Consider the following 144,179-nt stretch of genomic DNA (forward strand, 5'->3'; position numbering starts at 1 on the left):
CCAATCCTAAACGAAACATAAACCTAATCTAACATCCTTTCCAAACGTAATCTAATTTATTTATTTAACTGTGATCTAATTTATCTCCTAGTAAGAATTTTTCTTAAATCCAAATTTGATATCCTTTTTAACCCATAAATTTTGGGTCTAATTTTCATTTAGTCCCTAAATCTAAAAATATTATACATTTAGGCCCTGTTTGAGAACTACTTCGTTTTTTGTTTTTGGTTTTTGAAAACCGAGTATTTTCTCTCCATTTCTTATAATAATTTACATTTTTCTTAAATACAATAATCAAATTTCACTAACAAAAACAAGTTCTTAAAAACTATTTTTTTTTTTTTTTAGTTTTCAAAATTTTGCTTGGTATTTTAAACTATTGACAAAGTTTAGATAACAAAAGGAAGAAATTTGGAGGTGAACAAAAAATTAAAGCCCCATTTAGTAACCATTTAATTTTTTGTTTTTAATTTTAAAAATTAAGCTTGTTTCATCCACAGTTCTTACAATGATTTACATCTTTCAAAATTATCAATGATTGAATTTTTAGCCAATTTTTTTTTTTTTTAAAAAAAAAGGTTTGAAAGCTACTTTTTTAATTCTCAAAATTTGGTTTATTTTTTAAACCACTAATGAAAAGTAGATAACAAAGGAAGAAATTTTGAGGTGAAAGTAATGTCCATAGGCTTAGTTTTCAAAAACCAAAACAAAAAAGCAAGTTGGTTACCAAACGGAGCATAAATAGTTACAAAGCAGAGTCTTAGGTATTTGGAATACATTTTCAAGTATTTAATTTAAAAAATATGTCATTTCGAAAGAATTTGAAGTGTTTGATAATCACTCAAAATTGCTTTTCAAATACACTTTAATCGATTTTTATCAAAAGTGTTTAAGTAAAAATAAGTTTTTTGAAAAACACTTTTTCCTCGAATCAATCTAAATAGACTCACAGTCATTTAATTTTGTGTTAGATTATAATTTAGTCTCCAAATTTTATACTGTTAAAGTTTTACCCTTGAAATTTAAATTTGTTTCAATTTTGTCTAAGATTTCCACTTTTTACCTCGATTTTTTACCAAGTCACGTTCGATCTTTGGTATTAATATCTATTAATTAATTTAAATGAATTAATTCTTTTTAGTTAGTTAAGGTTTTGGTAATCATTTTTTTTTAAAAAAAAACAATTAAGCTTATTTTCTCTCAATTTTTACAACGATTTCCATTTTTTTTAAGTGCAAGAGTTAAATTTTTAACCAAATCCAAATTCCAAAACAAGTTTTTGAAAACTAAATTTTTTTTCTAGTTTTCAAAATCTACTAAGATTTTGAAAATATTGTTAAGAAGTAGATAACAAATAAAAAAAAGGTTAAAGGTGGCAAAAGTGTTTATAGGTTTAGTTAAAGAAAATAATAAACTAAAAATAAAACAATTACCAAACGAAACCTAAGTTTCACTATTTTTCATCACTATTAAGATTAATTTTAAAACTTCACTTCTTAATTATTTTAAATTAATTAATAAACATTAATGTCTAAGACTAAAAATGAGTATCTAATGAAAAATCCACGTTTAAAGTGTAAATCTCAAAACTTATCACCAAACTCAAAACTCATTATCTCAATGGTAAAATTATCACATTATGAAATCTAAAATCTAAATTGAAATTAAATTCAAAATTTAAGGACTCAATACGTAACCTATTGAAACTTAGGGACCAAATGAAAACTAGACCCAAAACCTAGGTTAAAACGGTTTTCATTAGCAACTAGACAGATCCTAATCTTCAAACAGCAACGAAGACAATCAGCCCTGAGATATACCTGGAATGAAAGGATATGGAGAAGGTGAAATAAATTACATCAGAGAAACTTGTGTTAGTTCCAAACAACATATACTTGAGTTGATGCTAGAGAAAAGTACATGAGAACTACCAAACACCTAAAACTAATTGAACACATCATTATAAGGCCTCATACACAACCATCTTGGTGAGAGGATATGTATACAGGACCAAACAAGGAATTATTGGATAATAATAATCTACGGTATCATATAAGAAACATAACACAAATCGTCTCCGCAAACTTGTATACTTCCATGACACTACATTAATGGACAAACCTAAGTTTACATGGATGTCATAGGAAAATAGAGCAGCCTAATTCCTTGGCGGCAGCTTGAAGAAACTGAGTTGCTTGTCCAGTTGCAAGTTGACTACGAACTTCCCATCCCAAGCACTTCTCAATATCTGCTTTCCAGTCAATGATACCTGAACTGAAATACTGATAAGAGGGATAGATGCCATTTATGTTGATCGATTTTGAACTAGACTTAATTGAACTGGTGTGCGGAATATCACGAAGAACTGATGTGCTTAGAGCTCGGACATGCGCACTTGGATGAGAAAGGCATCGAACAGTAGCGGGTAGACGACACTACAAACACAAACAACAGACAACAGACATTGGCAAAAGGTACTTCACAGAGATTTGGGAAGAAAAAGATTATGTTTGCTTCTTTTTAGAGTATTACAATTTGTTTCCATATGCAGACTAGCTACACTTTAACTAATCTCAAGAGACAACTTTGCTTGACATTACTAAATTTTGTTGTAAAGAAATTCGTAGGATATTAAATCTGTTAGAGAATTTGGGTCTGACGTGCAATCCTAGTTATGTGGTAGCAACGCCTTGAATTTGTTCTCTCGTGCTCTTCATTGTTCTCATTGACTGTTATTACTGGTAGGTCAACCCATGAAATTACAATTCAAAGGAGACGAAGATTTGAATCTTTGAATTATAAGAGGGCCAGTAGTGCCCTGACAAGTTGGAGTTGTTCTTAGGTCTGACACTTATTTTTGCTTTTGTTACAAAATAGTCGTACATTGAAAAATTGCAATACTTGATTACTTTGGGTGCAGAAACGATGTATATTACCTTTAAGAGATTGGAAAGGCCATCAGCAATGGACAGTCCAGATTCTCCCCACTCCAGTACAGGCTTAACTGCTCTAGCAGTCACTTCCAATAGCTGTGCTTCCATGACAAGAAGAGAACATTGGCATATAATTAATAAGCTTGAAGACAAACAACATTTATATAAATTTTACTATTTGTTTCCCGTGTGACTGAGGAATAGAAACATAATTTCCTTGATCCAAATTTGAACTGCATTGTTACCTCTAGTTGTGGCAAAGTACAGGCTTCCCCATCTACAAGCATCCCATCTGTGGCACGCAACAGAAGATCTGACGCACTCGCCAATACGACCAGTGATTCTGGAGTATCATGATTTCTCATTAGCTCAACTATCAATTTGATGATCCGCTGGTTCATTCTCCACATCTTCTGACCTTGATCATCATCTTTTGCAATCCAAGGTTGCAACTCCCTCTCGGCCTGACAAGCACAGAAGGCCATGAAAATGACTAAACACATGAAGTCTTATGTTCATTAACAATAACACCATGAAATAGAAAATGAGGTATTGATTCAAAAACTGGTTATCAGATGTAGAAAACTAATCCCTAATAGTATCACCTAACGACTCTTTCTTTGGTAAAGGTAACAGCACTAGGAAGCAAACACTAAAGAAGTAAAGAAATGTAGACCTGAAGAACAATTGCTGTAGCCGCTTTAGCTGGGGAAGCTGATACCACGTTGCATAATGCATCAACTACCTATTTAAGAGAAAAAGTGCAATTCAATAAATATATTCTTTAGATAAAATAAATGAAATATGGGAAAACCCCAACCCGTATAGGTGATTACAGCAAACATTTCCAATTGGAAACTAAGATAAACCAAAATGAGGAAAATGATGCTTAGTTTTGCACCAATAAAAAGCAGTAGACAGCCAAATTCATAAACCCATCAAAGGAGGAACAAGAATCTGTTAGATACTTAAGCACCTTGGAGAACCACACCCCAAAAGCTAGCTACTAAGATGAGAGAGCCAAACCACTTAAGTACCACATTGGTTATCTCATTCTAACTGATATGGGACAAAGGTAGCTCATAATATCTTAGTTCCTAATAGAATCTTTGAAAAGACGATCATTGCACTCGCCCCAAAGAATCCAAAAGAATACGTGCCTAATTGCTAACCTAACCATCTTTTTAGTACCACCAAAAGGATGACCCACTAAAAATGAAGTGAGAAAATAAAAAAATGTTATTAGGACACGTAAAAGACCAACCAAAAACTTCCATAGAAATATGCCAAAAACAAAAAACAATTTTTTTTTATTTTCTTAGGAAATGTTCCTTTCAAATAACATAATAAAGATCCTTCACAAGAGGCTCAATTGTACGCACGAAATATGCCATAAGAGATTTTTTAGAAAAAGACAAAGATGAATCAAGGGACCAAGACCAGGTATCGGAAGAAGGACATAATCTGATAGAAGACCTAAGATGGGATAAAGAAGTCCATTCATGAATCTTCAAATCATTGAGACTACGACGAAGGCACAATACCAAGCCTCTAGACCCGCAATCCACACATTGGCCACCTTAGCATCTGGATGGAGAGCAAGATGAAAAAGTAGTTATCTTGTCTCTCCTAATGTTACGTTTTCCCAAAATATACCTTGTGGTCCATCATCCTCGAGCCATTGTCGAGGGGAAGATGATGATCTTTTTATCTATAAGATTACCTCTCCCCCATCATTTCCTACTCCGTCTCCTTTTGTATCTCTTCCTTCTCGTCCATCCATTACTCAAGTCTACTCCAGGAAATTTCCACAACAACCTTTCGACACATGTCCTACACCAATGGCTTCTTCGACATCTGATTTAGAATCGAGTGATGATCTTCCCATTGCCCTTCGAAAAGGTAAATGTACTTATACTAACCCTACTTTGTTTATTTCGTATAATCAATTATCACTGGAAATGATGTATTAGGTATATCTTCTCTCAAGACTTTCCTTCAGGGTCAATTCCATACTAAAGACTTGGGACAATTGAAGTATTTTTTGGGTATTGAAGTAATGAGGAGCAAGAAAGGTATTCATTTGTCACAATGGAAATATGTACTTGATTTGTTGTCTGAGATTGGAAACTAGGAGTCAAACTATGTAGTACGCCTATGATAACAAATTTGCAACTTGCTAAAGAAGGAGAATTATTTAAAGATCCTGACATATAGAAGATTAGTTGAAAAGTTAAATTATTAACAGTGACACGACCAGACAACACTTATTCTGTGAGTATTGTGAGTCAATTTATGTCTTCTCCTATAGTGGATCGTTATTTTTATTTAAATGTTGCACCAGGACGTGAGATCTTATATAAAGATCACGGTCATACAAGAATTGAATGTTTTTCAGTTGCTGATTGGGCTGGATCTCGAGAAGATAGGAGATCGACCTTTGGATATTTTGTCTTTGTAAGAGGAAACTTAATGTCATAGAAAACTAAGAAACATAATGTAGTTTCATGTTTGAGTGTTGAGTTTGAATATAGAGCCATGACAATCCGTGTGTGAAATAGTATAGATACACCAACTTTTATCTGAGATGGGTTTAGTGTTACCATGCCAGCTAAATTATATCAAGCTGCACTTCACATTGCATCTAACTTAGTGTTTTATGAACAAACTAAACATATTGAAGTGGATTGTCATTTTATTTGCAAGAAAATACAAAAAGTGTTAATGTCTCCAAAAGATATCTACAAAATATGTGAAGACTGGATAATAATTGGGAGATATACTTACCAATGTTGTAAACGGAGCAAGAATAAACTATCTATGCAACAAGTTGGGCATGATTAACATATTTGCTCTAGCTTAAAGGGGAGTGTTATAATATGTATTTATATTATTATGTATAGTTATCCTTTACAATAATCATACATTTCCTAAATTAGGGTTTCTTGCTTCCCTATATATATATGCCTTTATTTTGAATAAATAATATGAGAATATTCTCCAAAGTATGGAGTACAACAATAAATATAAATATATTAATATCTTAACAGTATTAGTATTATTTAACCGATTTTGACAAAATTAACTTCAAACTAACAAAAAGAACGAATAAATTTTAATCTTTATTAAAAAGCACACGACCTAAATTTAGACATTTGAAAGTACATGAACTAAAATGGTACAAAACTCAAAGTACAAGGACCGAAATAGTATTTAAACTTTTAGTAAATTTTATTAGTAAAAAGTGATAGACCAGTACTTCTATTTATAGTTTTTGAAAAAATTCGAAACAGGAGCTAGAAACATAATTTAATTTTTCTGTTTTTAAAATTTATACATAATTCTGAAAATATTTCTTGAAAATAAGAAACAAGAAACAAAAAATAAATTACTGAAGATTGCAAACAAAAGACAAAAAACCACAAACAAAGAATGTTACCAAACAGCTCCCAAGTGTCTCCAACACAAGTGCCACATTGTCTTAACGATGAACAACTATGAAGAAATCCATTAAATACGCAAGTTAACTGTAAACGTTCATGGGACGTGTGATATCATTATAAATACGATGTTGATTCCATCAACTTCAATTTTTTCAGTTCAACTTGTATAAAAAGCATTGACAAAAGTTATTCTTAGCAAAATAAATATTGAAACTGGGTTCTGAAAAACTAAAAATATAGTGGTCAATGTCCTAGGTAATTTTTTTAAGTCAGATCTTTGTGCACTGTATTTAATAAGAATATGCTTACAGTTTCCAAAATCCATTGACAGAATTTACTATAGTTTTATCAGACATTTGTAACCATATCAATAAATTTTTTGACAGTCATTCTCAAAAAGAAGATAAAAGTTAATACAAGGTAAAAACAATAAATACAACCATCTGCAATGCATATGTTATAACTTATAACCTACAAACTCCATGTTTTATGCATGAGAAAGACATTTCATGCAGTGTAATAGGAATAAAAAAGGGAGAAGAATATAGAAGATAAAACCAAAAGAGAAGAAAGTTATACAAGCTTACCTGCCTCCATCCTTGCTGGGCCGAAGTGCTCTCCACACTAGGTTGAGTTTCAGGAGCGGAAATCAACTTGTGCCACAGTAGAGAAATAACAGAAAAACATAATGCTTGTTTCTCAGCGAGCACTGATCTTAATGGAACTTGTGCACAACAGTTGAATCCTATACGCCTGTCCATTGTGAGTAAGTTGGCTAAATCAGAAGCATCCATTGAGAAGCTTGCTAAACCTTTCACTGAAGTGTTGCTGTTGCCCAACTCTTCATTCGAATTTGATGCTCGCTTGGACACAAGTTTAGATTCGGAATGGGATGAATTATCACACTTTTGGACAGATGATTGTCCAGGATGAAAGCAGGTACCGTCTTCATATTGAATTTGTTTTTTTCCGTTTAACCCAACAAGAGATTCCTTCCATTTCGGTACTTGTATTAAATGTGCTTCTAAAGGTTCAGCCTCATTAACAATGTAAGCAACGGCTTTGCTGTGAATATCTATTAGGTTGTACAATGATGATGCCCTGTTGTAAATTTCATCGTCCCACTTGCATCGCATCAGGATAGAGAGAGCATGCATGCACGCCTTTGACCGTCTGAAGAGTTCTGAAACATGAGCTGCAACCATTGCTGCAGCAACTATCTCGTTTGAACTATAACTCCATGAAGTTCCCACAGAAGATGGCTTTAAAGAAAAAAGTGCTTCTAAGATGGCCAAAATTCGGTGAGTGTGGCATACCGCTGAGCCAACACTATTTTGAAGCTCGGTTGAAGTACCATTTACTTTGACCAGTTTTATTACATCCTGTAAATCTGTAGTATTTAAATGATCACTTCCCCTAGCAGCAAAGGGAAATAATTGGACCTCACAGGCAAGAGCACAAACAGCAGCCAGGACATAAGAATCAAATGCAGAAACAGGACCTTGCTTTTTAGTCTTTCTCCTTATTCCTGTATGGTTCTCGGATACTGCTTGCAAGTCCTCAATCCTTTCATCCAGAACATCACTTTGTTCACGTCTCAATTTCTTGCTTCCGTTGGATTGAGCTTCATGACTAACACAAACAGTCAATACAACAAAAAGTAGGCGTGATGCAAGCTCCACAGAAGCACACGATTCTAAGAAAAGCGAGTGGACCATGGTCCGAAGCTCTGTGACAGCAAGATTTTTAGAAGCAGAACCAAGGCTGGAAAAGTATCTTGTTTTCCTAGATTGTTCTCTGAAAGACTCAGAAGGATATGTCCTTTGAAGAATTGATTCCACAGTAGCAACAAATATCTTCATCAGACATGCTTCAGATGGACTACCACGTGGAAGATATTCGAGAACCTTAAGGAGAGGAATGTATAAATTCCATGATAATATGGAAGGCTGCAATGGTGTTGCAACTATGATGTCAGGGAGGTCAACTACATCGGAACTTAATGGAATTAAGCCATAAGCAGCTTCCCAGATTGTACAAATTCTCCATTCAACTTCAGGACCATGTGCACAAAGCATGGATGCAATTCCTTGTGCAGTAGCGTCAATTGTAGCTTCTGCTGCAGGCACTTCAATCTGTTATAAGTATACAGATGATATTTGGAGTTGTTAGAGTTGAAAACACGACAACATTCAAAAAACCGAATTCATCAGTTCTTTCAAGAAGCTAGAAGCATAATGTATAAAAGATTATGAGCTATAAAGTCCATACCTGTTCCCTGTATGATGAATCATAGTCACCCAAAGATTCACACTGAACATCAGTTTCCTCAACTTGTCGTAGTGGTGGAAACAGCAATGCAGGTTGGGACAGTATGCGAAAAAGCAAGGCTGCTGCAGCATCAGCAGCAATACCAGCTCTCATGGACATTGCAGTGCCAATGGCACGCAAGAAATGTAAATGCATCCAGTTCCTAGGAAGCTGCATGAATGAACACATAGTAATTGCTTCTTTCTAAGAAACTGTGCCATGGTTCAATTTGACCGACTTTTCCAGTTCAGAGAGAACAATATTATAGGTGGTAAATGATGATCCCAAGTAAAGGATTTGAAAATCTCATATTTACCTGGGGATCTTATTATTATTATTATTATTATTATTGTATATTTGAATAGAAATTCTTGAATGGTGATCTTGAGAAAGAAGCTTACATGCATATTCCTTGAACGAAAAACAAGTCTAATAGAAACCTGGAAATCCAAGTTGAGAAAGTCGTTATTAATTAAAACAATCTCCTCCTCGTGCTTGGTTTGACAAATTCACCAAAGTTATGGTTAAAAGTGATTATTATCGATATTAAGCTGATCATACTTTGTGAAATCCTCGAATGGTAAAATTGCAATTCTTATTTTATATGTAGATGATATTATCATTACAAGGGACAAGAGGAGATAATCTAAAAAAAGATGCTTACAACTGAATTTGAAATCAAAGACCTGGGAAGTTTGAGATACTTTCTAGGAATAGAAGTGGTGAGATCTAAGAGTGGTATTTCTAGGAAACAAGAATCTTGGGTGCATGCCTAATGAAACACCTATAAATCCAAACTTAGTCCAACACCAAAGTGAAGAGAGAATTTTAGTTGACAAGGGTATATATCAAATAACTGTCACATACCAAACCAAACATTGCATACTCAGTCAGTATTGTTTAGTCAATATATGACTAGTACAAACGAACAACATCTAGAGGTTGTAAATTGGATTTTGAGATACTTGAAAGGCACTCTAGGTCATGGATTATTGTTTAAAAGATCATCAAGCAGAATGGTTGAACTTGTACTCAGAAGTTTAGAGAGAATGATAATTCTTATTCACTTAATCAGACTGAAGATACATATATATAGGTAATTAAGAAATCCTAATCTAGGAGATATGAAATTACATTAAAGGACACCTAATTAAATATACAATATAAATACATATCATAACACTCCCCCCTCAAGCTGGAGCAAATTTGTCAATCATGCTCAGCTTGTTGCACAGATAACTTATTCTGGTTCCGTTTACTGCTTTAGTAAGTAGATCTCCTAACTGATCACCAATCTTCACATATCATTTAGATATCAACCCTTCTTGTATTTTCTCGTGAATAAAATGACAATCCACTTCAATATGTTTAGTTCGTTCATGAAACACAGGATTGGATGCAATATGAAGAGCTACTTGATTATCACACCATAATTTAGCTGGCACAGTAACATTGAAGTCCATCTCAGACAAAAGGTGATGTATCCACATTATTTCACACGCAGACTGTGCCATCGCTCTATATTCTGACTCAGCACTCGAACGGGAAACTACATTTTGTTTCTTACTTGTCCACGACACCAAGTTCCCTCCTACATAAACATAATATCCAGAAGTTGATTTCCTATCTTCTCGAGATCCAACCCAATCAACATCTGAAAAACATTCAACTCTTGTATGACCATGATCTCTATATAAGATCCCACGTCCAGGTGCAGTTTCAGATAACATAGAATTTGTTCAACTGCAGCCCAATGATCCACAGTAGGGGAAACCATAAACTGGCTAACAATACTCACAGAATAAGCAATGTCAGGTCGTGTCACTGTTAAATAGTTCAACTTTCCAACTAACCTCCTATATCTCTCAGGATCTTTAAACATTTCTCTTTCCTTTGTAAGTTGCAAATTTGGTATCATCGGAGTACTCCATGGTTTGACTCCTAGTTTACCTGTCTCAGATAATAAATCAAGTACGTATTTTCGTTGAGATAGGTATATACCTTTCTTGCTTCTCATCACTTCAATACCCAAGAAATACTTTAATGATCCCAAATCTTTGGTATGAAATTGACCTTGGAGAAAAGTCTTGAGGGAGGATATACCTGATACATCATTTCCAGTAATAACGATATCATCAACATATACAACAAGAAAAGTAATACCATTGTCAGATCGTCGATAGAATACAGAATGATCAGATGTGCTCTTCTTCATACCAAAACATTCGAGTGCTTGACTAAACTTACCAAACCATGCACGAGGACTTTGTTTTAGTCCATACGAGGAGTTTCGAAGCCGACATACCTTATTAGTTTCCCCCTGAGCAACAAACCCAGGTGGTTGCTCCATATAGACTTCCTCTTGAAGATCACCATATAGAAAAACATTCTTAATGTCAAGTTGATGCAAAGGCCAATTGTAAGTAGTAGCCATCGAGATAAACAGTCGAATGGAAGTTAATTTAGCAACAGGAGAAAATGTGTAAGAATAATCAGTCCCATAAATCTGAGCATAACCTTTGGCAATCAAACGAGCTTTCAAACGAGCCACTGTCCCATCAGGATTAACCTTGATAGCAAACATCCATTTACCCCCAATAGCCTTCTTTCCATCTGGACATGAAACTAGATCCCAAGCACCATTATCATCCAAAGTAGTCATCTCCTCAATCATTGCACTACGCCACCCAGGATGAGATAAAGCTTCATTGACAGATTTAGGGATAGAGGTGGAATCAAGCGATGTAAGAAAAGAATAAGTGGAAGAAGACAACCGGTTATACGAAACAAACAAAGAATAGGACAAGTACAAGTGCGTTTACCTTTTCGAAGGGCAATGGGAAGATCATCACTCGGTCCCGGATCAGATGTCGAAGAAGCCAGTGGTGGAGGACATGGATCTGAAGGTGGCTGTGGAGGACGCTTGAAGTAGACTCGAATAATTGGGGGATCAGAAGGAAGAGATACAGCGGAAGGTGAAGGAGGGGATGATGGAGAAGAAGAAGTAACCTCGTAGATAAAAAGATCGTCTTCCTCCCTTGGACACGGACTCGACGGTGATGGACTAAAGGGTATATCTTCGAAGAATGTAACATCCGGATATACAAGATACATGTTCAGAGTATGACAATAACAACAATAACCCTTTTGAACACATGAATAGCCTAAGAAAATGCATTTCAAAGATTTTGGATCTAATTTAGTACGATTTGAACAAATATCCCGAACAAAACAAACACAACCAAAGATCTTATGAGCAACAGGAAACAAAGATTTTGTAGGAAAAAGAGTACGATAAGGAATCTCTCCATTTAGGACAGAGGAAGACATTCTATTAATCAAAAAGCAAGCAGTAGACACAACATCAGCCCAAAAATTCTTTGGAACATGCATTTGGAAGGATAAGGCACAGGCTGTTTCAAGGAGGTGTTTGTTCTTTCTTTCAGCAACCCCATTTTTGAGATGGAGTGTCTGCACAAGAAGATTGATGAATAATGCCATGACTACACAGGTAAGATCCAAGTACATGAGAGAAATATTCACCAACATTGTCAGTTCGCAAGGTTTTAATAGAGACATTAAATTGATTTCGAATCTCAAAATAAAAAGCACAAAAATGAGACAATAACTCAGAACGATTTTTCATTAAATATAACCAAGTTACACGAGAATAATCATCAACAAAGGTAACAAAGTAACGAAAACCTGTTTCAGACATGACATGACAAGGACCCCAAATATCGGAATGAACTAACTCAAAAAGAGCACTAGCTCGTTTATGAACCCTAGGACTAGAACTAAGACGATGAAATTTTGAAAACTGACACGAATCCTAATTCAAAGACGATAAGGAACGAAATTCTGGATGAAGTTTCTTCAGCACAGACAATGACGGATGACCCAAACGACAATGAACATCAAACGGGGATATTACTCCAGGACAAGCCACAACTCTCGGTATCTGATTGTCGAAGATGTAAAGACCCCCCCGACTCATGTCCTCTACCGATAATCTTCTTCGTCATACGATCATGAAACAAGCAATAACCAGGAAAAAACGAGACAAAGCAATTAAGGTCGCGAGTAAGTTGGCTAATAAAAATTAAATTAAAGGACAAATGAAGCAAATGTAAGATAGAGGACAAAGAGAGTGATGGAGTGAGAGAAATGGTGTCGGATCCAAGGATGGGGGAGGTTGATCCATCTGCCAAGGTGACAGACGGAGATGAGACGGGAGACAGAGGCATAGAAAATAGGTTAGAATTACCTGTCATATGGGCGGTGGCCCTAGAGTCTACAACCCATTTGGTAGTAAGAAGACATTTCGTATTACGTGTCTCTACAATGGTGGCAATAGGATTAGATGAAGAAGATGCCTGCAATAATTCCTGGAAAACTTGAAATTTAGCAAAGTCGTCAGCAAAGAGGGTAACATATTTTTCAGCCATATCACTGGTGGAAGATCTGAGCATGCTGAGATCGTTGATTCTAATACAACAATTTCCGACAATCACGTTTCATATGTCCTGGCTTACGACAACAGTGACATACGATTTCCGATTAATTATATTAGAGACGACCATATGCTTTACTTCATCCATTATGAGCTAATAAGTAGTTTGTAGACCTCACACATAGAAAAAACAAACCATAATCAAAATCAAAGGCAAACAAAAGAGCAAAACTACTTCAAGTTGAACAAAACAGCAACAAACCCTAAGCACAAACGGGTATTTTATTCAAATAACTCACAACCAAGCAGATTTTGATGAAACCAAATGCACAGAGTGATCAGAAACAACGAGCGGAGAAGAACCCAACTGGCCGAAAGTGGAGACGAAGCTCCACGCGCTGGTGCGTGGTGAAGGAGGACTATTGTTCCGACATCGCGTGAGCTCCACGCGCGGTTGTTTTCGGTGACGGACGGCTGCAGACTTGATTGGACGGTGGTGGCGCTTCTCTGGGATGGATGGTGAGGCAAACGGCCACTCAAAACTTGATGACTCAACTCAAACCCTAACCTTGTGAGAAGCATAAACCCTAGTGTAGCCGTCGAACAAATATTCTAAACCTTAGAGAGTGATAATTCTTATTCACTTAATCAGACTGAAGATACATATATATAGGTAATTAAGAAACCCTAATCTAGGAGATATGAAATTACAATAACGGACACCTAATTAAAATTACAATATAAATACATACCATAACAGAAAGATCTTTCAAAAGACTCCTATACGGGTGTATTATGACAACAAGGCAGCAATCTCTATAGCACATAATCCAATTCTACATGATAGGACAAAGCATATCAAAGTCGACAAAAATTTCATTAAGGAGAAAATTGAAACTGGCGTGATATGCATTCCTTGCTCCCTAATACAGAGCAAACTACTTATGTGTTAACTAAAAGGCTAACAAAAGTACAATTTGATAAAATGATTGACAAATTGGAAATGGAAGATATATTTAAACTAGTTTGAAGGGGAGTGTTGGTTGTAAATACGTTGATGTGTTGTAAAATCATTAGAGATTTTATTTTATTCTTATTATGATACTTTCCTTTTATGTATATAGCCTTTCTCTTATATAAGAAAACTTTGTATCTCATGATTATTCATTGGAATATAAAGTATTTGATTCCATTCATTTAGGATGTGGAGACGAAAAAGCTTAACTCAGCCAATAACACAAAATCTGATCTTGGTGAAGAATTACTCATAATGGACACATTTGAATTACAAAACCCATTTCCCTTTTTACTCAACATATAAGAAAGCTTGTAATTGGATAATTGTGGAGGTGTTTTCTTGTTGAAGTAAAATTGGAGGTGAGTAAAAATTAGATTTTTTATTGGTTATTAATAGAGGCGGATTTATCAAACCAAAAAAGTGCCGGTGAAAACTCTTTAAAAAGCCAATTTGTTAGAAAGAAAAATGAAGTGTGCCGTGAACCTAATTTTGCCAAAAGAGGAGTAGAAATGCCGAGAGCCTCTGAAGTAATTTTTTCTTTCTTATTCTTCAGCCATTTTTGGTGTGTGACAGAGTGTAAAATTTGAGAGAATAGAGTGTATTCTCTTTCCTTGGATTGAGGGTTTCTCTTATTGTTTATTTCAAGTTATTGAGTTGTGGTTACTAGATTCAAATAATTCGTGTTGGGCTATTTGGGGAAAGATTTATAGCGTGAGTTTGAGGGTTCTTTACAATCTCCATCATAGTAGAACTTGCAGTTGCAGAAAACTGGATGTAGTCCCGAGTTTGAGACGAACCAGTATATTTTTTGGTGTCACTCTCCCCTTCCCTTCTTTTTATTATTTGTTATTTTATGATCGATTACTTATTTTGCTCTAACCTGTGAAGTGAGAGTTTGAGATATAATTTTGTTATTCTGCATTTATTTATATCACGCAATAATTACTAACAAGTGATATTAGAGCTTTTGGTTTAGAAGTCATGGATCAACAGTGCCAAGAGGTTTCGAAGGTACCATAAAATTTTATGGGACAAATTTTGGATACTGGAAGATGCAGATTAAGGATTTCTTGACTTACAAGAAAATGCATAAAGTATTGAAGGAGAGACCGAGAGGGATGTCAGATGAAGATCGGGAGAACCTAAATGAAGAAGCAATAGCAGTCATTAGAATGTCTATCGATGAATGTTGCCAGTCTTGTAGCCACTGAAACTAGTGCAGTCAAGTTGATAGAAGTGCTTACAAATAGGTACGAGAAACCATCTGCTAATAGTAAGACTTATGTCCTTAAGAAATATTTTAACGTGCAAATGGCTGAGGATGTTTTTGTTAATTCCTATATCTTCTTTTTTTAAAAAAAAAAAGAAACGAACCTCTTCATTGATGTAATGAAATGGGACTATTACTCAAATTACAAGATGATTATACAATGAGCAAAAAAGGCCTAAAGATTAGGAGACGCACTCGGACATCTCAACTAGGTTGACACCCCTTTAGCGTCCTCATCATTTCCATACAAACTATCTCAATATAATAGAATGAGAACAAAACAATACAGCCAAGAAAATCACAGTAGGCTAGAGAAAATAACACCTATGCCCTTACAACATATGAGTAGTAAGAAAATAAACAAAATTAATAATCTTGCTTGAGAAAAGAGCTTCAGTTTAGGATTATGTCTTGTACTGAGTAATCTTTGAAGTATTTGGAGAGGGAACACCACGAGGAGGCATTAAGCTTTGCAGCTTCGAAATGATCCTGCCAATGAGTTGCTTTACTATGGAATACTCTTTGATTTCTGTTGAACCACATATCCGATAATAGTGCTTTGATTGCACTAATCTATAGCAACCTTGAGCCCGCTTTCAGCTTAGCTCCAATTAGAATCTGTAATGTATTCTCACGGAAGGACCTGCCGAATACCCAGCTTATGCCAAAAATATTAAATAAATTCTGCCAGTAGTTAACATCGTAAGAGCATCCGAAGAACAAATGCTGTTGGGTTTCATTGGCTGCCATACAAAGGGGGCAGATTGAAGGAGACAAGTAGTGGGAGGGGGGTTTTCTTTGAAGTATCTCCGAACAATTTAATGATCCAAAAATCATAATCCAAATAGTAATGTTGACCCAGTGCGGACTCTTGGTCTTCCAAATTGCCTTTCCCGAGTCTTTTCCCAACGAGGATCAAGTTGGAGATGATTAAACAATGATTTGACTGAAAAGGAGCCCCCTGATTCTAGCAACCAAAATCGAGTATCAAGGCTGTCCAACACCTTTTTTCTTGAGACCAGCCCAATGAGATTCTAAAATTCATCTAGTTCATCATCTTTCAAAAGTCTTCTAAGGACCACTGACCATGATGAGTGAATGAAGTCCCAATGTTCTGCTACAGATGCTTGTGTTTTAAGAGCAATCTCAAACATTTTTGGAAAGAGTACATTTGGAGACATCTTGTCCGCCCAAGAATCCAAGCAAAATCTGATTCTGTTGCCGTTTCCAAGCTTGTAAAGTGCTAAGGCTTCAACTTTGACCATGCTCTTGAAATGCTAATCCAAGGACTTCGAAGGCTTAAATTAACTTTTCCATGTGTGCCAATTAAATAAGTCCTTTCCATGGATGCTTCTAATAACTTGTGCCAAAGGGAGTCTTCCTCATTAAAGTATCTCCAACCCCATTTCGCTCTGTTAATTCCTATATCAATGAGGTTACCACTTTAATTAATCAATTAAAATCTATCAAGATAGAATTTACTGATGAAGTATATGCTATTTAATTATTAATGTCTTTACCTAATAGTTGGGAAACTATGAAAATAATAGTGTCTAATTCTATTGGGGATAACACATTGAAATTTTCAGCAGTTTGTGATTTAGCTATAGCTGAAGAAATTCGTAGAAAGGACAGTAGTAAAGAATCTACTATAGGTTCAGCTTTAATTGTAGATAGGGGTAAAGACAAGATAAATTCTGAAAATGATGAGTCGAGTAGCAGTAAGAAAAAGTGGAAGAATAGGAAAAAAGAGATAGAGTGCTTTTACTGTCACAAAAAAGGTCACTTCAAAAGTCAGTGTAGGAAATTAGAAGAGGATCCAACAAGAAAGCAACAGGTAAATATAGTTAAAATTGATGATGAAATAGATGATGCCTGTGTCTGTGTTGAAAGTAACACAGCAAGTAGAAACCAATCATCTGAATGGATGATTGATAGTCTATTCACATCTTTCACATTCGAACACCATGGTCTAGTGAGGATGAGAAATGGTAGAGTTTCCAAGGTAGTTGAAATTGAAGATGTCAATTTGAAGACGGAGTATGGAAAAAAGTTAGTACTACGAGATGTCAGGTTTGTGCCTAGGATGAAAATAAATCTCATCTCTATTGGTAAGTTGGATGATGAGGGGTTACAGGTGTGAGTTTGGCAATCGCCAGTGTACACTCATGTTTGGATCCTAGATAGTGGCAGTTGGCCACAAATATTCTACATTGTATAGATGTTGGTTTGATGATGCCAAAGGATCAGAAAGACTATGGATACCAGTTAAAGCTGCAAATGGCAGGTGCAGAGGTATAGTTGAGCCAGTAGTAATGATAGCCAATTTCAATTAGTCAGATCAAGATCTATCAATTCAGAAACAATTAGGAAGTCTGAGAGAGAAAGTTGATGCCTATCACAAACCCCAGTTGTCAAACATTCGAATGAATTGATGAAGTCGCCAAGGCGAGTAAGGGCATCAAATTGGAAGACCAAAGCAATTGCTAAGGTCTTTGACAAAGTCTCCAGCTTGGTAGCAGGCTTGAAGGAAGGAATCAAGCCACTTGCAGAGTATGTCTTCTTCAAGAACAGGTGTTCTAGATTGAAGGTGTCGTTTGGTACCACTTAGCTGACGTGGGAGTATGTGACTGTGAATGCCTGGGAGACAATTCCACATAGCTTACTTGTATATTTCCTATTTTGTTACAAATTTTATTGTTGAACCTTGGAGTTTGCCAGGAATATTAGAGATAACAATTGTAGTGGGATTTGAGTTTTGGAGTTTGCCAAGATCATAAAGTTTTGTTGTAGTGGGAGCCAAGATTCTCGTTTTGTCTCCAAGTGGGAGATTGTTAAGATGGGGAGACAAAATAAAGCTTACCTCAAGCCAATAAAACAAAATCTGATTTTGGTGAAGAATTACTCATAATGGACCCATTTGAATTACAAAGCCTATTTCGTTGTTTACTTAACATATAAGAAAGTTTGTAATTGGTTAATTGTGGAGGTGTTTGCTTGTTAAAGTAAAATTGGAGGTGAGTAAAAATTGGATTTTTGATTGGTTATTAATGGAGGTGGATTTATCAAACCAAAAAAGGAAGTGTTAGTGAAACTCTTTAAAAAGCCAATTTGTCATAACAAAAAAAATGAAGTGTCATGAGCCTAATTTTGCCAAAATATGAATAGAAAAGCCGGGAGCCTTTGGAGTAATCTTTTCTTTCTTATTCTTCAGCCATTTTTGGTGTGTGACGGTGAGTAAAATTTGAGAGAATAGAGTGTATTCTCTTTCTCTAGGTTGAAGATTTCTTTTATTATTTATTTCAAGTTATCGAGTTGTGGTTACTGGATTCAAATAGTTCTTGTTGGGCTATTTGGGGAGAGATTTATAGCGTGAGTTTGAGAGTTCTTTACAATCTCCATCATGGTAGAACCTGTAGTTGCAAAAGACTGGATGTAGTCCCAAGTTTGGGGCGAACTAATATATTTTTCAATATCGTTTTCCTTTTTTCTTTCTTTTTATTATTTGTTATTTTATGATCGATTACTTATTAGGGGTTAGAAGTGGGAGTTTGAAATATAATTTTGTTATTCAGCATTTATTTATATCTCGCAATAATTCCCAACATATTCATGCTAAGAATAGTTAATCTTGGTTAGTTGGTTAGCCTATATAAATAGCCCGATTGTGCCTTGTTTTTGGTGAATTGAATTATAAAATAAAATCTTGGAGATTCTAGAATTTTGAAAATAAATAAAATTATTGTACTTCCAATTTCTTCGAAATGTTTAAAATCAAATATAGGAGTTCTTACATAGGAGAATGATCCTACACAAATAAAGAAAAAATACTACAAATATAGATAGTGTACTCAGTATTTTGGAATAAATTATCTCATTATAATTCAAAGTAGAGTTACATATATATAGGAAACATATAAGCCCTAGACTAGGTATGTACAATTACAATAAAGGACATCTATATATAACCCCTCAAGCTGGAGCAAATATGTCAATCGTGTCCAGCTTGTTGCATAGATAGCTTATTCTTGTTCCATTTACAGCTTTGGTAAGAATATCTCTCAATTGTTCTCCAGTCTTCATATATCATGTGGACACCAACCCTTCTTGTATTTTCTCGCGAATAAAGTGACAATCCACCTTAATATGTTTAGTCCGTTCATGAAATACTAGGTTAGATGCAATGTGAAGAGCAGCTTGATTATCACATCATAATTTAGCTGGCACGGTAAAAACTAAAGCCCATCTCAAATAACAGTTGGTGTATCCACATTATTTCGCACACAGATTGTGACATGGCCCTATATTCTGATCCAACACTCGAATGAGAAACTACATTATGTTCCTTACTCTTCCACGATACTAAGTTTCCTCCTACAAAGACACAATATCCCGAAGTCGATCTCCTATCTTCTCGAGATTCAGCACAATCAACATCTAAAAAACATTCAACTCTTGTATGGCCATGATCTTTATATAAGATCCCACGTCCAAGAACAACTTTCAAATAACATAGAATTTGTTCTACTGTAGCTCAATGATCCACTGTAGGAGATGACATAAACTGACTTACAATACTTACAAAATAAGCGATGTCTAGTCGTGTCACTGTTAAATAGTTCAACTTCCCAACCAATCTTCTATATCTCTCAAGATCTTTAAATAATTCTCCTTTTTTAGCAAGTTGCTGATTTGGTATCATCGGAGTACTTCTTTAGCAAGTTGTTGTATTGGTAGCATCTCCAGGGTTTCGAATATTCATTTGACGGCTACGCTCTCATAAGGTTAGGGTTCAAGTTTAGGTCATCGAGTTTGAGTGGCCGTTTGTCGACACCGCCCACCTTAGGAGGAGCGCCGCCGCCATTCGCTTCCGTCTGCATTCGCCGTTCACCAGAAAACACCGCACGTAAGGTTCACGTGCCGCCGAACGCCTTGGACATGTGGGAGAACGTGGGAGCTCCGTTTCGTGTTCAGTCTTTTGGGTTCGTCTCGGGTCCTATTTTCCGGTTAGTCTGTGCAGTTGGTTCCATCGAAATCCATTCGGGTTTGAAGATATTTGAAGAATACACCTTTGTTTCTAGGGTTTGTGGCTGTTTTTAATCAGTTTGTGGCTGTTTTGTCCAAATTTGTGGCTGTTTTGATCAGTTGGTGTGATTTTACCCTAGTTTGTAATTCTGTTTCTTGGTTCTTATTCCATTTGTGAGATCTACGATCAGTGTGTGAATTCAATATAGATGTGATGAAGAATTTGGTGGTATCTAATGTGATTCCCTTAGCCTCAAAGATTAAAGAACACAAGTTAAATGGATCTAATTACTATGATTTGCGTCGGACAATTCTGTTTTATTTACGAAGTACTGATATGGATGACCATATGATTGACGATCTACCAGACGATGCAAAGAAGAAGAATGATTGGTTTCGTGATGACGCCCGACTTTATCTTCATATAAAAAAATCCATTGAGAGTGAGGTAATCGGTTTGATCGATCACTATACTTCTATGAAGGAACTCTTAGAATTTTAAGAATTTCTATACTCGAGTAAAGAGCAAGTCCACAGAGTGTTCAAAGTTTGTATGCAATTCTTTCGTGCCGAATAAAAAGCAAAATCTGTTACCAGCTACTTTATGAGACTTAAGAGGATAACTGCCGAACTTGCTTTGTTATTACCATTCAGCCCAGATGTTGAAGTTCAACAAGCTCTTATACCATGTAATCAGTATTTTGGAATAAATTATCTACATATATAGGAAACATAGAAACCCTAGACTAGGTATGTACAATTACAATAAAGGACGTCTATATATAAATATATAAATTATCTACATATATAGGAAACATAGAAACCCTAGACTCGGTATGTACAATTACAATAAAGGACGTCTATATATAAATATATAAACTTGTATTATAACAGATAGAAGATATGACATAAATGCTAAACATAAACACCTAATCACAGTTCACACAAAAACATAAAAAGAAATTCAACAACTTTCAAAACAAATAATGAAATAAATAGAACCCCAAAAACATCTAGACACATTACTGCTATATCTGATCATGCTACTGATATGAATTAATATTAGAAATATATAGTCAAACTATGGTGAAAAGATTAAACAGTACCATAAATTTAAATAAAAATTCATGAATGGCTTAACCCACATGCCCTACTGCACAGTACAGTATCCAACTTACCCTAATGCCAGTTGCATACTCTTCAGCAGCTCGAAGGAGTTCTACAAGCTGTACAGCTGCATCAAGAGCATCTGGAGCCCAAGATGGAGGTGCTTCTAAGAGTCCAAGAAGAAGCCTTTGGGTGGCACTGGGAGTAGCAATGGCATAATATCTGTGCTGGGGAGGAAAACTTGAATGACAAGAACCAAAATAAAGGATTTGACATTTCTTTTTCTTTGAAGGTTTAGATAAGCTAACCTATGAAATAAGCGTGCATACGGCTCAAGAGCTGGTAGCCCAGCAACTAAATGTTCATCCAAAGCTGTTGTGGGGGGAGGAAGAAGAAGTGCAGGAACAGCAGCTGCTGTTAGAGTTGCAGTCTCATATCGCGCAACCTCTTCATCACAAACACTCAGTATGACTCCAGCACCATTTGCAACGGCCCACCTTGGAGTTGATGGCATAAGCTGAGGGTGCTTTCCAGATCCACGAGAAGAAGCTATAGACAAGAAAACCTGCTCGGTAATATCCTTGTTCTAAGGATAAAATTGATATACATCTTCTAGTAAGCAACATTAAAATACTACTAAAAAATATGATATGATGTATTTTTACTTCAAGACATAATGCTTATTCATTTAACCAAGAAAGAAATCAGAGAAGTAACTGTTTCTTTACGAGAGAGAACATTTTTCATTATTTTTACAATTAAAGATACACAGGGATACAAAACGAAAAGGTTAAACAAGAAAAACAAATCTAAAAGAGTATGAAAATATGCAGTTTTTTTCTTTTAACTTTTAGAAACAAATGCTTTTGATGTATACTATAAATCTTGAAGAGGAAAAAATCTTATTCCTTAATTGTGCATACATGGGGGCAAGACTCCAATTTATAGACTTTTAATACAAGTGAGAGGTAAAAGGAGAATAAACCTAAACCTATTACCTAATTACCCAATTTAACCCTGTTATAATTCTATAGTTAGGGTTTTCCATTCTTGTAAATATTGTGTGATATTTTCCTTTTCTATGCTTTGTACACTTGTATATATTCATATCTTTGGTGAATGAATAGAGTATTCTGATTTTTTCTCAAACCTAAGATCTTTTAGGTGGTATCAGAGCAACCTAGACAAACTTAGGGTTTTGTGAACCTTAGGGTTTGAGAATTTAGAACCCGTTTGTGATACGTTTAGGGTTTTGTGGAGAGGTGAGTTTACACTTTTGCTCATAGTCACCGTCTTTGGTTCGTTCGCCGTCGTTAACTGCCGCCATCGCAAGAAAAAAAAAAGGCTATTTTTTCGACACCACCCAGTCCATCGAGGAGCCCAGTTGCCAATCTACAAAACCCCAAAGTCCAGATCCCATCTAACCAGCGTGTGGGGCTCACACGTCGCTTGTTCCAACTTGTCGTTCGTCCACGCACCGGCGCATGTAGGTGCGTGCACCATCGATTTTGGTTCGTCTTCTATGGGTTTCCTCAGTGTTGTTGACTCTTCTTGGTGGTGTGTTTGTTTGGGATATATAGATATACTCATTGCTTGTAAAGACATCTTTTCGGTAAATTAGGGTTTGATTCTCTGTTGTCCAGTGTCTATTTTTTGAAGTAATGGCTAATAAAAAACCAGTAATGTCTGAGATTGTTCCTATGGTGTCAAAAGTAACTGAACACAAGTTGAATGGATCCAACTATTATTCATGGAGATTAAATTCCAGGAGGTGTTTGCTATTATTGTCATAAACCTGGCCATACGAAACGTGAATGCAGAAGATTGCTGAATAAGGGTCAGAGAATGCCATCACCCTCTGCACATGTCGTCTCTACTCCTGATAATCTTGACAAGTCAATTACGATTTCTGCAGAGGAGTTTGCTAAATTTTAGCAGTATCAAGAGTCATTGAGGGCATCATCTTCTACTCCCATTACGACCATCGCAGAGACAGGTAACATTTCTAAATTGCCTTCTTTCCTCCACGTCAAAATGGAACCTCCACTCCTGTTTTAGGATCAGGAACCGTCCATCTCACTGAATATTTCTTTGTCATCAGTTTTAAATTTACCACATTTCTCGTTTAATTTGATTTCGGTCAGTAAACTTACTTGTGATCTTCATTGTTGTCTCCTTTTTTCCTAGTTATTGTTTATTTCAAGATCTTACGACGAAACAGACTATTGGTAAAGGGCGGGAATTTGGAGGTCTTTACATCTTTGAACCACAAACACCTACAACCACCACATGCTCTAGCGTGTCGTCTCCCTTTGAAGAGCATTGTCGTTTGGGTCATCCGTCTATCTCTGTGTTGAAGAGTCTTCGTCCACAACTTCAACATTTTTCTTCTTTAGATTGTGAGTCATGTCAGTTTGCTAAATTTCACCGTTTGAGTTCGTATCCTCGAGTCAATAAACGAGCTAGTGCTCCTTTTGAATTAGTCCATTCTAATGTTTGGGGTCCATGTCCTGTTGAGTCCAAAGGAGGGTTTAGGTATTTTGTTACATTTGTCGATGACTATTCTCGTGTTACGTGGTTATATTTAATGAAAATTCGATCTGAGTTACTTTCTCATTTTCGTAACTTCCATGCTGAAATTCAAACTCAGTTTAATGGTGCTCTTAAAATCCTACGAAGTGATAATGCTAAGGAATATTTCTCTCATACACTCAAGTCTTATTTAGATGCCCATGGCATTCTTCATCAATCTTCCTGTGTCGATACTCCATCTCAAAATGGAGTTGCAGAACGAAAGAATCGTCATCTCCTTGAGACAACCAGAGCTTTGATGTTTCAGATGCATGTTCCAAAATCCTTTTGGGCTGATGCTGTTTCCACAGCTTGTTTCTTAATAAATCGAATGCCCTCTTCCATTCTTAAGGGTGACATACCTTTTCGTACTTTATGCCCCAAGCAACATTTGTTTCCTATTCCACCAAAAATATTTGGTTGTACCTGCCTTGTTCGGGATGTTAGCTGGATCCAAAGTCCTTAAAATGTATTTTCCTTGGTTATTCCTGTGTCCAAAAGGGGTATCAGTGTTATTGTCCTAGTCTAAATAAATATTTCGTCTCTCCTGATATCACGTTTTTTTAACATACCCCATTTTTTTCATCACCGTCTTTCTCTTCGAATAAGTGTCAGGGGAAGCATAAGGAATTAGAGGATGATTTCCTTGTCTACGCAGTTATTTCTCCTTCCGATCCTCTTCTTGATTCATCTCTACTTGTGGCTACCTCTACTCTTCCACCCACCGTTAAGGTCTATACTCGACGACAACCTACTTCAGTTCCATGCCCTGTACCAGAGTCTTCTTCGTCATTGGATTCAGAAACGAGTGATGATCTACCTTGCTCTTCGTAAAGGTAAACGTACATGTGCTCATCCTATTTCTTCTTTTGTTTCATATAACCATTTGTCGTCTTCCACATGTTCATTCATTGCATCCTTAGAGTCTGTATCCATCTCGAAAACTATTCATGAGGCTTTGTCTCATCCTGGTTGGTGTGCCGCAATGGTGGAGGAGATGACTGCCTTAGATGATGATTGTACTTGGGATTTAGTTTCTCTCCCTGCAGGAAAGAAGGCTATCGGTTGCAAATGGGTGCTTGCAGTTAAAATCAATCTTGATGGTTCTATTGCTCGGTTAAAAGCGCGCCTTGTAGCGAAAGGTTACGCACAAACTTATGGCGTTTACTATGCTGATACTTTTTCTCCTGTAGCAAAAATGGCATCTGTGAGGTTGTTTATTTCATTAGCTTCAATCAAACATTGGCCTTTACATCAACTTGATATTAAAAATGCATTTCTTCATGGTGATCTTCAAGAAGAGGTGTATATGGAGCAACCACCAGGGTTTTTTGCTCAGGGGGAGAATGGAACAGTGTGTCGCCTTCGTAAATCCTTGTATGGATTAAAGCAGAGCCCACGAGCTTGGTTTGGTAAATTTAGTCAAGTGATTAAAAGCTTTAGAATGCGGAAGAGCATGTCAGATCATTCAGTCTTTTTTAAGAGATCTGAGGGTGGTGTCATCTTGTTAGTCGTATATGTGGATGATATTGTGATTACTGGTGATGATGCTTTAGGTATCCAATCTCTAAATACCTTTCTTCATAGTCAATTCCATACAAAAGATTTTGGCATGTTGAAATACTTCTTAGGAATTGAGGTAATAAGAAGCAAGAAAGGAATTCTATTATCACAGAGAAAATATGTACTTGACTTGTCGACTGAAACAAGAAAGTTAGGGGCTAAACCATGTAGTACCCAATGATGCCCAACTTACAGCTCACAAAAGATGGAGAATTGCTAAAAGATCCTGAAAGATATAGGAGGTTAGTGGGAAAACTTAATTACCTTACAGTGACTCAACCCAACATAACCTATTCAGTAATTATTGTGAGTCAGTACATGTCATGCCCTACAGTCGATCATTGGGCTGCATTGGAACAAATTCTTTGTTATTTGAAGGTTGCTCTCGGACGTGGTTTATTATATAAGAATTATGGTCATACTAATATTGAATGTTTCTCAGACGCTGATTAGGCAGGATCTAAAGAAGACAGAAGATCAACCTCAGGGTATTGTGTTTTTATTAGTGGTAATTTGATTTCTTGGAAGAGTAAGAAGCAAAATGTGGTGTCACGTTCAACTGCAGAATCAAAATATAGAGCAATGGCACAACATGTGTGAATTGATTTGGATATATGAACTTCTTGTTGAGTTGGGATTTGAAATCACCACACCGACAAAGTGGTGGTATGATAATCAAGCAACACTTCATATTGCGTCTAATCCAGTATTTCATGAAAGGACTAAACATATTGAAGTTGATTGCCATTTTGTACGTGAGAAAATTCAACAAGGGTTGGTATCTACAGGATATGTGAAGACTAGAGAACAATTAGGAGATATCTTCACGAAAGCATTGGATGGAAGACGTATAGATTATCTATGTAACAAGTTGGGCATGATTAACATATATGCTCCAACTTGATGGGGAGTGTTATAATTCTATAGTTAGGGTTTTCCATTCTTGTAAATATTTTGTGATATTTTCCTTTTCTATGCTTTGTACACTTGTATATATTCATATCTTTGGTGTATGAATAGAGTATTCTGATTCTTTCTCAAACCTAAGAGTTTTACAAACCCCTAACTTACATCATTTAACCCCTCCAAAAAGAAAACTTGTCCTCAAGTTTTGAAAAGAAAGGAAAAAAATGAAACAATTAAGAAATAAAACAAACTTGTACAACGGAGTATGGCCAAACCAACCTCCTATATCGTGAACAAAAATATTATGAAAATAGTCCAAGACATAAAATTTTTATCAAGTCCATCAAGACTCCAAGCATTGTAGGTGTTCAAGTACCCGTTGACTAGGCCAATATATTTTAAGCAAAGAAACATTCCTTCCTTAGTGAATCAATAGCAGAAAGCAAACAGAAGTTATATCCTCCAAAATTCCTCTCAACTTCTTTCCATCCCCCATAGGCTCGGATAATAGCAAGATGCACTATGATCTTGTGAAAATTGGGATTTTGCAACTTCTGTAGAATCCTTCTTCTCAAGTGGTTAGAAAAGGGTCTCTCACATTGAGACGGGCAACAATGGTCAAAATTGGTTCCATTGGGAGCATAGTCAAATAACGTCCTCAAGCATTAAGATTCTTATCCCTATCTTGATGTTCTTGCAGCATGGCCACTCGATTTTGACCTCGATGTGGGTTGTCTTGAAGTTCTTGAAGGAAAACATGTTCTTGAACATTTGGTTGAATGCCCGTTTGATCTTGAAACAATTCTTGAACCCATTCTTTGACATTCTTGAATCGGTGTAAAGCTCATGATTTTCATATGGAAACCAAGAAAAACCTTGCCAACCAACTTTCTTCCTTTGATGTTTCAGAATCAAACCCAACCACATTTTGTGATATTTATTTGCTGCTCGGGAAGGAAATGTAGGTTTTGCCTTGTTCATGAAATTGTAAGGGTCATTTTCCTTGAATCTTTTGGTAATATTGAAAGTGGTGATTGTTTACTTCCTCATCATAAGAGTCAGTATCAAAACCAACCAATTTTTGAAGAAAAGGTCTATGGCGTTTTTCAAAAACTAGATTAAATTGTTCATACTCGGTTGATTTCTTTGACTGAAGGGTCTTGGCCGGAATTTGCTAATTGTGCTGAAAGCTCAAGTTTACCGCTGAATAATAGTGTGTTTTTGATAAATAAGGACACTGACACTACCCACCCATCTGATTTTTGTACAAAACAATCAAAGACCCCCGTCCCATCCACCTATCTGTCTATCCAAAAAGACACTCTCTTCTGCCACAGTCATTGCTTTCCAACACATCCAATCAGTTGTCCCTTCACCTAAGAAAGCCACCAATCAATATTCTTCTTTAGCTAATTATCCACCCTCTCTCTGATGATGTTTCATCCCATCACTCTTCCTCGGTTTTACCCAACAGTTCATCTCACCTTCTCTCTCAATCGGCTCCAAATGTCCCATTGGTCCCTTCCACCCTTTCTCACAAGAAACATCCCACATCCGCTTCTTCACACACAACCACTCCCTTATAGCTATACATGCAACCACCACCTTCTTCCTACATAGACCAGCACTCACTTCCCCATCCTCTTGTTCACCTGTTAAACCTCAAAACACATTGCTATCCCTCCATCCAACAATCATCTTAAGACTAATTTTCGCCCTGGTGTTAAACATTCTACCGCCATTGTGGCTTTACAATCTGAGGCCGATACCAAAAACTACCTCTCAAGCTTCATCCCAACTCCACCTGATTCTCCTTATCGTTCTTCCTTTTATAAACCTGTTGAAGCACAATGGTATAATTTTTATTCTCCTCCGACAGATGAGTTTTTCAATCTAGGACCTCAACTAAATGCATTAGCGCTACAGTTCAAAGACAACGGACTCTGTATTATGGCTATTCCCGCTAAGAGATGGTTGAACAAAAGAAATGCATTAGAGAAATAAAAAACTTGGAATGCTCGAGCTCCTATGAGAAAAAAGCTACTTCTTTTCTCAGAGAGGTTCACTTTCGGCTCGATCTATCGCGAGATCTACGCCCACCCTTCATCATTCTGGTTGTTTTTTTTCGGTCTCTTTTGATCTTTTTGGTCTGTTGGTCTGTTGCTATCGATGGTGGATGCTTATGGTTGCCTTTTCTTTTGTTTATGGGATGCCCCGGTTTGATGTTTCCTTGGATTGTTGCTTGGTTTGGTTTTACCCTTGTATTTAGGGCATCATATATTGTCAATCCATCTTACATCTCTCTGTTTATCGCACCCTTTTGCCATCCCTTTTCCACTTGGTTATGGTTCCTTTTCTTTTGCTTGGGGTTTCCCTTTGATTCTTCATATATCTCCTCTTTGAGGTATTCTGTCTTTGGATATTTCATTTATCAATGAAATTGTTTCTTATCAAAAAAAAATTTAAAAAAAACCTTCCCCCACAATACAAAAAAAAAAAAAAAGGAAAAGGAAGGAAGCCAAAAATAAATATATTTTTAACGATTTCAAAGCGTGCCTTTTAACGCCCTTCGCCACCCCATTCAAAGGAATGGGACTGTGTTTACTTACAATAATCCTGTGCAACAAGAATTTAAGCTCAATGGAAAAACGCCAAATAGCAAATAGAGCTCTGTTTTGTAACCTTAAATTTTCAAGCTCTAATCCCTTGATTCACAACTTTACCCACAACTTCCCAACTAACCAGATGAGATCCTTTCCCTTCCTCCACCCCTTCCTAAAGGAAGTCTCTCATGACTCATGAGCTTCTCAATGCTACACAAGTGGACGAAAAAGAGAAAGGTAATAGATTAGGAATTCCACTCAACACCAATTTGATCAGCGTAAGTCTACCAAACTTTGAAGAAAAACTTTTCTCCCACGAGACTAACCTCTTCCTTATCTTCAAAATGGGGTCATCCTAAAAAGAGATAGCTCTCGAATTGCCTCCAAGAGAGAGATAGCTCTCAAATTGCCTCCATGAGGGAGACCAAGGTAGGAAGAAGGAAAAGAGCCCCACCATTGCCTTAAAGAACTCGAGCATGTGATTTAGGATAGGAAAGACTCCTCTTTGCCAAAACAAAAGAATATCGTATCATTAGTAAACTGCAGATGAGACAAAGCCACTCCCTTGGATCCAAACTTAAAAGGCTCAAGAATGCTTCGATCCACCCCCTGTAGATAATACAACTTAAAACACCCATGGCCAAAAGAAACAAGAAAGAGATAAAGGATCCCCCTATCTCAAACCTCTAAAAGCCTTTGTGGACCCCTTTGGAGAACCATCGATACGAATCAAATAATTCACATTCCTGACACAATCATACATCCACATTCTCCACTTATATCTGAAACCTTGCAAAATTCCAATTAGCAAAATAAGCAAAAAGCAACTAGATACTCTCCCAAAAAGCAAAAAGCAAACTTGGCAAAATTCCAGTCAGCAAAATTAGAGATACAGTGAAAGCTTCACAAACCAAAGGAAAAAAAGAAGACTAGAAGCCAATTAATTCCAAATGACCACAATAAATGCTGACTTGAAACCATCCTTATTGGAAAAGGCAACCTGATGTAATATATGGTTTAGTTGTTATTCATAGGCTCTGTTTTGAACATTTATTAATGTTCTATCGATCTGGTTTTCTTATGTTTTAGTATTTATCATGTACCATGTGTTATTACTTGAGTTGTTTCTATTTTTAAGTTTGGTTTGGTTAAATATCAACAACTGGATTGTAGACTCTTGAATCAAATGGAACAAATATTTGTACTCCAATTTCTAATGTAAGATATATAACCTTCTCATATAGAAGAAAGACTTGATTCATAAAAGGAAAGAATCATAAAATAAAATCAATAATTATTTTACAGCTAATTAACATATATACAACTAACATAACCTTTCAATAGGAGTCGTAGGCTGTAATGAGGTATTATTCAGCAATAAAGTAAAAAATTCTCCAAGAATTGAGTTCAAGATCTTGGTTTATACGTCAAATTGCATATAAGACTTTTGACTTGGTCTCTACTTGGTGCTTTTGGCCACAAATTAGAAGGATGTCCACAACTTTGTTAAGCACTGTTTTATATGTCAAACAGCAAAGGGACACTGGTTTATATAGCCCTTTGCCCATTCCTTGTTCATTCCGTACCATTTGATAAGTTGCAAATCTGTTATATCAAGTGAAATACCACTTCATAGTTTGACATTTAAGTAAAATGTTCACAAACCTGATGTAGGTGGCCTGAGTTCTCCAGCAGCGTATTTACCCATTACACCACTGCACCTGTTTATGTGTAAAAATGTTTCACAACAAGAAACAATTTCATAGATGACATAAAAGTAGAAAAGAAAGTCAAGCACCATGCTGAAAGGGGATTTTGGAAAGCTCTTCCAACTTCGTAAGAGAATCAATACCATAATTGTTAAAAAAAGAGACAACTTACACTAAGCAAAGCCAAAAAACATGGGAGTCTAGAAAACCATCAAGAGACTTCTATTTGTTGTTGAAGATTCCATTGTTGTTCCTTTCTAGTCAAGGAGACTGAGGGTAAGAGCCAGAGCATTTTTCTTTCTCCAATGAGTGACCCAACACGATTGAATACAGATTTTTGAAATACGTACGAGGGGCCAAGATTTGTCATTGAAGGCAGAATAAAATTCCAGAAATTTCTAATATACGTATAATTAAGGAAGATATAACTTTGTATTTTCATCTTTCTTGCAAAAAGGACAACCACCTAGGAAAATTTTTCAGTGTGGTCGTCATACTGTGGCTGGTTGCCATCTACTAAATCCTTGGATGTATGGTTAAACCATACTTTTTAGCTTCTCTCCTACATCCACCGACATAAAACCACTAACTGACTAACCAACAATGTTGCAAAGGAAATTGTTGTGCTGCTAATCATGTTGAATCACCATCCAACAATATTGGCAAGGAAATTGTTGTCTTGCTAATCATGTAAGCTTTTGGGTTGATTGGTGATGTAACATAGTAGCAAAGCAAGAAGTCCATTGATTTTCACTTGTCAGAAAAGTCCACAAGTGAAGGGAGTATGAAAGTATTGACATAATTCAAATTAGCATAACCTATCACCTTCGGCTTCAAGGTTTATTGGTGATTTAACAAATTACATAGAGAAATTCCAATATTTAAGCCCTCGCATCAATCTTGCTGAAAATGAGAACAAAAGATTAAAGTAGAAGGAAACACTAACTATCTAGAAGCTTGTTGAAGTAACTACATAAATAACTTTAATGTAAATATAAGACATCTTTAGATTTATCTTGAAGATTGTAAATAAGTATCTCAAAAGAAATGCTCTAGAAAAATCCTAGCATTTCTTTAGACTCCAAGAAATCCTAGGGAATTCCTTTAGATAAGGATAATTTCATAGAAATATTTAGAATATTTTAGAATTCAAAGGGAAAATCTTTTTACTTGGGCCCAAGGATCTCATATCTAAAATAGGAGTTGTGTTCCCATTTGCAAGACAGGCTAAAAGAAGCTAGAGGAAGTTAGAGGAAGAAAGAAAAGCAAGAGAAAGTGATTAAGTGAGTGAGTAAGCAAAAGAAAGTGAGAGAGTCCTCTCAAAAATCTCCATCTTTTGTACTTCCTTAATAAAAGCTCCGTTCTTCCAAATGTTTATCTCTTACTTTTGTGCCAATCTCTTCAACATAGAATTCCAAATTTGTTGATGCCTATCGGACCGATAAGCAAGAAGATCCATATGTTCTCTCTCTGATGCCATAACTTTGCAAGAAAATAGGCTTCTGTATCCTTTTGATGTCTTCTACCAGATCACTTTTCTATTCATTTTTCAAATTTAACTCATTCAACTTGAGAGACTTTTATTGAGTAATGAGTTTATTCTTTTTCACATAATGCCTGAAGTTGTTTACTTTATTGTTTGATTTATCTTTTCAGTTTTTTGTTTTAAGTTTTTAATTTTAAGTTATGTAAGTTCGATAAATTTATTTAGGTTCATTCTTTTCCTATAGGGTGAGCTACTATGTATGTATTTTATGTATCACATTTCTTATACAACATTTTGTGTATCACTAATTTTGTACGTCATCAATTTTTTCCTACTTCAATAAGAAGTTCGAATTTCACTTTCATTTTCATTTTTCTTCTCTTTGTTTAACAAAGATTGAGATATTGATTTGCTTTCGTAACATTTATTTTTTTTCATCGATTTTATTTTCCAACAATGGCATCGAAGCTGCTTTGATTTTTTCAACAATGGTATCAGAGCCTTAGATTTAAAGGCTTGTGGTTTTGTTTGAGAGTGAATTTTTTTTTTTTCCATTTTTTGTATTTTGAAAAATGTCTTCCAATTTTAGTGTTTCCTCTCCTCCATATTTTAATGGTGAAAACTACCAAATTTGGGTTGTTAAAATCACTTGGCCTTTGGGAATCTGTTTCAACTAATGTTGATCCTCAACCATTAGGAGAAAATCCAACATTGAATCAAATCAGATTACATGAATAGGAGAAATTAAAGAAGCCCAAGGCTTTATCTGTGAATCATGCCACTTTATTTGATCCTATTGAAATAGAAAAGGGAAGAAAGGGAAAATGCACAGTTTACGTGGAAAATCCTAGGCCAGGAAGAAAAAACCACGATATACGAGTTCTTATTAATTTTTCATATCTATACAGAGTACAACAGAGCCAAATAAATGACTAAGGCACACACTAAAAATAGCAGAGAATAATAACCGACTAAAACGTCCTTAGGGCAAAACCACTACTTTCAATACTCCCCTCAAGTTGGGGCATAAATATCAATGAGACCCAACTTGCTAACACAGGTGTCGAAGCTCTGCCTTAGTAACCCTTTGGTGAGAATGTCAGCAACTTGTTGACTTGAAGGAACGTAGGGAATACAAATACTGCCATTATCCAGCTTTTCCTTAATGAAGTGTCTGTCTATCTCCACATGCTTAGTCCCGTCGTGTTGCACCGGGTTGTTAGCTATACTTAAGCTACCTTGTTCTCACAGTAGAGTTTCATTGGAGCATCACACTTTTAGTGAAGGTTAGACAAGACTTTCTTCAACTATATCTCCTCGCGTATGCCCAGACTCATAGCCCTATATTCCGCTTCAGCGCTACTTCTAGCAACAATGACTTATTTCTTACTCCACCAAGTAACAAGATTACCCCACACAAAGGTACAATACCTTGACGTTGACTTTCTGTCTATAACGGATCTTGTCCAATCTGAGCCAGTGTATGCCTCAATTAGGGTTGGCAACGGGGTGGGGCCGGGGATGTACTCCCCATCCCCGCCCCATTCCCCGTTTTGAGGAGTCGGGGAATCCCCGTTTAGGGATCGGGTCCCCGCGGGGAAAAATTCCCCGCCCATTAGTTTTTCTTTTTAATTTTTTTATTTAAAATCAATAATTTTTTTTGTTATAATTCTATAATTAGGATTTTCCATTCTTATAAATATTTTGTGATATTTTCCTTTCTATATACACTTGTATATATTCATATCTTTGGTGAATGAATAAAGCATTCTGATTCTTTCTCAAACCTAAGAGTTTAACATGGTATCAGAGCTCTCTAAATAAACTTAGGGTTTTTGTGAACCTTAGGGTTTGAGAATTTAGAACCCATTTGTGATACGTTTAGGGTTTTGTGGAGAGGTGAGTTTACTCACAGTTGCCGTCTTCGGTTCGTTCGCCGTCGTTAATCGCCGTCCACCGCCACTGGAAAAAAAAAAGGGTTTTTTTTTCGACATCGTCCATTCCAAAGAAAAGCCTAGTCGCCGATCTACAAAACCCCCAAAGTCCAGTTGCCATCTGACCGGCGCGTGAAGCTCACGCGCCGCCTGTTTCAGCCTGCTATTCGTCCGCGTGTGCACCACCATTTTTTCGTCCGTCTTCAGTAAGGTTTCCTCAGTATTGTTGGCTCTTCTTGGTGGTGTGTTTGTTTGGGATATATAGATATACTCATTGCTTGTGTAGACATCTCTTCGGTAAATTAGGGTTTGATTCTTTGCTAACCGGTGTCTACTTTTTGAGGTAATGGCTGATAAGAAACCAGTAATGTCTGAGATTGTTCCTATGGTGTCAAAAATATCTGAACACAAGTTGAATGGATCCAACTACTATTCATGGAGATCAAATCCAAGAGGTGTTGTATGCTATTATTGTCATAAACCTGGCCATACGAAACGTGAATGCAGAATATTGCTGAATAAGGGTCAGAGGATGACATCACCCTCTGCACATGTCGCCTCTACTCCTGATAATCTTGACAAGTCAATTACGATTTCTGCAGGGGAGTTTGCTAAATTTCAGCAGTATCAAAACTCATTGAGGGCATCATCTTCTACTCCCATTACGACCATCGCAGAGACAGGTAACATTTCTAAACGCCTTCTTTCCTCCACGTCAAAATGGGTCATTAGACTCTGACGCTACAGACCATATGTCAGCTAACCCCAGTTTATTCTCTACCCTTTGTACATCTACCTCTTCACCTAATGTCACTATAGGTGATGGAACCTCCACTCCTGTTTTAGGATTAGAAACCATCCATCTCACTGAATCAATTTCTTTCTCATCAGTTTTAAATTTACCAAATTTCTCATTTAATTTGATTTCGGTCAGTAAACTCACTCGTGATCTTCATTGTTGTGTCTCCTTTGTTCCTGGTTATTGCTTATTTCAGGATCTTACGACGAAACAGACTATTGGTAAAGGGCGGGAAGTTAGAGGTCTTTACATCTTTGAACCACAAACACCTACGGCCATAACATGCTCTAGCGTGTCGTCTCCCTTTGAAGAGCATTGTCGTTTGGGTCATCCGTCTATCTCTGTGTTGAAGAGTCTTCGTCCACAACTTCAACATTTTTCTTCTTTAGATTGTGAGTCATGTCAGTTTGCTAAATTTCATCGTTTGAGTTTGTATCCTCGAGTCAATAAACGAGCTAGTGCTCCTTTTGAATTAGTCCATTCTAATGTTTGGGGTCCATGTCCTATTGAGTCCAAAGGAGAGTTTAGGTATTTTGTTACATTTGTCGATGACTATTCTCGTGTTACGTGGTTATATTTAATGAAAATTTGTTCTGAGTTACTTTCTCATTTTCGTAACTTCCATGCTGAAATTCAAACTCAGTTTAATGGTGCTCTTAAAATCCTACGGAGTGATAATGCTAAGGAATATTTCTCTCATACACTCAAGTCTTATTTAGATGCCCATGGCATTCTTCATCAATCTTCCTGTGTCGATACTCCATCTCAAAATGGAGTTGCAGAACGAAAGAATCGTTATCTCCTTGAGACAGCCAGAGCTTTGATGTTTCAGATGCATGTTCCAAAATCCTTTTGGGCTGATGCTGTTTCCATAGCTTGTTTCTTAATAAATCGCATGCCCTCTTCCATTCTTAAGGGTGAGATACCTTTTCGTACTTTATGCCCCAAGCAACATTTGTTTCCCATTCCACCAAAAATATTTGGTTGTACCTGCCTTGTTCAGGATGTTCGGCCTGAGCATACCAAGGTGGATCCAAATTCCTTAAGATGTATTTTCCTTGGTTATTCCCGTGTCCAAAAGGGGTATCGGTGTTATTGTCCTAGTCTAAATAAATATTTCGTCTCTCCTGATATCACGTTTTTTTAACATACCCCATTTTTTTCATCACCGTCTTTCTCTTCGAATAAGAGTCAGGGGGAACATAAGGAATTAGAGGATGATTTCCTTGTCTACACAGTTATTTCTCCTTCCAATCCTCTTTCTGGTTCATCTTTTCCTATGGCTACCTCTACTCTTCCTGATTCATCTCTTCCTCCGATCGTTAAGGTCTATACTCGACGACAACCTCCTCCAGTTCCATGCCCTGTACCAGAGTCTTCTTCGTCATTGGATCCAGAAACGGGTGATGATCTACCTATTGCTCTTCGTAAAGGTAAACGTACTTGTGCTCATCCTATTTCCTCTTTTGTTTCATATAACCATTTGTCACCTTCCACATGTTCATTCATTGCATCCTTAGAGTCTGCATCCATCCCGAAAACTGTTCGTGAGGCTTTGTCTCATCCTGGTTGGTGTGCTACAATGGTGGAGGAGATGACTGCCTTAGATGATAATTGTACTTGGGATTTAGTTCTCTCCCTGCAGGAAAGAAGGCTATCGGTTGCAAATGGCCGTTTGCAGTTAAAGTCAATCCTGATGGTTTTGTTGCTCGGTTAAAAGCGCGCCTCGTAGCAAAAGGCTACCCACAAACTTATGGCGTTGACTATGCTGATACTTTTTCTCCTGTAGCAAAAATGGCATCTGTGAGGTTGTTTATTTCATTAGCTTCAATCAATCATTGGCCTTTACATCAACTTGATATCAAAAATGGATTTCTTCATGGTGATGTTCAAGAAGAGGTGTATATGGAGCAACCACCAGGGTTTGTTGCTCAGGGAGAGAATGGAACGGTGTGTCGCCTTCGTAAATCCTTGTATGGATTAAAGCAGAGCCCATGAGCTTGGTTTGGTAAATTTAGTCAGGTGATTAAAAGCTTTGGAATGCTGAAGAGCAAGTCAAATCATTCAGTCTTTTTTAAGAGATCTGAGGGTGGTGTCATCTTGTTAGTCTTATATGTGGATGATATTGTGATTACTGGTGATGATGTTTTAGGTATCCGGTCTCTAAAGACCTTTCTTCATAGTCAATTCCATACAAAAGATTTGGGCATGTTGAAATACTTCTTAGGAATTGAGGTAATAAGAAGCAAGAAAGGAATTCTATTATCACAGAGAAAATATGTACTTGACTCGTTGACTGAAACAGGAAAGCTAGGGGCTAAGCCATGTAGTACCCCAATGATGCCCAACTTACAGCTCACAAAAGATGGAGAATTGCTAAAAGATCCTGAAAGATATAGGAGGTTAGTGGGAAAACTTAATTACCTTACATTGACTCCATGCGACATAGCCTATTCAGTGAGTATTGTGAGTCAGTACATGTCATGCCCTACAGTTGATCATTAGACTGCATTGGAATAGATTCTTTGTTATTTGAAGGCTGCTCCCAGCCGTGGTTTATCATATAAGGATTATGATCATACTAATATTGAATGTTTCTCAGACGCCGATTGGGCAGGATCTAAAGAAGAGAGAAGATCAACCTCAAGGTATTGTGTTTTTGTTGGTGGTAATTTGACTTCTTGGAAGAGTAAGAAGCAAAATGTGGTATCACGTTCAAGTGCAGAATCAGAATATAGAGCAATGACACAATCTGTGTGTGAATTGATTTGGATATATGAACTTCTTGTTGAGTTGGGATTTGAAATCACCACACCAACAAAGTTGTGGTGTGATAATCAAGCAGCACTTCATATTGCGTCTAATCCAATATTTCATGAAAGGACTAAACATATTGAAGTTGATTGCCATTTTGTACGTGAGAAAATTCAACAAGGGTTGGTATCTACAGGATATGTGAAGATTGGAGAACAATTAGGAGATATCTTTACGAAAGCATTGGATGGAAGACGTACAGATTATCTATTTAACAGTTGGGCATGATTAACATATATGCTCCAACTTGAGGGGGGGTGTTATAATTCTATAATTAGGATTTTCCATTCTTGTATATATTTTGTGATATTTTCCTTTTGTGATATTTTTCTTTCTATGCTTTGTACACTTGTATATATTCATATCTTTGGTGAATGAATAAAGCAGTTTGATTCTTTATCAAACCTACGAGTTTAACATTTTTGTATTTCTATTGAAATGATACACTTTTTAGGTAATAAGTTAGTATTATTATTGTTTTATTTATTTAATTTAATAGTAAAAAAATATTTTAACATTTCTTTATTTTAAAATTTAATAAAAAGTTAAGTTAATTATCTTACGAAAAAAATTTAAAAGAATTAAAAAAAATAAAAACAGTAACTTTATTTTTATATATATACACAAAACAATATTACAAAATGAAATTAAAAAAATTAAAAGAATTAAAACAGTAGTTTATATATACTGTTTTTAATTTTTTTTTATATTCTTTTTAATTTTATTTCATAATACTGTTATATATATATATATATAATCGGGGCAGGGATATGCTCTCCGTCACCACCCCGTCCCCAGTCAAATCGGGGATTCCCCATCCCGATCAGGGCAAGTATCGTGGGGATTTTTGCTAGTCCTAGCCTCAATGCACCTCCCATCATGTTTTCTGTAGGCCCTTTTCCTGGGATGGACTTTAAATACCTCAGTATTCGAGTGACCGCCTCCATATGTTCCTCACAAGGAGCCTGCATAAACTGACTAACCACACTAACGGCATAGAAAATATCAGGTCTAGTATGAGACAAGAATTTTCCCACTAGACGCTGATATCTCTCTTTATTAACAGGAACTTTGTCGACAGAATCTCCCAACTTAGCATTGACCTCAACAGGTGTATCAATAGGCTTACATCCAGTCATCCCGATTCCCTTCAACAGATCCAGAGTATATTTTCGCTATGACACAGATATTCCCTCTTTCAATCTCGCCACTTCCATTCCAAGGAAATATCTCAGGCATCCTAGGTCTTTAATCTCAAACTCATCTATCATTTTCTGTTTTAATCTGACAATCTCAACCTTATCGCCCCCGATAGAATGATGTCATCAACATACACAATTAAAGCTGCCACCTTCCCAGATGCTGACCTTTTTTGTAAATAAGATATGATCAGAATGCCCCTGAATGAATCCTTGGGACTTAACGAAGGTGGTGAACCTATCAAACCACGCCCTTGGAGATTGCTTTAATCCATATAAGGATTTTTTAAGTTTACAGACCCGATGATCAATTGAGCTTCGAATCCAAGAGGAGGGCCTATATAAACCTCTTCTTCTAACTCACCATTAAGAATGCGTTCTTTACATCAAGTTGATGGAGAGACTAGTCTTTGTTAACTGCCACTGAGAGGAGCACACAAATTGTATTCAGTTTTGCCACTGGAGAAAAGGTTTCTGAGTAATCAACCCCATAAATCTGAGTACCGCCTGTACAGCAGAGACGTGGATGTCCTCGACAGCGGCTCCATTCGTTCCAGCGACTGACTCGCTGACTCCGTCTGTCGATATAGGCTGAGAGCCTTGCAGTGGGTTTTCACCAATGACGGCTAGGGTTTCTTCAACTTGCTCTAATACCATATTGAAATAGAAAAGGGAAAAAGGGAAAATGCACAGTTTACATGAAAAACCCTAGGCCAGGGAGAAAAAACCACGATATAGGAGTTCTTATTAATTTTTCACATCTATACAGGGTACAACAGAGCCAAATAAATAACTAAGGCACACACTAAAAATAGCAGAGAATAACAACCGATTAAAATGCCCTTAAGGCAAAACCACTACTTTCAAAAGATCCTACATTTGCAAAGATTATTGATTGTAAAATGGCAAAAGAAGCTTGGGATAAATTGCAGGAGAAATTTGAAGGAAGTGCAAAAGTGAAAGCAATCAAATTGCTGACTCTCGAGAGAGAGTTTGAGATGTTAAAAATGAAGGATTCAAATACTGTAAACCAGATAAGACTAGCTAGTGAAAATTTCCAGATCAAAGAGTCGAAGAAAAAATAATGGTTAGTGTTCCTAATAAATTTGAGTCAAAAATCTCAGCCATAGAAGAGTCTTCTGACCTAACAACTCTCTCTATAGCTAAATTAATTAGCAAATTATGAGCCCATGAACAAAGGCATATATAATGAGAAGCAAGTTAAGGTGCATTTCATGCAAAGTTTGAAGACAAGAAACTTGTTGCAGATAAAGGTGCACAGAAGCTAGCCTGGACACTCACGGATATCCCAAAAAATTATAGACAAACAACTAAAAATCAAGGGAGCATGAAAAAAGGAGGAGCGTCAAGATAAATTTCCTCCATGTTATTTTTTAAGAAAAAATTAACCATTCTGAAAAGAATTGTTGGTTAAAAAACAAACAAGGCACCATTGTGATTATTGCAACAAGGATGGTCATAGAGAGAAGTTTTGTTTTAGTAAACAAAACCAATTTCAAAATTCTCAATAACATGCAAATTGCATAGATGATATTGAAGAAACATTTTTTTTTTTATGGCATCTCATATTGATGACAAAGTGTCAAACTCATGGCTTATTGACCGTGGATGCACTTCACATATGGCTAAAGATATATTACTTTTAGCCAGATTGACAGATCTATATAGTCTAAGGTGGTTCTTGGACATGGCGCAACAGTACTAGCTGAAGGTAAAGGTATTGTTGTCATGCATACTAAGCAAGGTGAACATAAAATATCCAATGCTTTATATGTTCCAAAGTTGTCTCAAAACTTGCTTAGTATTGCTCAATTGTTGGATAATAATTTTTCTGTGATTTTTAAAGATCAAGTTTGTGTCATTTATGACCCTCAAGGAGTTGAGATCGCAAAAGCAAAAGGTGGCATCAATGCTTTGAACATGACAACAACAAAGCTTTGAAATTTTTGCATTCCTCTAACATGGTTTTCAAGAATGGAAGGTGCACAATCTACCTTTTCCACAAGAAAGCTTGAATTGATACTTATTGATTGGACAGGTTGCATTGATAAATTTAAAAGTATTTTCAATTATGTCTTTTCTCCTCGAACTTCTAGAGAACAAGAAGTTATGGCTGAACCTACTTTTGAGGCTGGATATATTTACGTTGCATCAATTGCAAATCAAGCAATATGGTTTCATAAATTGCTTGGTAGTTTTGGATTTGAACAAGAAAAACCTGCACGCAGGTTTTGCAATAATAAGGCTGCTAATGCTTTCAATCTAGTACAACGTTGTAGGACAAGGCATATCAAAGTCAAGATTTTATTTATTAAAGAAAGTAGAGAAAGAAAGAGAGAGAAGGCAAAAAAATTGAACTCCTCGTAGACGTTCTCAAGTAAGTCGAGTTTGGTCGTCAATAAAGGTGGCAAACCAGCGTTTACCTATAGAGGTGGTGATTGGTGAAGGATACCAGACATCACTGTGGACAAGGATGAAGGGTTTGATGTTTTTTAAGGCTGGGAATGAAAAGAGACTCAACTCTGTTTGGCTTGAATACATACATCACAATCAAAGAAGATATATTAATATTACGAAACAAATGAGGAAACAGATATTTCATGTATTGAAAATTGGGATGTCCAAGACGAAAATACCATAACATAAAATCATTCTCAGAAGTAGAAAAATTTAAAGAAATAAAATTGGTTCTATAACATTCCCAAAAGGAAATATCATCAGTCAGGAAATAAAGCCCCCTATTGTGTCGGACAGTGCCAATCGTCGTCCCCGAGTTCAGATCCTGAAACAAAACAAAGTCGGGTGAGAAAACAGCCTGACATCTCAGATCTCTTGTAATTTTACTGACAGATAACAAATTATACGATATCTTAGGAACATGCAGCACATCACGTAATACCAAACCCTCAAACAGAGAGAGATTGCCTTTTTCCTGCAACAGGGGCAAAAGACCCATTTGCAATTCTAATCCGTTAATCTCCAGCGCTCGAACAATATGAAATAAATTGATCAGATGAACCAGTAATATGATCTGTAGCTCCTAAATCAACAATCCAAGGTTTTTTACCATTAATGCTAATAAGGCCAAAAGAGTGAACCATACCTGACTGCACGATAGCACTGACTCCAACAGCACTCAAATTATTTTTACCATCTCCTGCAGTTTGATTCTGGGTATTTTCACCCATCGAGTCACTCAATAAGGGCACATCCAGGATTTGACTTGTCATGCGACTGACGTCGTCTGCTATTTGGAGGTCTCCCATGCAACTTCCAGTACTAGTCTTTTGTATGCCATGACTTTTTGCAGTGCTCACAGATCGAAGGGGGTTTCTTATCGCCATCAGACCCAGACGACTTTGTAGCAAAGGTAGCAGCATCAGTCGATGTGATTACTAAATTGTTCATGGCACTTGACCTGTCCTCTTCCAGACGTATCTCTAAACATACCTCCATGAGAAAGGGTATAGGACGTTGGCCCAATATCCGACTCCGAACAACATCGAATTTCGAATTTAACCAAGCCAGAAGTCATAGACACGATCAGCTTCCTCAATCTTCGAATACTGAACTCCGTCATGTGCACAATTCCAAACTATTTCCCGACACAAGTCCATCTCTTGCCATAGTAGGGACAATTTACTGAAGTAGGATGTCACGTCCATAGTCCCCAGCTTGCACTCATGGGCCTGCTTCCGTAAGGTATATAGCCGAGATGCATTCTGCCATTTTGAATATAACTTCTGCACAGCATCCCAAATGTCTTTGGCAGTTGTAGCATAGAGTAACGGCCTGTCAATCGTGGATTCCATACTATTAATCAAAACATACCATAACAGCGAATCTTCCCATTTCCAGATACGTTCTTGAGGATCTCTCGGTTTAGGTTTCGGTATCTCTCCCATCAAGTACCTAAATTTATGGTGTCCTTCCAAAACCATTCTGATTGATTGGGACAAGGAAAAATAGTTATGGCTATTCAGCTTCTCTCCAGTAATGAATCTTGCAGGATTTTCCATTGATCCAGTCAAAATATTTGTAGTAGGTAAAACAACGAAAGGGTTTACTGGATTCTCAAAATATTTTGGTAGGTTGACGAAGAACTCTAGTTGGACTGTTTGAGGGTTTGTGCCAAGAACTGCTCCAAAATCCGCAATCTATTATTGGAGATGGGCGAACCATCGTTGAAGATCGTTCGGGCCATGAGCCGCGCCGCTGTTGTTTGACGCGTCTGGGATATTCTGTCCGACAGAGGGCCCTCGGCCTAGATTCAAAGACCCGACGCCGATCGTTGGATTGAAGGCCAATTGCTGCTGAGCAAAATCGGCTAGCTACGAGCGGGAAGAACCAACGGCGAATGGTAGGGAAGTCGCCTGCGTACGAGGACTCACCGCGAGTGAAGCCAGCACCGTTTGCGCGCGGGAGGACTCGGCAAAGGCTGGAAAAACCGTTGGCTACTGGGCTAAGCCGATTGGTTGGATCTAGTCGCGATCGGCTGGTTGGAGTCGAACATCGGCTGGATCGGACCTGCAGGCTGGAAATCGACGATTGGAACAGGCGCCGGCTGGAGGAGGTTGGGCACCGCGTCTTGAAGATAACGTTCGACAGCTGCTTGTATGGTGGTTGTGATATCGGCATTTATGGCTCCACCAATTCCAATGGAGGCTGCTGAAGGGGACTTTGATTGATTCTCGTCGATGATGGCTGTGGTTTCGTCACCATTCTCTAATACCATGATGAAAAAGAGAGGAAAAGAGAACTCAAGATTTACATGGAAAACCCTAGAATCAGGGAGAAAAAACCACGATAGAGACTGATTTTTTATTATTGATTTGATATACGGAATACAAGGAGAATGTTCAAATAAATAGACAAGAGGAAACCTTAGGGGTCTGGTAAATTACAAAAATACCCCTAGGTTAAACTACTATTTTCAATAGTTTAATTTATTTTTTCAATTTTTTGTTTTAAGCTTTTAATGTTAAGATAAGTAAGTTTATGCTCTTAAAATTGCTTTTAATTTTGTAAGTTAGATAAATTTATTTAGGTTAATTTTTGTCCTATTCAAGGGTAAGCTACCATGTATTTTGTGCATCATAATCTTAGTATCACATTTGTTATATCACATTTCTTATCCAACATTTTGTGTATCACCAATTTTTTCCTACTTCAATAAGAAGTTCACTCTCACTTTCATTTTTCTTCTTTTTGTTTAACAAACATTTAGATATTGATTTGCTTCCGTAACATTTATTTTCTTCCCATTGATTTCATTTTCTCAACAATGCTTTGATTTGTTTTAAGTTGATTTTTCCTTTTTCTATCTCATTGTAACTTGAACATTCGTATCTTTTCATTACATGAATGAGAGGAAAAAAAACTACTTTCTTGTAAGGGTTAGGATGTAATTGCAAAAATTATAATTGGGCTAGATTTAGGTTTTTCTCCGTTATTGTCCTCTGGAAGTAGCTTCTAAAATTTTTTTTCAGTATATATGTTTATGCATCAATGAATCTGTCTCCATTTCAAAAAGAAATATCTATCTATCTATCTATATACATATATATATATATATATATATATAATTCCAAAAGGCTCCTAAGGTTCAACATAATAATGCCTTACCAGCGGAAATAGTCACTTCTAATGCCCAATGGTGCAGCAAGCAATATATCAGTAATCCATGGGGACAAAGGTCGTACAGGTTTCCTCTCTTGTTGCTGAGGCACTCCAACTAATTCCCCATCATCACTGTTACTTGTCGTGGCAAGGCTGCCACTATTGCTTCTTTCTGTTTCACCATTATTGCTTCTTCCCGTTTCACCATTTTTTCGTTCCATCTTGTATATCGGACGATTGTAATGAGTCAAGATCCGCAATATCTCCCCACATGCAAGGGCCCATTGTTCAGAATAATCGTTCTGATGGAAGAAAAGTATTTATAATGCATGTTCACATCATTCATAAATATAGAATAGATATGCAGAAAATAAAGCTACCTAACAATAAGACGCAAAGTGAGTGAATGTAACCGTTGTGTTGGTGTAGTTTAACAGCTTGGGGGGGAAAAAAAGGTTGTGTAACTCGGTTAGGTATCACGGAATGCTTTCCAATATTAGTTTTAAGGTTTTTGTTGGTTTTTTATCAGTTAGCTAATTGGTTAGGGTGGCTACATTTTGGAGCCATATTTGTAACTGAGGTTTTTTTTTTTTTTGGAGAAATATTGTATTCTTTCTTATCTTCAAATGACCCAATAATGGGTAAATATATTACAAGAGAAATTCTATACAAGAGAACCAAATATAAAAGGAAGGAACATCTAAAACAATAATTAAAATAACAACTAAGGCAACTATTTTATACACAAATCTACACTCCCCCCTCAAGCTGGGTTGTATATAGAAAACAATCTAAGCTTAGAATTAAAATCATCAAAATTTCTCTTTCGCAAAACTTTGGTGAGAATATCAGCAATTTAATGGCAAGACGGAACATAGTTTAGTTCCAATTGACCTTCTTAGATATGAAATGTCGATCTAGCTTGGTTCCACTATGTTCTTGTTGACCTTCTCATATATAAAATGTCGATCTCTCTCTATGTGCTTCATTCTGTCATGATGGATGAGATTCTTTGCTATGCTAATTGTTGTTTGACTGTCACAAAGTATTTGAATGAACTTTGAGTTTTTTCCTTAGTTCTTCAAGTTTCTGAATCCACATCCCTTAACAAATTCCCAAAGCTAGAGCTCGATATTCAACATGTGCATTGCTTCTAGCTACAACTAATTGCTTTTTCCTTCTCCAAGTGACTAAGTTGCCCCAAACATAAGAGCAATATCTAGATGTAGATCTTCGATCAGTTAGTTCTCTAGCCTAACTAGCATTAGTATAAAGTTCCACCATTCTGTTTGGCGACTTTTTAAACAATAACCCAGGACTTAGAGTACCTTTCAAGTCTATCACCCTCTATTGTGACAACAGTGGAGCAGTTGCAAATTCAAAGGAACCTAAAAGCCATAAACGAGGAAAGTACATCGAGCAAAAGTATCATCTCATCAGGGAGATTGTACACAAAGGAGACGTGATCGTCACGCAGATAGCCTCACAAGACAACTTAGCTGATCCATTTACAAAGATCCTCTCGGCTAAAGTGTTCGAGGGTTACCTAGTAGGACTAGGTCTATGAGATATTTGTAACTAGTGCAACTGAGAGAATTTATGAATATCTGATGCCCTAGTTTATTGTATTTATACCTTTTCTTCTCTCAGTGTAACTCAACATTGTATATATTTGTATATATTGATCCACTGGAGTTTTAGTCCAAGTGGGAGTATTGTTGGGTTTTATGTTCTAAAACTCGCAGTTTGTAAAAATTAAAAATATTCTATTATCAATCTACTAATTTCATTTCAGGGGTTTTATGTCCTAAAACTCACGCGGGCTCAATAAGCCTCCCATTTCAGGGGTAGACCGGGTAGATAGTTGGGAACATGGAGAAAGGTTGTTATCTTAAGTACCGAATCCAGGTCTTGAACAAGGGATCCCACCCTCTCACTGGCCTAAGAGGGATCCGATTTAGTGATTAGATTATAAACCAATTGTCCATTAGAGGATCAGTAGAAACTTAAGGAACAAGACATAATATCGGGGGTAAAACAGCATATTGATCCAGCCGTTAGTACGAACAACCTGTGAAAGTCAACTTACTGGTTATGGTTAAATCATGTGGATATAAATATATCTACAGTGAGGAGAGTACAACTATCGAGCTATAGTGGTGTGACTTGATAGTTAACGAATACTAATTAATTTGGTCTAAAGAGTTTTAGTCAATTAATCTTAATCGTTGGAGCTCATGATTTGTTAGTCCATAAGGTCCCTCTACTAGCTTGTAAAACATGAACACCTTGAATTAATAAATTGAATGAATTTGGAATGATATCAATTTGAATTGTTCAAATTGAATTAAGGTTTGAATTTGAATAAGTTCAAAATCAAATTAGGGTTTGTTTAATTATATTTGATATAATTAACGTTTAATTTATAGAAATTAAACGAGTTTATAATATTTAAATATTGATTTAAATATTAATTGCATGAATAAAATTCATGTTTAAAATTAGGTGTGTGATTAATTTGATATTGAATTAATTAATTAATTAATTAATTATGTTTAATTAATTAAAAATCAAATTAAATTCAATTTAAAGAAATTGGATTTTGATATTTTGGATTTGATTAATTATGAATTAATTAAATCATTTTTTAATTAATTTTTGAATTAATAGAATTTTGAAAGGAAAAATTGGATTAAATGGGTTTTTCCCACAAACACCTCAAGTATGAGGTGTTCTTCATACAAGAAACCAGAGAATCCCACTTCAATGGTTAAAGCAACTGCTGGACATCAATCAGATTGAAGGTGGTTGCATGCTGAGATTCAATAAAAACTCTCAAATTTGAAGAAGAGGAACTTGAGCTGGAGAAACTGAGTTTTTGCTACTTTAACTTCTTCCTCACTAACTCTCTCAATTTCCTTTACCAAATTCACTCAAATTCGAGTTTCACCACTCAAATTCAAGGTTGAGAATAGTAGAGAAGATCTCTTGGTGGTTCACTATCAATTTGGAGCTGAAAACACATGAAGAGCAGCTTGGATTTGGGAGTAATCATCAAAGGTATGTTCATCTTGAAACCCTCTTCAATTTTCTATTGAAGCATGCTTTTAGAACTTAAATTAAATGTAATTAGAGTGCTTATTGATTATGTTTGCTTCCGTTGCTTGCTTGTGTATTCCATCAGCATATAGTAGCATCGTAGAAGTATAAAAGAAATTTGGGTTGCTACAGACTATCTTGCATTCTTCAACGAATTTCGATTGCACCAAACGGAAAATCTCACCTGCAAAAGCATTGCCTTTTCAAAACCCGTTGTACAATCCATACCAAGGTATGTAATGTCATTATTGACGGTGGTAGCAGTGAACACTTTGTGTCGATGAAGCTCGTGACAGCACTAAATCTCAAAGTGGAACCTCATCTTAGTCCATACAAAATCGGGTGGATTAAGAAGGGAGGTGAAGCACACGTTAGTGAGATTTGTTCAGTCCCTCTTTCAATTGAAAATAGCTACAAAGATCAAGTAATCTGCGACATGCTAGAATGTATGTATGCCATGTCTTGTCAGGACATTCGTGGCAATATGACACTCGGACTATACACAAAGGGAGGGAAAATACTTACAAGTTTCAATGGATGGACAAGAAAGTAGTATTGTTGCCTATAATCAATAAGAATGAAGATGAAATTGTTATAATTCTATAGTTAGGGTTTTCCATTCTTGTAAATATTTTGTGATATTTTACTTTTCTATGCTTTGTACACTTGTATATATTCATATTTTTTATGAATGAATAAAGCATTCTGATTCTTTCTCAAACCTAAGAGTTTTACATGGTATCAGAGCTCCCTAAACAAACTTAGGGTTTTGTGAACCTTAGAGTTTGAGAATTTAGAACCCGTTTGTGATATGTTTAGGGTTTTGTGGAGAGGTGAATTCACACTTTTGCTCACGGTCGTCGTTTTCGGTTCGTTCGCCGTCGGCCGCCGCCGCCGCCGCTGCCGAAAAAAAAAAAGAAAAGAAAAAGCTTTTTTTTTACACCGCCCAGTCCAACAAGGAGCCCAGCCGCCAATCTACAAAACCCCAAAGTCCGGCTACCATCTGACCAACGCGTGAGGCTCACGCGTCGATTGTTCCATCTTGTCGTCTGTCCACGCACTGGCGCATGTAGGCGCATGTGCAGTCGTTGTTTGTTCGTCTTCTGTGGATTTCTTCAGTGTGGTTGACTCTTCTTAGTGGTGTGTTTGTTTAGGATATATAGATATACTCACTGCTTGTAAAGACATCTCTTCAGTAAATTAGGGTTTGATTCTCTGCTGTCCAGTGTCTATTTTTTTGAGGTAATGGTTGAAAAGAAACCAGTAATGTCTGAGATTGTTCCTATGGTGTCAAAAGTAACTAAACATAAGTTGAATGGATCCAACTACTATTCATAGAGATCAAATCCAGGAGGTGTTGTTTGCTATTATTGTCATAAACCTAGCCATACAAAACATGAATGTAGAAGATTGTTGAATAAGGATCGGAGGGTGCCATCACCCTCTGCACATGTCGCCTCTACTCCTGATAATCTTGACAAGTCAATTACGATTTCTGTAGAAGAGTTTGCTAAATTTCAACAGTATCAAGAGTCATTGAGGGCATTATCTTCTACTCCCATTACGACCATCGCAGAGACAGGTAACATTTCTAAACGCCTTCTTTCCTCCACGTCAAAATGGGTTATTGACTCTAGCGATACAAACCATATGACAGGTAACCCCAGTTTATTCTCTAACCTTTGTACATCTACCTCTTCACCTAATGACACTATAGTTGATGGAACCTCCACTCCTGTTTTAGGATCAGGAACCATCCATCTCACTGAATCAATTTCTTTGTCATCAATTTTAAATTTACCACATTTCTCGTTTAATTTGATTTCAGTCAGTAAACTCACTCGTGATCTTCATTGTTGTGTCTCCTTTTTTCCTGGTTATTGCTTATTTCAGGATCTTACGACGAAACAGACTATTGGTAAAGGACGGGAATTTGGAGGTCTTTACATCTTTGAACCACAAACACCTATGGCCATCACATGCTCTAGCATGTCGTCTCCCTTTGAAGAGTATTGTCGTTTGGGTCATCAATCTATCTCTGTGTTGAAGAATCTTCGTCCACAACTTCAACATTTGTCTTCTTTAAATTGTGAGTCATGTCAGTTTGTTAAATTTCATCGTTTGAGTTTGTATCCTCGAGTCAATAAACGAGCTAGTGCTCCTTTTGAATTAGTCCATTCTAATGTTTGGGGTCCATGTCCTGTTGAGTCCAAAGGAGGGTTTAGGTATTTTGTTACATTTGTCGATGACTATTCTCGTGTTACGTGGTTATATTTAATGAAAAATCATTCCGAGTTACTTTCTCATTTTCGTAACTTCCATGCTGAAATTCAAACTCAGTTTAATGGTGCTCTTAAAATCCTACGGAGTGATAATGCTAAGGAATATTTCTCTCATACACCCAAGTCTTATTTAGATGCCCATGGCATTCTTCATCAATCTTCCTGTGTCGATACTCCATCTCAAAATGGAGTTGCAGAACGAAAAAATCGTTATCTCCTTGAGACAGCCAGAGCTTTGATGTTTCAGATGCATGTTCCAAAATCCTTTTGAGCTGATGCTGTTTCCACAGCTTGTTTCTTAATAAATCGCATGCCCTCTTCCATTCTTAAGGGTGAGATACCTTTTCGTACTTTATGCCCCAAGCAACATTTGTTTCCCATTCCACCCAAAATATTTGGTTGTACCTGCCTTGTTCAGGATGTTCGGCCTGAGCATACCAAGGTGGATCCAAAGTCCTTAAGATGTATTTTCCTTGGTTATTCCCGTGTCCAAAAGGGGTATCGGTGTTATTGTCCTAGTCTAAATAAATATTTCGTCTCTCCTGATATCACGTTTTTTTAACATACCCCATTTTTTTCATCACCGTCTTTCTCTTCGAATAAGAGTCAGGGGGAACATAAGGAAGTAGAGGATGATTTCCTTGTCTACACAGTTATTTCTCCTTCCGATCCTCTTCCTGATTCATCTCTACCTGTGGCTACCTCTACTCTTCCACCCACCATTAACGTCTATACTCGATGACAACCTACTTCAGTTCCATGCCCTGTACCAGAGTCTTCTTCGTCATTGGATCCAGAAACGAGTGATGATCTACCTATTGCTCTTCGTAAAGGTAAACGTACATGTGCTCATCCTATTTCTTCTTTTGTTTCATATAACCATTTGTCGTCTTCCACATGTTCATTCATTGCATCCTTAGAGTCTGTATCCTTCTCGAAAACTATTCATGAGGCTTTGTCTCATCCTGGTTGGTGTGCCGCAATGGTGGAAGAGATGACTGCCTTAGATGATGATTGTACTTGGGATTTAGTTTCTCTCCCTGCAGGAAAGAAGACTATCGGTTGCAAATGGGTGTTTGCAGTTAAAGTCAATCCTGATGGTTCTGTTGTTCGGTTAAAAGCACGCCTCATAGCGAAAGGCTACGCACAAACTTATGGCGTTGACTATGCTGATACTTTTTCTCCTGTAGCAAAAATGGCATCTGTGAGGTTGTTTATTTCATTAGCTTCAATCAATCATGGGCCTTTACATCAACTTGATATTAAAAATGCATTTCTTCATGGTGATCTTCAAGAGTATATAGAGCAACCACCAGGGTTTGTTGCTCAGGGGGAGAATGGAACGGTGTGTCTCCTTCGTAAATCCTTGTATGGATTAAAGCAGAGCCCACGAGCTTGGTTTGGTAAATTTAGTCAGGTGATTGAAAGCTTTGGAATGCGGAAGAGCAAGTCAGATCATTCAGTCTTTTTTAAGAGATCTGAGGGTGGTGTCATCTTGTTAGTCTTATATGTGGATGATATTGTGATTACTGGTGATGATGCTTTAGGTATCCAGTCTCTAAAGACCTTTCTTCATGGTCAATTCCATACAAAAGATTTGGGCATGTTGAAATACTTCTTAGGAATTGAGGTAATAAAAAGCAAGAAAGGAATTCTATTATCAAAGAGAAAATATGTACTTGACTTGTTGACTGAAACAGGAAAGCTAGGGGATAAGCCATGTAGTACCCCATTGATGCCCAACTTACAGCTCACAAAAGATGGAGAATTGCTAAAAGATCCTGAAAGATATAGGAGGTTAGTGGGAAAACTTAATTACCTTACATTGACTCCACGCGACATAGCCTATTCAGTGAGTATTGTGAGTCAGTACATGTCATGCCCTACAGTTGATCATTAGGATGCATTGGAATAGATTCTTTGTTATTTGAAGGTTGCTCCCAGGCGTGGTTTATTATATAAGGATTATGATCATACTAATATTGAATGTTTCTCAGATGTCGATTGGGCAAGATCTAAAGAAGAGAGAAGATCAACCTCAAGGTATTGTGTTTTTGTTGGTGGTAATTTGACTTCTTGGAAGAGTAGGAAGCAAAATGTGGTGTCACGTTCAAGTGCAGAATCAGAATATAGAGCAATGGCACAATCTGTGTGTGAATTGATTTGGATATATGAACTTCTTGTTGAGTTGGGATTTGAAATCACCACACTGACAAAGTTGTGGTGTGATATTCAAGCAGCACTTCATATTGCGTCTAATCCAATATTTCATGAAAGGACCAAACATATTGAAGTTGATTGCTATTTTGTACGTGAGAAAATTCAACAAGGGTTGGTATCTACAGGATATGTGAAGACTGGAGAACAATTAGGAGATATCTTCACGAAAGCATTGGATGGAAGACTTATAGATTATCTATGCAACAAGTTGGGAATGATTAACATATATGCTCCAACTTGAGGGGAGTGATAATTCTATAGTTAGGGTTTTCCATTCTTGTAAATATTTTGTGATATTTCCTTTTCTATGCTTTGTACACTTGTATATATTCATACCTTTGGTGAATGAATAAAGCATTCTGATTCTTTCTCAAACCTAAGAGTTTTACAGGAATCAACTCCAAGAAAAGTGGGAGCAACCATTTCTTCATCACAATCAGTGGAAAGAAATTTGCTAGAGGAAGGGAAGCTGACATCTTGGGGTTAATAGTTTCTGGCAGCAGTAAAGTGGAAGAAACAGTCCACAAAATTCCTCCACAAGTACAAGCCTTGTTTGAAAATTTTCATAAAATTAAAGAAGATCCTATAAACTTACCTCCTCTATGCGAGATTCAATACAATATTGATCTAATTCCAAGAGCTTCACTTCTTCATCTCCCACGTTATCGAATGTGTCCAAAGGAGTATGAAATTCTACACGAACACATTGAAGAACTCCTCAAGAAAGGCCACATCCAACCAAGCTTGAGTCCATGTGCAGTGTCCGCCCTTCTTACTCCAAAGAAGGATGGAAGTTGGAGGATGTTGTAGATAGCAGAGCAATCAACCGAATAACCGTGAAATATCACTTCCCAATCCCAAGAATCAGTGACTTACTTGAACAACTTAGAGTGGCATTGATCTTCTCAAAGGTTGATTTGAATAGTGGCTACCATCAAATGCGAATAAGGCCGGTGATGAGTGGAAAATAGCATCCAAGACTAATTAGGGAATCTTTGAATGGCTTGTCATGCCATTCGGACTTTCAAATGCCCCTAGCACATTTATGAGGCTCATGAACCAAGTACTACATCCTTTCCTTAATAAATTTATTGTAGTTTATTTTGATGACATTTTGGTATATAGCAGGAATGAAGAAGAACATTTGCAGACCCACATGATCTATTTCAAGCTCTGTCCAAGACTGAATTGTATATCAACCTCAAGAAATGCATTTTCCTTGTTCAAGAAATTTCATTTCTTGGCTTCTTCATTGGCAAAAATCAAATAAGGATGGATGAGAAGAAAATTGAAGCAATTAGATGCTGGCCGGTTCCTACATCAGTCAAGGATATCCAAGCCTTCCTTGGTCTAGCATCCTTGTATAGACAGTTCATTAAGAACTTCAGCTCAATCACAGCCCATATCACAGATTGCTTGAAGAAAGGGAATTTCTTTTGGGGACAAAAACAGCAAGACAACTTTGAAAATATCAAAGAAAGGCTTAGTATTAGTCCTGTCTTAAAGCTTCCAGACTTCTTAAACCCTTTTGAAGCAGCAGTGAACACTTGTGGTGTGGGAATTGGGGCTGTCCTATCTCAACAAGGTCATCTGGTTAAATATTTTAGTGAAAAGCTTAGTCCATCGAGGCAAGCTTGGAGCACTTATGAACAAGAGTTATATGCTCTTGTCCGAGCATTAAAGCAGTGGATGCACTACTTAATATCCTAGGAATTCCTTTTATTCACCGATCATTTCTCATTGAAATACTTGCAAGCTAAAAATGCCGGATTATAAGCAGGATGCATGCAAGATGGATTTCATACATCCAGGATTATATGCAGGAACATAAGTAGGATGCATGCAAGATGGATTTCATACATCCAACGGTTTGATTTTGTTATTAAATATCAAATCGGCAAAGAGAATAAGGTGGCTGATGCCTTGATTCATAAGAGTTCATTTCTAACCATTCTCTTTTGAAGTGATTGCATTCAGCCATCTCCCAGAATTATATGAAAAAGATATAGATTTTGGAAAAGCATGGTACAATTGCACTAATCACATAGTTTCAGAAGATTTTCATATTGTAGATGGCTTCCTATTCAAAGGTGAACAATTATGTATTCCAAATACATATCTTCGAGAGGCTTTAATAAAGGAAGCTCACTCAGGGGGTTGGCAGGACATTTTGGTTAAAACAAGACTTTTGAATTAGTCTCCATAAGATTCTATTGGCCACAAATTTGAAGAGACACTAATAACTTTGTTAAAAGATGTGTCATTTGCCAGAGAGCCAAAGGACTCCACAAATACCGGATTATACACACTTTTACCTATTCCCCCAACCATTTGGGAAGACTTATCGGGTGATTTTGTACTTGGTCTTCCTAAAACACAACAGGGATATGATGCAGTTATGGTAGTTGTTGATCGATTCAGCAAGTTGTCCCATTTTTTTAGCTTGCAAGAAAACAAATGATGTGGTTTACATTTCTTTTTTTTTTTTTTTTTTCAAAGGGAAACAAGTCTATTTTATTCATATAAATAAAAGAGTTTAATGCTCAAAGTACAAGAGTTATGTACTTGAAACATAAATTCTAAAATCTAAGGATCAGGAGGCGCACCCGAACATCTCAACCTATAAAGCACCGACACTCCTAAGATGGCCAAGTGTCTGTTTGACCCCGACATGCCGCCAACACATGTCCAACAAGCCAACTGATGATATTTTATACCTTTCATGAACATATTGTTTTTGTTTGAACAATCATGTTTTTTTCTTTCCATTAAATCTTACTTTGTTTTTTTTGTTTTATTCAAAAGTAGTATGGAAAAATCATCTTCAAGTCATACTGAAATCAATTCAAAAATGACTACCAACGATGAAACAAAACCGTTATGGCAATATGTTACAAAAGATGAAAGATTGAATGAAGGAGGGGGGAATATTTCTTGGCAGTGTAATTTTTGTCAAGAAAATAGAAAAGGTTCTTATACAAGAGTTAGGGCACATCTACTAAAATTGAGTGGATTTGGGATTGATGTAAAAAAATCACCCCTAAAGATCTTGCTGAAATGCAAAAGTTAGAAGATGAAGCTAAAGCACATATTGCAAGGAATGCTCCTAAACAAGTTCCTTTACCACCTTCATAACATATGCAAACTGAATCTCAATCTTTTAGAACGGGAAGTATGGGTAGCTATTTGTATTCTTATTCAACAATAGAACAAAAGAAAAGGAAAGAAAATGTTAGTGCACTGGAGAAGTCATTTAACTTGGCAATTCATGATCAAGTGGATTTAGAGATAGCTACAATGTTTTATTCTTCAAGTTTTCCTTTTCACTTGGCTAGAAATCCACATTATGTGAACATATTTGCTTTGGTTGCAAATAATGCTTTGTCGGGTTAGTTACCTCCGAGGTATAATAAATTGAGAACAACTCTTCTCCAAAAAGAAAAAGCAAATATAGAGAGATTGTTGCAATCTGTGAAAAGTACATGGTCTCAGAAGGAGGTAAGTATTATCAGTGATGGATGGAGCGATTCGCAGAGGAGACCATTGATTAACTTTTATGGCAATTACAGAAGGAGGACCAATGTTTCTTAAAGCTGTAGATTGCTCAGGCGAGACTAAAGACAAATACTTCATAACAAATTTGAGGAAAGAAGTTATAAATGAGGTGGGACATGAGAATGTGATTCAAATAATCACTGACAATGCTGCAAATTGTAAGGGTACAGGACAGTTCCCCAACATAGTTTGGACACCTTGTGTAGTTCATACCCTCAATCTTGCTTTGAAGAACATTTGTGCTGCAAGAAATATTGATAGTAATCAATATGTATTTGCAAAGTGTAGCTGGATTTCTGAAATTTCTGATGATGTTATGTTTGTCAAGCACTTTATCATGAACCATTCCATGAGGCTTGCTATGTTCAATGAGTTTGTGTTTTTGAAGTTACTTGCAGTAGCAGAAACACGATTTACATCTACCATCATTATGCTTTGAAGATTCAAACTCATTAAGGGTGGCTTGGAAACAATGGTTATCAGTAATAAATGGGGATGCTACAGAGAAGATGATATGGTGAAAGCAAGACGTGTAAAGAAGTTGGTACTTAATGATATTTGGTGAGATAAGATTGATTATATTCTTTCTTTTACTGCTCCTATTTATGATATGATCAGAGATTGTGATACGAACAACGTTGCCCCCATTTGGTATATGATATGTGGGACACCATGATTAAAAAAGTGAAGGTGGAAATCTATAGACATGAAGGAAAGCATGCAGATGAATCCTCATCTTTTAATGAAGTGGTGCATCAAATTTTAATTGACCGTTAGAATAAAAATAACACTCCTCTCCATTGTTTGGCACATTCTTTAAATCCAAGGTATTCTAAGACATCTTAGATCTTTATTTTATATTTTCAATTTCTATGCACACTCTAAAGTTGGGTATATTTCATAATTTTATTTATGTATTATAGTGCACAATGGCTTGAAGAAGACAAGACTCGAGTCCTACCACATAAAGACTTAGAAGTATCCAGAGAGGGGATGAAGTGTATCAAGAGATATTTTAGTTTTTTTTTTTTTTTTTTAAACGGAAACGAACCTCTTTATTATAATAAAATAAAAAGAGACTAATGCTCAAGGTACAAGAGAGTTATACGAGGAGCATGAATAAAGAACATAATGAGAAAAAAAAGGCAAAACTGAAAGAAAGGATCAGGAAGCACACCCAGGCATCTTGACTAGGTTGACACCCCCTTAGCGCCCTCATCATGCCCATACAACGGTACAAAGACGAAGTAAATACAAGCAAAATGATAAAGCGATAAACCGAAACTAAATCTAGACAACAAGCCTAAGAAGCGGGGAAGATGAAAACCTGCCAATTCAAATTTAAATCTTGTATAGAGAAGTCTTTGAATTCACTATTTAAGGAGCACTAGGCTGAAGTATTTCTTTGAGCTGAGTCAAATCGAGCCTTCCAACAAGTTTCTTTATCGTGGAAAATTCTCTGATTTCTTTCGAACCATAGGTCTGCTAAAATGGCCTTAACCATATTGATCCAAAGTAATCTTGGCCTCTTTTTGAGGGAGGGACTCAATAGAAGTTGAAGTACATTACCTCTAAAATTATCTCCGAACACCCCGACAAAGTTAAAGAAGTGGAAAAAAGTCCACCAACAGCTTTTTGAATAAGGGCAGTTGAAGAAGAGGTGTTGCAAGTCCTCCCCTGCCTTCTTGCATGAAGGGCAAAAAGAAGGCGATAAACTGGTCGAGTGTAATTTTCTTTGCATGACGGAGGAGCAATTTAGGAGACCAAAGAGCATTATCCAGATCTGGATATTGACTCTCCTCAGGCTCTTAGTCTTCCATAGAGCCTTGAAAAGGCTTTTGTCCATTGGGGACGAAGGGGAGAAATGTGCTGTGAGGGATTTAACTGTGAAGAAGCCTGATGCTTCCAAAGACCATGATCGTAGGTCGGGGCTTGCTGAGACTGATCTTCTTGAGAGGACAAGTAGCAAGGCCTGAAAGTGAATAACCTCCTCATCTTTAAGCAAACGACGAAAAATGATGGACCAAGAGTTTAGAGAATGATTCCAATGAGAAGCTATTGAGCCCCTAGGCAATAAGATAATTCTAAACAAACTTGGATAGAGTGTGGACAACAGGGTTGAGTCTATCCAAGGATCAGACCAAAAACCTATTCGAGAGCCATCGCCAAGGATGAAAGAAGCCAAAGACTCCACTTTTGACTAGCATCTTGAGATATTAATCCAAGGGCTTCTCAAACTATTCCCACATTTCCCCGATGAATGCCAACTGAAGGTGCCTTTCCCATGGATGCTAGTGATCACTTGTCTCCAAAGAGAGTTTTCCTCCATCATATAACGTGGGCATGCATGGCCGAATTTTTAATTTTAAGCCCCCCCCAAGCCGAGACCTCCATTACTTGGAGATCGAGACACAATACTCCACTTTACCAGGTGATTAACTTTGCTTCCTTTATGACCTTCCCAAAAGAAGTTTCGAATTAATCTTTCTAAAGTTGAAACCACGTTTTCTGGCATTGCAAATAGAGGCATATAGTACGTTGGGAGATTGGAGAGAACTGAGTTGCATAGGGTTGCCCTTCCTCCTCTTGAGAGATTAAATCTTTTCCATTTGTCCAATTTTCTATGCACCTTTTCTATCACCGGCTGCCAAAAGGAGGTTTGCTTAAGATAGCCCCCTAGTGGCAAACCAAGGTACATGAGAGGTGGTGGTTCGGCCTTACAAGTGAGAAGGCAAGCCATTTGTAACAATTCCCCTTATTCTATGTTGACTCCACCAAGAGCTGATTTTTCCCAATTCACCTTCTGACCTGAGCACCATTCAAAGAGACTAATTGCTTCTTTCAATTTTAACAACATTTGGATATCATAGTTGCAAAAAATGAGGGTATCGTCAGCAAATTGGGGTAGTGGAACGTGAATCTTCTCCTTCCCAACCACAAATCCTTCAAACAGGCCAATGTCGTACAGCTTGTCAATGATGGCGCCCAACACTTCACTTACTAAAAGGAAAAGGAAAGGGGACAAAGGATCACCTTGCCTAATCCCTCTAGATGCGAGAATGTGGCCTCGAGGTCTTCCATTAATAATGATAGAGAATTTTGAGTCTTGAATGCAGCCCAAGATCCAAGAGATCCAACGAGAGTCGAAGTTTTTTGCAATTATAACCTTTTCTAAAAAGGTCCAATCCACCCGGTCGAAAGCTTTTTCCAAATCAAGTTTAAGGATCCATCCCTTTTTCTTTTTCACTCGGTAATCCTACACCACTTCATTAGCTATCAAAACTGCATCTAGTATTTGTCTCCCTTCAATAAAGGCGTTCTAGGATGGCCCGATGATGGAGTGCATAACTTTCTTCAATCTTTCAACAAGTACTTTTGCAACTACCTTGTAAGTTAAAGTAATAAGGCTGATTGGCCTAAAATCCTTAACGGATGCTGCATCTTCTTTCTTTTAAATGAGGCAAATGAAGTTTTTTCTCACACATGCATTCAATCTTCCACCTTTGTGAAAGTCTTCGAATAGCTTAATAAAATTGTCTTTAACCAAGAACCAAAATCTTGAGAGGAACTCCACTGTAAAGTCATCTAGTCCAGGTGCTTTATTTTTCCCCAAGGTTTTAATACCCATTACAATTTTAGCTTCAGTAAAGTTTGCAATGAGTGAAGTATTCTATGATTGTGTGACTCGGGGCCAATTTAAGAAAGTCGGCAAGTATCTGTTACCAGGGGTTCTTGTGTATAGGGTGTCATAGAAGCTTAGAATAAGGCGTTCCACTTCATGAGAAGATTTAGTAAGCCTGTTCATTTAGTAGCTCATTGATTAGATTTTTCCTTTTCCTTGCTGTCAAGAATCGATGGAAAAAACTAGAGTTTTCATCTCCCAGCTTCAATCCAATTCAGCTTGCATTTCTGAATAAGATCCCTTTCTGCCAGCCTATAAATGGTCATTAGGTCTACTTTTAATGTGGAGATGTAACCAGCCACCTCAGGATCCCAGCCCAAAGTTTCGATCAGAGCTTCTTTCTTAGCTATTTCTTTTAGCAAGGCCTCTTCCTTTCGGGTTAGGGATTTCTAGTAGTCTGCTAACCATGTTTTCAGTGCAGCTTTAACCAATCTGAGGTTTGCATTAATAACGAACCCTGGCCACCCACTTATGTTGCTGTTTTTCCAAGAATTTTCAATGGAAATGGCACGTTCTTTGTTTGATAACCAGCTGTTACAAAATCTGAAGGGAGATGGACCCTAACTAATTGTGCCTGCGCTTAATAACAATGGAAAATGGTCTGAAAATAGGCGTACCTGGCGAATTACTCTTGAATTGGTGAAGAGTTCATCCCATTCTTTATTGATGAAGAATCTGTCTAGTAAAGATTTGGAAGAAGAATTTCCTCCCCTGAACCAAGTAAACTTCCCATTTGATAAGGGAATTTCCAAAAGGTTGGCTGCATCAATGAACTTATTAAAATGCCTCATCCCTTTAGCATTTCTGCTATAGGTGATCTTTCATGAGTCCATCTTTTTATATTGAAATCCCCTCCTAAGCACCAAGCCTTTGAACAGGACGCTGAAAGGGCAAGTAATTCAAGCCATACAAATCTCCTTTCCTTGTATTTGGTCCATAAACATTCGTGACCCAACAGATTTTTTTGCACATTGTTAGGCATTTGATTGACAGGGAGTATCCCCTTTAAGTGATTTTGTTACTTCTACTTTACTTCTGTCCCACATAGTCAATAGACCACCACCAAAAGATTCCACTGATTCCCAGCTAATTTCCTTTGAACTCCAAATAGATTTGATGAAGGCAGCATCAAACTCCTTTTTTGATTCTTGTATTAGGACTAGATCCGGATTCAGGTTCTTAAGAATTCTCTTGAGCGCTATTCTGTTACTTAGATCTTTGAGTCTCCCAGTATTCTAGGAAAATATCTTCATTGTACATCAGGCGAAAGAAGGTTGCAGATCACCGGGAGGGGGGGATTTCAGGCCAAAACAAATCCACACTCCTTAACGATGGATGTTAAGTGATCTGGAATCTTTGGTGAGGGTATTGAGGGGGAGCTTGTGGAGCAATGCTCCAAAGTTTTTACCTTGTCTTCATTGGAGAATAGAGTCTACAGATCCAGGATGAATACAAAGTCTTGAACACTATCTTCTTGGACTATAGTTAGATTCAGGGCTTCCAATTCTGCACTACTAACACTGAAAGGAGATTCTAACTCCGAATTTTCTTTCTTTTTTGTACTAGGAGGGGAACAAGGTGAGCCTCTTACGAAATTGTTACTTGAATTAGGGATGGAACTGCTTGGAGGAGGAAGAGGGAATATCCGTGTTTGAGGGAGGAGAAGGGATTTGAATTTTTGTGCAACAAACCTCTAGCAAGTCCGGGTTATTGTCTGCTATTGTTGGTAAGATACTTCCCGAGATCTCCATTGGCTGATCATCTGAGTTGAGAGTTCTTTTTTCCCCTGAAACCTCATCATTTGTTTCTGTCCATCTATTGATGAAAGAGGTTCTTTTTCTGACAAAATGCTTAGAAAAAGGATTCCGAGCATTTAATTGGTTCTGACGAGAAGCTGAGGAGATAGGGGGCTTGATTGGAAAGCAACTTGGATTAATGTTTTCCTTGGCTAAATTAAAACAGAGGGAATCAGGAGAATCACTCTTTTGACAGTTGTCCCACCAAAGCCCTTGCACCTCTTCGAGTACTCCTGATTTAATGAAGATCTCCTTTTCAATGCTGTCCCGCCAAAACTCCTGCGCCTCTTCGAGTACCCCTGACTCAATGAATTTCTCCTGGTGTGTCGAGTGGGCTGCCAAGTTAGAAAACTCCCCGAGGTCTAATAATGAGCCATTCCTTTTTTGAATAAAATGTGACTTTTCACCTTCCTCTCTCTCGATAAGGCTGAAGAAGCCTTTAATAACATCTAAACGGCAAGAGCCGACTCTTTCCTCATTAAAGGTGCCTTTTCGCTTTCCTCTGAGATGTTCCCGCTCGCATTTAGTGAATGAGGGCTGCTCAACAGTGCTAACTGATCTGGCGGCCGGAAAGTTTCCTCTAGAGAGGCTTTTGGATTCCGCGAATAATCTGGAAATGATTGGGAGGTTGTAAGGAAAGACCATTCAGATTCCATATCAATTGTTTCAGCACCTTCATCCTTTAAAACTTGATTTAAACGATTAAATCTATTGGATTTGAAAAGTCTTTAATGGTTAAGTCTCCATAACTGAAAGCAAGCACCCCTGAACATTTAATATCTCCAAAATTCAGAAATATGTTACAAGATTTTCATTTTTAACTTCAATGGTCGCAGGCAAAAAACCACAAAGGTTTTTCTTGACTTTGATTTTTGCTTCCTGCCAGTTTGTGAGGTTGAGAGTTTCTACCGCTATGGATTCAAGGCCGCCAAAGTATGCTCCAATTGCTTCAAAAGTGTTTCTACTCCAAAAATCTAGGGGAAGATTTTTGATTGACAACCAACCCCCGAATCCTTCCATGACTGAAGGCCTACCATGCCTTTTCGAGTTCCATTTTTCAAATAATAAATGAAAAGAGCCAAATAGTTGCCACTTACCATGAACTTTAATCAAATCTTCCAACTCCTTGTCCAACCTTGATTAATGCTTTATCTGCAAACAGGGGATTTAATTAAAACACTAGAATTGAAGGCCACTCTCAAATATTGTGCTATTTCCTTCCAATCATTGAATGCAAATAACCTTGAAACGATCCATAAGTTATGAAAATCTTCTTGAATGACTTCGGTGTCCTTCTGTACCCAGAAAAGGTTCTTGCTCTGTTTTTCCTTGGCTGAAACAGAGAGATGTGACTGATTTTTTAAGAACATTTTTGAAGACTCTGGATCTGGAGTAATGGACAACTTCTGAGAAGCTTCTTACTTGAGTCCTTTGAGGATTGGATTGGTCTTATGCCTAACTGTGCTGTGGTGAGCCTTTGGCAATAAACTTTCCGGTTGAACAGAGGGGATTAGGGGGCTTGTGATGCAAGAACTAACCATTTCCTTAAAATCTTGCCAACCAGACTTGCTATCTCCGTAAGGTATATGGATGTTCTTCCTTCCTCCTGATGAAGGCCAAACTGCACATTCTACAAACCAATGATCCTTGCTACGAAATTTAGCTAGCCGAATGAAACTTTGATCTACTCTTTCCTTTAGTAAGAAGAATTCGAAGGTTGGACCACTCAAAAGTCTACAAAAGCTGTCATGAAGCCAATGCGCTGAGGTCGTTGATAAGGAAGTCTTCTGACCTCTTTTCATGTCTTCCACCCAAAATCCATTCTCCCCTTGCCACATACAGAAGAAATGATCGAGGATGCAGCAACTTTTTAGTTCCATTTTGGTAGAGGGCAGAGATAACAGGCTTCAACAGAGGGAGGGCGGGGAGGCGAGGGGTAGATGAGGAGTAGAAGGGCAAAGGGGAACAGGATGAACAAGGAGGAGAGAGGGGAGAGCATTTTTCCACTCTGAAGAAACAATTCCTACCTTTGAACTATCAACAAATCTTGTACAGCAAGTATCAACCAAAACTTCTTTAACGAAAAACCAAAGACAAAAAAACAACAGCAATATCCTAAGACAAGACCACACTATGCTGTAAAACAGAATCCAACAGCTTCCAGCTTCAGTCAGTCATCGTGTATGAATGCCGGCCAATTTAAGCTTATATCTTGTAAAGAGTAACCTGCAAAGATTTTAGAAAGAGAGCACCATAATGAAGTATTGAGCATAGCAGCCTCAAAACGAGCAAACCAAGGAGTTTCCTTATCTTGGAACATTCTTAGATTTCTTTCAAACCAAAGTTCAACAAGCAAAGCTTTTACTCCATTAATCCACAACAGATTTGGAGACTTCTTGAAGAATGGCCCTATAAGAACTGCTGCATATTGTTCTTGAAAACATTATCAAAGACCCAACAAATATTGAAGCCTTCAAAAAGAGATCTCCAACAATTAATGGCATAGGCACAGTCAAAGAATATGTGTTGGAGGTCTTCCCCTTCTGATTTGCATAAAGCACACCGATTGGGAGACAAACAGTGAGAAGGCAACTTCTGTTGTAAAACTAAAGAGCAGTTAAGTGCCCGAAATAGCATGATCCAAACTGTAATATTCACTCTCTGAGGACAATTGGACTTCCATAATGCTTCCTGAAGCCTTCAATCCTCCTAACACAAGGCCTCCATCTTTTTGCTTTCTAGAGACAATCTCCCATTTCACCAAGTGATTTATCTTACCATCTTTGTTGCCCTCCCAAAAGAAATTCCTTATGATTCTTTCTAGAATTAAGACCACCTTTTCTGGCATCAAAAAGGAAAACATATAGTAAGTTGGTAAACTAGAGAGAACTGATTTACAAAGTGTTGCTCTTCCTCCTCTTGACAGGTTATACCTTCTCCATTTGTCCAATTTGTTCTGCAATTTATCAATTACCAACTGCCAAAACCCTATTTTTTTATGGTAGCTGCCCAAGAAAAGGCCAAGGTATGAAAAAAGGAGGTGCTCTATTTTACAATTTAGCCTTGAGGCTATTATCCACAGCTTGTCTTCTTCAATATTAGTTCCACAAATGGCAGATTTTTCCCAATTAATTTTCTGACCAGAGGATCACTCGAAAAGTGGAAGAGTTTTTCTAAGGTTATCAAGCATTTCATCATTATATTTGCAAAACAATAAAGTGTCATCTGCAAAATTGAAGAATGGAAACATGAATATTATCTTTTCCTACCACAAAACCTCCATACTTTCCTTTTCCGTGGATTCTGGCAATCAAAGTGCTTAAAACTTCGCTAATTAAAAGAAATAGGAAAGGAAAGAGAGGGTCCCCTTGCCTAATTCCCCTTGTAGCCATTATTCTCCCTCTTGGTCTTCCATTAATGAATATGAGGAATCTTGGGTTAGCAATACAACCCATAATCCAAGTAATCCATTTGGGGTAGAAGTTTTTTCCTAGTCTATTCTATCAAAGGCTTTTTCGAGGTTTACATTTCTAACCTCTTCTTTAGGGAAGTTGTTAGACTCCATGAAGTGCCTAAATGCACTGTGTCAGGCAAAGATGTCAAGTTTCTTAGTCATTTTTGGTGTGTTCTATGGAAGAAATTTGACACTACATTAAAATTTAGTACCACATCTCATCCTCAAACAGACAGTCAAACAGAGGTAACCAACAGAACTTTGGGGAATCTCATAGTTGATTTATGCAAATATTTTATTTTATTTGGTCTTATTTGTAACAAAACGCAGTTTTTCCTCAATAAAGAATTTTTCCACCGAGCTGATTGCATCATGAATTAATCTCATTTATGAAAATAACTTTAGTTTCTCACAAAAAAAACTATGTACGAAAGAAGTCCAAAATACATGCAATGAAAAACTGTACCTCAGTGCCAGGGCAGAATAAGGATATAAAAGAGGCAAATGGAGGGTCATTTCTGTTATATTCCAGGGCGCCATCAATTATACAAGAAATTATTGGAAGAATAATAGCATGCCCATTCTCGGGATGATGAAGAACAAACAAAGCTGGAAATAAACATATGAGATAGAATACTCATCAAGAGATGATTACACACTTAGAAATTAAAATGTTATGATATTAAAGTGTTGATACCTAAAACATCATCGAAGAGGCGCTTTTCCTTCGATTGGAAACGGCTCCGAATCAGCTGTTAATTGAACAACTGTAAGTATGCATATATCAACTACTAAAGCCTTGTACTAAGAAATAAATAAAAGGAAAAAGTTAAGTGTCTCAAGGCTCTATAATATCTTCTTTGCTAGCATAGAAGTGAAACAATTTCCCTAATGAATCAAATTATGGAAATAATTTGAGTAAGATTCCCGTTCTAATATGGGAAAAACATAATTTCTGCTCCGAAACAAATAGCATACCTCAGCAATGTCCTCTGAGAATCGTTCCGATGTAAACTGACCCAAGTACTCAACATATGCAGAACACTGAACCTGTAAATAGAAAGAGAAAGTGCACTAAGAAACACACAAATGCATCGTATCTCATGCATTGACCATTTCTAACAATATTTTTTTTTGAAAAGGAAACGAGACTTTTTCATTGAAATAATGAAATGAGTCTAATGCTCAAAGTACAACGAAACAAAAATAATAGTGAGAATACAATGGAAATTTCGCGACAACAAGAATAAAATCAAAAGAAAGGAGGACCAGCCCTAAGAATAAGAAAAAAAATCCAATGAACAAAAGTTTCTGAATGAGACTGCTGACTGCTGTTGACAAAGAGACGAAATTGAAGCTTGAGCAACATGGGACTTGGAGAGCAAAAGAGACTTGATAAAGAGATCATAAAAGGAATGGTTTGCAATCTGGACAACAGGAGACCCCTAACATCCATTAATTGATCACCCTCTGATTTTATACACCACCTTCCATCAACAATTTCCACTTCCAAAAAGGAAGTTCCACTCTTTGCATTTCTAACTAAGCTGTCCATTAACTGATGTAACATAAAATTCTTCAAAAAGCTTCGTGAAACTATCTTTTAATAATTCCCAGAATTTAAGGATGAATTCTGAAGTGTAACCATCTAGACCGGGGGCTTTATTCCTTCTCAAAGACACTACTGCTCTTCTAATTTCTGGTTGTGTAAAGCTGGCTACAAGTTGACTGTTTTGCTCTATTGATACTTCTTCCCATTGCAGGTTGGTAGGGATTGACCATACTCCATCAGCCTTGGAATAGAGGAATGTATAGAAGCCTACAATGAGTTCTTCAATTTCTCTAAATGATTTCGTTCAGATGCCCTGGTCGTTGATCATGAGATCAAATTTTTCCTTTTTTTTTGCTGCTAGAAACCTATGAAAGAACGAAGTATTCTCATCACTCAAGCTTAACCAAATCAGCTTGCTTTTTTGTAGGAGGTTTCTTTCTCCTACTCGGTAAAGGTGTATTAAATCTGCTATTAGTGCCAATCTGATGCTTTATTCCTGCTCATCAATATCTGTGTTTCCCCTTACAATTTCTCTTCTTTCAATTTCTTTCAACAATAACTCTTCCTTTCTTTTCCTGTTTTTATCTGAATCTGAATGCCATTTTTTCAAAGAGCTTTTCAATTTTCTTAACTTATCCGAAATGGCATAGCCAACCCAACCTTGTTGACTGTTTACCTCCAAATTTCTTTCAATCAAACTGCAACATTCTTTTACGTTTAACCAACTATTGCAAAATCGAAATGGGGCTGGACCCCATTTGAATGCTCCTTCTCTTGACCAAGTGAATCTTCCATTAGAAAGGGGAATTTCAAGCAAATTTGTATCTTCGATGAATTTGATGAATTTTCTCATTCCTCAAGTCATTCTTCAATAGGGAATCATTCTTGAATTTGGCGGGTCATGTTAAAGTCTCCTCCAATGCACCATCATTTGGCTCTACACAATGACTAGCTAATGATGATAATTCTGCCAGAAACCTGTTTCTTTCTCTGTAATCCCCATTGGGTCATAAACATTTGTTATCCAGTACACCTTTTTGCATATAGGGCAAGCATTTGACTGATAGGGACATTTCCCCTTTGATGACCTCTAACACTGAGATCTTCCCCTCATCCCACATGGTTAAGATACCTCCTGATCTGCCTGTTGCTTCTATGTGAAACCATCCTACCTCCTTTGAACTCCATATGCTTTTGATGGATGCCCTATCAAACGTAGCTCTCTTGGTTTCTTGAATTAACTCTAGATCCGGATTTAATTTATTCAAAAAACTTTTAATGGTCCCTCTTTTTGTCTTGTCTCCTAGTCCTCTTATATTCCATGAAGCTATCTTCATCGAGGCCGCCCTGCTAGCTTGGCAGAAAATCCTAAGCCACTGTCTTTCCAACACGAACTTGATCATCCAAGGATGATTTCACAATCTTCCAATAAGGAATGCAGATTCTAGGGTATGTCTTTTTTATTGAGAGGAGGGAATGAGAAGAGTTCAGAATTAATCACCGTGAGTGTTGCCTCTAAATTGAACAGTTGAATCAATATTGAACAGTTGAATCAATTCCTTGCCATATTCATCCAGATCGTTGGAATTCTCGTGTTTCTTCAACCTCCAAGTTCTCAAACTCTTCACTGCTTGCACTAACAATAGAATCTGTATCATAATCTTGCCGTTTCTGGCTTGACTTGGGTGAAGAACGGCTTGGAAAACCTCGTACGAAAGATAAATCTGAGCCTCTAAATTGAACAGTTGAATCAATTCCTTGCCATATTCATCCAGATCGTTGGAATTCTCGTGTTTCTTCAACCTCCAAGTTCTCAAACTCTTCACTGCTTGCACTAACAATAGAATCTGTATCATAATCTTGCCGTTTCTGGCTTGACTTGGGTGAAGAACGGCTTGGAAAACCTCGTACGAAAGATAAATCTGAGCCTGATATTTTAAGGTCTGAAAGAGTAAAGGAACATTGTTGTAAATTGGAGTTTTCTAATCTGTTTGTGAACATGCCGGGGATGGACTTTAGAACAACATTCTTCGAGGAGGTCAGAGTTTGTGCTTGCTCTCCATGAGTTAAAGAAGGAGGTCTTCTTCTTAGCAAAGTGTTTGGGAAATGGCTTCGGTCAATGTGCTCGTTTTTTGGAGTCTGAGGTTAGATCGTTCGTGAAGCCTTTCGTTTTTAACTTCACCGGGGAGGAACTTTTCTTTTGTTGGAGAGTATCAGCTTCTTGATGACCTTAAGAAAAGACGGAATTGAGAGTATTAACTTTCACATTCTTAATGCAGGAGACGGTGGCTTCAGATTTGGAATCAGAAACGTCACTTTGTGTTGGCTTCGAGGCAACTTTTGATATGGATTCAATGATCGGGGAATGAAGGGTGTCAGGTACAGTTGGTTTTCATAAATCTTGGCCTTTTGGACTTCCTTCACAGAGCAATCAACGGGTAAATTTTGAAAAGGCCTGTTTGCGCCAATACCAGTAATGATTCTTGGGCTTTCTTCTGAAATTCAAGGCGCCTACGAATTCTCTTTCCTCATTATACAGTATCTTTGTTCACACCTAACAGGATTGGACTTCTGATGGGAAGAACCTTTGTCTATGAGTGGGAAACGGTTGACGGAGGATTCTTGAGATTAAACTCCGACGGCTTCTCCGGCGAGTTCTGTTTCAACTTAATCTTTTGAATTGGAACAGGGTGCAAAAGGATTCCTTGAGGAGTTATAGGGGTTACAGGGATATGCTAGGAATGCCCAGCCTTGATTCAACTCATTTACAACTATTTCTTCATCCTTCATAACTCCATTCAATCGAACTAAGTCGATTGGGTTAGCAGAATCTTTAACATACAGTGCTCCTTTGACCTTATTGGGGGGGTTCTAGTAGCTCTCTGTCTCCAAAATTCAGGAATATGCTACCTTTGTTCTCCTCTACAACTTCTATAGTAGATGGCATAAAACCACATAGATTTCTTTTAACTTGAATTTTAGCTTCTGTAACATTTATAAAATTCAAGGTTTCAATTGCAATAGCTTCTAATCCTCCAAAGTAGGTCCCAATAGCTTCAAACGTTTGCGTGCTCTAGTAATTTAATGGTAAACTTTTTATCGAGATCCAACCTCCATATTTCTTTACCACATTCAGTCGACCATGGACTTGTTTATTCCATTTTTCAAATTTCAATTGAAATTGGGAAAAGGGGAATCTGGAAGACCTAATAGAACAACCTGGAATTTGGCAAAGGGTAGGACATCTTCACCTGAAATTCGAAAGGTGGAACAAATCACTAGCCGACCAAGGTCAATAAAAGGATATGGAGGATGGATATCCATTAAAAACCTACCAATGGATTATTGGTGTAAGCAGACATTTGAAGCAATAGGTGCCTACTTCGGAGGGTTAGAATCCATTGCAATTGAAACACTAAACCTACTTAATGTGGCTGAAGCCAAAATTTATGTTAAGAAGAACCTTTGTGGGTTTTTGCCAGCAACCTTAGAAATCTCAGAGGAAAACAGGAGAAGCATTTTTCTACACTATGGAGATAGAGTTTTTGGATCCTCCAAGCAAAATCAAGAAGGAACTTAGGGAAAAAGACTTCTCCAATTCAGTTGACTTGGCTCGTTTAAACTAAGTCATGAAAGATGAAGGGGTGAACTATTCGAGTAAGAATCTAGATTGGTCCTTCCTTGAAACAGCAATAAACCACTCGAACTTCTCAAGAAATCCCCTGTTTTCAAGGGTCTTGATGGATCAATCGAATGCTAAAAATAACAGTCCGCCGGAAAAATTGGTTCAGGGGGCCAGTTTGCCAGAAGAAAAGGCCGGAAAGTTTCAAAGAAAAGCCACACTCTTCAGAAGTCCTAATCGGTTAGGTGTGAACACGTTGTGGAAAGAGAATGTCGAGAATTCATTAAGAAGAGAGAAGGAAGAGTCTTTAATGAAGAGTGAGTCTATAGAGATTTTAAATCATCCCAGGGGAAGTCCAACAGCCGCACCTTCGGTTACTCCAACAGCCGCACCCTCGGTTACTACTAAAAACACTTCAAATAAAAGCTTTGCTAATATCATTAATTCGGTGGAATTCCAACAGCCTAAAAGAGCCAAGAGTGACGTTTCAAACATCATGGATGGGCAGGAAGTTCAATTGACTGCTATAGACCCTTCGCCTTCAGTTATACTGGTCATTTTCAAGCTCTCGGGCCCCACTGTGACAAAATCATCATCATTCTTTAAGGAAGTCCATGGGCCCATTTCTGCTCCCCCACTCCAAAGTCTTGGTTTATTATTAACAGAAGACCTCCCCTGTGCCAAGATCTCTCCCTCAACCCTCTCAGATCGTCCATCAAATCCCACAAGCAAACCTCACCTCCTAAAACCTTATCGAAAGCATTTCATAAGGAAGAAAACTTCATTCTGAAATGGCTGGACATCCATGATAAATGCAGACTTGCTGGAAAGTTGTATCAAGGTGCAAATTCCCACTTGCTCTATTAACAGGTCAGAATATTCTCCCTATAACCCTCGATCTTTTTCTTATCTTGACTTCAAAGTTGGCGGCTCAAACGTGGCTTTTGTGCAAGGTATCTCCGAGTCTCAACAAGTAGTTAATCAAAACTACGATTTTGACGAAGATTCTTTACTCAGCATCAGTAGTGAAGAAATAGACAGCTTAGCCCCTAAATCGCTCCATGAAGAGGAAGATCTCGGTAAGGATCATCACAATGCTTTGTAATGCATCTTTCAATCAAAAGAAGAACCCAAAACAGTTTGCAACATCCTCCCACCCATAAAGCCTACTGACAAAAAGGAAATTCCAAACAATCTGATCTCGATAGTGGAAGATTGTGACTTGATCTTGGGTTAATCCTGAGTGATTACCATGAAAATATTATCATGGAACACAAGGGGCCTGGGTGATGCCTCCAAAAAAATGGTTGTAAGAAGAAGCATAAAGAAAATCAACCCACATTTGGTCCTAATTCAAGAAACTAAGAAAGACTTTTTTGATATTAGACTTATAAAGGAACTTTGGAGCTCCAAAGACATCGGATGGGAGCTTGTGGAAGCGCAAGGCAAATTAGGTGGCATATTAACCATGTGGGATGAAAGTAAAATCTCGGTATTAGAGGTTCTTAAAGGAGGCTACTCCTTATCTGTTAAATGCATCACCATATGTAAGAAAACTTGTTGGATTACAAATGTGTATGGCCCCACTGATTACAAAGAAAGAAAACACATATGGCCGGAATTACATTCATTATCAGATTACTGCTGCGAATCTTGGTGTATAGGTGGCGATTTTAACATCACAGGAAGGATTCAAGAATGGTTTCCAGCAGGGAGATCAACAAAAGGAATGAAAAAGTTCAACAAATTCATTGACTTAGCAAAACTAATGGAAATCCCCCTTGGCAATGGCCAATTTACATGGTCAAGAGAAGGTTCCACAGCTTCTCGATTGCTTCTCGACAGATTCTTGATTTCTAATAGCTGGGATGATTCCTTTGCAAACACCAGAGTAGCAAGACAAGCACGTACATGTTCAGATCACTTCCCCATACTTCTTAAAGCAGGATCTTTTGAATGGGGACCATCCCCTTTCAGATTTTGTAACAGCTGGTTATCCATCAAAGATAGTTACAGAGTTATTAAAGACACCTTGAGCTCGGGAGATCAACATGGTTGGGCCGGTTTTGTGCTCGCTACCAAGTTAAGGAAAGTCAAATCTGCCTTAAAAACCTGGAATGCAAATTTTGAGACAGAAAGAAAAACAAGGGAGGAAGTGCTACTTAAAGAAATAGATAAGCTTGACCTACAAGCCGAAGACTACGGTATTCTGGGAATAGAAAGGGGCATGAGAACCTCTTTGATAGCTGAGTTACTTTCCCTTTACAAAATTGATGAAAGGAACCTAAGGCAAAAGAGCAAACTTAATTGGCTAAGCTTAGGTGATGAAAACACCAAATTCTTCCATAGAGTCTTGGATGCAAAAAGGAGAAGGAACCTTATCTTCGAACTTTTAAATGACCAAGATGTTGCAACTCACTCTTTCAAGGAAATTGAAGGCCTAATATTAGACTTACTCCTCTTTGTACACCAAGTCAGCATGTTAACTATATATATATGGGAAAGAGGCGGTGAATTCAGGTAACATGAGTCATTGTCTTCTTTCATCCTCTACGCAATGGGTCATGGACTTTGGTGCTACTGCTTATATGACAGGTAATCTCAACTTATTTTCCATCCCTTTGTCTTCTACATCCCTCCCCAATGTTATCTTAGCAGATGGATCAAAATCTTCTGTTCTTGGATCTGGCACTGTAACTCTCACTCCATCCCTTCCTCTGTCATTTGTCCTACATTTACCTAAGTTTTCTTTTAACTTGATACTTATTAGTCAAATAACTCGTGACCTTAATTGTTGTGTCTTATTTTATCATGGCTATTACTTGTTTCGGGATCTTGTGACAAAGAAGATTATTGGGAAAAGACATGAATCTGGAGGACTTTATATTTTTTATCACCTGGTATCGACATCAACAACCGTTACTTGTTCTGGCGTTGTTTCTCCATTTGATGCCCATTGTCGTCTTGGCCATCCCTCTCTCTCTGTCTTAAAAAAAACTGTCCTTAGTTTCATAACTTGTCCTCATTAGATTGTGATTCATGTCAGTTTGTCAAACTTCATCATATTAGCTCGTGTCCTAGAATTGATAATCGAGCCACTTCTCCTTTCGAATTAGTTCATTATGATATTTGGGGTCCTTGTCCAATTATGTCCAAAACTGGTTTTCGATATTTCATTACCTTCGTTGATGATTGCTCTCACATGACTTGGGTATATTTTATGAAGAATCATTCTGAGTTACTTTCTCACTTTTGTAATTTTCATGCTGAGATTCGAACCCAATTTAGTGTTCCCCTTAAAGTGTTGAGAAGTGACAATGTCGGTGAATATTTTTCAAAAACACTTACATCGTATCTAAATAAGCATGGAATTATTCATCGATCATCTTTTGCTAATACTCCTCAAAATGGAGTTGTTGAACAAAAGAATTACCCTTGAGGTATGGTAGAGGATGTGTTAGCTAAAGTTGCAGAACATATAATACTACTTCCAGATGTAGCAAATGTTCTTCCGAATTCTTGCTGTACACCAAAATGTCATCAAAGAAGACTAAGACGAAGTGTCATAGGTATGGTTTAAAGATGGTATTCATCAAGGTCTGAAAGGTGAAAGGAGCATTGGTTAGTCCGAAAGGCATTACCGAAAACTCGTAATGGCTTTCGTGGGTTCTAAAAGTCGTTTTCTCTATATCTCCCGGATGCATTCTTATCTGATGATAACCCGACTTCAGGTTTAACTTGGAGAATAACTTGGCTCCATTCAATTCATCAAACAATTCTTTTACCACTGGAATTGGAAATTCGTTCGGAATGGTTGCATTATTGAGGACTCTGTAATCCACACAAAACCGCCAACCCCCATCCTTCTTTCTCACCAATAGTACTGGGCCCGAATATGGACTTGTGCTAGGTCTGATAATCCCCGAATCCAACATCTCTTCCACTAACTTTTCCATTTCAGCTTTCTGCTGATAGGTATAACTGTACGGTCTTATATTGATTGGATTCGTTCCTTCCTTCAAATGGATGTGATGCTCGATACTTCTGCGTGGAGGTAGCTCCTCTGCCATTCAAACACATCCTCAAACTTATGCAACAGCGTGGGTATTGATTCCAAAATGGTGTAGACTTCCTCTGTTCCATACCATTCAACCATTGATACGCCTCCTTCCATCATTCGACATTCTATCAGAAACCCCTGATCCTCCTCTGTCCACGATCTTATCAAGCTCTTCAGACTCACTCTCGCTTTCGTCAAACTCGGGTCACCCTGAAGGGTTACCTTATGATTCTCATGATCGAAGGTCATTGTTAAGTTTCGCCAGTCCACTTCTGTCTTCCCCAAAGAATGAAGCCATTGCATGCCCAAAATTACGTCCACTCCTCCAAGCTCTTACGGCAAGAAACTATCCTTCACCCTCCATTCTCCGATCAAGATCTCCACATTCTTACATAATCCTTTACCTTTAACTGCCGAGCCGGATCCTAAAACCACTCCATAATTTGTAGTCTTTGTAATTTCCAAGAGCAATCACTTCGCTAATCCTTCAGATGTGAAATTATGCGTTGCTCCGCAGTCAATCAGTATCACGACCGGCTCACCCCTTATATCCCCTTTGATCTTCATTGTGCGTGGATTAGTTAATCCCACAACTGAATTCAATGAAAGTTTAGCTACGGTAGAGACTTCTTCTTTCGCGGTCATCATGTTCAATTCCAGTACCTCTTCTCTCAAATCATCCTCCTCGTACAGTTCCATTTCTTCCCACGATCCTCAACCCGTTGGGCCAATGACATCATTTGCGCCAACCCGACCGGTTCCCAGAATTCCACCTCTGCATTGATCCATGGAGCAAGTCCATTCATAAATGTCTCCTCCAACACTTCATTCGAAAGATGCGGTAACGAAGCCACCAACTTATCAAACAGATTCCAATACGCCTCCGCCATCGACTCTTACCTGATTGCTAAGAACCTTCCGTAGATCAATCCTTCTCTCGGCGATCGAAATCGAACCAACCACCTCTGTTTTAGGTCCTGCCAATCTTTAAACGGTTCTCGCCCTTCCTTGGACCGGTACCAATCCAACACGGCTCCGTTAAAACTTATCACCGCTACCGTCATTTTCTCCGATTTCGTCAACTTGTGAATCTGGAAGTATCAATCAGCTCTGAATAACCAAGAATCCGGATCATTTCCACTTAATACCGGCATCTCAACCTTCTTAAATTTAATTCAGTCACTCACCAATTCTTCTACTCCCGATTTGGCTGCATTATTCAACGCATTCGAAGCGTTGTTATTCGATCTTTCAGTCATCTCACTCCTCGATCCCTCCTTTTCCTCTATCGAGACTGTCTTTCCTTTCGCCATTTCGGCCACATACGAAATGAGCATCTCCATGATACTCTTAGCCAATGATGCTAAGTTCCCCTCGATGGTCGGCAATTTCTGCATCTCTACTAGTAGACCCGAGATCTCCTGAGCTAACAATTCCAACTTCTCTTCAAATCGCTTTTGAGCTATCACTCCCAGGTGAGTGCTCTGCTACCAATTCGATAGAATTCCAAACAAGGATTGGAGATTTTTATTATATTCAAATCGTATTGAACGATTACAAGAACAGAGAGCAAAGAAAGCTACCTTGCTTCGTCTCACAGACAAGAGCAAAGTTTCAGCCCTACTAACCACTAACCAAAATATTCACTAACTCTCCAGTCTTCTCCTCTCCTTTTTTACATAACATTTGTTTCCTAACTAACTAAGAGTCACTAATAGTCGTGGTCCTCACCTTCCCAACCGAAGTGCCTTCATCTTTTCCCAAATTACCCTTACTTTTCCTCCTTTGATACTGAAATACGATCGGTGGCCTATCATTGCCATGATAACATTGCCCTAACCTCGTAGTTGAAGCATGTAGAGATGCAGCAATGACACCAATACGGTCTCAAAGTTCTAAATGAACTCAACCATTGTCCCCCTCTTATTTTACGACTAAAAGTCAGGCACATAAACTACCACACTTGTACAGTCGAAAACTCAAGTACAATCGACTTTTCAGATCATCCCAATCCATAAACTTATATTAGTTATCCGCCCACCTATTCCATGACATTACCTCATCATCGAAACTTACCATAGTAACCGTGAGATTTTCAACTTCCATAAACGAGTGAATCTCAAAGTACCTCTTTTCCATAAACACCCAAGAGTTGGGCTCCTCTCCAGCAAACAAAGGCATCACAACCTTCTTAAATTTGTTGCAATACCCTATCCTCTATCTTTGATGAGACGATTCCCATTCCTCAAGAATCTTAAAGACCATCAACTCATCATCATCCTCGACCCTATTTTTGCAAGGAGCCCTTGGTCATCATGGAAGGGAAGGGAAACTAACCACTAGATAATTCCAACATGAGAGTGGCCACTGCCCATTGCTCTCCTCCTCCAATTGTTTGCTCTCAAGAATTCCATTTGTTAAAATTGTTCAAGATTCTGGCCCAAGTGTTGCAATATGCCTTTAATCTCAACTATATCTCTTTCAAGACCTTCCATTCTCTCTTCTAACCTTTTTTTAACATGAGACAAAACTTTTCATTGAAATAATGAAAAGAGACTAATGCTCAAAATTACAAGAACCATAGGTGATAACGGTAAAGCAAAGAAAAAAGTACAAAAGACAATAAAAGCTTGCAATTATAAATGATATCAAATATTGAAAAATCTATCAAAAAATTGGAGAGAGAATACCATAAGTAAGCCTTCAATCTAGCATATTCAAATCAATCAAACCAAGAAAGATGTTTGGCATAAAAAATACGTTGATTCCTTTCCCTCTATAATTCTGACAAAAGGACTTTAACTGCATTTATGCATATCAACACCGATTTGGTAGCCAATTTAGGACCAACCATTAACTAAAGAACATTATCCTAAGACATTAGTGAACATCCACCTGAGATTGAAAATAGATAGGAGCTTGAGCCAATATTTCATAGAATAGTCACATCTAAAGAAAGTGTGAGATAAAAAATCTCAATTCATTAAACATAGGGGGCAAATCGAAGCCATGAGCTTGAAGAAAGGAAACTTCTTATGGAGTAAATCAGAAGGGTTAAGACTTCCATTTAGCATAATCCAAAGAAACATGTTAACTTTCTTGGAGCTCTTTGATTTTCAAATAGCTCGAAATAAGTCTTTTTGCATAGGAGATCCTAAGGTTAACTGACGAGTCTAAGACTTCACCGAAAACAATCCCAATGCACCAATAGTCCAATTTTGGAATCTAGAGTCAACCATCGATTGAGCAAGAATCTCCAAAAACTATTGCAAGGCAGAAATTTCCTCATGTTTCAATAATCAACAAAAATAAGGCTCCAAGAGAGTGGTTCTAACTTCTTTTGCAGAAATACACCTGGAAAAAAATAAGAAAAGACCACAAACAACCATCTAATTCTAGAGAGTCATGAACCTCTCCTACCAAGTAGTTCAACCACAAAATTCCTCAGCGCCTCTATCTCCTTTCCCTCCCCTACAAAAGCCAACAAACTTCCTTTTCCATACTATGCAAAGTCTCCCTAGTATGGAAATTCCTCATAAAACACAAACTCTGTTTTCTAAGTCTCCCAAATTGAGCACATACATACATATATGATATATCAACATTTAGGGACCTCAAAACACTAAATACATAAATATCTAATTGAGATACAATCATGAATCCGTTACATATTAATTTCCCGCAGAAATTCACATGTATATATTTCTTTAGCATGTATTTAGTTTTGATAGTAGCTAACTAAAAGCAAATGGATTGCTTGCTTGCTTCTTCTTTTTTCTTTTACTTTTTACTTTTTACTTTTTTAAAAAAGGAATTACCCTACAAGTATAACATTTCATTAATTAAACTAAATATACAAAAGGGAGGATAACCTCTAAAGCTAATGGAAAATCCATTCCAATTAGAAAAGCAGATAGACCACTCCCATTTTGGCAACTTTGAAGCATATTCTAATTCTATGAGCAATTTGAGCAACTGTCCACTTGATAAAGGATTAAAATTTTAAAACATCATACAACGTTATCAATGAAGAAAAAAAATCAAGGAAACCAATAGAACATTATTTAAGAGCTAGGATTCTTTCTGAAGAATGATAAAAACAGCTTCGGGCTAACTCACGAGTTATTAAAACAGACTAATCAACTTGGACTATATTGAAAATGTGGGAAAGTTACCATCCCAAAAATTGATTCATATGCAAAACATGAAAGCTTCTGTACCTTTCTTTGCTGATCATCATCTGGGGGAGGCCAAAACAAAGAGGATAATTGAAGTCTATCAATCCATCTCTCACTCGAAGTTGCCATCTACTTCCTCTAAATTTCCCTTAAAGCAACCTCTTCAACTCCCAACACATCAACCAGGTAAAATGCACAAACTCCATCTTCATTAGCTACCAATCAAGAATCCAAATGTCGTAATTCAACATCCCAAAACGACAACCAATTTTCGATTAGCCACGAACTCGAAAAAGAAAATCCCTCGCCCAAATCAAAAGCCCTCTGTACCGCTATTGATGTTCCAAGTTTCAGTTTCTGAGAAGTTCCCAAGTCCACACTCCCAGATTTGCAATTGCCATAACCAAACCTCTACAAGATGAAATACAAAGAAAAATAACATACATCCAACAAACAATAAACCATAACCAACAAAATGAAATTATAAACAATTCTTACACAAGAAACTCAACTCAAAAAGAAACAACAGCTTCAAAAAATGAATAACACAAATCAAAATAAGAAGCTTCAATTCAGATTTTCGCAACTTCTATTCAAAATTCTCACCAAGCAGCAATAAACGGTAAAAAAAACAAACAAACAAAGAGAGAGAGAGAGAGAGAAACCTCCAAATCGATTTCGCTTCACCTAAAAAAATCAACTGTAACTCTCTCTCTCTCTCGAATTTATATTCCGACTTAATTTTGTGGAGAGAGAGAGGATCTTTACAAGGGCTGTGAGTTTAGAGAGAGAAAGAAAGGATCTTTAGAAGCCCTGTGAGAGCTTGAAATTATTGCATACGTGGCACTGATATTTTACATACATACATGACATGGAATTTGTTATATCATATGTGAAAGTACGAAAATACCCTGGCTTGTGGGAGTTTTTAATTATGAAGAAAGTTGAGTGCGTAAAAAAGAATTGTAGTTCTAAAGGCAAAGACAAACCGACCGTGATGACTGATGAGATATTTCCACTTGAGCTACGTTATGGTGTGGCGAGGGTGCAGTGTTCTTCTCGTTTCTAAGCCGTTGATTTTTTTAAAAAATTAATGATCTATGGGATGAGAATTCTGTTTTTGATGTGCTGGATTGTATAATAGTGTTTTTATTTTTTTTAATAACTTGAGAGAATCCTTTGACCCTTATAATTTATTTTCAGCCTTTTTTTTATTATTTTTGAGATGCAGAAGGTCTGTCTTTCTAATTAAAATAATCTTCCCAAGTTTTAGTGGGTTGAATGTGTCTATTTATTTACAAGCGTGACATTATTTTCTTTTTTGAGAATTGTTTACAACGTAACATAATAGGTAATTGAGTATACATTTAAAATAGGGAAATTAGACGGGGTAGAACTTTTTTGGTTTTCTTTTTGAAAAATAGCAAAAAAAAAAAAACAAAAATCAAAATTATTATAATAATGGCAACGCATGCCGTTTGCACGTGCACAATTTTTTTTATTGATATATTATAATTAAATTTACTTTCACTCATCAATTTAAGTTTTTGGGTCCATTAATAATTTAAGATGGTATCAAAATAAGTTGGATCAGAATATCTTGTATTCAAATCCCTGCAATATTGTTTCGTATTATACCAAAAATGTCCTCATATGAATATACTATTGTTCTCATATGAATACCATTGTTTTAAAATTTAGGTTAATTGTGAGATTTGAGATATCCACTTATGATTTGGGTATTTTAGTCCTTTGAGGTAAATTTGATTTAATATAAGAATTTTACGTTTCGTCAGTTTTACAATGATAAAGATGTTTTGCCATTTTGTAAAATGCAAACTAAAATTTGTCAATTATCTTGTTAACTCTTTAATATAAATTCTTTAGTACAAGAAATATTGAATAAATATTAGGGTGTTGATATAATATTAAATTTATCATAATCACCTACGAGCAAGAGGTTCAAAAGATCATTGCAATTAATATTGATTTCTACTTGTTGGATTTTCTTCATACTTTAAGCCCACAAGTGAATGATATAATTAAACTTATCATAATCTATTCGCAGTTTTAGAGATGCTTAGCTTGTAGGAAAACCTTGTACTTGTGTTATTTCCATGTTTGTGTAGTACAATCTTTTGAATCTGATGTAGTATGATTAAGTATTATAAATTTAGATATTATAGTCAAATCCTTAATTGATTAGGATTGGGATTAGTCTCTATGATTGATTAGAATTAAGATTAGTTTTCTTGGTTTAGTAGGATTAGGATTAATTTCTTTGATTAATTAGGAATAGGATTAGTTTGCTTTCCTATTCTGTATAAATGGAGAGATTGTCTTCTTGTATTGGCAACTTTTTACCATTAATAAAATTCTCTCTTGATATTCATACATTGGTATCAGAGCATCAAGATCAATTGGGCTTGATGGTGGGAAAGAAGTCTATTATGACAGAGACTTCTCAAAACAAAAAGGCAGCGATACCATCGTCCTATCACCAAAGACTACGACCAAACGCTTGCAGTCGGTCGTAGGTTTTGTCGATGGTATCATGAGGTTACTAGAGAAACTGTCTCTTCAGTTGGATCAACTATCCGAAGGGTAAAAACAACTTCAAGAAAACGTGAAACATCTACAAGAAACTACAAAAGTTCATGTTCCAGGGTTCCAAAAACAACTCCACAACATCCAACAACACGAGATTCGCTTAAGAAACATCAAAGAACCAATTGTAAATATTCAAGAACTCCTCAATAACATCCAAAGACCACCAAGACAGAGGACTTTTCAAAGGAAACAACATCAAGAATTAGAATTGTCAAAGGAAGAAATCAGAAAAGAAGAAGAGTCAGAAAAAGAAGGAGAAGAAAACAGAGGCGATGGCCATAACCACATATTAGAATAAGACATAGGACAAGAATTCGGTAGAGAAAATCAAGAGACGAGAGAGAAGCAGTTTGTATTTGCCATGGAGTCGTTGGGAGTTCCAGCTTTATTGGAGGAAAATGTTCACATTATCGTAGCTTTGCTGGAGAGGTATTCCTTCATTGTTATGACTTCGTTGAAATACCGCTTGACCATCGTTAGCTCGTTAGAAAGTGATGTGAATATCGCCACATTCACCTCAGTCGAACGAAAAGAGGCGGCGGCGTCGCTATTGCCAATTAACGTTGAAGAAAGAAAATTGTGGGTTTTGAAGATTGAGGCTCACAAAGAAGAAAGGAGAATAAAATCAAGGGTAGTTTTGGTATTTTCCTCAAAAACTCTAAACCTAAGTGATATAATGTTGAATTTCACTTTAGGCCCACATTGAATGACTCATCCATATTGCTATTACTAGATCATTTAAAGTTTGATTTCCAAATTAATTTCTGAAATTTCAATGGAGCATTATTTTAATTCCAATTTGGATTTGGAAAATTTTGCATCGAGAATTTTCAATTGAATGTTGGATCGACACCAACTCGCAGCGGAAGGAAATCAGGATCTATAAGCATTCTAATTCATTAATTTTGGTTGAAAAGAAACGTGCTAAAAACAGAGTATAATGGGTTTCATGAACATACCTTAGCCGAACCATCCATTTTCAACTGCAAAATCCTCCAAATCCTTGTGTAGACCACCACAAGATCTTCTCTACTATCTTCTTGGTGCTCTAGATTGAGTTATGGGACTCAAAATAAGCTGGAATCAAAGGGAATATGGAGAAAACTCACTGAACCAACTTATTGAAGAACACCTTCTTCATCTGAATTTTTTAGCAAAAATGCAGTCGATTCATCACTCATTCTTCACTCCAATCTCTTCAGTATATTGCAGACTATCATGCAAAGAAATGTGTTGCATGGGATGCAGCTCATTCTTGGAGTAAACCAAAGGAGAAGGTGGGTTTCTTGTAAGCTAGTTGAAGATGAAAAACTCATTTTCAAGTTTTGTGTAATTTTTCAATTTCCAAAAACTATTTTGATTTTTAAAAACATATTTTATTTCTAAAATCAAAATTATTAATTTTACAAATTAATTTTCTAATAAAATTAATAAATAATTATTTAAATAATTTAAGTAATTCTAATTACTTTAATATCCAATATTAGATTAACTTTTAACAAATTCACCTCATATATTTAAATCATATTTAAATATATTTTCTCCAATTCTTTTTTATTCTAATTTGAAGGTTCCGAGATTAATCGGCTAAACTCATTAGACCGATCTAACCCCCATTCGTTAACTAATGGGTCACTCTACTAAAGCCCATAGTTGAACTCCCCTCACTGTAGATATATTATGTCCACTCGATATAACCATGATTAGTAAGTTAACCCTTCACAGGTTCGTAATAACGGTTGGGTCAAATCTTTGTTTTACCCCCGAAATTACCTCTTCTTCCTTAAGTCCCCACTGATCCCCTAATGAACAATTGTTTTCTGATCCAATCACAAAATCGAGTCCCTCTCATACCAAACAAGAAGGCGGGATCCCTTGTTCAAGCTCCAGAATTAACACTTAAGGAAACAACCTCTCTACTATCCCTAAAGCGGGTAGGAGTGAATTCTCTCTTGCACCCTGTGTCCCCAGTTATCTATCCAGTCTTACCCTTGAAATGGTAGTCATATTGAGCCGGCACTGTTGAGCCAACCCTCACCTATGCAAATCTAAAGGCAATCCCGGTTAAACAAGAGTTCATAGTTAACTTAGGATTAAGGTTAAGTTACCTATGTCATCGCTTTGAAATAGTCAGTCTTAAATAGTAAACAACGTTATAAAATAAGAGTGACTCATTTTGTGGTCCGATCTTGTACAAACTCTTTTGCACAAGGACACCCTCACTTCTCATGTCCAACTTGAATGAATTATGATCACTTCGTTTGTAGCACTTTACAACTCCTTGTAACAACTACAGAGTAAGTCGTATCCAATAGTGTTACCAAAATAAGGTACCCAACCTTATCCATGTATTATAGATTATTTTGACTATTTACTCGAACCTGATCCACCTTTATGTCTCCACATAAAGTTCAAGTACTCATCCAATAGTCAAAGGACTTTTAGGTTTATTGGATTTCTATTCAAATAATAGATCTATTCAATAACACCTTTATTGAATTTTCAGAATAAGCTCCATTGTTTACATACCACGAGTTTTAGGACATAAAACCCAATATTGAAGTCTATCGTACTCAACGAGCCGAGAAAAGGTAGCTTCATTTTATCACCTGGACCTCGAGGATGAGAATTTTCACTTTGTCGCTGGGATTTTTTTTTTTTTTTTTTTTTTTACCTTCATTTTCGTTTTAAAACTCAAGGACGAGTTCTTTTTTGAAGGATCTCATTGAAGAGAACCTTGAGTAGAAGCGGAATCATCCTAATTCCCATTTCTCATAGAATATAATTATTACAGAAAAGAAAGTACAAATTATGCATTTACATTAATTAATTATAGCATGCTTAAATAAACAAAAAAGGAGTTTCAGAAACCCTAACCTTTGAAGACCTTTTTCAAGAATCTCTCAATCAAATTATGAACACAACCACGATGGCTTCCTCGGTATTCTCAGGTAGAAAACCTAGGAACGGCGGGTTTTGGCTATTTTGAAATGGGGGAATGATTAGAGTAGATAAGAGGATAAAGAATTTTGTTTGATCTATAAGAAGAACTCTCACATGACGTTTCTTTCAATCTTACACTGAGGAAGAGTATCTCCCCTTAAAAAAAATGCCAAATATACCATAAACCACCCACTTACATGGGTGGAGAGAAAAGAGGGGGAAGGAGTTATAACTCCCTCCCTTATTTAAAAGATAACCTAACATTTAGTGTGTGTATATATATAATAACTAACTTATCATATAATATATATATATTAAATTATATGTTATATCAAATATAACACATAACTTAAGTTTTAATATTATATCACATACAATATAACCTATAGTTTCTTTTCTCTTTCATATGACATTTAATATAAATATCATTTATATTAAATTTAACAAATATGAATCCAATTCATATAAATAATATTTGAATCATTTTCAAATATTTATTTCCTCTCATAAATGTATCAAATACATTATAATAACTATATAACATATAATTAAAATAACATAATTATATCATATATAATTAAATCCCTCTATTTATTTGAACAATTCAAATTAATCCAAAAACTGATTCTTATTTAATCCTATTGAGCTACCAAGGGGACCTCATGGACCTGTAACTTAAAGCTCCAATGGTACATGAATAATTAATCACTCTTTAATTAAATTATTCACCATCCGTTAACTATTGGGCACTTCACTAAAGATCGACAAATACACTATTCGCACTACATATATATTTCTGTGTTCATTGGATATAACTAATCAATAGTACGATAATCCTTCACAAATTGTTCGTAAGTACAGTTGATCCAAAATTACCGTTTTGCCCCTATAGTTATATCTAACTCCTTAAGTACCACTGATCCCTCTAATGAACAATAGATCATAGTCCAACTATGACTAGACCCCTCTTGGGTCAGGAGAGGGTGTGACGTCACATTATTCAAGCCCAAGTATTAGCCTTTAAGGGAAAAATTTATCTACTTACCCTAACTTTAGGGAAGGAGTGAATTCCTTCTTGTGTAGTTGTGTTCCTAGCTCCCCAATCAGACAAATCCCCAAAATGGTAGGCTTATTGATTCGGCGATCTGGCCACTCTCACCCATACAAATCAAAGGACCGCCCCCATAGGTAGGAGTTCACAACTCATTTAGGATTCAGGTCATGTTACCTATGGTCATCCTAGTGAAATGTAAGTTTCTATTATGAACGACATGAGACTAAACATTTCGTAGTCTGGTCTTATACAAACTTCTTTGTATAGAATATCCCTGCTCATATGTCTATACATGAATGATCAAGATCAAATCATTTGTCGCATTTTACAACAATTGTAACACCTACAAAGCGAGTCATACTCGTAGTGTCACTAGGATAAGGTACTCATCTACTACAGACCATTTAGGTTATCACTTAAACATGATCTACCAGTATGTCTCTACATACATGGTCTAAAGGATCTATAGTATAGGGATAAGGTTGGGTACTTTATCCTGGTAACACTATAGATACGACCCACTTTGTATTTGATATAAATGTAATGATCCAACGCATTCATGTAGGTGACATGCCAGTGGAGGTATCCTATGCAATAAGTTTACATAAGATTAGACCGCGAAATAGTAACCACTAGATGTAACACCGTTGACTAGTTAGGTTTCTATTTCAATTGGATGACCTAGGTGACTTAGTCTTAATCCTGAGTATATTATGAACTCCTATTCACGATGGATTGTCCTTTGATTTGTATGGGTGAGAGTGGCAAGTTCACCGACCCAATATGTCCACCATTTTTAGAACGAAGCCGAGTGAGGAGCTGGGAACATAATAATACAAGATGGAATTCATTTCTTCCCTCTTTGAGGGTAAGTAGATGAGTGTTCCCTTAAGTGGTATCTTCGAGACTTAAACAAAGGGTGCTACCCTCTCATTGGTTTGAGAGGGGTTTCTATTTATTGGTTCGACCATAAAAAAGTTGTTCATTAATCGAGCACTGTACTTAAGGAGCCAGAGTAATCCAAGGATAAAATAGTGATTTGACCCAATTGGAGTTACGAACACTCTTGAAGGACTAATTTGCTGGTATTGGTCTATATCCATGCACATAAAAATATATCTACAGTGAGAATAGTGCAGTTGTGGGTCTTTAGTGGAGTGTACCCACAATTAACGAATATTGATTAACTTGGTTAATCAGTTTAACTAATTAATCTCATATCGTTGGAACTTTTCTTATCTACAGGTCCACCAAGTCTTCTCTTAGCTCACTAGATGATACTTAAGAGGGATAATTTGAATTGTTCAAATTAATTTGAGGAAACTATATATTAATGTGATTAATATATAATTAATTATATGGATATGATTTATAATTAAATTGGGGAGCAATATTTGAATAAGATTCAAATAATTAATTCAAGTGAATTAGATTCATAAAGAATTAATTAATAGAGAGACTTTTCACATATACATGGGATGTATATGATAATTAAATGTATACATTAAATTGGGTTTAATGTATAAATAGTTATTTAATTATTGTGCAAATCAAAATGAAATAAGTGTTCTTTAATTGGGCTAATTAATTGAATAAGTGTTATTTAACTAAATAAATTATTTAATTAATTATAGAAAAAAGGAAAATATATTGGAAAAAATTTGGCCCTTCTCTCCCCATGACCCTTTAGGAATACACTAAATACACAATTCTCATGGCAGAGAAACTCTAACAATACATAACTCTCTGGTGTTATTATGTAGAATGAGAATAACGAGCGTAACTCTCGTGGTACGTGGTTGTGTTTGAGATCGCTCAAGGAACTTAGAGAATTGACTAAGGTAAGAATAGGATGGTTCATGGCACTTGGGGAATCTACAAAGGTAAGAATCGTTCTAATCATTTCCCCTATAGCATGCTAGTTTACGTGTTTATCTATTTTGTTTAGTGTAACGATTTTGTTTAATTGTAAAAATTGAATTGCGAGATGCAAGGTGATCTCACATAAGAACGTTTCCATTACGGGATTCGATCCCTTCAATTGGGTCTAGCCTTTGTTGACTTGGGACCACTCGTTGCTTGAGCTTTCTTAATCTTGGGCAACCATTTATACTTTGACTTTTGTTGTTTATTAGGCCTAACTTTTTGAGTTTAGGCTTTAGGAGTTTCGCTTAGGGTTGTCGAGACAAATAGTAAATTTCAAGGTTTATATTGGAAAAATAGCAATTTGTTTTCAAAATTGTGAAAATGGCAAAATGGAGTTAAATATTAAAAAACAATAACTAGAAATTATCAAAATTGCCCTTAACTAACCCCAAACCCATAGCTTCGGAATTTGAAGGAAATGGATTTAAAAAACATTCCAAAAATAACAAATACACTTTATGTAAACAACAAACATATAAACAAAACCTCAAAATATAATCTCAATCCTTCTCAAATCAAAAGATAGACGAAGCTCCATATCTCTCTCATCTGGCACTGACCATCAACGTGACGAGAAAATTTATCTTTTCTAGCGATCAGAACACAAAATCAATGTGAAAAATCGTTTTTCCTCAATTTCCTATATATTTTTCTTAATTTCTCTTCTAGATTGTTGACGAAAAGTTTGAGGTTTTTCCAATTTTGTTGCCTTTTAATCTTGTGATTTTGTTTCGACATGAATATTAGGCAGTTTCACAAGCCCATGATTTATTTTCCTTCTTTTGTTTTGTATTTCAAATTTCAAGAAAATACTTTAAAATTATGCATCTTAAAATCATAAATGGTTAGTTTGAATATCCAAAAACTTTGTAATTTTAGTTATACTTTTAAGTTTTTCATTTTAACTCTTATGCTATTATTTGCCCTTTTTTAATACACATTAAGTTGTAATATACTTTTAAAATATAATTTAGGATTTTTTTTTTTTTTTTTTTGCAAAGGTAAATCTAGTTTACATATAGAGTATTTTCGGAAGTGTTTGCAATATAACTACATTGTATTTCTTATATTTTTTAGAGTTTGCAATATTCCCTAAACTATATTTGTTATATTTTCAAGAGATTTCAATATACCTACTGCATTTTTTTTTTTATATTTTCTATTAGTTTTGTGAATTTAAGTTAGAAGGCTTCTCCCTTCTTTTTTTTTTTTTTTTTTTTTTTTTTAAAAAAAAAATATTGATTTGTATTTCATGTCTACTAGTAGATGGTAAACATGATCGGTTTAGAATTTCTAATAATTGAGTTAAATGATAGGATTATTTTGATCAATTGAAAATTGAAAATTAATAATTCAAAAAATCCTTTTGCTATTTATCTAATTTCAAATTTTTTTTGGGCTATTTATTCAAATAAAACTTCCCATTTTACTATTTATTTCTCTAGTTAGCAAAAAAAAAAAAAAAAGAAAGACAAAATCTCACTCATCCATGACCAAAATAAGGGATTTAAATTTAATTATGTTCACATAAAATCTTAGAAGGACAAAATCTTTCTTCATTTTTCAGTCGAAAATCTTCCTTCTTTCTTCTTTCTTCTTTCTTCAGTCGAAAACTTTTGATTCTTCATTCCTCTCTATTGACGCGCAAACTAGGGCTTCAATCAAGAAGGTATGATCCGAAGAAAATAATTAATTCGCTTTGTTCTTCTGAAACATTCAAGGTATATTTCCTATTTTATTTTGTTTCTTCTTCGAATCTATTTGCTTTTTTTTCTTTTTCTTTTTCTTTTTCTTTTTTTGTGTCGATTTCTTACATAAATTTTCCAATTTTAAAACATCTGGTTTGGATTATGTATGGACCATTGTAGATTTTCCAGAATTTCTTCTTTGTGCACTCAAGAAGATGTAGATGAGTTTCATGATTTTGAGAACTGAAAATGTTATCATATATGTATTTTATTATTACCCTTAGGCTATTTAGATCCATTTTGTTAATATATTAACCTTTGTATTCTACATTGTAAATTGTTTGAATATCAATAAAATATTGAGTGTCCACATGGTACCTGATCTGTTTATCTTTATGCTGTCATTTATCAATGATACCTCTGTCTTGGTGATCATGTTTCCTCTAAAAAAAACTTTGCAAGTTAGTTTCTTTGAAACAATCCTACTTTATCTTTTTTCTACTTTATCTTTTTTTTTCTCATTCCTCATCTTCTTGTGATATACTTTTTCATTCTCATATTTGGGGTCACGCTCTCACGATCAATGGCTACCTTCTATTTTACTATCTTGCGAGGGTATGGTGTGTTATCATATACGTATTTTATAATTACCCTAATTTAGGCTACTTAGTAGTGGTTAGTTATCCTTAATTTAGGCTATTTAGATCCACTTTGTTAATATATTAACCCTTGTATCCTACATTGTAAATAGTTTGATTATCAATAAAATATTGAGTGTTCGCAGAAAATCTTTGATTTTTATGATTGTATGCTTGGACTTTATATTTTGTTCAAAATCTCTACTCTCTTATTTTTATTTTATATGGACCATAGTAGTTTTTACCATTTTTTTCTCTTCATCAACTCTTAAGAAGACACATGCAAATGAGTTTCTTTCTTTTTAGTATTGTAAATGTGTGATGATTTTAATGCTTATATATACTGTTGTTGTTTTGTTGTTTTCAAATGTTATGAAGAATAATATAGATAATTTTGGTATAATGTATATACTTTTATTTATATATCATTTTTGAGTTTTTGTTTTAGTAGATTCATAAATCATTGTCATAAATATATAGCTATATACATCAAGTGATATGTCATATATAAACATTGTGACTATTGGATGTGGCATTGTATTATACACTTTTTATACAATGTGTATAAAAATTTTGTATTATATTTTATACTTTTTAATATATGTGATATATATAAGTTGATCTGATATATAATATTATATAAGGATTAAGAATTATTAGTTGGATCTTCTACATGGAATTACTCTCCCGTTGTTTTTTTAATATAATTTCAACCTAATACAATGAATTTTTTAAAAAACTATATGTTTAATTGAGAATTTCCGATATCATTTTCATTTAAAGAAAACAATTATTGAATAACCACATATATGCCAAAGTATAATTAAAATACTCAACCACAATTTTTAAATGTTTAAATTTCAATATTACAACATATTCCTCAATTTAAATATTATAAAACATAGTCATAAACAACACGTGTATACACAACATATTTTTTTTTAAAAAAAATGGGATGAGGACGTGGAATATAATTCTCGTCCTTGTCCCCATTTAGCCAACAAAGAAAATGCTCTATGCTCCCTCCCCATTCCCCATGTACATGAGGATTCTCGGTTTGGGATGGATCCATAAGGGACATATTCCCATAAGGTAAATGGACATCTCTGAAACTTACCAAACATTAATTTACTTCTATTACAACAATCTTCTTTCTAAAGTATAGTTTGACAAAATTTATTTTAGAAGCTATAACAATAAAGTAAGTCAAAACCATGTAGGAATGATATATATATACACACACATAAATACTAGAAAATTTCTAGCACTAGGGTAATATGAAGAATTTTTTGTCTCTCTAAATTACTTATCGTAAAAGAAACATCTTAGAATCGTGTAGGATACATAAAAAAAAAAAAGAACAAATTACCTTTTTAATCTCTGAGTTTTGAAAAATAGGTAGGTTTAGTCTCCGAGTTTTCAAAACATACCTTTTCAGTTCCTAAGATTTTTAGAATAGATACATTTGGTCCACGAGTTTTCAAAATATACCTTTTGAGTCTTTAAATTTTTAAAAATAAGTTTAAAAGGTTACTAAACTATTTTTTTATTCTTATTTTATATAATTATATGAAATTTTAAATTACAAATATATGTAGACAAATAATTTTAGATAGAAGATGTAATTTCTAAAAATTAATTTTTAAATTTAAAAGAACAATAGTAAATTACTACAAGGACCTTTTAAATCACATTTTGAAAATTTAGGGACAAAATGAAAGTATTCTAAAAAATTTGGGAACTAAAAAGGTAGAAATATATGTTTAACAAACTTAAGAACCTGTCTAAAAAAATCATAATCATAGACTAAACGCACATACAAAATTCGGTACTAAAAAATAATTTCTTCAAGGTTTATATACTATTTTGGTCATTGTATTTTAAGTGTTTGTTCATTTGATACCTATACTTTCAAAACGTTTATTTTAGTTCGTATATTTTCAACTTTGGTTCATTTTGGTCTTTGTACTTTCAAAATATTCGTTTTGGTCCTTGTACTTTAAAAAGTGACAATTTGGTTCCTTCATTTTCATTTTTACTTCATTTTTAAGGGATCAAAATGGATGGTTTTTGAAAATTCAAGGACCAAAATGAACAAAAGTTAAAAATACAATGTTTTGAAAGTATATATAAAGACCAAAATGAATCAAAGTTGAAAGTATAGGGATCGAAACAAATATTTTAAAAATGCTAAAACTAAAATGAACAAAAGTAAAAAATATAAGGATTTAAATAGTATTTAAACATTTTTTTCTAATAAAGTAATAAATTATGGACATATTAAATGCCAAATGTAAGTAGTATATACACTCATAGTGCCATAAATTTTCTCAGTCGGGTTATACAACGTGGCGCAACACCGTGCAAAGAAGTTTATTTCCCAAAGCTGATCTATCACTCGTCCAATGATACGGTAGGGACACATTTAATTCGGTTGTCCCCATTAAAAATAGACGGTGGATGATGACATGTATTTTTAACATATGAAATCATGTGTGTATGAATTCATACGTGTCAACTAATGACTTGCTCTATCGAAAAGCATCTGCCTTTTGTTGGGTTGCGTGGTTGACATTACTACCCACAAGTCGACCGTTACGCTTACGTGAATGAACGAGTTTGCTCCTTTTTCTCTCTGATTAGAATATAGAAAGAACAATTTACATGGTGCATTAAAAAAAGAATTAAAGATTTTACCTCTTTAGTTTTCTGAGTTTAGCAATAGGTATGTTTGTCTTGTTTGTTTCGTAGGCATCTAAAATTTCTATCTAATGAATACTTGAATTACTATATTTGTTTTGTGGTAATGTAACATGTCATGACATTTAGAGATTCTTGAACATCCTAAGATGTCTTATGGAGAGCATCATAAGAGTTTTTCGATTTCTCAGGTTGAGAATATTCCTTTTATATATATATGTATATATACACTCTTCTTTTATTTACATTTTATAATTAAAATAAATACCGTTAACTATATATATCATTTTTTTTTTTTGTTGTAGTGGAGTTGTTTTATGTTTTTTTTAAGAAAGATATTCAAATTCAACTTCAAATTAATATTTATTTTATAAAAAAAATTAAATTAATATGTTATTTTTATATTAATTTAAAAAATAAATTCAATGTTAATAAAAAAGATGTTATACAAAAGTTCAAATTATAGTAAATAAATTTAAAATGAATGAATAGTTATAAGGGCATGGGAACATTATGTAAATTTAAGACATTTCCAATTAGGAATTCTACGGAACAAACACAGGTATAAGAATTCTCAAGTATCTATAGATTATTCTTACAAAACAAACATGACAATCTAACGATATCGAACATCTATAATTTTGGACATCTAAAAATTCTGATTATCTACATTCCCAAAAATGACCGTTTTATAGATATCTAGAAATTAAGGATGTCAGGAAATAAGATCATTTGGAATAAAAAGTGATTATGTTTAATTAGATATGCATAAGAATATTATCAAAACTTTATGGAAACAAATTGTGTTTTTACTTAGTTTATGAAATTAAACAATAAATTCAATTCATAGTTTTGAAAAAAAAATTATTAAATACCAATCAAATAATAATATTAATAAAATTATTAAATTACAAGTTCTTTTTTTCTTGAAATAGCAGAAACTATAAGGGTCTTTTATACTGATGGCCTCATTTGGAAGGCCCAAATAAAAAATGGCCACTTGTAGATAAAAAAATAGCCTCATTTGGAAGGCCCAAATCAATTCTACTATAGCGTTCTTAGTTTTATATGTTGACGATATTCTACTCATTGGGAATGAAGTAGGTTACCTAATTGACATCAAGAAATGGCTAACAATGCAGTTCCAAATGAAAGATTTAGAAAATGCGCAGTATGTTCTCGAGATTCAGATTATTCGAAACCGCAAGAATAGAACACTAGCCATGTCTCAAGCAACTTATATAGACAAAATGTTGTCTAGATATAAGATGCAGAATTCCAAAAGAGGTCTGTTACCTTATAGATATGGAATTCATTTGTCAAAGGATCAATGTCCTAAGACACTTCAAGAGGTTGAGGATATGAGACACATTCCCTATGCTTCTGCAGTAGGGAGCCTGATGTATGCAATGTTATGTACTAGACCTGACATATGCTACGCAGTAGGGATAGTCAGTAGGTATCAGTCCAATCCTGGATATGATCATTGGACTGTCGTTAAAAATACCCTCAAGTATCTTAGGAGAACGAGGAACTACATGCTCGTGTATGGTACTAAGGATTTGATCCTTACTGGATACACAAACTCTGATTTTCAAACTGATAAAGATGCTAGAAAGTCTACATCTGGATCAGTGTTCACTCTTAATAGAGGAGCAGTAGTGTGGAGAAGTGTAAAGCAAAACTGTATTGCGGACTCCACAATGGAAGCTGAATACGTAGCTGCTTGTGAAGCAGCAACGGAAGCAGTATGGTTGAGAAAATTCTTGACAGATTTGGAAGTAGTTCCAAATATGCATCTGCCTATCGCCCTATATTGTGATAATAGTGGTGCAGTTGCAAACTCAAGAGAACCAAGAAGCCACAAGCGTGGCAAGCATATTGAGGGCAAATACCATCTGATCCGGGAGATTCTACATCGTGGAGACGTTGTAGTGACCCAGATATCTTCTGAGCAAAACATTGCTGATCCTTTTACAAAGGCCCTCACGGCTAAAGTGTTTGAAGGTCACCTACAGAGTTTTGGTCTACGAAGTTTGTAAACTAGGACAAGTGGGAGAATTTTTTGGGTATATGCTCTAGTTTATTGTATTCATATGTTTATTGTACTCATATATTTCTCACTTAAATTCAACATTGTGATACTCTACTAGGAGTTTTAGTCCAAGTGGGAGTTTGTTGGATTTTATGTCCTAAAACTCGTAGTTTGTAAATTAATAAATATATTCAGTTTTGTTTTTCGATAAATTTGTTATTGAAATTGTAATCTTGAATCCAATAAACTAAGGTCTTGAGGCTATTTAATGTAGTTTGAACTTTATGTAGTGACATAAAGGTGGATCAAGTTCAAATATATAGCCAAAATGGTCTATAGTATATGAATAAGGTTGGGCGCCTTATTCTGGGGACACTATGGATGTGACCCACTTTATAGTTAGTACAAATGATGTGATCTTGAATCGATCATATATAGATATGTGAGTAAGGGCATCCTATGTAAAAAGTTTACATAAGACTGAACCATGAAATAGTCACTTTTTACGTTATAAATACCGTTTTATGTATAAAACTGACTATTTCGTTAATTGATGATCTAGGTAACTTAATCTTAATCCTGAGCTAATTATGAACTCCTGTTCACTCAGAATTATCCTTAGATCTGCATAGGTGAGGGCAGCTCAATATCGTTGGCCCAATAAGCCTCCCATTTCAGGAGTAAGATCGGGTGGATAGCTGGGAACATAGGGTGCAAGACGAAATTCACTCCTATCCGCTATAGGGACAGTAGATAGGTTGTTCCCTTTAGTACTGAATCCAGGTATTGAACAAGGGGCCCCACCCTCTCCTTAGCTCGAGAGGGATTCGGTTTATTGGTTGGACCTTAAACCAATTGTTCATTAGAGGATCAGTGGAACTTAAGGAACAAGATGTGGTCTTGGGGGTAAAACGATTTTTATGACCCAGCCGAGATTACGAACAACCTGTGAAGGATTAACTTACTAATCATGGTTATATCAAATGGACACAAATACATCTATAGTGAGGGGAGTGCAACTACGGAACTTTAGTGGAATGATCCGTTAGTTAACGAATGTTGATTAGCTCCGTCTAAAGAGTTTAGCTAGCTAATCTCGGATCGTTGGAGCCCATGATCTAGAGGTCCATTAGGTTCCCCTACTAGCTCATACGGAATAAACTTAGAACAGTATGATAGAATAATTCGAATTGTTCGAATTATGTAGAGAGAGAGAAACCGACAAGTATATGTGATATAGTGGTCGGGTTTTTCAGCTTAGAGATACAGCTTTAATATTTAAATGCGATTTAAATATCAAGAATATGAAAATGTTCATATTCGGAAGCTCGGGAATGATGGAAATGGTCAAAGATGTAAAAAGTCAAAGAGTTGACTTTTGACTTTGAAAAGTCAAACTTTGACCGACCTTATATTCAAATTTGATTTGAATTTTGAGATGAGGATTCATGCTCGGGAGGTCAAAATTAGTCAACACGGGAAAAATCATAAAAAGTCAAAATGTTGACTTTTGGGTCAAAGTTTGACTTTGACCAAATGACTATTATGCCCTTTGACTATAGTTAGTGGGAAAATCCAAACTTTTGTTGGATAATTCCACGAACAAAAATAGTGGGCTAGGTGTTGGCTTATAGTGGAGACATTAAGCCGAGTAAGATACTGGAATATAGGTGTTGGATTTTTATGCATTTGGTTCATGCAATTGTTGCATGGACTTTTCTATAAATTGGGCTTTCATTTTGAATGAAAAGAGTTTTTGCAATTTTTAAAATTGGTTTTCATATTTGGGCTGGAAAAATCACAACTTTAGAAAAAAATAGTAAAACCCAAACCTACCCGAATTCCATCTTATTTTCCATCTCTTTTCTCTCTCTCGGTTTTCTTCATCCACCGGGTCCCACAACTCGGTTTTGAGTCTAGAGGATAGTAGGTCAATTCTAGTGGTGGTCCGAAAGAGTTCGGATCGAGATTCAACGAGGAAAAGCAGTTTTCGGGAGCTTCAAAAGTAGTATCCTACACTTTTAATTCACTGATTTTTCCTTTATGATGCATGCTTATTTCCTTTAATTTAAGAGCAATTAGAGTGTAATTAGATCCTAATTCCGCTGCGTATGTCTCATGTTCCATCACTATGGTCGTTTAGGTGAGATGTAAGTCTCAAGTATCAACGACATTATATAAAGAGACTAGTCATCTTGTGGTCCGGTCTTATACAAACTCTTTGTATAGGAGACCCCCGCTCGCATGTCTCCACATGAATAGTCAGGATCTACCATCTGTAGTAGTTCACAATACTTGTAAACCTCTACAAAGCGGGTCGTATCCGTAGTGTCACCAGGATCAGGTATCCCTCCTTAATCCTTATACTACAGACCTTTTTAGGTTATCACTTAAGGCATGATCCACTTGTATATCTCATATACATGCTTAAGTTTACATACAATAACCATGAAGCTTTGTTTATTGTATATGAGTAAATGCCAAATAAAACAACTCTTATTTTATTCATAATAATGTGTATAGTTTACAAAACTATGAGACTCCGGGGAATTAGGACACCAATCCCAACAAAAAGACGAGAAAAGGATACAATAACATTCGATTTGAATGGTACAGTTGTAACAATCACCAAAGAAGACTTCCTATTGGTGACGGGATTGTGGCGGTCACCTAGTCATGTAGTTGTGAGGAGGGCTAAAGGAACTGGATCACTATGTAATAGGTACTTGAGGAATGATTTTGCAGGGGACATTCATATTGGTACCTTAGAGACAATGTACAAGGAGATGAAGTTTAAGAATGATATGGATACTGTGAAGATGACATTAGTCTATTACACTGAATTGGCTATGATGGGAAGGGAAAAGACGAGGGCTAATGTTGACAAGACCTTATTAATTGATGTGGAGGATTTAGATTACTTTAACTCCATGGATTGGAGAAATGTGTTATGGGAGAAGACGTTAATTGGACTACAAAAAAGATTGAGGGGCAAGTTCGATAACTACAAAAAAGGTCCAAGATCAATAATAACTACATCGTCAAGTACAACCTATTGGGGTTTTCTTATGCTTTTCAGGTAATATCTATTCATTGGCCATAAAAGATCTACTAATTGTAGTGTCAATGTCATTTACTACTTATGCTTGTCTTATAATTGTTTATGAACTATGGTAGGTGTGGGCATATGAGATCATTTCAATGGTTGCCGAAAAAGTTGCAACCCAACTGAATGGACATGTCGTACCTCGATTCCTGAGGTGGAAGTGTACATACTCACTGTCAATCAAAACAATATTGTAAGACATGTTTGAGTCCATCGAGGGTTAATGTATTACATCACAATTTACTTGGATTTAAGGTGAATGTCACATATAACTAACAAATTGTTCATTGTTTTGTATAGACAAGGATTACACCCATACCATTGATCCTGTAGATAGGGAGAGGCGGTATAGGGACATTAGGGTCGATGAACGCCCATATATGAGTGCATTGATGCCGAGACAACCTTCTCAGTGACACATAAATAACACCATGATGAGGATGCTTGCAGTCACTCCAGTGACTATGAGAGTCACGAGCATCGGGCCCATGAGCCAGAACTCGATGAGTATCAGTCTCATGAGGTCCCTATCGACGAGCGCGAGATTCACCCTCCTCATAACGAGTCTCACGAGCTCCCTACTGACGAGCATGTGCCCCCAACTGAGGAGCGAGGGTCGCCTCAGTTGAATACAACCCATTCTAAGCCCTTGAGAGGTGTGGGAATTCACACACTACTCCATGACATAGATTAGAGAGTGGCTATGATGGAGCATATATTAGATGATGTACAGTCAGACTTGAAAGATGTGAAGTTTGACTTGAGTGTCCTTCAGGCTGACGTGCAAACAATCACCAGCCTACTGCAGTCATTGTGCGGGTACGTAATTGTTGGGTATATCCTAAAATTCGTAGTTCGTAATTATTGTTAAAATATTCTATTTATCAATAAAAATACTGTTGAGTATTTTAGTCAATAAATTGTTGTTGATTTTGCATTCTTTTATGAAAATCTTATAAACAAATTCATGGCTATAATATGAATATTTTAACTTTATGTGGCGACATAAAAGAGGATCGAGTTTTAGTATATATCCAAAAATGGTCTATAAGTATATGGATGAGATTGGATACATCATCCTTGTGACACTATTAGATGCGGCCCATTTTGTATACTGATACAAATGATGTGATCCAAAATCATTCAAATGGAGACATGTGATTGGGGGGTATCCTGTGCAATGAGTTTGCATAAGACCGGGCCTCGAAATAGTTATTTTTCTTTATAACAATCGTTTTAAAATTGACTATTTCAAACTCAAAGGCCTAGGATAACTCGATCTTAATACTGAGCTAACTATGAACTCCTATTTATTTAGGATTATCCTTTGATCTGCATAGATGAGAGTAGTTCAACAATATTGCTCAATAAGCCTCCCATTTTGGGGATAAGACTGGATAGATAGCTAGGGACATAGCTTTGCAATATGGAATTCTCTCCTAGTCGACTTAAGGTTAGCAGATAGGTTGTTCTCCTAAGCGCTGATGCCTAGTATTGAACAACGAGGCCCTGCCCTCTTATGATATAGAGGGTTATGATTTATAAGTTGGACTATAAATCGAATGTTCAATGAAGGATTAGTAGGAGCTTAAGGAGCAAGATGTATTTATAGGGGTAAAACGATAATCTTTGACCCAATTGTAAATATGAATGACCTGTGAAGGATCGACTTACCGATTATAGTTAAAACGGACAAAAATATATCTGTAGTGAGTAGAGTGCAACTATCGAGCTATAGTGGAATGTCTTGGTAGTTAATGAATAGTGATTAATTTGGTTTAAAGAGTTTAACCAATTAATTGCAAATCGTTGGAGTTCATGATCTGTAGGTCCATAAGGTCCCTCTACTAGCTCGTAATTTAGATTAGTAAATTGAGTAATCTTGATGAGATATGAAATTAGGGTTTAGAATTTGAAATGTTCAAATTCAATTAGGGTTTCTATTAATTGTATTCGATACAATTGAAATATTTAATTTTATCAAAATTATGATTTAAATATTAATTACATGAAATTAAATTCATTGTAGTGAAATTGGTATTTTATTAATTTAATATTATATATTAAATTAACAAGATTAATTAATTATTTTTATCTAAAAATTAATTAATTGAATTAGTTTTTATAAAACTAATAAACAAATAGGTCAGTTTATTCATTAAATTGATATTAGAAATCAATTTTGAAAATTCAATTTGAAAAACAAAAGGGAAATTCCAAAAGTTGGAAATCTCTACTAAAGGTGCAAGCACTATATTCCACTCAATCTCCATTAATTTCGAAGAAGGAGCTGGTCTTCATGCAAACTCTGTGATTGCATGTTAAAAGCTTTATAAATTGGAGTGTTAGGCTGAATGATTATTGATACATTCAGAATTTCTACCAAAATTCTGCAGAATTTGAAAGCCTCAAGTAATCCTCTTCAGTCTTATAAAAAACTAGCTCAATTTAGTGTTTACACCACACAATCCTTACAAGAGAATAGTAGAGAAAATCTTTGTGGTGGTCTACTTGAAGATTGAAACATCATTTCATGGAACTCAGCTGGTTTTAAAGAGGATTCATCAAAGATATTGTATTCAACAAACCCTCTTGTGAAATAGTTTTCCTAAAGCATGTTTTAAACTCAAATTAAGTGTAATTAGAGTGCTTATTGATTTTGATTTTTTCTGCTACATGTTAGTTTACTCCATCAGTAATATCATCTTAAACTTGTGTTTGACCTAACATACTTCGTAAATTATGTAGGGTTTACGCGTGGAGTCCATCGAGACTATTGACCCTATTCTCCACTCCACATTCCACCAAGTCCCGTGACCCAACCCTTCCATCAGCCACTGAGTCTCATGACCCCATTTCACCACCTTCCATCAAGTTCAAGGACCTCATTCCTCCACCCACCACCGAGACCAGTGACCCCATTCCTCCATCAGCCACCGAGATCTAGAACCCCATTCCTCCACCTTCAATAGAGCCTGTGAATTGTGAGGGGGAACAAAGATGGACAAGTAAAGAGGAAGCCAACACAACCGTACACCCCTCTTGTTGACACGATAAGGACGACTGGAAAAAGGAAGAAATACATTCAGCTCGATGAACGTCCGATTGACATCATCCCCTATGACTCAATACATGCTATTCTAAAGGACTTGATGAATGAGTTCATGTTCTGGTTGAACAACGTGGATATGGGTCCTCACTGACCGGGGAATGAAGTTCTATTCAGGATGAATTACATAATGAAAGAGTTGTTTCGAGAGCTAGCACGTGATAGTAATTGGGTTGAAAACGACGTAAGTTAACATCCCTTATTACATTGATATGCTTGTTAATTACTATTCTCATTCTTTGACTTAACTTGCAAACTACAGGTTCTCAATTCTTTATTCATGTTTCTCCGACGGAAGTTTATTAGCCGACCGGAGATATGTGCTCATTGGTTCACGACATTTCCACATAATGTATTGGTATTGTTGTAATTCGTAATTGTGTATGTCAACAACTTGTAAGGTTGATGACGTATGAGCTTTGCGATGATCATAATATGCAATACTACGTTCTAAATGTATGCAATGATGCTAATATGAGTTCGTAGTATGCGTTTGTGTAGTAAGCACGTGTCATAAGTTTTCTTGCACTGGAACCAAGTATAATTCCAACGCAAGTTTCTCAAAGTGATCTGAGGTTGAACACGGGGATTGCGGTGATTAATGTGATATATGCGACCGAGAAAACAAAATAATAATGAATTGTGTTGGGAAAAGTAAAATGCGGTAAAAAATAAAATGCGATGATAAATAAAGTGCGATAATAAAATGCAGTGATAAATAAAGTGCGAAGATAAAATAAGATGCGGTAATAAAGTAGAACGCGGTAACAAATAAATGAATAAACAATTAAATATACAAATTGAGGACTGGCTGTGAAGATGTATAAGTATCTGATGGTATGTGGTGGCAAGTCTTGTGAAATGCGTCAGAAAGAGAATGGGTTGAGAGAAAGGACATCGCAAATTCGTCAATCTAGTTGAGGACACAACTAAGGTTCCACTTTCCCTTGGCTTACACTTCTCAGTGATTGGCTGCGTTCCCATATGTCTATGATGAATCAGGGATGAACGTAGTGAACGCAAGGTTGTTTCTATCTCTGAAAATACTTCTCGCTTTAGTTAACGCATTATTCCAACCTTCTTTCGAGAGAAGGAATAACATCTTCACTTCTGCTCTTATAGGTGAAGATGCCGTCGAGCATACGTTAGCTAAACTCAGCTAATTTCCTCAACAAGGATTTAACTTACTCGCTTAATCCTTCCCCTTACCCTCGGGATTAGTTACACATGGTGAAGGAAATGGATGATGAATGTATGGTAAAGAACAGAGAGATGACGATGAATATGATAATGATATTAAAATCTAAGGATAAGCATTTGTTACAGATAATGAATGAAAGATTAGAGATGAACACAGTTGATGAATAGAAAGTGAGAACAAATAAGAAAAGCATGTCAATGTGTTGACACGGATCCCGATCGGAGACGATGTGCTTGCCGACGTGTGGGAGGAATGTGGTGGAGAACTTCCTTCTTAGGCTTGTTTTCCAGGTAGAAGTGATCTTTGCATAGTGCTTCTCTTCGGGAATGGGAATGAATTTCTTGCTCCAGAGACTTCCCTTTCGGTCTTGTCTCATCTTTCTCTCCGGATTCTCTCTAAGTTGTTTCTTCAGACCAGCCTCCTTTCTTTGAAATTGATGTAGCTATTTATAGACCTTGGTACCTCTTGTGTCAGTGGTCTCGCTCTGAAAATCTGATTTTTCCTGCCATGGCTTAGTGGAAAAGTCCGTTCTGCTCCACAATAAATTTGTCAGATCGTACATTAGAAAAGCTGTACAATTTCAGAAGTCCTTGCGAATGCGTCTCTCTTTTCATCTACGATCGATCACCGCATGCGGTGAACTTGCGTTGATCTTTTCATCGATTACCGCATGCGATGCCAATTCGTTGATCGTTTGTGCCCATGATCGATCGTCGCATGCGCTGCAATTGCATTTTTCTTTTTTGTTCTCGATTAACCGTCGCATGCAGTGCGAATGCATTGTTCTTTTTGTCCTCGAGCGATTGTCGCATGCGATGACCTGTTTCCTGCAAAACAAAGACTTGGACGTTCCATTTTGTCATCGCAATGGGGTTAGCGGATGTGCTTACGACACTTTACAACTTATGCGTTTCTAAACCAATTTCTATGCGGTCGACTCAACTTTTTCCTTCTTTTTACTGCAAAATCTAAATAAAACGGTATAAATAACTTGTATTTCTACAAGTTATCATACCCTCAAATTTAGATATATGCTTGTCCTTAAGCATATCCTCGACTAAAGAAATTCAGCTCAAATCCTATCCTAACTTTGCGTCGATCGGCTACTCCAAATGCTCTACCTCTACATAATTTCTCAAAATTACAATTCCTTCTATCCTTTGGACATTTCTTCAACCTGCTCTACTTTATTCTTACCTAAGACAAACCTCTGCTCAAAGTTCTCTTCTTGTTTTGAAAATAATGTTTTTCCTATTCTTGTGAAAACAACGAAATGCGTCTTTTATGCAGTGGCCTGGTTTGCGTCTTTCTATAGAGAGCGTTGATCATGGTTACACCCTTCGTTTTGGCTTGCCCCTACGGGTGTCATGCGAGCATCCAACTTTGGTTGTGTACCAAGCTCAACTTTAACTCTTGATCCTTAGCCAAGTTTTACTTTAGTTGGTCAGTGGAGTTGTCTCTTTTATTCTTGTTTTTTTTTTTTTGTATTGCATCGATCCTGGTAACCTACCTTCGTTTTGGCTTGCTTCCACGGGTGTCATGCAAACATCCAACTACGTGCAGGTTTCTTTCATGGCTTAACTCTTATCAGGTTGGGATTTTCCCTTGTGCTGACAGTGGAGTGTTTTTTTTTAAGATGAACATATTTTCCTGATATAACCGCATCCGTTGGATTGCGTCTGCTCAGACCTTCCTTACCTTCAAATTTAGAGAGTAGCAAGGTTCTCATTGCGTTGTTTTGGACAGAAAAGACAAAACATTTAGTCAAAATTTTGAAAAGTAGGTTTGAGCAGAGTCTTGTAATAGAGAAGGTAAAGTAGAGCTATTGCGATGAATTGTCTAAGTGTTAGGCAGAAATTACAATGTATAAAGAAATTGCACTAAGGTTACGCATATTACTCATCATAGTAGCGCAAATAAACAACGCAAACGAAAAGAAAGGAATTACCGCAATAAATTGACGAAGGATGATATAAACAAAGAGGCCAACGCATAAGGAAAGAATAATCACTCAATTGTATAAAAATTTTCTAAGTACACAAAGAATTATAATGATTGCAAACACAAAATTCTAAGCATGTATAGAAGAATACAAGGTATAGCTACCTATATATAAAAAAAATTTGAATGACCGCAAAAAGAATTCAAAATTGTGAAGAAGAAGGAGGTACACCCCAAAATTTAGCTTTGCGGCGGGGGTTCTTGGTGAGGAGGGCGTTGCAGAGGAGCTTCTTGCAGCGCTTCTTGAAAGTACAGAGGCTTCTACAGATGTTGAGGCACCATGGGGCCATGTAAATATGCAGTTAAGAAATTGAAGTACTCATGGTTACACTCGGCCATCTGTCTTTGATTCTGGCGAAGGGTAAAAATGTTACGTTGAATGTTAACCTCGCCTGACGCAGCTCTGCATTTCTCTCTCACAACTCCATTAATGAATGGCAGAAGAAGGATAGCTCTTGAGACAAAAAGCCCCGCATATCTTCTAGGGTAGTAGCAAGGGATGCGGTGGAGGGTTGCGCCATCAATGTTTCACTGGCATTGGTTTGGGGTTGAGTGGAAGGGCTTGCTCCCAAACCGTGTGGGTCATCAACATGTGGCGATGTTTGCGGTGAGAAGTAGGATGGAGATGGATGGCGGGTGGAAGCTGCTGGTGATGCGAGGTTGAAGTTGGGGGCAAGGAGGAGATTGGTAAATTGTTTGGGAAGAGGGGAAAGGGGTTCAGCTATTGGGCTTGGTGGACGAATGACTAAGGGTAAAGGGTCCAAGAGTAAGTTGATTTGCTTCTGCGGTGAACTTCCTTGGATGATTTCCTTCCCTTTGTCATTACAACGCTGCTTTTTGGATCTTGGTGGTTGCGGCGCATTCAAATCGATGAGGGGCCGCTTCGGTGGAGTCTCGGAGCAATGCGGCGAATCCTTGAGAAGCATTCTCAAGATTTTGGTGTTGATGATGCCGTGCACTTCTGGCATGGGTGCTTCTTCAATGCCCGCACCCACAGATAGGCATAGGCTCGAAATTGTCCATGGGAAGAAGTACTGGCCTCTCAGGTCTGATGGAATTAAATAAATAATTAAATATACAAATTGAGGCTGGCTATGAAGATGTGCAAGTATCTGATGGTATGTGGTGGCAAGTCTTGTGAAATGCGTCAAAAAGAGAATAGGTTGAGGGAAATGACATAGCAAGTTCGTCAATCTAGTTGAGGACGCAACTAAGGTTCCGCTTTCCCTTGGCTTACACTTCTCAGTGATTGGCCGCGTTCCCATATGTCTATGGTGAATCAGGGATGAACGTAGTGAACGCAAGGTTGTTTCCATCTCTGGAAATACTTCTCGCTTTAGTTAACACATTCTTCCAACCTTCTTTCGAGAGAAGGAATAACATCTTCACTTTTGCTCTCACAGGTAATGATGCCGTCGAGCATGCGTTAGCTAAACTTAGCTAATTTTCTCAACAAGGATTAACTTACTTGCTTAATCCTTCCTTTTACCCTGGGGATTAGTTACACATGGTGAAGGAAATGGATGATCAATGTATGGTGAAGAACAGAGAAATGGCAATGAATATGATAATGATATTAAAATTTAAGGATAAGCGTTTGTTACACATAATGAATGAAAGATTAGAGATGAACATAGTTGATGAATAGAAAGTGAGAACAAATAAGGAAAGCATGTTTTCTCGGTTGATGGATGGGAGAAATTCCTATATCGCTTTCTCATGTTATTGTTATGTTGATGTTATATTAAAGAATGAAATCTAAAAAAGTGGCTTTGTCCCATTCTTGATAATTGTCTTTCTCATACTGTGTAAACGAACTTCAAGTCAACATGTCTTGACACGGATCCCGATCGAAAACGATGTGCTTGCTGGCTTGTGAGAGGAATGTGGTGGAGAACTTTCATCTCAGGCTTGTTTTCCAGGTGGAAGTGATCTTTGCATAGAGCTTCTCTTCGGGAATGGGAATGAATTTCTTGCTTCAGAGACTTCCCTTTCGGTCTTGTCTCGTCTTTCTCCCCAGATTTTCTCAAAGTTGTCTCTTCAGACCAACCTCCTTTCTTTGAAATTGATGTAGCCATTTATAGACCTTGGCACCTCTTGCGTCAGTGGTCCTGCTTTGAAAAGCTAATTTTCCTGCCATGGCTTAGTAGAAACGTCCGCTTTGCTCCACATTAAATTTTTCAGATCGTACAACAGAAAAGCTGTACAATTTCAGAAGTCCTTGGCGGGTGTGCTTACGACACTTTACAACTTTTGCATTTCGAAGCCAATTTCTATGTGGTCGACGCAACTTTTTCCTTCTTTTTTCTGCAAAATCTAAATAAAACATTATAAATAACTTGTATTTCTACAAGTTATCAGGTATGTATTATAGAGGGTTTAAATTTTAATGTACAATTTTGCATTATTGATATACACTTGAACCTATTGTTATCTATTTTGCAGAGTCACTTGAACCTCCAAGGTCCAGATAGCTTGTTCGAGGCCATACGTGGGAAAACGATGGAAGAAGCTACTAAAGTATGGGAGAAAGAACACACGTATGTCGATTATGTGCTTGGATTGGTACCTGAACATCAGCCTGAATAGGCAGATGTCGATTACATCTATAGTCCAGTCAACTACAAGCAACATTGGTTTATGTTGGTTGTGGACATGAACATCGGGTGCATCCTTTTCTACGACTCACTGCCCAAGTACATCACATCGAAGGATCTGATAAAATTCTTGGTGCCTCTATGCTTTACTCTCCCTTCACTGGCACAATTCTGCGGCCTATATGATGCAAAACCTGACCTTCCACCCAGACCTTGGAAGCTTAGTCGTATCAATACAAGCACACTACAGGGGAATACGCTAGATTGTGGGATATTAAGTCTCAAGTACTTTGAGTACTTGATGATCGGGTCGAGTATGGAGAGCTTATGACAGGATAAAATGCATGATTTTTAGTTGTAGTATGGTACCGAGTTATGGGTAGATAAATTTTTTATTAGGACAGATCAATTTTCTATGTAAATTTTGACATTATTTGTAAATTAAACTGAATCCGAACTGTGTATAGTATGATGTCGAGTTGTGGGCAGATCAAATTTTTTTTTTTTAATTAGGGCTTTCCATGTAAATTTTGACACTATTTGTAAATCTATACCATCTATGTAAACTTTTACATTATTTGTAAATCTGAGACAATATTAGTATTGTCGAGTATCGTGTAACATGCATCGAGTATATAGTACATGTAAATCAACCATCTATATGGTAATGTTTATCGAGTATTGTCGAGTGTCGTGTAACATGCACTGAGAATATAGTACATGTAAATCAACCATCTATATAGTTAATGTTTATCGAGTATTGTCGAGTATCGTGTAATATGCACTGAGTATATAGTATTTGTAAATCAACCATCTATGTAGTCAATGTTTATCGAGTATTGTTGAGTATCGTGTAACATGCATCGAGAATATAATACATGTAAATAAACCATGTATATAGTTAATGTTTATCGAGTATTGTCGAGTATCGTGTAACATGTACAAAGTATATAGTACATGTAAATAAACCATCTATATAGTTAATGTTTATCGAGTATTGTAGAGTATCGTGTAACATGCACCTGTTGGGGTTGATGTCCTAAATCTTGTAGGGTTCTATTGTTTGTAAACAATGTTGAACAAACCTTTTATGTATTTAATAAGATATTTGATATTTTATTTATTGTCTATAAAATATATGATATTTTAGTTGCATTAACCATAAACCAATAAACTAATATCCAAGGTTATCTTTGTAACTTAAACATGTATGCAAAGACATATGGATGGATTATGTTTAAGTGATAACCTAAATGGTCTGTAGTAGATGGATAAGACTGGGTACCTTATCCTGGTGACACTACGAGTATGACTCGCTTTCTAGGTGTTACAATTGTTGCAAAGTGCTACAAATGATTTGATCTTGATCATTCATGTATTAGACATGCGAGCAGGGATATTTTATACAAAGGAGTTTGTATAAGACCGGACCACGAAATGTTTAGTCTCATTATATAACACCGTTCATAATAAAGACTTACATTTCACCAGGATGACCATATATAACATGACTTGAATCCTAAATGAGTTGTGAACTCTTGCCTATGAGAGCGATCCTTTGATTTGTATGGGTGAGAGTGGCTAGATCGCCGACTCAACAAGCCTACCATTTTGGGGATTCGTTTGATTGGGGAGTTGGGAACACAGCTACACAAGATGAAATTCACTCCTTCCCTGAGGCAGGGGTAAGTAGATAAATTACTCCCTTAAGGGTTGATTCCGGGTCTTGAACAATGTGGTGCCACACCTTCTCCTAGCTTGAGAGGGGTTTAGTCATAATAGAACTATGATCTATTGTTCATTAGAGGGATCAATGGTACTTAAGGAGTTAGATGTAACAATAGGAGAAAAATGGTAATTTGACCTAGTTGTACTTACGAGCAATTTGTGAAGGGTCATCGTACTGTTGATTGGTTATATCCAATGGACACAGAAATATATCTATAGTGCGAAGAGTGCAGTTTTCGGTCTTTAGTGGAGTGCCCAACAGTTAACGGATGTGAATAATGTAATTAAAGAGTTTATTAATTATTCATGTTCTGTTGGAGCTTCAAGCTACAGGTTCATGAGGTCCCCTTGGTAGCTCAATAGGATTTAGTTGAGAATCAGATTTTGGATTTTGAATTGTTCAAATTAATAGAGGGATTTAATTATATATGATATAATTAAATTGTTTCAATTATATGTGATGTAATTATCATAATGTATTTGATACATTATAGTTTAATGGGAGGAAATAAATATTTGAATGAGATTCAAATATATTTTCTATGAATTGGATTCGTAGTTGTTAAATTTAATATAAATAAGATTTATATTAAATACCATATAATAGAGAAAAAAACTATAGTTTATATTGTATGTGAGACAATATTAAAACTTTGGGTTATATGGTATATTTGATATAACATATAATATATATATATATATATATATATATATATATATATATATATATAATATGATAAGTTTGTTATCATATTTATATTTATATTATTATTATTATTTTGATAATAAGGAAGGGAGTTACAACTCCATTCCCCATCTTTTCTCCCTACCCTCATTAGTGGGGTGATTATTTTATTTGGCAAAAAGAGAATGAAAAGAAAATTGTTTTCTTTTTGTTTGAGACTAAGAGACTGTTGGACGATTGAGAAAGTTTTTTATAGAAGCGTTCTATGTTTTGGTGTTCTTGAGAGAGTTCTCAATCTTCCTCCTCTATACACTTCAAGCTTTCCCTTTTAACCAAAATAGTCAGAGCTCACCACTCCTGGTTCTCACGTTGAGAATACTAAGATATCTATTGTGGTAGTGTCCGATTTTGGTTCGAGGTTTATCTTGAAGAAGGTCTTCAAGAAGTTCGTGATCCGTTCGGGAAAACGTGAAGAAAAAGGTCTTCAAAGGTGAGATTTCTTGAAACCCTTTTCTTTTAAAGCATGCCGTAATTTAGTTGCAAATGCATATCTTGTTGTTTGTTTACTGTAAACTTTATATTCAATGAATTATGGAATTTGATCGATTCACTTCCGCTCAAGGTTCTCTCATTAGATTCCTTCAGCACCGAGTATATAGTATTTATAAATCAACCATCTATATAGTTAATGTTTAGAGTATTGTTGAGTATCGTGTAACGAGTATTGTGTATCGAGTATTTATCAGAATGTCTTTACATTATAGATTGAACAATCTATATAATACAGAGTTTTGAGGGTCCCATATGAACAATCTATATAATACAGAGTTTTGAGGGTCCCATATGAACAATCTATATAATACAGAATGAAAAATGAACAATCTATATTAGACGTTTGTTGGGTCTCATATGTCGTCCTTGCCTGTTTGTTAGGTTTGGACGTGTCAAGTGGTTCGTTGCATTTTTGTTTGTTATGTCCTAGTTGGCCACACCGTCCATATTTATTTAACGTGACATGTTCTCCAACAGATGATATTCTATTTATCCTTCGCCTACCAACCGGTACCACTCTTTTCGGTGGGAGTATTTTTACCTCGGTATACCCTGGTGGCTTTTTCCATTCGGATACATGACCAAATATGTTTATTGATTCCACATATGCTAGTACTAGGAAATCAACACTATACAATCTGCTGCATAGAGTGAATGGATTAATATTGCGCTCTCTAGCTATAGCAATAGTGTGTGAACACAAAATCTCCAAACACTGAAATTGCTTACAACTACATTCTCGAGTGTTAAGGCTGACTATACTATCTAATCCACTATCCTTGACATGAAATCTATAATAATCGATTGAATTTACTTGGCATCTCCTAGCTTTGTTACACTCTAAACCCATTATTTCCTCTGCATACATTGAGTGTGTTGATGTACTATTAGACTACATTGTTTGCCACTCATGAAACCAACTTTGAAATAGACCTCTTATGTATTCTAGCAACGAAATTATTGGTAACACTCTTCCGTCTTTGGTAATAGCATTAAAGCATTCGACACTATTACTGGTCATGTTATCATATCGGTTCCTAGACTGGTAACACCGTGCCCACTGCTGAATACCAGCATCCTCCAAAAATCTAGCATGGGAACCATTCTTGTAGTTCACTATTTGGACCCAATGACGCTTGAACTCTGATTCTCGATACGTTTTACAAGCATCGTGAATTAATTTTCTAACGGCCTCGTCTTTGAAGTATTTCATCACGTTCCTTTTCAAATGGAAGGTTAAAAAGTCCGTGGTAAGAATTGAGAAATACGATATCAACGACATTAGCTATACTCTATCCACGGCTTGAGACGAATACGAGGTTAGGGCGTTCTCCAATTACTGTTTTAAGGTTCGTCATGAACCACTTCAGGGCTCGACCATTCTCACTATCAACAATTGCATATGCTAGTGGGTATAGTTGGTCATTACCATCATGAACTACTAATATTGACATCATATTGATGTTGCATATCTTTAATAATATGATGCGGTATGTTCCCTCGACCAACGCTGAACTTGTCCTTGATTAGGTGACCAATAACAAACGTGCTGGCTTGCTTGTGGTCATGATTTGTTAATTCAATTAAGCATGTGTGATTGGACGTGCATTTTATGATCTTGAAAATATCACACCTGTCCATATTAATTGCTCGAACGCTCACTTAAAAGTCTGGTGTAAACACTAAACACTAAACAATTTTTTGTTTTATTTTTTAACCAGTAGCTAAAATTTATTCTTAATGGCCAACATTGCTAACTTCATCTTCACATCACTCTTGCTAAAGAAAATTTGACCTTCTTCAATTGTATCCACCAACCCTATAGACGATCGTGGTTGTATAATCATGTCCCCAGTTCTGGCATTACTACTAGATGGTACATTGGTTGGATTTTGGCGAGGCACACTCCTAACAAAATGGCCAAAATTATTTGATAGAATCGAAGTTGGTTGTCCTTCATTTACGACAGAAGGATCAATCCCCAAAAAAACTTGAGTTGGTTATTCTTCATTCACAACAAAAGGATTACTCCCTAAAACAATCGGGTTTTCTGTTCTTCATTTCTAACCTCTTCCTCTTCTATCATCACATTCTCATTTACACATGCCCCAACATTTTCTATTGTCACATTCGGATGCAATACGTTCACTATATTAACATCAATGTTGTCATTTTCGAGTGAGACGCCTGATGGATAAACATCATGCTCATTTACATCACCTCCACACATGGGTTGATCTAACCTCTGGGTAATCAAATGTTGCCCTGCGATGAATTTCTTCGATTTTATCAAGACTTATAAATACATGCGGTCTAGTACGGTCGTACTCTGAGAGGAAAAATTTAACATCAACATCGTCCATTAAGCATATTGGAGAAGGATCAATATCCATCTTATATTTCACCCCCATTATAATCTTGAACTTTGTCAAACTAACTTTCGTGATATCATATACAAGATTTACCAGCTCATTATACGTTAATGTACTTGGAAAGTTCCAAAACCTTTCAAACATCCTCCAGTATAACATTCTTCTGTATCGTCCCATATACCACCATAATGTAAGAATATATACTTATTCATCCTTCAAAAAAACAATACAGAAAGTGAGCAGTTAAGAAAATAGGTAACTGTTAAATACTCGCTATACTCGCTACTCGCTACTCGATTCTTGTCACTAGATACTCGTATTCTTAATTCGATGCTTACTGTTTCATAGATCTCTCCCCTCATCCTCGCTCCATTGGGAGCTACTTGCATTTATTAGTGCACACTCACAAACTCACACTCACTCATTCTCTTTACTATGTTTGTATGTCTCGCACATCGTCAAAAAAGTTAAAAAAAAGGCAGGAAAAAGCACATTTACTTACTTGAGGTGTGAGACGATATAGTGAAATGATCTCAATGCCTTTATAACTTCATCTCCATTAAGAAAACACGTTTTGTGAAGTGGATTTTTTGAAGGGAAAGTGATCCTGATTTTCTCTTTTGTGTTTCAGTTCTTTTTGTTTTTAGTTAATAAAAAAAATTACTTCACATTTCAAGAAATTAATTTGAAAGAATCATGTATATTGTCAGAAAATTCTCTAATTTGTGTATGTTTGTACATGAGCTTTAACTATAGAGTAGGTTCCAATGACACGGATAATTCAAAATAATCGAATATAAAGTAATCGAGCATCAAGTATAACGTGGATATGATCGAGTATACACGTGGTGATTGCAGCCATATCAAGTGACCATAAAGCTGAGTATCGAGTGACCGTGCATCAAGGAACGTGTGACGAGCCATCGGGTATCGAGTGACGAGCCATTGAGGATGGAGTAAATTTGTATTGGTAGGTGCGAGGAGTGCATCTCAAGGGAAAATCGGTAAAATCACATGCTTATGACGTAAGAAGAAGACCATTTTCCATTACTTTCTCTACAAGTGGCCATTTTTTATTTGGGCTTCCCAAATGAGGTCATCCGTACAAAAAACCCAAACTATGAGTGATTGATTGGAAATTAATACGAAGGACACTATTACAAAGGTCTTTTTGGACTAAAAAGGAAAGCCATGGGGAAGGAATCAAACCATAAAAAGGGGGAATTTGAACGAGAGGCAAATTTAGCCGATGAGTGTGCAATGGAGTTGCAATTTCTGAGAGAATGGGACAAGACTTACAAAGATAAATTGTTGATGGATGCTTGAATAGTTGAATATCATCGAACCAAACTCCAAGTTCCTTTCTAAAAAGATTTCTGTTGACTAGAGAGTTATAATTGCTGATAACGAATTTGATTCAACAAGAAGTTTTTTGAAGCCAAGCTTAAGAGTCATTGAAAGGCTTAATTTGAAAGCTGCAAATTCTATGTGAGTAGGATTTTTGTGAGGATCTAACTTCCAAAAGTAGCAAAAATGATGTCATTTGAATTACGTATAATCACAAATATTTGTAAGATGAGTAATATTTATAATAAATAAATTATATAATGTGATCAAATTTATATATAGTTATTGTATTAATTAATATTTATAATAAATAAATTATATAATTAGATCAAATTTATATAATTATTGTATTCATTAATAAACTAATCCAAATTAGTTTGAAAAAATAAGTATAACTTTTATCAAAATTTATGATTAAATATTAATTAATTGTATTTTTTTTTAAATGAAATGAATATTAATCAATTATAATTCAACCATGATAAACTAATTATAATTATTAAAAATAACCCCATATCATATTAATCATAATGATAATTTATTTACTACATTATTAATTGACTAATTAATTGGTAGTTTTAACCTGTGCGTCAATTCATTGCAATTGGTTGAAAAATAAGTATATATACATTTAAATAAACTAAATTTAAAAAATTAAGTATATATTAAACTATTTTAGAAAAGTATATATACTTAAATAAATTAATTTATTAAATTAGAATATTTAAATTCATACATTTTTATTATTATAATTTTAGTTTAATTTTCTAAATTATAAATGTAAAATTTTATACTAATTAATTTACATTAATTACTATACTAACATATAGAATAAAAGAGTATATGAAAGAATAAAGAAATGTATTAAGAGAACATTTAACGCGTAGAGTTGAGTTGATAATTATTATCTAGGAAGTTAGATTATTTTGATGGAGTTAGATTGTCTGTGTTTAGGATGCTCAGTTGAGTTGAATTGGGTCAGAGAGTCAGTGTTTGAGGTGGAGAGTTGAGTTGTGATATTTGATTCAGTTTTTCTAAATGAAATTGATTTTGTGAAAGATTTTTCTCTTGCTATTTTTTTAATTTTCCAACTACATATATTTTCCTAAAATTTTTAATACTGAAAAATGCTTAATTTTTTCTATTCTTAACATAATAAGTTTTTACAAAATAAACATATATTAAACACAAATTTTGAAGTTAATTTTTGAACACCCAATTATATAATATATATATATATATATATATATAATTTTCTATTTCTAAACACCAAACATATTCCGAACATATGAACACTTTTCCCAACTGTTTAGCACTCAATTATGAAAACTGAAGAAGCTTAAAAATTGAAAAATTGAACAACTTTTTATTTTTCCTTCTTGAAAAATGTAACATATTTTCACCACACAATTTAAACACTCAATTTCATAACAATTTTATCTACATCCTTAGAAACATGTCATATTCCAATAAAATGAATATTTTCTCTAATCCCTAACCCTCAATTAATTTTAACTCAACCATAGATGTTAATTAAAAAAAAAAAAAAACCAATTCCTATCTTGTTTTTTGCCCATTTGTGAATTATGAATTTTAATTTTTATGGTTAAGGATTTTTTTTTCCATTTTTTTGGGTGCAAACTAGAGGTATACATGGCTTGGGTTGGCTTGGGCTGAGAGTATTTTTTTGGACTAATCCGAAAATTCGGGTTGGTTGAATTGGTAACCAAAATGACCCAAATAAGGTCTCCAACCCAGCCCAATTCAACCCAACCCAACCGGACGGTTATAACTTATTTTTCTTTTTAATTAAAAATATGTAAATTTATATACAACATATGATTATAACTAAAGTTTTATAAAATTCAAATGCCAAATACCAAATATCTATGATATTTATTGCAAACTTTAAACAAAGAAAAATATATAATAATTTAAAAAATATTAAAAATTCATAAATTAATTAATACAAAGTAATCACACCCACACACATACGCACACACACGCGCACACACAGGGCAAGATTGTTGAGTCGGGTTATTTGAACATCCCTAGTGCAAATTTTGATTATTTACACTTCAATTTTTTTGTGCAAAATCTTTTTTCTGCAAACAATTTTTTTGTTCAACCATTTCTTATCGTTAGTTTTTATGATGATCTAATTTTCCACTTATAAATGAAATAATAATATCTAGAAAAATGGCTATATATATGTAAAAAAAAATTACATAGCAATGAATAACACTTAATATATTACAAATTGTTGCCCAACAATTAAACAACATTTGGGCTATAAAAACTGGACTCTGATCTTAAAACTAACAAAACTCACAAATTATTGGAGGAATTGTGCAATTACTTTGGGCTCTACAAGTAAGATAACAAACTATAGTTATATTAGAATGAAGCTAAATGGAAATAAAATTAAAATCAAACATAATAAAAACATACCTTCAAAGGTCTGGAATGAATTAGATCGAAATACCAAGGTTAAATGAAGGTAGAGCAGAGATATACCACATCATTGCAATAATTAATTTGTTATAAAAGAAAGGATAGGGAAATACAAGATAGTAAAATACATTTTTTTAGTATGTGTTTCTTTTAGAAACCACCCTTATATGGATGTAAAAAATGAAAGTAAGAAGTGGAGAACAAGAAAATTACAAAAGGAAAGAAAGGGAAATACATTAGTATACCTTAGAAGAAAAAGTTAGGAACTACGTACATTGTAGATATCGAAGAGGGTTACCAATATTAATCAAACTTCCCAAAAAATGAACGGTAAAAAAAATCAACAATGAAAGGGTGAGTGTAAATAGAATCAAGGGTAAGTGGTAACTAACTGTGAGATACATGAGGGTATACATTGCAAGAATTGGATATTTCTCGACGACGCAAACCGTCGGCTAAAGTTTAAAACACCGTCGGCAACAGCTTTCCCGACGTTAAACCAATCGTCGACAGCATCATCGAAAAAGCTTGTCTCGACCTAAAAAAGCCTTGTCGTAGAGAAAAAAGATATCTCAACGGATCAACGATGGGGCTTTCTACCAACCCTAAATGAAGCTGTCGGGATAAGTAATTTCTCTTAACGGTAAGAATGAATTAGTACCGTCGGGTGAAGTTAGCATATGCCGATGGTTATCTTGGGCGTCGGGATATGGTTAATTAGCCTGCACTTCCACTACAATACTACCGTCGACACAAGTTATTGTGAAAACAATTTTATCTTGCATTTGCACTTTTTTCAACCCCTTTACCGTCGAGAGTTCATTACTTATGCCAACGGTAACCAATTTTAGTGTCAGGAAAAGATAAAAAACCACATGAAATTACAATTTTTCCGACCCCATGTCACATCGGGATTGCATATTTAAGTATTGGAATATCTTTTTTCTTTATTTACTAAATTTTATATCTATTTTTTTTCTTTTTACAAATGTCATACCTGTTTGAATCTTACAAATATCAAATAAACTAAAATAAAAATTGCCAAAATTAATTAGATGTCTACAATAGTAAATAATATCTAGAAAACATTACATAAAAATTGCCAAAATTAATACAATAGTAAATATAAGTTAACATCCATAAATCCTTAACTCCAAAATAACATTACATAATAACAAACTACCTATAAAACACAATTCTAGATCCTAACTAAGCTTGTCGGGAGATGCATCTTCAACATAAATCTTGAGATACCTACAAAATATAAATTTAAATAAGTTTAATGCTCAATATACTATATATCAATCTCAAAATGAATATAGAACTTAAAACTCAACTAAGAACATTAATGAATTGAAATAAACCAATTCAAATTTACATATTTCAATCTCAAACTCAATATAGAACTTAAAACTCAACTAAAGTGTAAACATAATTTTACATTTACCCCTATACCAAATTTAAATCCAATATAAGAACATTAACAAATAAAACCCACTTTAGCTTCAAACCAACCTGTATTTACACATTTTAAACTCAAACTTAATATACAAATAACAATCTCAATATCAACATATAACTTAAAACTCAACATAAGTATAACATAACTAGACAATCACCTCCCACCCCTCCCCCCCAACTTATTTTAATAAAAAACTCAATATAGCACGCGCGCACACACACACACTTATTTTAACAACAAATTCAATATAACATATACCCATTTTAAAATTATTCTCAATCTCAATATAGAACTTAAAACTCAACTTAAACTTGAACATAATTGTATATTTATCCCCTCCCCCCCACCCCACTTATTTTAACCGCAAACTCAAAATAGTATATAACCATCTCAAAATTATTCTCAATCTCAATATAGAACTGAGAACATTAAGAATTGAAGCAAACCTACTCATATCTACATATTTTGATCTCAAACATAATTATACACTTACCTTTATAGAAATTTTAAGCCCAACATAAGAACATGGACAAATTCAAATAAACTTTATTCAATCTCTCCCCCTTCCCTCCACCCACACCCCAATTTTAGACCCAACTTCAAAACATTAACTATGCTTTACATAATTATACGTTTATGTTGTTACCATAACTGTAGGATAACAACATATACAATCTTCTAATTAGTTTACTACGAAAGTTGAAGAACTCATATCTAGTTCGATCTATCTCTTATGAGTTGTAAGATCATAACTTTCATATAATCCATCTCAGTTTCTCTTCTTTCTTCCAGTTCGTCTAATCTAGCCTTTAAGGATTCTATCTCTTGTTGATGCTCCTTTATAATTTTTGATGAGGATGCATTGGAGGATGATTTATTTTTTCTTGATTTCTTACACTTTGGTGTCCTATCAAGGCCCACTCGTATGTCCAACACTTGCTTGCATATTTCTTCTTCCGATATCGGTTCAGACCATTCCTAGGTGGAGGCTTCTCTCAACTCAACCATTTGACTTTACATCAATAATTAGGACTAATAATTGTATGATAATTATATAAAAATAAAATTACATTGCAGAATAAAAACTTATATATGCTTCATTAGCGACCTGATTAACAAATCTGTTGTCACTCTTAGAGTGCATATGCTTAAATAAGTCTATCAGGTCTATGTTTGTTCGTTGGGTCCTTTCAGTAAAATAATTCACATAGAAGATATTAATAATTGTAGGATTGTATCAACAGTAGTAGAAGCACAAGGATCATCTAAGCACTCAAATTCACTAATTTTGGTAAAATATAAAGCATGTTTTTGTAGAAACAAGTGAGTTTCAAGACATACCTCTTGTAGAACTTCTTCAAAACTCCTTCACCAGTTGCTATCTTCTCTAAATATTCTTGTAGACCACCTCAAGATCTTTTTCACTATTCTCTTGGTACTCTAGATTGAGTTGGGGGACTCAAAACAAGCTTGAATCAAGGGTAGAAAGAGAAATGCTCACTACAGAAAATCAGCTGAAGAACTCTTTCTTCAAACCAAAATTTCTCTCAAAATCTCTATAGATTGCATGCCTGATTTTCACTCTAATCTTTTCATTATATTGCAGATCAACATGCAAAGAAAAGAGTTGCATGAGTTGCAACTCATGCTTGGAGAAGACAAAGCTAAAGAAAATACTTCTTGTGTGAACTATTTCAAAGATGGATAATGGAAAATCTTCATTTTCCATTTAAGTGTTTTGTTTTCTTTTTCCTTTTTCAATTTTATCTCAAAAATCAAAATTTGATTTTATTAAATCTATTTTTATTTCAAAAATGAAAAAATTTAATTAATTTCATAAATTAATTATTAAATAAAACTTTAATATCTAATATTAAATTAATTTTAACACATATCCATATTTATATATTTATCATATTTAAATATATATAAATTCTTCTATTCTGTCTAATTCTCAAATTAAACATATAATTATATTTCATATAATTACTAGTTCCCTTAATTCTAATTTGAACATTTCAAATTAACTTATCACGCTATTCTAGAGCTAGTACGTTACAAGGTAGTAGAGGGACCTCGCGGACCTACAGATTATGGGCTCCAATGATTCGAGATTAATTGGCTAAACTCATTAGACCAAATTAATCTCCATTCGTTAACTAATGGGTTACTTCACTAAAGCCCATAGTTGCACTCCCCTCATTGTAGATATATTATGTCCACATGATTTAACCACAATCAGCAAGTTGACCCTTCACAGGTTGTTCGTAATAACGGCTAGGTCAAATATCTGTTTTACCCTGAAGACTACGTCTTATTCCTCAAGTCCCTATTGATTCTCTAATGAACAACTGGTTTGTGATCCAATCACCAAACCAAACTTTCTCAGCCTAGTGAGAGGGTGGGGCCTCTTGTTCAAGACCTGGATTCAGTACTTGAAAGAACAACCTTTCTCCTATCTCTAAATCGGGTAGGCGTGAACTCCGTCCTACACCTATGTCCCCAGCTATCTGTCCGGTCTTACCCCTGAAATGGGAGTCTTATTGAGCTGGCGCTGTTGAGCCAACCCTCAACTATGCAAATCTAAGGGCAATCCCGAATAAACAGGAGTTTATAGTTAGCTCAGGATTAAGATCGAGTTACCTAGGTCATCTAGGTGAAATAGTCAGTCTTAAACAGTAAACAACGTTATAAAGTAAGAGTGACTTATTTCTTGGTTCTAATTTTATGCTAACTCATTGCATAGGACGTCCCCACTCCTTATGTCATAACATGTATAAATTAGGATCACATCGTATGTAGCACTTTACAACTCTTTGTAACAATTACAGAGTAGGCCGCATCCAATGGTGTTACCAGAATAAGGTACCCAACTTCATTCATGTACCATAGATCATTTTGACTATTTACTCAAACCTGATCCACTCTTATGTCTCCACATAAAGTTCAAGTATTCATACAATAGTCATGGGTCTTAGTTTATTGAATTTAGACTTTCATACAATTTATGAAATCAATAACAAGTTTATTGATTATAGAAAATGTTTATCATTTTAAAAACTGCGAGTTTTTAGGACATAAAACCCAACAATAATTATTTCTTAGAAATCAAATATAGAAATACTTATATTTCTACCGTGGATTCTCATATGCATATGATAGTCTTAGAATTAGTTGTATGGGTGTACTTTAGAGTTGACCGATTCTTTTGATTAGTCTCTACCACTATCTAAGAAAATGAGAAATTAAGAGGAAATAAGTAATTAAAATGTAAGTGAATAAAAAATAAACACAAAAGTTCTTACTTCCATACAGTGGATTCAAACTAACCCAATGACTATGCATGATTCCATAAATGAATCAATTGCATACCAGTTCCAAGAAATTAGAGGTTATGGTGAAACTTCGTTTAAAGTGATGTGGTAGAAAGCAATGTGTTACTTGAAGGACATGATCCACTGTGGATTCTTACACCCACCATTTTATATTATATAGAAATAAAGATGCTTTTGACTCGACATCGTTTGTTCTGTTTCACTAGATCTCTTATTTTTCGAGGGTTTTGATGTAAATAGTACATGATGGAGCTCAAGTAGAAAGTATTGATTCATTTATCAAGGGCAGAGATCTAGGGCTAGTGTCAATCAATAAGTTAAAACTACTTCTTAAGTATAGGTTCAATATAGAAATCAAAAGGATCCAATTTGAACAAGTTCAAATTCAAACATTAAATTTGATCAAAAGTGTATCACATGAGAATCCATTATTTTTATGATTCTTTGATAAAAAGAAATAAAAAAAATGGTATGTTGCTACCATTTTGAAACGATTAAAGATCACCGAAGTAATGTCTAAATCCAATGATTCAAGGCAAGGATAAAGGATCCCTCTTTAAGTCGATCAGGTGGGTGTGCTCGTGCCTCTTCAGGACTTGCATATTTTTTTTATAGTGTTTGTGTAGTTCCCCCTTATACTCTTTGAACGGATTTTTCATCGATTAAACCATTGACAGGTTGGTTGGACAAGTCAAACACAAAATGGTTCTGAATTAAAAAGAAAAAAAAAACTAGTCAGTATCCATGCAGACACATATATATAATTTGTAAAATATCAAATAATCATCTTACCAATAATCGACTTTTAATAGCTCTCTAGTTTCTATTGGTACCTCCCTCCATGTTCCATAACAAAAAGAAAAGGATTTCTGAACGATGGTTCCAATGACATTGCTGAACTTTGTTGCATTATTACAAATTGGTTTCTCCCATACAGGATCGATAGAAGTTCTCCCAAATGCTTGGACATATTTATCCAAATAAATATTCCGAGAGTATCTGGGTCCCATCTTATTAGTCGTACAACTAGCCTCTGAAGAATAAGAGTATCCGTTAGTTTAATTACACATTAGTTTAAATACAAATTATACCTTTTTCTTATAAAAAAAATATGTTTCTAAAATAACCTGAATTATCACCCATGGAGGATCATGCGCCTGAAAGAGTTAAATAACATACAACGGAAGTATCAAGGTGAAGAACCAAGAACAGCTTGGAAAGGTGAAGAACCAAGAAGAACTCATAGCAGCCAGACAAAGAGGACAGTCTCTTCTCACAGAAATTTTTCTCTAAAAAATTATGCATTAATTCTTCTCAAACGACTCCAATCTTCTTTATATATTGTAGATGAACATGCAAAGAAGTGAAGTGCATAACTTGCAACTCATGCTTGGAGAATCAATGAAGAGAAGATAATGGCCTTTGTGTGAGCATGAAGATGAGGGTAATGGAAAAAAATTCAATCTCCATTTTGTGCACCATGCAAAATGATTTTCATTTTTTTTAAAACATAAAATGATTTCTAAACCATTTTAATTCAAAAATTATTTTATTAAATTAATTTCATAAATTAATTTAATATCAAATATTAAATTAATTTTTGCACAATAATCATCTTCATATATTTAAATCATATTTAAATATATATTCTCTTGTTCAGTTTAATTTGAACGTTTCAAATAATTTCTCAAGCTACTCTAAAGCTTATCCATTTATGAGCTAGTAGGGGGACCTCGGACCTACAGATCATGGGCTCCAACGATTCGAGATTAATCGGCTAAACTCATTAGTCCAATCTAACCCCCCGTTCGTTAATTAATGGGACACTCCACTATAGCCCATAGTTGAACTCCCCTCACTGTAGATATATTATGTCTACTTAATAACCATAATTAGTAAGTCGATTCTTCACAGGTTGTTCGTAATCACAACTTGGTCAAAAATACCGTTTTACCCCTGTGACTACATTTTGTTCCTTATGTTTCTACTGATCCTCTAATGAACAATTCTGATTCATAATCTCTATGAATCAAATCCTTTCTCTATTATGAGAAGATGGGGCCCCGATTGTTCAAGACCTGGAATCAGTACTTAAGAGAACAACCTATCTGCTAACCCTAAATAGTGTGGGAGTGAATTCCATTTTGTAAGGCTATGTCCCCAACTATTCATCCGGTCTTATCCCCAAAATGGTAAGCTTATTGAGCAGTGTTGTTGAACTACTCTCACCATTTGCAGATCAAAGGATAAGATGCAAAATCAACAAATCATTACTATTGATAAAATAGAATGTTTAACATGAACTACGAGTTCTAAGACATTCCCAACAATCTCCCACTTGAACTAAAACTCCAGTGAGAACAAATATATACAATATAATGTTGAGATACATAATGGGAAAAATACAATAAACTAGGGCATCTATAATACCATTGACATTCTCCCACTTGCCCTAGATTACACTACTCAGAGTCCTAGTCCAATTAGGTGGCCCTCGAAAACTTTAGTCTAGAAAGCCTTGGTGAATGGATCAGCAAGGTTGTCTTCAGAGGCTATCTTTGTGGCGAGCACATCTCCCCTGTGTACGATCTCCCGGATGAGATGGTACTTTCTTTCAATGTGTTTTCCATGCTTGTGACTCCTAGGTTCCTTTGAGTTAGCAACTGCTCCACTGTTGTCACAATACAGTGTGATAGATAGGTACATATTTGGAACGACTTCCAAATTAACTAAGAATTTGAGTAGCTATACTGCTTCCTTAGCAGCTTCGCATGCAGCCACGTATTCTGTCACACCCCCTCCTAGATTACCCTTTTATTCTGGAAGAGGATATGACCGTGGTAGCTACTAGCCCTACTGCCAGTACTCACCACTCAAGCCTTCTAATCTAGATACCAACCTGTTCATCTGTATTAGTAATATATGCAAACAGCTAAGACATTACTTTTATAGAAAAATATTCACAGGTGGCCCAAACATTTCTACAGAAACCCTAGTCCCTCACAAAACATGTGTACATAAACAGATTATAAACCTAAGTCTTTTAATAAGCCGAGTCTTTCGATGGCAAGCAGCAGCAGGATCGACCTTGAGGAAATTGACCGCTACCTGAAAAGGGAAAAAGAGAAATTCTGTGAGCTAAAAGCTCAGTGAGTGACTATAGAATTATAAAGCAACAAGCGTAGCATCACTATAAACACGTAAATATACCAATGATTAAACTCAAGAAATTGTTTCTATAAGTAGCTGTAAACCACTCTCAGACATCATTAAACATTATTATTCCCTAGTTGATCACGAGCCTAAACGCTCTAGCTTCCAAATATTTATTACTGACCAAGAGACCCATACTTCGGTCTCTCATTCATAACTGCCTACGCGCACGTGGCCTTACTAAGTACCATCATATTTTAGGTACTCAGATACCTTCTCAAATTTGTCCTTCAGTATCGAGCTACTATGATACCTTCTCATATGTCCTTCGGTATCAAATTGGCCAGATACCTTCTCAAATGTCCTTCGGTATCAAATTGGCCAGGTACCTTCTCAAATTTCCTTCGGTACCTAATTGGTTAGATACCTTCTGAACATCCTTCGGTATCAAATGTGTATTTTGTAACATCAAATTAAGGTCCATTGCCGCTCATTTACACAGGAACTCATTCTCTCATAGCTTTCCTCTAGGAAGCATATAACAAAATTAGAAACATAGCTTTTGTAATGGTTACACAACATACCTTGGCCTGTGTTACACACATACAAGCCGGGAAACATGCATTAAGTTATTCTCCAACCATTTGTTGCTTGAGGAAGTATAAATACATCATTAATGTCATTGCGCTTTACTTGATCATATATGCATGAGTATTGGAAACCTTAAGTTTACTGAGTCACTCACTATTCGTCAGGCTCTTATTGGTTTATATGCTTCCCCTAGCTCTTCTTGGCCTGAAAAGATATAATTCCCGATTAAACTACTTAGAATTCCTAGTAAAATATCTCAAATAATTAATTTATTAAAGGAACTTCCATCAATACAGACAGCTTTACTGACAAGATCCCCCTGAGCGAGGTCAGCGAGATCCCCCTGAGCGATGCTAGCGAGATCTTCTAGAGCGATGCTAGCAAGATCCTCTAGAGCGATACCAGTGAGATCCTCTAGAGCGATACCAGTGAGATCTTCTAGAGTGAGATCAAGCTTTTCTTGTGAAATTCTTAGTGATACTCACCTCAATTCTTAGCGAGATTTCCCCTAGAGCGAGATCTTCCTTACAAAATCAGCGAGATTTCCTTTATAAATGAGATTCTTATGCCAAATCTCACTATAATTCTCCACGATGAACTGCTTGCTTGTTCCTCACAAGCAGCTGTCTGCTTATGCACCAATTCCCTATTATAACTTCAAAAATTCATAACTCAAAATCCAGAGCTCTTTTCAAGAAACTTCCTTCTACAAACTTGTTTAGATTTGAAATAACTTCCTTACTTTAACATTTCAACCCAAAATTTTTTATAGTTTGGCTTGTAACTTTGAAACTACCTCAGGCCCTGATTAATCCGTGGTTTTTCCTCTTCTGCAAATTCTCCACTTTTGTTCTTCTCCTCTTGCAATCTTTCTCCAACAGGATAACCTTGAAAACTAGATTCTCCCAGCTTTCAAATGGCACCAAATTCGCTAAATTTGCTCTTTTCAATTGCCAAAACCATGCTTTTGAAGTTTCACTCCCCTTTTTAATCTTCCTGCCACTTCATGAGTTCAAAGAATAAATTGCCACGTCACCCCACACTTAGTGCCTCCAGCCAGACTAATGATTGAGTTTCCTCATTTGATATATTTTCCTTCTCTTCCTTCATAATCTCTATAAACAACATGAATTTCTATTTAATAAATATGTAATATAACATTCCTTTAGCTAAACATGCTTATCTAGGGAACCTATGTTCGTGGTTTACATATTCCGCTTCCATGGTGGAGTCAGTGATACAACTTTGCTTGATGCTTCTCCAAACTATAGCTCCCTCGTTAAGAGTGAAAATTGATCCTGATGTAGATTTCTTGGAATCTACGTTAGTCTGAAAATCAAAATCAGTGTATCCTGTAAGGATCAAATCTTTAGGTTCATACACTAGCATATAGTCCCTCGTTCTTCTAAGATACTTGAGGATATTTTTTACTGCGGTCCAATAACCGTGTCCAGAATTGGATTGGAACCTGCTGACGATTCCTACTGCAAAACATATGTTGGGGCGTGTAAACAACATAACGTATATCAAACTCCCAACTACAGAAGCATATGGAATTATGTTCATCTCCTCTACCTCTTGAGGTGTCTTAGGACATTGTTCCTTGGACAAATGAATTCCATGCCTGAAAGGTAATGAACCTTTCTTGGAATTTTGCATATTATACCACATCTTGTCAATATAAGATGCCTAAGACAGTACCAATGTTCTATTCTTTCGGTCTCGAAAGGTCTGTATTCCTAGAACATATTGAGCATCAACCAAATCTTTCATTTGGAACTGTGATGCTAACCATCTATTTATGTTAACAAGAAAACTTGTCTCATTCCCAATGTGTAAGATATCATCAACATATAGAATTAAAAATGCTACAGTTTTGTGGACTATCTTCTTGTATACACAAGGTTCGTCAACGTTTTGTTCAAACTCATAAGATTTGATCGCAGTGTCAAATCTTATATTCCAGGATCTGGACACTTGTTTCAATCCATAAATGGATCAATTAAGCTTACAAACTTTCTGTTCCTGTCCTTTTTCGATGAATTACTCTAGTTGAGACATAAAAATACTTTCATCAAGATAGCCATTCAGAAAAGCTGTCTTGACATTCATTTGCCATATTTCATAGTTATAATATGGCAAGAAGTATTCTTATTGATTTAATCATGGCAACAGGAGAAAAAGTTTCTTTATAATCAACTCCTTCTCTTTGGTAAAACACTTTGCCACGAGTCAGGCTTTATAGGTTTGTACCTTGCCAGTTTGGTCTTGTTTTCTCTTGTAGATCCATTTGCAACCTATAGGTGTAACACATTGTGGTTGATCTACAAGTTCCCAGACTAAGTTGAAGTACATAGACTCCATTTCATCATCCATGACTTTTATCCATTGTTCCTTGTCAACATCTTCCATTTCCTTTTTAAAAGTTAATGGATCCTCTAAACCATCATCTTGTATGCTGCTTTGAGTTTTTGTTTAACCCATGTAGCGTTCAAGTTGTGAAATTACCCTCCTACTACGACAAGGCATTCCCAACTCTTGGAATGGATGTGACGAGATAACAACCGTTGTTGATGGACCAGCTTGATCAACAACTCTTGTTGATCTTTCTGTAGTATCTTAGACAGTTCTTGCAATATTAGTTTACTGTGAGGTAGATGATTTTTAATATGATCCTCTTCCAAGAATGTTGCATTTGTCGATACAAACACTTTATCTTCTTAGGGATTATAAAAGTATCCTCTTTTTGTTTCCATGGAATATACTACAAATAGGCATAATTTCGAACGTGTTTCCAATTTTTTAGGATTCTGTACCAACACGTGTGCTGGACAACCCCAGATATGGAAATGACGTAAACTCGCTTTGCGTCCTTTTCACAATTCATATGGAGTTTATGAAACACTTTTAGACGGAGCAACGTTCAGAATATAAACTGCAGTCTGTACTGCATATCTCCAAAAGGATTGAGGTAATTGAGCATAACTCATCATAGACCGAGCGATGTCCAACAAGGTTCGATTTCTCCTTTCTGCAACACCGTTTTGTTGTGATGTTCCAGTTGCTGTGAGTTGGGATTGAATTTCATGATCTACTAAATAGTTCTGGAATTACAAATCCGTATACTCACCACCTCAATCAGATCGAAGTGTTTTAATTGTTTTACTTAATTGATTTTCAGTCTCAGCCTTAAATTCTTTGAACTTTTCAAGAGTTTTAGACTTATAACTGATTAAGTAAATATAGCCATATCGAGAGTAATTGTCAATAAAACTAACAAAGTACTGATATCCTCCTCGAGCTTTAACATTCATTGGACCACAAAGGTCTGACTGTATTATGTTCAAGAGGTTCTTTGCACGAAGACCTTTGTCAGAAAAAGATCTTTTCGTCATATTCCCCTCAAGACATGATTCACATGGAGGTAGGGAACTGTCTTCTAACTGATTTAGATGACCTTTTTTTTTTACCAATCTCTTAATCTTGTTGAGATTAATGTGACCAAGCCTGAGGTGCCAAAGATAGGTGGTAGGAGAAATTTTCCGCTTTTTATTATGAGTTTCAGCCATTTTAAACATCTCTATATTTAAAATGGCTTTTTCTTCCGTTGGTTGTAATATGTATAAGTTATTTACAAGTCTAGCAGAGAAAATATGAAAGCCTCTTGAATAAACAAACACTTCATTACATTCAAAAGATATACTGTACATATTCTCTAAAAGACAAGAAATGGAGATCAGATTTCTTTTCATCTTAGGTACAAAGAACACATTCTTGAGTAAGATAAAAGAATCTCCAAAAAACAACTTCACATCTCCCACTGCTTCAGTTGAAATGACTTCACCTGTGCCCACCTTGAAAGTTATCTCATATTCAGAAAGTATTCTCCAAGAATTAGTTTCCTATAGAAAAGTACAAACATGATTAGCGGCACCTGAATCTAATATCTAGGTAAGGTGAGAATTTTCCACTATACATATTTCAACAACTAGTAAATCATATTTACCTTGTTTATTCTTTTCTGCTTTCTTTTCAGCCAGATATTTTGGGTAATTACGCTTCCAATGCCCAACCTCTCCATAATAGAAACATTTTCCCTTGGGAGTTTTGTTTTTGTTTTTCTTTGCAATGGTTTTCTTTTTCCCTTTTCCTTTCTTCTTTATTTGTATGGTGTTATCCTTAGAAGAAGAAGAAGGACCAACTTTCTTATCATCAATGGGTTTCGTACCAGACGTGGACCCTTTGTAAAACTTCTTCGATTTGGAAATAACATTTATTTCTTTTTCCATGAGTTTCATCATAGATTGATAAGTTTTAAATTCATTCAACAACGTTGTTAAGTAATAAGTGATTTTGTTCATGACAACATTTGTCCTAAACGACAGATAGCTCTCAGGAAGAGATTCAAGTATCATGCTCACTTGACTTGTTTCTCTATCATAGCCCCATGAGCCTCCATGATGTTAAAATGGACCATCATGTCGAGAACGTGTTCTCTTATGTTGGTCCCATCCTTCATACGTGTCATATACACACATTTGATGGCTTCATGTCTAACAGACGATGGCGGTTGCCCGAACATCTCCTGTAATGATGCCATGATCTCACGAGCTATGGGCATGACCTCATGTTTCTTGTTGAGTACATCAGATATACTCGCCAAGATATAGGCCCGGGATTTTTCATTTTGGGTAGCCGTTGAACTTGGAACTGGAGGACGCTTCTCCGTTAACACAAACTTCAAATCGTCTACTATTAATATTGTATTGATATTTGATTTCCAATTCGAATAACCTTCTCCGTTAAATTTGTTAGAAGCAAGCAGTTATATAATCAAGTTCGACATTGCTGAAACATTTTAAACAAACTCTATTAAATATGCATCTAAATCCATTTTAGCAAAACTAATAAAGTACCCAATAAATCCTTATTTATTTGCAACGATACTTTAGTGATTTAGAATAAGTGCTACTGTGGGGCAGTCAATAATTCCTTCACAGAAGAAAGACAGTTCTCTACCAAATACTATTGTCTAGAATAACTCATATTCCAATAGTTCTTTTGGTTATCATTTTCGGTCAAGATCTTTACTAACACTTAGTAATTATTGTAAGTTTGACCCGCCATTTTTCAGATCTTATAGGACAGTATGAATATGCCTCTGAGATAGAAGACAATATCCAAGATGAAACTTAAGACCTTATTCATTTTACTGAAGCCTGGGTTGTTCCGTATCCTATGTTATAACCCTTCGTAGGGATCATTGCGGTTAACGACTAGCTAGTGTCGCATAAAAACGACAGCAGGTGCAACATAGGAATCTCATGGTTCAAACTAATGAAGGAGACCGTAGGACAATGTTGACACATTTCCTTCACCCACTTGCTATGAACCACTTCCCTCATTCACTTTGTTATTGACCCATGCAAACACTTTCTGTATGGAGCAGTCGAGGTAAAATTGACAAGAAGTCGAGCATGGATCTCATGGTGTGAACTCCTGAGGACATGAGAGCTAATAACTATATATCAAATATTGTTAATCTCCCACTGAATTGTTCTAAATGTTTGGGTAATTTACTTAAGCATGATGGCTAATTTCATACAACCTAAGTCTAAGTGGTTTATTCAAATATAACTCTTATAATTGAATTTAACCTAAAATGTCTAGGTGATAAACCATTTTATTACCTCACATTGCTCACGCAAGCTCATAAAATAAGTTAACAACTCTCAATAGTTCAGTCATAATCCCCAGGTAGGAGGTGTTCTGTAAACCGTCAACTTAAGTACCCCCAGCCTTAGACAGGTTTATAAAGGTTTATGAACCGATATGAGTTTGTAACCATATTTTATAAGGTAACATTTTAATTTAACGTTTAAAAATAGTTGTTAACCTAAGTGAGCATGCAACTGTTCTTTGTTATGGATTTTAAACGTCTAACCAATTTTATAACAATTTAGACATGCTTAACATCCACAACATTCAACAAAGGTATCTAACATAACTATTATATTAAACACAACCCTAACATGCATACTATATATTATAACAATTATAACATACTTTCAATGCATATAACATGCTTCCTACGGTGGGGTTTTAAATCTACATGGTATACTATATGCATATACATGAATTATTTAGTTATCACATATATCTTATGCATAAACAATTAAATACTAACTGTTATGGTTTTCATTTTGGCATAAACAAGCAAACAAATAGCTAACTATTATAAACAGCTTCATAACCGTCTTTGAACCGCTCGAACCGCTCCAAACCGAACCCAAACAACTTGAAACGGGCTGGATGAGTCTGAACCGGATCAACAAAGCCTGAACCGAACCAACCAAAACCATTTGAGGCTGAATCGGATTGAACCTTGAGTAAACCAGTTGAACCAGCTACTCTCGGTCTAACCTCAAAGTGCTACTAAGGTCGATCGTGTAGCGCTGAAGGTAATTGTCTAGTGTCATCGCCTTAGGTTGAGAGGAAGTACACGATCGCTTAGTGTTTGCTGAGAGTTAAATGATCGTTTTGCTCTATCTTATAGGACTGGACGATCGCTTAGTACCATCACCGTGCAATCGCTTAGCTCCATCGCATAGTACTAAGCAATCGCTTAACACCATCGCCCAACGCATTCAAGTCATCGTTTAGTATCTGCCGCAGCTAGAGGATGGCTTAACTCCATCGTATAAAACATCATCACGTCGCATAACATTTATCTATACGATCGCTTAGCTTCGCGACCAAACGATCGCTCGGTGCTATCACATAGCACTTCATCGCATCGCTTAGCGTGCATCTAGCTAAACGATCGTATAGCACCATCGTTTAGCAAATTCAGCATATCGTTTAGTTCTCACGAAAAAGCTAAACGATCGTGTAGTGCTATCATATAGCAAATAAATGCATCGTTTAGCTCGATCGTTTAGCGTTCAACATCACAACGACCAGTGCATATTACTAAACGATCGTCTAGCTCTTCTTCTCATCGTGTAACATCTGGAGCTAAACGATCGCTTAGCAACTGAACCTCAGCAACAAATTTGAGCAGAAGCTGAAAATACTGGAACAACAACTCAACCTCCTTTACTTCTTTCTTCAATTACATCTTAATTTCAACTCTAATGATCCAAATAAATTATACACTCTTGCTATCACATAAATGCTCATCAAACAAGAGCCAATTACAAATTTAATTGAGAAATTAAAGAGAATTAAGATACCAAACTTAGAAAACCATAGCAGTGCATCAGTTTCATATATCTCATGAAAAACACCCACCTTGCCAAAATTAGACCGAATTAAAAGCTTAAAAGATGCTCTGATACCAACTGAAAGAGTTAAATAACATGCAACAGAAGTATAAAGGATCCATAAGCATTCAAACTCACTAATTTTGGCAAAAACTAAAGCATGCTTTTCTAAAAAGAAGGTTTTAAGATCATACCTTTGATGAACTCTCCAAGAAACTGAGTGTACAACAGTAGTCTTCACTTGATATCATTGTGAACCACCTCAAAGCCTTCCTTAATATGCTCTTGGATCTTTAGGCAGAGTTGTGAGACTCAAGAACAGCTTGAAAAGGTGAAGAACTAAGAAGAACTCACAGCAGCCAGACAAAGAGGACAGTCTCTTCTCACATAAATTTTCTCTAGAAAATTCTGCATTAATTCTTCTCAAATGACTCTAATCTTCTTTATATATTATAAATGAACATGCAAAGAAGTGAAGTGCATGAATTGCAGCTCATGCTTGGAGAATCAATGAAGAGAAGATAATGGTCTTTGTGTGAGCATGAAGATAAAGGTAATGGAAAAAATTCAATCTCCATTTTGTGAACCATGCAAAACAATTTTCATTTTTCTTTTTAAAACGTAAAATGATTTCTAAACCATTTTAATTCAAAAATGATTTTCTTAAATTAATTTCATAAATTAATTTAATATCAAATATTAAATTAATTTTTGCACAATAATCATCTTCATATATTTAAATCATATTTAAATATATATTCTCTTGTTCCGTTTAATTTGAACGTTTCAAATTAATTTATCAAGCTACCCTAAAGCTTAACCATTTATGAGCTAGTAGGGGGACCTCGCGGACCTACAGATCATAGGCTCCAACGATTCGAGATTAATCGGCTAAACTCATTAGTCCGATCTAACTCCCGTTCGTTAATTAATGGGACACTCCACTATAGCTCATAGTTGAACTCCCTTCACTATAGATATATTATGTCCACTTAATAACCATAATTAGTAAGTCGATTCTTCACAGGTTGTTCGTAATCACAACTTGGTCAAAAATACCATTTTACCCCAGTGACTACATCTTGTTGCTTAAGTTCTTACTGATCCTCTAATGAACAATTCTGATTTATAATCTCTATGAATCAAATCATTTCGCTATCATGAGAAGGTGGGGCCCCGATTGTTCAAGATTTGGAATCAGTACTTAAGAGAACAACCTATCTGCTAACCCTAAATAGGGTAGGAGTGAATTCCATCTTGCAAGGCTATGTCCCCAACTATTCATCGGTCTTATCCTCAAAATGGTAAGCTTATTGAGCAGTATTGTTGGACTACTCTCACCGTTTGCAGATCAAATGATAATCTCGTACAAATAGGAGTTCATAGCTAGCTTAGGATTAAGATTGAGTTAACCTAAGTTATATATTAAATGAAATAGTCAGTTTTAACAGGAAACCGTCGTTATAAAGAAAAGTGACTATTTTCGTGGTCTATATGCAAACTTATTGCATAGGATGCCCTCACTCTCATGTCTCAACATGAATGATTTGTGGATCACATCATTTGTAGCACCTTATAACTTCTTGTAACAACTACAGAGTGAGCTGCATCGAATAGTGTTACCAGCATGAAATACCCAATTTCATCCATATACTTATTAGACCATTTAGGCCATATATTGTCAACTTGATTCTTTTTATGTCACTACATAAAGTTACAACATTTAGACTATAGCCAAGGTTGCATTTATTGGATTTTCATTATAAGATGCAAAATCAACAAGTCATTATTATTGATAAAATAGAATGTTTAACACGAACTACGAGTTCTAGGACATTTCCAACAGCGTCAATATTCTAGGACTCTAAATACTCTATTAATGTCTCCTCATTAGTGTAGCCTACCATTGTTTATGTGCAAACAAAAATATATTTGTTATACAACAATACATAGGTTGTGAAATGAAAAAGAAGATACATATTTACATGATTATTCCGTATCATAAAGATGTTCATGAGACTCAAACTCCTATCAAAAGATGATTGTACATCCTCTTCCTCGTCATTTATGAAGTCATCATTAACTCGCTGGATTATCTATTCTTCTACGACTATAGGATCAACATCAACTTTACATAAATTGATATCGTTAATTGATTCATCGATTATACAAGGAATACTGTTCACAACTTCTAATACCTCAAGTTGGTCATTTTCACATTCTTCTACTTTTTGCATGTCCCACATATGCTTGTTTTGGATTACTTGCCCCACTTTCCAATTATTACCATATTTGGGATTGTCGAGGTAAAACACTTGTTTAGCTTGGCTAGCAAATACAAAAGGCTTGTTAACAAACCATTGATGAGTTGTATTAATTGATATATACCCTAAATCCATGTGTACTCTATTGGTCTTTTTAGGGTTTGTGTCAAACCATGTACACTTAAACATAATTACACGTCTTCTCTTGGCATAGTGGAAGTACAAGGCTTCATTGATAACACCATATAAATTATGGAGATCAACTCCACCTTCACTTTCTGAAGGCACCATGATCCTGCTATTTTGTATACTCTGACAATTATCACGCTTAATACTATGATAGCATACTCCATTAACATACATCCACTGTACGAGCATACTTCTGAAGTCGGTCCCATCGCTAGTGAATATATATCATCTGACATATCTCCATTTTCACGCAATGAAAGAACCTGTTAATTCAATATAAGACACTAGATCTTAAAAACTAATGTCATTCACATTAATTCAATGAAATTATTACTTGTTTTTTAATATCATACTTACATGAGATTTGAACCAATTAGGAAAGCCTTGTTGCGTATGAATCATCCTGACTTTGAGCTTCATGTCGAATTAGTCACAAATATTTCCTATAAGAAAGAGAGGTGTTTCAATTTTCTATTTCATAGTTTGTATCGAAATCATCAATTACAATAGAATGTTCAAAACATACCTCCGATAAGATTTTATTTCCATGCAATTGTTCAAGATGTACCAATGTGCACTACATTTCTCTTCTCTCGATAATGTCCTTTGGTGCTCCTAATGGTCGCACATTTTGTCTAAACATTGAAAATTCACCACATATCTTATTCTATGGAAGTCTATCATCATTTCTATCATCTCGATTGAACCTCGTCTCAATTCTAGTTATGTTCTAAGAACAAAATACCAATGATTCATTCATCATATATGCTTTTGCTATAGAACCCTCAGGACGTGCTTTGTTTCTTACATATTGTTTTAATGTCCATAAACTTCTTTCTATAGGGTACATCCAACTATAACTAAATGGACCTGCAACTTTTGTTCATAGGGAAAATGGATTGCTAGGTGCACCATTACATAAAAAAATGGCGGTGAAAATATCTTTTCTAACTTACAAAGTTGTTGGGATCGGTGTCCTAATTCTCGCGGAGTCTCGTAGTTTGTAATTTATACACATTGTTATGACTAAAATAAGAATTATTTTATTTGACATTTACTCATATCCAATACAAGAAGCTCCATAGTTATTGTTGAAAACTTAAGCATATATATGAGATATACACGTGGATCATGCCTTAAGTGATAACCTAAAAAAGGTCTGTAGTATAAGGATCAATGAGGGAAACCTGATCCTGGTGACACTACGGATATGACCCGCTTTTTAGAGGTATGTAAATGTTGTAAACTACTACAGATGGTAGATACTGACCATTCTTGTGGAGACATGCGAGCGAGGGTGTCCTATACAAAGAGTTTGTATAAGATCGAACCATAAATGACTAGTCTCTGTATATTAACGCCGTTGATACTTGAGACTTACATCTCACCTAAACGATCATAGGTGACATAACCTCAATCCTGAGTGTTTTGGGAACTCCTGCCTTTAAGGGTGATCATTTGATTAATATGGGTGAGATTGGCCAAATTTCCAACCTAACATGCCTACCATTTTTGGGACTTGTCTGATTTGGGAGCTGAAAACTCAGTTACACAAGATGGAATTCACTCCTTCCCCGAAGCAGGGTAAGTAGATAGGTTGCTCTCTTAAAGGTTGATTTCGGGTCTTGAACATAGTAGCCACAACTTCTCTTTGGAAGAGAGGACTCAGTCATAGTAGGACTATGACTTATGTTCATTAGAGGGATCAATGGTACTTAAGGAGTTAGATGTAACTATAGGGGCATAATAGTTATTGGCCCAACTGTACTTACGAGCGATCTGTGAAGGGTTATCACACTTTTGATTGGTTGATATGGACATAATATATCTGTAGTTAGGAGAGTTCAGCTGTCGGTCTTTAGTGGAGTGCCTGGCAGTTACCGAATGGTGGATCCTGTGACTAAAAAGTTTAGTCAGTTATTCACGTACTGTTGGATCTTCGAGCTACAGGTCCATAAGGTCCCCTTGGTAGCCCAATGGATTCAAGTTGAGAATCAATTCTTGGTGTTGATTTGAAATGTTCAAATTGGCAAGAGGTAATTCAACTATATATGATATGATCGGTGTGATGTATGAGATACATCAAGTGGAGGATTAATGTAAAAGAGATTTACATTAAGTACTATAAAATGGAAAAAGAGATATGGTTTATATGTTTCATGAGATGAAATATTAAAACTATAAGTTATAAATATACTATGGTAAGTTGGTTATCATATATATTTATAATAATATTAATTATTGGATAATTATCTCTTTTTCTCTAATAACCAATTGAGTGGGAGGTTATTGGTGGTTTCATGGTAATCGTGAGATAAAAGGAAAAATGTTTTCCTAAATTTAGTAGTTGTTGCAAGAATTTCCATTCTCGAAAATTACTCACAGAAAGTCTGTCAAGTGGATTAGATTCACTAAACGATAATTGAAGAGAGACTAAACGATCGTGGAGTGACACTACACGATAGTTCACTTAGCTGGCCTTTAGCTAAACGATCGCGGAGCTTTTGCTAAACAATCACATAACATTTGTTAAACGATTGGGTATGGTCTGTACGATAGACTTTGTCATCTCTCACTTGCTCAATCGTTTACATGATTGTTCTTCCTCCGGTCTCGTTCTCTAACCAAGTCCACATAGAGCCCACACTTCTAGATTCTCATACTGATAATACCAAGGTAGCCATTGTGGTGGTGTCGTACTCAACTCGACTAAGTCAAGGTTTTTGGAGGCCATTCGCCGTGTTCGTGATCTTGGAGTTCGCTGTGTTTAAGGTCACTATTGATCATGCTATGTTGCAGTCGTAGTGTTCGAGTGTTCATGATTGTTGTCTTGTGAATTGTACGAGCGTTCGAGATCGAGGGTGTTTGAAGATGAGTCTTCAAAGGTATTATAATCTTTCCCTTGATCTTGTTGAAAACATGTTGTAATTTCGTATTATGCATAGCCTGTAAGTTTTCGTTTCTTGATTGCAATTTTGTATGTTCAAATACAAATGAAATTTGGAACAATCATTCTGCTACTCCCGGAAATCATGTCTGATTTCCTTCAAAAGTATGATTATATTGTCTCCTTGTAATCGATCCAAATCCCCTATAGATCACAATTTTTTTTTGCATAACTCAACAACAACAGTGGACACATAATTTTTTAAGTATGCTCGAATACCAATTGGAAGAAGCCTATGAAGCAGAATATGTGAGCCATGAGTTTTTAGCTCCCATAGCTTTCTACCTTTCTCACTCACACATCTTGATATATTTGATACAAACCCATCAAGAAATTTTAATGCTTTCATCCACTTAAAGAACGCAACCTTGTCACTACTAGTCAATGTGTATGCAGCGTGTGGCTTTACAACTTTATCCCCTACCTTTTGCAAGTGTAGTTCTTTTCATATTTTAGATCTTCTAAATCCAAATGAGCATTAGTTGTATCCTTATTCTAAATCCAGGCGAAGTAGCTACTCTCGACGGTTGTTTGGACAACCGTCGGGAGAACTCTAATAAAATTTTCTCGATTTTTTTTTTTTTTTACAATTGAACCTCCCCCAACGGTCAAATAGACCATCAGACGAAGTAAGTACGCCCGATAGTATTTTTGACAACCATAAAAAAAAACTCTAATACAAAATTTTTAATTTTGTTTACAATTGAACCTAGCCCGACGTTGAAGGAAATCGTCGGGCGAAGTAGGAATACCTGACGGTCATTTGGACAACCATCGGGATAACTTTAAATAAAAAAATCCTCGAATTTTTTTTTTTACAATTGAACCTAGTCTGACGGTCTAGAAGACCATCGGGATTAGTAGGCACACTCAACGGTGGTCCAAAAGACCGTCGGGAGAGTTGACTTATCCCGACCCTTGTCAGATGCCTGTCGGGAGATGATTTTGTCCCGACACTGTAGTAATTCCATTGGGAAAAGTAGGAAAGTCCGATGCTTTTTTCTCCATCGAAAAAAGATTTATCGGAAAAAACCAAAATTCTTTTAGTGATAGTAGACATTTCTTTAAAATTGGAGGGTAATATAGGAATGTAAAAATTTTCCATTATCCCCATTTTTAATATAGTAGAGATGTATTACTATCTTACAAGTCTCTCTGTAACAATATATTGTCGTCATTGTTTCAATATTGAAGTTGACAAAATGGTTCTTTTGAAAAAAAAAAAACAAACAAACGTAAAGCACATTGATGAAATTATTGAAACCTACCCTAAAATTTAAGGTATTTGATATGATTTGATTTTTTTTAATATACTAAAAGCATGTCGATGAAATTAATTTATTTTTAAAACATCAAAACAATACCCATGCAAATAATATAAAAAGAATACATGGAAAAAAGATAGCTATATAATTGACCTAAATTCTTTCCGAAGAAGTTAATAGTTGGACCAATATATTTTACAATTTTATTAAATATGAAGAGATATAACGAAAATATGGAAACAACTTAGACATCTATTCCTTTCTCCAACATGAACATAGTCAATTAGTATAAAAGATAGACACTATCGACCAAGAAATCAAAAGTTTGAATTCATCATCCCATAAATATTGTTAAAATAAAAAAATCTATTCCTTTCTCTCATATTAGAAGTTCGAATTCTCACGCATCTTTATTAGTGGACCGAAAAAAATACCCATGAGAAGTTTTATAATTAAGAATCTAAAATGATATAGTAGCAAGAATAAGTTCAATATTTGACTCTTGGGGTGGTCAATCAATGTTTGACTTGGAAAAGCTATGCAAATATTCTCAAAGTTGCAAAGTGATAATGGCATCCAATCATATCAATATGTCAGGCCAACAAAAAAAAAAAAAAAAAAAAAAGCTTTTGTAAAACTAAGTATACCACTCAATTTGAAGTTGGATTTTCTCATATGATATTATGCAATTTTTTAACATTAATTAAGTAGAAAGAGAGAGAGAGTCTAGAGAGAGGATGACATTAACTCTTCAATTTAAATTGTTTTACCTTTTAAAATTAAAAATTATTTTCGAAGTCATTTGGTTTTAGTTTTCAATTTTGTTTGTTTTTTTCTAATTATAAACAAATCAATGAAAACATGAAAAAGGTTTTAATACTACTCTGGTCACTTTTGGTTTTAGTTCATTTTAGTTCTTATACTTTTAAAATGATCATTTTGGTCTCTATACTTTTATTTTTTATTCATTTTTGGTCTCTATACTTTTAAAATGATCCTTTTGGTCTCTATACTTTCAATTTTTGTTCATTTTGATTCCCGTATTTTCAAAATGTTTATTTTGGTCCTTGTATTTTCAACTTTGGTTGATTTTGGTGATTCAACTTTGAAAAGTAACAATTTTGATCCTTACAAATGAAGTAAAAATGAAAATGAAAGGATCAAAATGGTCACTTTTGACAGTACAAGGACCAAAGTGAACATTTTGAAAGTTCAAGGATCGAAATGAACTAAAATTAAAAGTACAGAGATTAAAATGACTATTTTGAAAGTCTAAGGATCAAAACGAACTAAAACCAATAGTATAGGAACTAAAGTTGTATTTAAAAAAGAAGAAGAAGAAGAAGAAAAGAATAAGAAAAAAAGGCATCTCTCTTCCTATATCTTTCGTCTTCCTTGCCTTCCGCTTTCTTGAATCAGTCTATTCAAATTTGAAATTAAATTTGCTTCCCTTAAATTATTCTCTAGTTTTTCAGACTAGTAGAGTGAACAAGTATAGAAAGAAGCACATCTTTGACTTTTGGATTGTGTAATGAAATCTAGGTCTTTCAGCTTTTATCTAATTTTTATTTTCTTCCTTTCACTCTCAAATCTCAAATTTAGTTTTCCAACTTTTATTAAATTTCATATTAGCATTCTAACTTTTTTCCACTTTCTTACATCCAATGGTATAACTACCGATTAAATTGTAAAATGGAGCTTTGAATAAATTGATTGTTGTACTGTGGAACGACTTCTGCCTTAAAGATAAATTATTACACTATTTCAACGTTAAATCATTTGTTGTCAAATACTCTTTAAGGTTAATACAACATTCTTCTTAGACGTGTATTCGTCATAGAAGAATTAAAATCAAGTAGAAACTTTGCTCAAACCAAAAGAATGGAAAACAGAGAGAGACAAACTGACAATAAAGTCCATTTTTGAAGAACTTAGACAACTACTTTTTAAAGGACCTAAAAAAAAACATTTTTCAAATCTGAATCAAATAAAGAAAAAAGTTTTACATCTAAATTAATTATAAAAAACATTTTCATATCTAAATTTTATGGAGAATACATTTTCAGATTTGAAAAATTAAATACTTAAAAATATTTTAATGCGAAACAAAAAGAAAAGGCGGATTTTGATAGTTCCTTTTGAAGGGAATGAATCCCAATGCGAAAACGAATTGATTGTCTCTGTATCAATGAATTCTTTTTGGAACAAACTCAAAAACAGAGAAATAAACAGAACAACGATAAAATACCTAAGCATGTTGTCTAATAAATTACATATAGAAGAAGGAATAGAAGACACTTACCCTTGAAGACACTCTTCACTGAATTTCCTCTCCAAGCCTCGAAGAGTCTCCAACTCCTTTGCAAAAAAAAAAAAAAAAATTACATATAGAAGAAGGAATAGAAGACACTTACCCTTGAAGACATTCTTCACTGAATTTCCTCTCCAAGCCTCGAAGAGTCTCCAACTCCTTTGCAAAAACTCAACGTACAACAAATCTTCTCACAAATCGTAAGAACATTTCTCACGTACAAAAACACTACCAACCAGACTTCCATGCTATTTTCCATTAAAGAATACAAAATTGTTGATTCCTTTTAAGATTTTTTGGGAGAGGGAGAGTTTCTTCTTGAAATTAAGAGAGATTGAGATATCCTTCTGCGTTAATACGTTGCTGTAACATTTACAGCAAAAGAGAGATTGACCATACACACATCGTGTGTCAGTGGTATGGAGGGAAGTTAAAATAACTCCATTCCATTTAATGTATAATAACTCCTTTTTGGGAATTGTTATCATTAATTAATTTAATATATATATATATATATATATATATATTAAATCCAATTTAATATATATAAATAAATTAACAACAATAATTAATTAACAATTAAATATCATATATTTAATTTCATTTGAATCTTATTCAAATGACTGTGTGTGTGTCTCAAATTAAACTTTACATTATAATATATCACATACATTAATTCCCTATAGATTATCATTAATAAGGAATAATTCGATTTCTCTGGTACTTGATTAATTAATTAAACTCTTTAATTAAATTAATCAACTTCCAAATTAATTGCCGATCACTCCACTAAAGTCCGACAGTTGCACTTTTCGCACTATAGATATATTTCTATGCCCGTTGGATATAATCAATCAACAGTGTGCTGACCCTTCACAAATTGCTCGTAAGTATAGTTGGGAAAAAATTATCATTTTGCCCCTGTACTTACATCTAATTCCTTAAGTACCATTGATTCCTCTAATGAATAATAAATTATAATCCAATATAATTAAACATCTTTCGGACCAAGAGAGGGTGTGTCGTCATATTATTCAGGCTCTGAAATCAGCCTTTAAGGGAGCAGTTTCTCTACTTACCTTAACACCAGAGAATGAGTGAATTCTTCTTGTGTAGCTGCGTTCCCAGCTCCCTAATCAGACAAATTCCCAGAATGGTAGGCATATTGAGTTGACGAAACTATCCACTCTCACCCATGTAGATTGATAACACTTGAAATGTGCTATCTTCTTCCACTAAACTCAGGGTTGTTTAGCTACTTAATTTGGTTTAATTGATTATTTTGTAGGACTCGAGTGTACAAGTAGACGGATTAAGCGTTTGGGACTTAAAGATATAAAATAACAAAATTAAAAGCTAAATCGATAAAAAAACCAGAAAGGCTGCTGCATTGTCGAGCATCACAACGCTGCAAATAAACCTAAGTTTGAAGCTAGGTTGACGCTGTAGGACAGAATGCTTGAATGCAGGGTAGCGTCGCAATGCTGCCTTAAGCGTTGCAACGCTCCGAAAAATCAAGGATGAAACCGTTGCAACACACTCCAACACTGAAACCTTGACACTGTAAGACAGAAACGGTAGCGTTGCAATGCTCCTTTAGAGCGTCACTATGTAGTTTAACGCGAATCCCAAGTGCGCGCGGTGCAACTCTCTCCCTAGTGTTGCTACGGTAGTTTTATAAAAGGAGAATTTTGGTCCAACTGAGGGGAAGAGATCGAGTACACCTAATTGTGAATGTCGTCACTCTGCCTTAGCCTAGTTTTAGCCCACTTTTATACCAAAACTCTGAAAAGAATTCTTCCCCTTGCCAATTGTATTAAGTTGGAGTATGTTTAGTGGCTAAAGGGTAAGAACTTAGCTTGGGTTTGTTAATTTAATTTGATTCCAATTTAATTCTTGAGACTGGTTTTGTAATTTCGTGAGTTTTAATATGAATTTTATGAAATTTATCTCGAGCATATTCTTCAATTTTTTTGTATGGGATAATCTGACAAATTAACTATGCATGTTAAATTGATTGCTTTGATTCGCCCTAATTTGTAATCGTTAGATAATCATCACCTAGAAGCAGGAGTTAAGAAGGTTTGTTGTGTTAATTTGGGATTCCAATTAGTAAGCATTTACTTTCTAACTTAGATAAATTTCAATCAATTAATTAGTTAGACGATGGAAACTGATTAATTGGCTTAGCTTTGCCTTGAATCTTATTGACTATTGATTAATTGATTGGTTAAGGATTCTTGCTTTTCTCTTAATCAACTTGATCTTATGGACTATCATTTAGGATTCTAATCGAGTAGACTAAGTTTTAATTTAAATAATCTCATGTATATTCCGAGTAGTCCATGATAGAATTAATGAGGAATGAATTGAATTATAATTACCCAAGCTAAGTATTTGTTTGATAGTAATTTTTCTCAATTGTTTACATTGCACAATGTTCGCTTTCACAATTTATTTTAACAGTTTTCACAACCCCCCCGGTTACTTCCTACAAGTTCCAACCTTTTTAGGAATCCATATTTGGCTCTCTGTGGTTCGACCCCGAACTTGCTACTTATACTACTAGTTAGTATAAAGGGTTTGTTTGGTGCATATAAATTCATTTGCACGGTCGTCTTTCGGGAGCGACACTGTAAGATACGGTCCGTCAAATTGGTGCCATTGCTGGGGAGCCAACGAAATCCTTAATTATTGAAACTTATAGTATTTATCCTTGCTAATAAATTTTCTCTTTTGGTGCATGACCCACACTCCCAAGGGTGCTAGACAATTGTACTTTGCAAAGATCTATAGAGAAGAGTGGAGAATCAGAAGAGAAAGGAGACTGCAGGCTGCTCTTGATAGACAAATCCGTACGGAGACATCCCTAAAATTTTCCCAGTAATGGCCGAACGAGAAAAGACCTTTAAGGAGCTTGCAACCCTTGACTTCACTCAGCAACCTTTGTGCATTGCCTATCCTGAGACAACAGGTAACTTTGAACTTAAATTTGGCTTAATTCACTTACTACCTGCCTTTCTGGTCTGCAGGGCGAAGACCCGCACAAATATTTGAAGGAATTCTATGTCGTGTGCGATGGAATGAAACCCAATGGGGTGACCCAGGAGCAGATCAATATGAGGGCATTATTCCCCCTTTTCATTGAAGGGAGATGCCAAGGAATGGCTCTATATTTTACCGTTTGAAAGCATCGTGTCCTGGGAAGAACTACAGAGACAGTTCTTGGAGAAATTCTTTCAAGCATCCTGAGCTGCGAGCATTAGAAAGGAAATTTACAGCATAATGCAGTTTGATGGAGAGACCCTTCATGAGTATTGGGAACGATTCAAAAAGACATGTGCTAAGTTCCCCCATCATCCGATCTCAGAACAACTCTTGATCCAGTACTTTTATGAGGGACTGATGCTCCTAATGCAGACATACAAAAGCAGCATAGATGCAACTGCAGAAGGAACATTAGTCAATAAAACCTCGACTGAGGCAATGAACCTGATAACTACTATGGCAGCAAATTCTCAACAGTTTGGAACTAGAGTTGCAGTCAGTGTAAAGTCCGCTAATAAGGTAACTAAACTTAAGAAAGAAATATTTGACTTAGTTTCGATTGTGAAACAGTTGGTGAAAGTGCAGATTGGACAACCCACTACTGTTTGCCAAGTATGTCGTGGAATTGGCCATTCAGCTGACGTTTGCTCAAGTGTTCTACAAGGAGAAATTCTTGAGGTGAATGCCGTTGGAGGCTACAATTGTAATGGGCAAAATAGACGGCAGAACCCATTTGGTCAGACCTACAATCTTGGGTGGAGAGACCACACAAACTTTAAATGGGAAGGACAGAATGAGCAGGCTTAACCTAATCATGGAGCTTCGTCTGTTTCAAGTATGTCCTTGGAAGACATTGTTAAAAGTATTGCTGACAACTCTTTTAAATTTCAACAGGAGACACAACATTTTCAGCAAGATACAAAGAAAGCCATTGAAGCTTTGGGGACACAAGTCTCATCGCTAGCCACCTCTATGAGCAAATTGGAGAGACAGTCTGGCAAACTTCCGTCCCAGCCTGAGTCAATTCTTAGAGAGAATGTTAGTGCAATCACATTGAGGAGTAGCAAGGAGTTGGAGCCGCCCGTTGAGTCAGTAAAAGAGCCAGAATTGAAGAAACCAGAAATTCCTTCTTCAGATCAAACCATTTTGCCACCACAAAACAAACAGGGAGTGTCTTCTCACCCTTATCCCCCTTTAGATGCATATGTACCTAAAACCCCTTTTCCTTCTAGGCTTGCTAGGCCAAAGGAAGCAGTTGTAAACAAGGACAAAGAGCTTTTGGAGATGTTTAGAAGGGTTGAGATAAATATACCTTTCCTT

At 35.8% G+C, this 144,179-nt stretch overlaps 2 protein-coding genes, 1 long non-coding RNA gene and 1 pseudogene across 6 annotated transcripts; 2 read left to right on the forward strand and 2 right to left on the reverse strand.

Moving 5' to 3' along the window:
• Nucleotides 1-1,836: 1,836 nt before the first annotated feature.
• On the reverse strand, nucleotides 1,837-79,262 carry LOC120085897 (protein GIGANTEA-like). 2 transcript variants are annotated; one of them, XM_039042169.2, is made up of 15 exons: nucleotides 78,949-79,262; nucleotides 78,326-78,694; nucleotides 65,850-65,921; nucleotides 65,569-65,623; nucleotides 65,338-65,480; nucleotides 44,790-45,085; nucleotides 30,868-30,923; nucleotides 21,868-22,108; nucleotides 21,631-21,781; nucleotides 8,648-8,857; nucleotides 6,964-8,511; nucleotides 3,610-3,678; nucleotides 3,179-3,397; nucleotides 2,937-3,029; nucleotides 1,837-2,435 (listed from the first exon to the last, which is right to left on the reverse strand). In XM_039042169.2, exons 2-15 carry the CDS (start codon nucleotides 78,410-78,412, stop codon nucleotides 2,139-2,141), a joined length of 3,537 nt encoding a protein of 1,178 aa, XP_038898097.2. In that variant the 5' UTR covers nucleotides 78,413-78,694; nucleotides 78,949-79,262; the 3' UTR covers nucleotides 1,837-2,138. The 2 variants fall into 2 exon arrangements, with proteins under 2 accessions (XP_038898097.2, XP_090174423.1); XM_090318297.1 differs by lacking the exon at nucleotides 78,949-79,262 and adding an exon at nucleotides 78,796-78,938.
• LOC150033839 (uncharacterized) lies at nucleotides 53,310-57,915 on the forward strand (annotated as a pseudogene). Its single transcript, XR_016532120.1, has 2 exons — nucleotides 53,310-56,766; nucleotides 57,744-57,915. The product of XR_016532120.1 is annotated as an uncharacterized LOC150033839 (transcript).
• Nucleotides 66,767-80,810, forward strand: LOC150033840 (uncharacterized). Its single transcript, XM_090318298.1, has 2 exons — nucleotides 66,767-72,640; nucleotides 80,690-80,810. The coding sequence occupies exon 1, from the start codon at nucleotides 71,298-71,300 to the stop codon at nucleotides 72,567-72,569; it is 1,272 nt and encodes a 423-aa protein (XP_090174424.1). The 5' UTR covers nucleotides 66,767-71,297; the 3' UTR covers nucleotides 72,570-72,640; nucleotides 80,690-80,810.
• A 52,260-nt stretch (nucleotides 80,811-133,070) lies between these two features.
• On the reverse strand, nucleotides 133,071-140,179 carry LOC120085189 (uncharacterized). 2 transcript variants are annotated; one of them, XR_016532401.1, is made up of 4 exons: nucleotides 139,803-140,179; nucleotides 133,815-133,923; nucleotides 133,646-133,731; nucleotides 133,071-133,551 (listed from the first exon to the last, which is right to left on the reverse strand). It is a non-coding gene; the product is annotated as an uncharacterized LOC120085189 (long non-coding RNA). The 2 variants fall into 2 exon arrangements; XR_005483847.2 differs by lacking the exon at nucleotides 139,803-140,179 and having other exon boundaries at nucleotides 133,815-135,439.
• Nucleotides 140,180-144,179: the final 4,000 nt, after the last annotated feature.

The sequence above is a fragment of the Benincasa hispida genome, chromosome 9 (genome assembly GCF_027475165.1).
Source record: "Benincasa hispida cultivar pf3 chromosome 9, pf3_genome.v1.1, whole genome shotgun sequence".
NCBI lineage: Eukaryota > Viridiplantae > Streptophyta > Magnoliopsida > Cucurbitales > Cucurbitaceae > Benincasa > Benincasa hispida.

Bases quoted from the DNA above. Each gene is read 5' to 3' on its own strand.
- LOC120085897 (XM_039042169.2), bottom strand. From the start codon at position 78,412: ATGGCAACTTCGAGTGAGAGATGGATTGATAGACTTCAATTATCCTCT. The intron at 8,858-21,630 runs GTAAGTTGGATA...TCATTCATGCAG, and splicing joins AGTATGCAACTGGCATTAGG to CTTCCTAGGAACTGGATGCA. The intron at 3,398-3,609 runs GTCTACATTTCT...TGTGCTTGTCAG, and splicing joins CTACAGCAATTGTTCTTCAG to GCCGAGAGGGAGTTGCAACC.
- LOC150033840 (XM_090318298.1), top strand. From the start codon at position 71,298: ATGAAAATATTATCATGGAACACAAGGGGCCTGGGTGATGCCTCCAAA.